Source organism: Rhipicephalus sanguineus, chromosome 1, assembly GCF_013339695.2.
Source record: "Rhipicephalus sanguineus isolate Rsan-2018 chromosome 1, BIME_Rsan_1.4, whole genome shotgun sequence".
NCBI classification, from domain to species: domain Eukaryota; kingdom Metazoa; phylum Arthropoda; class Arachnida; order Ixodida; family Ixodidae; genus Rhipicephalus; species Rhipicephalus sanguineus.
The window spans coordinates 231,583,819-231,715,854 of NC_051176.1; the positions used below are offsets into that span (position 1 = coordinate 231,583,819).

At 44.3% G+C, this 132,036-nt stretch overlaps 5 protein-coding genes across 10 annotated transcripts in view; 2 read left to right on the top strand and 3 right to left on the bottom strand.

The window, feature by feature from the left end:
* Positions 1-238: 238 nt before the first annotated feature.
* Positions 239-39,526, bottom strand: LOC125756211 (thymidine kinase 2, mitochondrial-like). 2 transcript variants are annotated; one of them, XM_049420224.1, is made up of 9 exons: positions 38,703-38,766; positions 38,106-38,161; positions 36,338-36,412; positions 32,059-32,112; positions 30,969-31,132; positions 28,782-28,870; positions 19,284-19,363; positions 17,209-17,289; positions 239-5,956 (listed from the first exon to the last, which is right to left on the bottom strand). In XM_049420224.1, exons 1-9 carry the CDS (start codon positions 38,704-38,706, stop codon positions 5,840-5,842), a joined length of 720 nt encoding a protein of 239 aa, XP_049276181.1. In that variant the 5' UTR covers positions 38,707-38,766; the 3' UTR covers positions 239-5,839. The 2 variants fall into 2 exon arrangements, with proteins under 2 accessions (XP_049276181.1, XP_049276177.1); XM_049420220.1 differs by lacking the exon at positions 38,703-38,766 and adding an exon at positions 39,289-39,526 and having other exon boundaries at positions 240-5,956.
* A 54-nt stretch (positions 39,527-39,580) lies between these two features.
* LOC119374328 (craniofacial development protein 1) lies at positions 39,581-73,822 on the top strand. 2 transcript variants are annotated; one of them, XM_037644406.2, is made up of 8 exons: positions 39,581-39,815; positions 40,140-40,248; positions 45,368-45,572; positions 47,863-47,966; positions 62,617-62,709; positions 63,641-63,713; positions 64,681-64,766; positions 73,709-73,822. In XM_037644406.2, the coding sequence occupies exons 1-8, from the start codon at positions 39,746-39,748 to the stop codon at positions 73,806-73,808; spliced, it is 840 nt and encodes a 279-aa protein (XP_037500334.1). In that variant the 5' UTR covers positions 39,581-39,745; the 3' UTR covers positions 73,809-73,822. The 2 variants fall into 2 exon arrangements, with proteins under 2 accessions (XP_037500334.1, XP_037500339.1); XM_037644411.2 differs by having other exon boundaries at positions 39,617-39,815; positions 47,866-47,966.
* Positions 73,823-80,279: 6,457 nt separating this feature from the next.
* On the bottom strand, positions 80,280-81,126 carry LOC119374343 (CXXC motif containing zinc binding protein). Its single transcript, XM_037644422.2, has one exon. It carries the CDS (start codon positions 81,015-81,017, stop codon positions 80,535-80,537), a length of 483 nt encoding a protein of 160 aa, XP_037500350.1. The 5' UTR covers positions 81,018-81,126; the 3' UTR covers positions 80,280-80,534.
* A 26,569-nt stretch (positions 81,127-107,695) lies between these two features.
* Positions 107,696-118,986, top strand: LOC119374350 (P3 protein). 4 transcript variants are annotated; one of them, XM_037644441.1, is made up of 4 exons: positions 107,696-108,403; positions 110,702-110,873; positions 113,877-114,566; positions 118,042-118,986. In XM_037644441.1, the coding sequence occupies exons 1-4, from the start codon at positions 107,891-107,893 to the stop codon at positions 118,053-118,055; spliced, it is 1,389 nt and encodes a 462-aa protein (XP_037500369.1). In that variant the 5' UTR covers positions 107,696-107,890; the 3' UTR covers positions 118,056-118,986. The 4 variants fall into 4 exon arrangements, with proteins under 4 accessions (XP_037500369.1, XP_037500385.1, XP_037500375.1 ...); XM_037644457.1 differs by having other exon boundaries at positions 113,877-114,460; positions 117,312-118,986; XM_037644447.1 differs by having other exon boundaries at positions 113,877-114,460.
* An 8,619-nt stretch (positions 118,987-127,605) lies between these two features.
* LOC119374373 (uncharacterized) overlaps positions 127,606-132,036 on the bottom strand; it is a 75,966-nt gene continuing 71,535 nt past the window's right edge. The window contains exon 6 of the mRNA XM_037644469.2: positions 127,606-127,919. Within this exon, the coding sequence (XP_037500397.1) occupies positions 127,849-127,919 (71 nt within the window). The 3' untranslated portion in view covers positions 127,606-127,848. The remainder of the gene's footprint in view (positions 127,920-132,036) is intronic.

Consider the following 132,036-nt stretch of genomic DNA (forward strand, 5'->3'; position numbering starts at 1 on the left):
TCTACTCAATCCTATATCATCGAGCAATCACAGCTGGGTGATCCGGTTGCGAACATGGGCAGACTGTCACTGTGACCACTGATAAAGTGTGGCAAGGCATTAGCATCAGAAAAGGCAACACTGTACACAAAATAGCAGCCCCACTTGCAAGTTTCTAACCCATACCTGCCAAGTTTGGAGAAACGGAATCCGGGAGATCTACTCAACCGGGGGGGGGGAAGGGGGGGGGGGGGTATGAAGTATGCCGACCGCGGGGGGGGGGGGGTACTGCGATAGCAATTATATGGACACTAGGCAGTTTTAGAATAGCGTACGCAAAGCTTTGCGTTGGCTTTTCGCGCAACTGCGCATGCGTCGTACGCTAACCGCTTGCGGGCTCCCGTTAAGTGACGAAAATAGCGGGCCGCAAACGCTAACTTAGCGTACGCTATTCTAAAACTGCCTACTGTCAGCGGGATTTTGCGGTCGCCGCTGATCTGTACAGAGTCCAAACCGATATCATCGCTTACGCATCGTCTGTTTCACGTGCGAGTAAATGCGCGCTAGCGCTAGGGACGAACGCGGTTGAAGCAGAGATGAAACGACCCGGCTGTCACCGTCGCGCGAAGGGCACATGCGATAACATCGCTCCGCGTGCGAGGCCTGTCGTCGCTTGCTTACCAGTTATTTCGTCGGGCAAGGGACCATAAGGGGCGCCGTTGAGACGGGGACGGTCGCGAGCGCTGGCGAACACGCTATCTCGACAGACATCGGTAACGGCTACCCTTTTAAGTGCTGGGCTCTCCAAAGCAGTAGTGACACAAAATTTTGAAGGCAAGATAACTTGTGGGATAGATTTGTGTGTAAACAAACGCATCATCTACGAAATATTAACGGCTGATATAACCTATAACACATTTAGGATCAATTTTTAAATTGCGTGTAGCGCATCTGTACGCGAAACGTCCCACCTCGCCTCACCGTGACGCACGGGGCGCGCAATGAATAGAGTGCCTCGATGCGCTCGTTCGCCTCCGCGCGCATCGAGGCACTCTAGCAATGAACTGGACGCGCGGGGCAAAACTGGATTTCCGGGAGGTTTTGCTATGACCCGTACAACCGGGAGAAACGTTCAAAATCCGGGAGTCTCCCGGGTAATCCGGGAGACTTGGCAGGTATGCTAACCCATCATTGCATAACAACTTGCTGAACTCCACAGGCACATCCAGAGGGGAGGAGATGGGGTCCAGGTGTCCTGACCCTCCACCCCCTCCTTAATTTTTTAATGTATAAGCTGAGTATGGGTGTTGATGCCCCATGCTCAGCTTATGATGATGGGAAAACTTAGATCCATGACGGAATACAAATGCGAAGTCTACAACAGTAAATGCATGGAAAGTTCTCCCTTATGTAATAAACGAGTCCACAATGGAATGAAATACACAATGAAATACACATTAAAAATAGTATAATAAATGCAAGCAAGAGCAACAGATACAGTTGTTCAGCAACATATCTGAATATATTCGAATTATGTTAGGTTATTATAGTAGTACACATTAAAAAATATAACCAGGGGTGGAAGCAGGCTTCAGTCTCTTGGAGCAGCTAAGGGAGCAGGAATAATGCTGCTTTGGAGCAGGTTTCTAAGGTCAAACGTCATTGTTAACTGAAATATTTTATTTCTGGTAAACGAAAAATTCCAATGGTTTTTACTAAAAATTTAATACAGATGAACCGACCAGACTTACAATATATATATATATGCACACCGGTATACCAGGTGTCCCAGCTATCATTAGCTGAGGGTTAAAAAAAATACAATATTAGAGGCAGGCGAGTGAAATCAGTTGCAAATTGCATACAGCCACCTTGCGCACTACAGACAATTTTTTTGTTTTGTTAGTAATTAATGTGTTAATTATGATTATTTAAGGAATTTGCTAAATATTGACTTTAGGCAAGAAATGCGGCTTGCAAAGTTCGAGAGTGCATTCAGAAGCCCCCACTGCATTATTTGCGATAAAGAAAGCCTCACGTATACCATTTTTTCCAAGCTGCAAAGAAAGCCCGCGTAATACAAAAAAACATGTGACTAGCGCATTCGCGCGCAGCGAAGGTGCTGCTTTCAGCCGTGGTTTGAGCGAACGAAATTAGCTGCGGCTGCGACTCGCCGGCTCCTTTGCAACGGTAGGCCGATAAGTTGGCGGTGGTTTCTTGGACCGCGTCAGCCAGTCGGCGCGGGCCAAACAATAAACTTGTTTGCGCATAGCTCAAACTTTCTTTTGCCCATTGTACATACTAACTACGGCAAAATGACCTCGACATTCACCGCCATAAAATTGTGGAACGATTTACCATTGAGTGTCAAAACTTCATCTGTTCATGAATTCAAACATGCCATTAAACTTTTTTACTTGCAAATGTAAATTTAACCAATTCAGCATATCGCTCTTCTTCTTTTTGATCATCATAATGGTTCATTTGTATTATAGTTACTTTTGTTAGTTCTTTTTCAGTTATTTTACTTTGCCACTGTGTTTCAATATATGTACTTTATTGGATATTATTTGTGTTTATTGCGTTTCCTTTTTTGTTGCTGGTGTTCACCTGCTCACTGTTTTTACTTCTTGTTAACTATTATTAACCGAGGGTCCCGCTGCAGTCTTCGACTATGGGACCCTCGTCTGTATATTTTTCAGTATCCCCATTTTTGTGTATAAATAGAATAATAAATGACTTTGACTTTGACTTTGATGGTGCAAGTTGTAGCGAGCGCGGGCCAAGAAACCACCGTTAACTTATTGGCCTACCGCAGCAACGGAGACAGCGAGTCATCACCGCAGCTGATTTTGTTCGCCCAAACCACGGCTGAGTACAGCATTTTCGCTGCGCGCTAATGCGCTAGTCACGTCTTTTCTTTTTGTATTTCGCGGGCTTTCTTTGCAGCTTGGAAAAAATGGTACTGTGAGGCTTTCTTTGTCGCAAATAATGCAATGGGGGTTTCTGAATGCACTCTAGAACTTTGCAAGCCACATTTCTTGCCTAAAGTCAATATTTAACAACTTCATTAAATATTCTAATTAACACATTAATTACAAATAATACAGCTCACATACAGCTAATAATACAGGTAATGAAACAGAAAATGTCAATGAAATGCAGGTAATATCAGTTAATACAGCTCATGACAAACCATAAATACATATTAAACAAAACTTGCAGTATCAATGCATGTGACTTACTTTACAATAACTTCTAATGCTGCGACAATTGCTAATGCCTTACCCTGGTGTACAGGTTACATGATGCACCAGTCACAGCAAAAGTTGTGTGGGTTAACAATGTTACCAGGTCATGGAACAAGGCACAAAATAGTATCTTAACGAAAACGAGGCATTGAATCAACAAGGTATACAAGATTATTTCTGTAAATACTAGACTAGTACTTCTTGGTTTCTAGCTTTCTCTCTCACTTGTCAATGCAGGCAGACCTAAAAGAAGTTACATAAAGATTAGGTTGGCACTGAACCACACTAACATCAGCATAAGCCACTTCTGCTAACCAAAAGACACGGTTTGGAGAAAGTGAGGTTGCAATCAGGCAAGTCTCCTTATACATATGATATTTTTCCTCCTTTGATGTGGATAATGCTGAACGGCTACAACATACTAGGCGTCTCATATTACAATAGGGTGAACACATTAACAGCACTCCTACTTAGTATTTTAGTTACTGCTTAGTGCAGACAGTTTATTAGGTCACAAACATTTCTTCCTCATCATCATCTTTTTTTTTTTTTTCCGAATCTGTATTAATATGACGGTGCCTCAGGCAGAATATTTCTAATCCCTTAAACTTGCACTGAAGGAAGTTATGAAGAATCATACGAAGGAGATAGGGAACCATCCAACAAAGAAAAGGCGCTATTCTGGGTGACTATGTTTGAGATTACAGCTCCTATCCGACACTGTCAGTTGTACAAGCAGAACTGGAAGTACTTTGTCAATGAATACACTTTTTGTGAAAGCCAATTTGGCACAACATACGAATTCAGCACATTAACAGGACTCTATAATAGTGATGCGGAACTATCGATGGTACTATCGATACTATCGATAGTTGAGTCACCATCGAACTATCGATGGTGCAAAATAATATCGATAGCGCTATCGATAGTAAAAAATTCGATGGTACTATCGATACTATAAAATTAACAGCGCGGACTCACTGCAGAATAAACTTGGTTCCCCGCACGCGTGGTACTTAGGGGAGCCGGAGAAGCAGGCTGAAGAGCAAGAAAGTTGACATGATTGTGCTTTCCACCAGAGTGCTTTGCTGACACATGATCAGACACTCAAACTGTTCAGCTGTAGCGAAAAAGAAGCCTTTACATGTGGTGGGACATATTGATATTGCATTTTATGATTTCAAAATAAATAAATATCAAGAAGTTAATTGTAAGGTGTAACTGGTTGCTTTTGGATACGAATTTATTGATGGATATATTCCGCCATTTTCACTGCGCAAATAATTGATTTCTCTGTCAAAAATCGCTCATAAATTAGGCGAAGCTGGTAGTAGGCTATCGCAAATATTTTGGCAATATGGCCGGCCAGCAACTGCATCATTATTCACACCACTATCGATAGTATTGTCACATGGTTGTGACGGTGAAGAATGCTGCAGCAAGACTGGGGAATACAGAGCTCTTTATTTTGGCGAACTTGTGCCCAGAAAATCAAAACTCAAAATACAAGCGATACATGCTGCGCACTGGTAGCGGCGGGAGCAGTCGTCAGCCGTTGAGTAATCTGATCATGGGTGGAACGCGTAGTCCTTTATACATCAGTCATGAAACCTACCAGCGTTATCACTGGTGCTCGCGTAAACTCTCGAATAAACTTGACTTTTCGCGTCCGGCACGTAATCTTAACAGAATAATCTCAAACAATTGTGAAGCTTCTCAAACATTACGGCGCGGTCTGCGTCAAATGTAGCTAACAGTCTTTGTAGGTGAAAGCCGAATACTTCAAAACAAAGCAATAAACACGCATCGTAGTAATATCCCTAGTAATATTAACGGTGGTACTACCGATTGCACTATCGATAGTTTGTCGATAGTATCACTATCGATAGCTTGTTTACACTATCGATAGTTTCAAAAAAACTATCGATACTATCGATAGTCAAATACCGATAGATCTGCATCACTACTCTATAAACCAAGCCTAAAGCAAGTTGCTTCCAAAATGATTGAATGGTCCGCTGATGGCGGGAAGAAACACGGCAATCAATGAATGACCTTCAGTGCAGTAAGGCACAAAGCTCACACATCACCGCAGTTAGCAAGTCATAATTTGGTATAAAGCCACTGGTCTGTGATGATATTTATGTGACATGAAACATTGCTTTACAGCACGATTTCAAATAGTGCTGCCAGGAATACTCCTATAATTACAGGTTTCACTGACGAGCAGAAAGCTGTATCGGCATACTACACAGCATGTAGAGAATGAAACCTTATTTTTACACTCTCCTGTCACAGTAGTAGCAATGAATGTATAACAATGTAGGAAGGAAGCCAGAAGAATGGGAGGGGGTTGGGAAGGATACATTGCTACTTGCAAAAGTAGGTTGCTAACATATGTATCATCGTGTACAGACCACCAAATGAAACCAGTATTTTCCAGCTACCAGCTGAGCACTGGCTATAGATATCACATTTCTTGACATGTATTTCCAGCAGCCTCCCTTCATCATCTTGACAAAGAAACATGCAGCCCAAAAAAGCAACACAACAGCGCATCAAACCTGCCTGGCCAATTCCAATAATGTGAAACAAATTAATGTGGCATGTCACACAGGTTGTGGAGTCAAGGGGGCATGACATAATTGGCCTTGGTCCAGAATGTCAGGCAAATGCTGTGCAAACTCTTTCTGGATGTCAATGCAATCCTGGTTAGCATCTATCACCTGTGCACAAGAGTACTTGTCAATAAATATGCAAAAACAAAAAATTAGGCTACTCATGAGAAATATAAAGTAGCAATCATTTGGGGGACAAAGCTAGCAAACCTTGCTTTGCAAGAAAAAGCTGGTGCACAGCCAAGTATTTCAACTTTTTAAGGTATCAAGATACAGAAATTGCAAGCTGCAAACAGTGCACACCACTAGGTGACAGCCTTGATGTGAGCACATACAAAGTGTGATCAGTGATTTAAATCTTTGCACTAAAGGGGCCCTTTGCAAGACATGGCCATCGTAAACAAACAAACAGGAACTACACTGCAGATCATGTAATTGTGACACAAGCATGACAGCTGTGTGGTGCAAAACCAGTTGAAATTTCAATCAGGAGACTGCACACCTTTCCTCTCAGAAAAGCCACACTTCAAGCAAAAATCAAGGTCACACACAAATGCCCCTAGGCAAAATGCACTCTTCGCAATGTTACCAACCATGGCACATGACTTCGTTTCATCACTAAGTGTGGAATGCACAGTACAGTCACTACAAATTTGCAAGGTGTAAAATAGGAAGAGGAGAAAAAAAGAGGTGAGGCTTGTCGCGTGAACTTGACATTGTCCCTTGGCTCAAGCATAGGGGTTCTCAAACTGGGTTCTGCAGTACCTAGGGTTTCAATGAGGGGCATTTAAGCATTCTGTAAGCAGTCAGAACGTATGTGACCCGGCAGACCCACACACATTTTACCCACTTAACACTTATAATTGTTGAGGTTTAACGTCCCAAAACCACGATATGATTATGAGAGACGTCGTAGTGGAGGGCTCCGAAAATTTTGACCACCTGGGGTTCTTTAACGTGCTCCTAAATCTAAGTACACAAGCCTCTAGCATTTTTGCCTCCATCGAAAATGTGGCCGCCGCGGCCGGGAATAGATCCCGTGATCTGTGGGTCAGCAGTCGAGCACCTTAACCACTAGACCACCGTGGCGGATGACCCACATAACACTTCATTTATTGATTGAGACAAGAGAACTTGTATTGCACTTTGCGCTTAATGAAGGCATCGCGTGCTACATCTGCACATAGGAAATCTGTGAGTAGCAAGAGACCCACGCGATAGCAACACTCAATTAAGACTCGTAGCTGCACCATGAAATTTGAGCAATTTGCAGACATGCAGTCACAGGGCGCACGGAGTGTGGTAATTCATCCTGACGAGCTGTTTGCAACACATGCATGGAAACCAATTTCGAAATTCTGCAATCGAGAGACAGGATATGACAGGATATGACAGGATATTATTTGTGGCTCATGGCACGTAGGTGTTTACATGGCATGGATTTTACACATGTCAATATGCCACAGCACTACCCCGGTTTTTGTCATCAAAATGCACAACGAGCACTTCAATGCGTGCGAGAGGCATCGCTTCGTGCCAGCTGTTGGCTACAAGACCATTTAGGCTTAGCACTACGAAAACTAAAACATGCTTTTTAACATCCGACACTCTTTTGTGCAAAGACATATTATTTACGGTGCGCGGGGCCTAATGCTTGCAATATAGCTGTGTGGTCGGCAGGCTCCTTACGACTTGTGGAGCAGCGCATGAGGTGGAAGGAGAGGTGTGGAGGGTTGAAGAGGAATCGCAAGTCTATGTATTGTCACGAGTTCCACATCAACAGCAGTGGCCTTCGGTATAAAAGGTAGCAGGCCAATGTGGTGGCGTTAAAGGGGCCCTGCAACACTTTTCCAAGTAGCTATGGAATGGCTTCACTAAAGCAACTTATTGCCTCACGAATCAAACGCCGCGAAAATTTTTAGAATCCATCCAGTATGAGCGGAGTTACTAAGATTTGTCACACGCTATAATTGCTTTCTCTCTTCTCTCGCCCCAACGAAAGCGCTAGAAGCTAAGCAGGGGGGGGGGAATGGCACAGTGAAAGAAGGTACACCACACGCGCCTCCTGACCTTGAGCATACTTTCTTTTTTTTTTTTTCGAACGCGTGGCATACTTTCAGTGCGATCGCGCATGCGAGTGGCGGCCTCTCGCGGCGGCCGCAGTAACTACCGAGCGCGCCATGTTCAAATCAGCCAATGGCATGGCACCTGCCTGTGAAGGCATAAGCATAATTTTTTTGTCAAGAGAAGGGCAAGCGCTTTTTCACTGACTTTGCAAATTTATTGTAAATCCCAGGCCACGTGCTGCACTATAATGTTTGGCTTGCATGTTCTCGGGAGCCTCGATTACCGATCGGCAGCATTTTCTGACCATGCTGAAAAAGTGTTGTAGGGCCCCTTTAATAATAATATATAATAATATCTGGGGTTTAACGTCCCAAAACCACGATATGATTATGAGAGACGCCGTAGTGGAGGGCTCCGGAAATTTCGACCACCTGGGGTTCTTTAACGTGCGCCTAAATCTAAGCACGCGGGCCTCAAACATTTTCGCCCCCATCGAAAATGCAGCCACCGCGGCCGGGATTCGATCCCGCGACCTTCGGGTCAGCAGTCGAGCACCATAACCACTAGACCACCGTGGCGGGGCTGCGGGGCCCCTTAAATACTTTGGTTACATGAACCTAGAAGTGTCATCACCCCCCCCCCCTCCCTTCCCCCTCTTCCTCATTTCCCTGACGACAGCCAGCACGACAGCCTTTCTATCATTGCCGTGACATGACCGGCAAGATTAGTCAAATAGTAGTGTGTAATGTGCAGACTCAACTGGCAACAAAGAACTTGGCCGGGAACTGAGTGTGCTAATCAAGCTTTGTAGCTTATTGCTGATGCCATAGAAAAATATTATCCGAAATACCAGGGAGGGGCAGCCGCCAACCCTTGCACCCCCCTCCGGACGCCCATGCAGTTCTGTCACAGCACTGCTATTTTTCAGCTAATAAACCAGCAGTATCACCTCTGTACCTCGGAAAATGGTTGCCATCACTTTTCTCCCCGAGTCCTGATTTTTTTTTGTTTTCGAGGTGGGTACCCAAACATTTCAACTGCACAGCTTGTTGCTTTGTTTCGGGGTTATACTAGTGAAGTCGCATCTCATCCTCAGTCTCCAGAAGGGTGAGCAGATCTTTTGGGAGACTTTCACAGATGCTCAAACACTCCCTAAAATGCATATAAATAGCGGGACCAATGTTGCACAGAGAAGTTTCCTGGCAACCATCGGGCCAATGCCTTTGACATGGCAAGGATAGGAGAGCTGGAACAGCTTTAGGAGCAATTTATGAAGAATAGGCTGTATTTGGGGTATGTTAACAGAGAAAAACGGGAGAACTTTAGGGCCGCAAATTTCTTATTTGGAGTAGGTTGTTTAGAGAAGACAACTCCATACCGGAGACATAGCCACTTGCTATATTCTGGCAGTATACAACGTCTTAACACTCACTGTGCTCATTAGAGCTGCTAAGGATGTGCAGCAGCTTAATAAGGTAAGTTTACCAGAATTTCGGCAACCACAGATTCCTTTTGCACCTACAGATTCAATTTAAGAGTTCAGAAAAGAGGGCTGCATTCCACATTATAGTGCTTACCAGATGCATTGAAGTTGCTACATTTCTAGCTCCCGTAGGATAACTAATGGATAATTTAAGAGCATTTAAGGTCCTGTCACAGCGGGAGATATTTAATGATAAAAATTATCCGTATTCAAACACGCACCTATCAAGCATGACCGTAATCATTTCATCTTGCGGCACGACTGTGCAAGCAGCTTGGTTTGGTCCTGCATTGCAGAACAGGCAGTGTGTGAAATTCGGGAAAATGATAGTGAGAGCAAAGCCAACAGACTTATGACAACTTTAGAGAACAAGGGCAACAGTGAGTAGTAGCACACGAGGTGACCATTTAAAGCAGAATAGTTGTTTCTGCTAGCCGTTTATTGCATAAGCATTAAGCCTGACACTTGAAAACAAACTGTAATTTCGGTCAAAGGATACAGCACACAAAGTTTCTTGCTCTCTCACACGTTACAGCAAACTCGCACTGTTAAAGGGGTCATGAACCACTCCTCGGGCTTGGCGTGAAAAACACTCTGGAATGATTCGGACCCTTACCAGAAATATATAGCCGAAAGAATTTTTCGAAAATCTAAAGAAGGACCGGAGATATAGCGATCGCAATGTTTACCCTCTCAACTCCCTCTCAACTCGCTTCATTCCGGAGGAGAAAGGGAGCGCCGTTCGAGGAGGCCCGCCCACATGCCTTACGTCACCGCGCTTCAATGTTGTGTGGTTTCCTTCCCGCGTAACTTGGCGGTGTTGACGGCTGCTGCTGGAAACTAATAGTTCCGGTCGGCTGCTTCTCGCGGTGCGGCGCGGTCTATCGCATATGGGTTGTAAGCGCTGACGCGATCTATTTGCATTCGCTTATGTCGCATTGATATTGATACTTCGCATTGGTACTGTCGTTACTTCGCTTCGTGACTTCACTTACATGTTTTTCCATCAAATCAAAATTAAACTGAAAGGAAAAGCCGGCAAGCCCTCGATGCAGCCGATTGGCACGGCATGTACATACTCAGTATACGCTTTTAGATAACGAACGGACCAAGGCGGCCTGCCTCAACGCACGGAAAAAAATCCCGTGCGGAGAAAACGCGACACAAAAGCAAAAAAAAAAAAAAAGCGACCGATGTGAACAAGAGGAAACAAGATAAAATGCCCTTCGACCTTCGGACGGCTGCAGCCCGCCTGCCCGTGGGCGAGGGCGAGGAAATCAGACAGTCAGACGCATCGGAATACAAGCGAGGTTTGAAAAAGCGTCGCGACATATGCGCACGCGAAGGGGGGGAAAAAAAAAAGAAAGAAAGAAACGCGAGAAGAGAGTCGTTTTAGGCTGGCCCCAGCAGCATGCGGGATGCCCAAGCAAAGCCGCCATGGGATTATCTTGGCCTTGTGAACGCCGCTTCTGAACTGCCCAGCTGTGTCGGCCGTGTGTGCGCGTTTTGTGCCGGCTCTTTGCCGCTAGACGTGAAATGCGTGGTTTGACGACAGTGCAATATGCCTTACTGCGGGTCTTACTACTGGTGGGATATGGTGTGACACTGTCCCGGCGACTCAAGCGAGCCTGCCGCTGTATTACCAAGCAGATGATGGGCACGTTGCGTTCAGGGTACCATCGGGAACACAATGGTAAGTAATACTAATGTTTCCTCTGTTCGCGCGTCCTTATCGTCACTCGGGCAGCTGAAGGTATCCTCCTGTACATTGCGTCGAGTGAAAAGTGCAATGAAAAATCGAAAAAGAAAGAAAGAACAGTCATTAAGCTCACATAGCGACGATGTGTAATGCGTGTTTAGAAATATAGCACATGCTTCGATGCGCGAGTGTGCCTAGAAAAAAGATGTTTGTACAGCATAATTTCTTTCCTTGCGATAAAGCATAAATGAAGCAGAGTGCTTTCAAGAAGTATACACGAAAGCAAAAACACACACACACACACACACACACACACACACACACACACACACACACACACACACACACACACACACACACACACACACACACACACACACACACAACAACAACGCTATTATCACGCTGTTATGAAATGAATTGTGAGTTGAGGCCAAATTTGTTTTCTGTTTATGCTGCTTTCATGCTTGATTTGCTTGTCTTGATCCTCCGTCTCGATGTCAATTTGTGCGCGTTGACATCTGGCATAATCGTCACATAATTATGACCACATGATGAAACATAATTATGGCCATATGATGTGACAGACATCTGCTAAGTGACAGTTTGTATTGGGAAGAACCTGCATTTTATGGTATCGTCACTTCATTAGTCACATATCAGCACTGGAACTTAATTGCCAGGGTTACATATGCATATTTATAGCCTTTAGGAGATGTATTAGTTATGCAAGGCTATTTTAATCACATTGATATAAGCCAGTTGAACCTGTTGAACCACCTTGTTGAATCACCTTGTTTCTGCCCTCTCGTTATTTTGTTTTGAATTATGTTGCCTTAGTGTTTATTATCTGTACACAGTATTCTCATTGTTGACACAATTTCTGACAAGGTGAAAACGCTGGCATTGTGTCCAGGTCTTTTTGTGTCCTCATTACAAGTATGCTGTTAATTTTTGCCATGAATCAATACCAAAGTTGCCCAATATTCAGTCCTAAGCAGAGCAGCTGTGGTTGATCAAGAATCTAGTGTCCAATGCGTTTAAGTACGAAGTGAACCTCACTAACATTCACACCCCTTTACACTATAATGCTCACTTGACTGACATCGAAATCTACACGAATGGTGGTACACAGGACAAGAGTAACACTTCTGGTGTTGTTTCGCATTTCTTTACCTTCGTGTATTTTTCGCCCTGTGTACTTGAAAAGCTGACAAGGAACTACTTTGCAGCCTCACAATTTTGCATTTGTTTCACGTTTTGTTAAAAGGTCTGCAATAAATATAGTGAAGTGTGAGTCCTTGGCGAGAAATTCATTTTTATGGACACAGAAAGCTTAATGAACTTCTTTTTTATATTTTTTTCAGGAAGACATTTCTGGCAAAGCAGCAAGAGTTGCTTGCCCACTGCTTGTGTACGAGACAGTGTATTGTGGGAACACTTCACTGTGCCTCCTTGTACACTATCTCGAACATTTCTTACATCTGACAGCATTTAGGCAAATACTGGGATGGATGCAGAGTGTTATGCATGGATACTCCGTGCAACCTTTCCAGTAGCATGTGCATTTGAAAATTTCCCATTGTTCAAAATGACACTTAGTGGAACTGGCTCTATTCAGCTAACTTTATCCTAAAATGGACAGCTGGGCGAGTTGATGTGTATTTATAAGAAAGTGCGGAAAAAAACCCCACAGCACAGAGAAATGAGAATGAAAGGCACAGGATGATGCGCTACTAGCAACTGAAGTTTAATACAAACTGCAGAAAGATATACACACACAGTATGAAAAACTACAAAATTAAAAAATCATGCAGTCGCAGAAAGAGTAAAAACATGTCTAAAAAAGCCAAGCACGTGTTAAACTTCAGTTGCTAGTACTGCGTCATCCTGTCCCCCTCATTTCTACGTTTGTTGTGGTTTTGTTTTCCTGCTTTCTTTTACTATTCTTTAACTTAAGTCCTGACTGCTTTACAGTCTCTATAAGTGTGTGGTCAAATTTTATTCAAACTCATGGCATATCAAGTACTAGGATCCAATGTGCCAAGCCATCAGCCACTATTTATAAGAAATTTTTAATTTTGGGCACATTATTGCCTAACTTCAAGTTCATCTTGAAGCCATAATGCTGGGCTTAATTTTCAATGTGGTAATTATGCATAAGCCATGAAGTGAGGAATTAAATATGAAGAACTTTAAGTTGCAGATGGCACTAGCTGGCATGGATATATTGTAAACATAGATGTACTAATTATGCATAATAGAAGTATTGGTACATTGTAGTCATGTGATAACGCCGACAAGTTCCCAAGCATAATTCCAGAAATTTACGTTAGTTTTCAGAAATCTGTGAGCAAATATGTGCATCAATATATGAAGGCCGCGTTGTCATTTTGTGGGCATTGCTGAATGCTTTTGTAAATTGTGGTAAGTGGATCTACAATCAATTTTAGACTTTTCTGCAGGAAACTCACTGTATGATCATGTGCGACACGTTTTGATGCCATAGTGCAAACTAATGCAATAAAAATACTAGAACATGCCTATCTGCATGGTTGCATATTTCTCAAAAGTAAAGCTAGCCTTATTGTACTAATTTAGTTGCCTTCATGTGTAGGCTGACACCAAGTTCCTTGTGCATCCCATTGCTTTGGATTGCGCTTAGATACTGGCACTGTGAAGTGCACATATCAATATGCATTATGAGGAGGTTTTACACACTACTTTCATGTTGCTGTACTGCTGTGAACTATATAGTATAGTGCTTGGGCTATACTGTATATGTTGTTCCATGTGTTCAGTATTGGGTGCAGGTTCTGTGCACAAAAATGGAAATATACATATGCTTACACTGACATGAGGACTGCTTCTGTTTTGATTCCAATAAAATAGTGCAAACACTGTTTCTTGTATCAGTAGAGGTATGACTATTTGTCGTGCATGCAAATGTAAGCAATGAACTTCTGCATGCAATCCAAATTGGTGAAACACTGCTCGCTCAATGTAACGGCCTGTGTTTTATTACCAAACAAGTTGAACAGATGATTTACACATTAGAACACATTGTGGAAGAGAAATAGGTGACAGGCAGTTAGGCAACAATCACTGTGTTCTATCGTAGGTGTGGTATTTCATCAATCTTAGCATAATTGAAGGTGCCTGTTGTATAAATGAACTTCAACATAATGTGCAGGTGGACGAGGGAGTGCACATATGACGAAGTTTTTCCAGTTTTGTACCTATTTGCTATAGTCCTCATGTTTCTGTGTTATGTATGTAACATTCTGAATTGTGAACAAGCCAACCTGTCTACTGCTGTGAATATTATACTAGCAATTCAAGCGAACCACTGTTTTCTGGAGAACAGCTGTTTGATTGAGGAGGACTGTAATACATATTTTTTAAAATTCTTTCTGCGTCATCTGTGCACGGGGAATGCCAAGTACACATGGACGTTCACAAGGGTGAAGTGCAAGTGCATTAACTTTTTTATTTGGCGGGAGACATGTCACTGGTAAATTTGTGGATGCTGTGCTTGACAAACGTTACTAGATTAGCTTCATCTTTGTAGGTCAGCAAGAAAGACACTACACAAGCGCTTGCTGTCCCTGTGTGTAGTTTTGCGCTTCCTACGAAGATGGATCTATACCACCTAGCCCGTTACACTTGTTTATTAGATTAGCTTGACATCGGGGCACGCTTTTGGCATTCGCTTTAACGCAGTGGTGTGATGCTTAACAATAACGGTTAATTAGTAAGATAGTAGGTAGTCTACGAGTATGAAAGCAACGAAATACAAAATATCAGTTATAGAGAACCACTGTATGTCACGCTAAAGCGCGAATTGCAAATAAGTGCTAATTACGGAAATAGATTATCGTTCAGCTGCTCAGAAGGCGCTGTTGCACCTGCGTGCAGCTCGCGACAGTAGGCGCGCTTTAAATGCACCTAATGTAGGCGTGTTACAATATCCTTGTAACTGTGGCGTCTGCGTGTGTAACTTTTATACGCTATGGGAGCGGCGGCCGCGAGCGTGCCGACGGTAGAAGAGAACGATGGACACGGACACGCTCGTGGCTCGCGCTCAGTGGCCGTTGACAGTGAGTCGCGGCCGAGTCTTGGAATGATAAAGATGTGTTGCTTAGTGCACGGGGAGATCGAGCGGCTGTGTTCAGCATCTCGTCCTCGTCTCTGAGGGGGTTCTGCGCGGCGGCTGGCCCAGACCCCTACAATGCAAACACAGGTGGTCTTAGAACAGCTCAGAACACGCTGCTGCCACCGGACGCGTGCAGCTCGCGGCAGAAATTACTAAAATTGCTCCACAGCATACGCCCATGAAATGCAGATACGTTCGGCTAACTGAAGATACCTTTGTCACACTGGTATCCACGAATTTCGGGCGAGCGAAGCATTGTCGATATATGGAGAAGCACTCAAGAGCACACACGTTTATCATTTTTAACGGCACGACACGACGAACCGAAGAATTCGGAGCCAAAGGTGTTCACTTCGGCCTGCATGACGCCTCACAAATTATGTAGCTTAAACACAGGCCGATGCTTGTTGTTTGAAGACGACTGGAAGCAAAAGTACTCTCAGTGAGTTGACAGTGGAATTCAGGTTGTATTATATTTCGACCTTACCGCTGAATCCATCTTCGGGATATCTTCGACGTGAAGTGTACTATTATCCAAAGGTCAAAGGATCGTGTGCATGCGCTGTCAACAAAGAAATAGTGCTAAAACCCTCAGCTATAGTCCATCCTCATGGTTCATGAGGGGCCGCTCTGCGGTCTGTTAATTAAGAACCTGCTTGCAACTCGATCTGTGCACGCACTGATCAAGTCAGCACGAGATCCGTGTCGTTAGAACTCAACGCCACACACAAGTTTTGTAAGGTTTGAGGCCAGTTATGACGTACAAGACTAATCGAAACAAGCAATGCACAAGAAACTGCGATACCGAAAAGGGCGCACCGAGTTCAGCAGGTGACAGTTGGCTTCTACCGGAAGTGAGTCATCTTTCCGAAAACTCGCAACGAAGTTTTTCCATATTTCAGCCTGTTTATTTATCCACAACAACTATTATACACAGTGTCAATGGGAACAAGCGCATCTGATCGAAACGCCGCTCTTGATTTATGTCAGCTATGGGCCAATAAGCATGCTATGTCTTTTGCGACGTAAACTGGCAGATCCGCAACGTCAACATGCAGACGCCCCGCCCACCGACGAGAGTGAGAACCGGCCTCTGTTAGAAAAGAGGGCGCCAGGGGAAACGGCAACTTCGCGCTCCGCTTGTGGCCTTTACGCGGCGCACACGACTGTAATATTTGGCAGAGCAGTTCATAGCCGTGTCAGCTTTCCGCAGGATGTGTTTTTTCAACAAGCCCAAGGGGTGCTTCATGACCCCTTTAACTAACACACTATCTTTGAAACCAGTAGCAGTAGTAGTAGTAGTACCAGAGCACTTTCCTGAAAGACGGGTCTGCTGTGCAAGTTACACTAGTAGATGACTGTAGCACATTCAACAATTTACCCCACAACCACAAGCACAACCTGGCAAATTTGACGACACGTGAATATATATAATCTGTCTGACCCACATGGCCATCATTTGATTCAAAGATCAGGCTGACCCCACTTGTTGCTACTGCTACTGAGCTTTATAACAGTTCAGAGGTCATAAGTGCACTCACTAGACTGACCATGTTCATTCACAAGACAAGAAAACAGCTACATTTAGCAGCGTCCCAGTGAAATTATATTTTGTAATATGCATGTGAAATACTTCCATAAGACCTCTTTCATTATACTACTCACTGTGGCCCTTGTTCTCTAAAGCTCTCACAAGTCTATTGGCTTCGCTCTCACTATAATTATCCCAAATTTCACGTACTGCCTGTTCTGCAACGTAGGACCAAAGCAAGCTGCTTGCACAATTGTGCCCCAGCATGAAATGATTACAGTCATGCTTAATAGGTGCAGGTTTGTAATACCGTAAAGTGCGTTTCACTTTTCCTTCCAGAAAACAAGCTGAGACCTACACACACCCTCTATTCTGTAAAACTTGTTCAGTTAGCCATTCCTGGATAAGATTTAAGCATACTCACTAAGACTTTAGGTGGAAGTGGAAACTTTGAGCGACCAAGTAGCCACTCTTCATGAAGGTCGTGAACTTTACAAAGCCAATCCTGAAAAGAGCATGAGAATTTATTTAATAGACTGATTAATCATTTGAATCAGTAGTTCTATAGTTCATACCAAGGATGTAAGCATAATGCTATCAGAAAAAGAGAAATCGCACTCTAAAAATACTTTGTCAGGCAAGTAGGCAACTTTGATTTCCTGTGAATGGTGATGAGCAGTGGCGTAAATCCAGAAAAATTACGAGGGGGGACACATCGTGCGATGATGGCCATTTTGTTTTTTCAGAAGTGTTTTATTTTTATTATATCAAAATTAAAATCATACTTTCAAATGAAATTTTAAAAAATACGTTAGTTTCTAAGCGTAACTATAGCATATTTCCAGCTCCCTCTCTACCTCTATCTTTGAAACTCCCCCATCCTTTTGCCCAGTGTAGGGTAGCATACCAGTTTTTCTAGACTGGTTAACATCTCTGCTTTTCCTCCCTCTCCTGTTCCTTTCTTCTTTCCAGCGATTTCATTCGGTTTAAACCATGAAAGACAAATGCTAGCAATTTTTTTTTGTGTGATAACGCATAGAGCTACAGCCTTTTTTTCTCCCTTCTCCGTTCCCCATCGTGTAAACCTTTTAGAAAAGGCCCCCCCGATTTGCCCAAGAAAACTTTCTTGTAAAGCAGTTTTATGTTCACCGGCAATTTTTATTAAAGGGGTACTGACACAAAAATTTTGGCATCGCGTTTTTTTTTTTCTGCAATGTGTTGCGGGGGCCTGTTAGTCATAACGCGGCACATCGTTTGCTGCAGCACGCGACAGATAATTAATTACAGGCTCCTCATTACCGACCAGTGTCAGTTTCGGTTTCAAAAACGACAAGCCTCCAAGTGCAACTATCACCACCTAGCGGGTGCAGCGCTCGATCACGTCAGCACACAGAACTGACGCACTTCCGTGCGGTTCGCGAGCAGCCGCCGAGAAGTAGGCTGCTGGAGCAAACGCGGCAAAAAAACATGGCGGCTATGACGTCATCATAACTTGTTGCAGTCTGGTCACGTGAGGGAAGTAGGGGGTCCCCAAGGGTCCCCTTTGAGGGTGTAAGTAGCGCGAGGATGTCGATCGCTCACGCAAACTTCAAAATTCATTTAAAATAACTTCTTAGCTATATTCGCTGTTGGTATTTTGCAGATGATATATGCATGTTCACCGGAATCGATCCCACGGGCTATCTCGGCCGCAAAATATTGTGTCGGTACCCCTTAAAAATAACACAATCATAGTCGAGCATTCACATTTATACTTCATTGTGAATGGCTTCCAACAAATCGCCGACGTAAATAAAGGTAGATGATCGGGGATCCTTTATTATCCATTTCAAACTTCAGTGTAATAAACATTTGAGGTACGTCTGAAGTAACCGCAGCATTCCAGAAAGCTCATGCTGAACAGTACCTTATGAAACGACAAGCAGCTTTCACTTTTGTACTTCGTTTCTCTTTATTGGAAGGGTTTCAGATTCCAGAGTTGGTTTTACGGAAAGTGTGCTATCCTTAATTGAAATATGACATTCAAGAAATTCAAATATGACGTCTGAAAGATAAATCTCAAGGGGGGACACTTGCAAGGGGTGGGCCCCCCCCAGCCTGAACACAAGGGGGGTCAGGCCCCCCTGACCCCCTCATGATTTACACCACTGGTGATGAACAATGAAGAGTGACAAAAAAATAGGAACTCAGCAGCTCTAGGTATGTCTTTATGTGTGTCTTCCTTCATCCTGCTAGCACCATCTCAAAGAAATCAGTATTATAATGAATTTACAAGTTACTCCATAAAGGATTCCAGCATAATCAACGATTCCCTTGTTGGGTCTACACACAATGAATGTTGCAACGGGACGCAACCTAAACATCTTCTCTCTTACTATTGTAGAAAAACACTCCTTACTTGCTGCTAACTAATGTACCACTTTTTTCTTTGACGAAATGTACTTCACTGCTCATTAACACAGAATACTATACATAATTAAAAAATTTGATGATACATACGAAAGGAAGTTGATCCTCCTCAGGTCGTTTTCGTTTCTGGATCCTGCCCATTGCTACTTCTGGCCTTGTCCTCAAGTAGACTGTCAAATGAAAATTTTTTTTTATCTTTGTTGTAATCACGCTCTGCTTACCACACAATAAAAATGGTTTCTCCTTATCATGGTGAAGAACAAAGCTTAGAAAAAAAAAAAATTTACAGCATATCCACGGGTGAATGATGAAGAGCTTGGGCGAAGCTCCTGAAGCAATCATGGTTACACCGTGAAATGTTCAGTGGTTTCGCCCAGCAGTAATCAAAGCGATACGCCGCTTTGATTACTGCACGCCATCTAGCATGCAGGGTGCCGCTGCTTTTTTTTCTTCTTCTTTTTTCCTTTTTTTCTCTTTTTTCCCCCCCTTTTTTTGCACACATATTGCACACATCTCTATGGGACAGCGCCATCTAGTATATCATCACCCGACTGCAGTTTGCATGCATCTCTATGGGACAGCGCCATCTATTGAATGATACGGGAGATGCGACGGCGGGGGCACGCCGCATGGAGCGACGACCGACCAGGTGATGCTATAAGGAGCTTCGCCCCTAAGACTTGGACAGAAACTAAATTCAAGGAGCAGTACGTTACCCAGTACCCAAATGAAAACCTTACCTACCATGTCCTCTAGACTATTAACTGTAATTGATACAGTCAATTACAGCTTCATGAATTTAATTGAGCAATTACTAAAAACAATCAATTACTTTTACTTCACTCCACTTTCCCACATTTAATTAATACTGCACAAATATAGGAAAAGAATGAGCTGGCCTGGCTCATTCAATGTGTCCTCTGTAGCCTTTCACATGCAGTTTTTCCTCAATATAACAATTGGTTTTCAAAATCTTTGACGGCTATCTGAAATGGTATACAAGCATCCGAATAGGTAATGATGCCCATTTCTTATCTCACAAACAGCCAAGCCGCCAGAAAAATCTTGCTTGCCCTTGGTGGGTTGCTGATGGCATGCCTTCAATCAAGGTATAATGGTAGATGTTGGAACACGAAACGCTAAGAGAAAATAGAAGCGTATGTTGAAGCCATGAGGCCAGCAGACACAGAAGCAGTGAAAGTAGAGACAGTTGTTGAAAAACGAGTGAAATTGCTCAGCGCAGAAACTTTGTTCACTTTGCCGCTACAGTCACTCTCTCGCTTGGCCTGTGCGGGCGTGCCTTAGCAAATATTCAGATGGCCACGACAGTCATCCAACAATGTTGCCAGAAGTGGCTGACCTTTAACACAGTGCAGCGGAGCACAAGCTAGGCCTTCAGTGGACTTGTGTGAAGTGAAATAAACGCTGGTTTCTTGCATTTAAGAGGAGCATTTGTTCAAATTTGGCCCTGATATATTTGAAGCTTGAAGAAAATTTAGTGCCTTGAAGTGGGCAATATAGCTCACTAAAGTGGCTGTTTGGGTGTGTTTGTAAGACATGACAAAACCTTTAAGTGAACAACACAAGGTAGCGTCACAGAACACTTATACAACCATTTAGAGAAGGGAAACTGCACCTTTGACAGTGCAACAGAAATAAGGGTAGCAGTGGTGTTGTGAACTAAAGTATCCGGCCGAGAGATGGCGCTGCTAAAACTCTCATCATCATTAGGCTGGGGCAATATGGCTGCCGCATTGCTGGTGGGTGCGGGTGGTCGCGATGCACGCCTGCTGGTTCTAGGCGTTTATTCACTGCTGTCTCGGGGTAGTATTTGCATGCGCGGCAACCCAACGTTACTACAAATATTTCCATTATGCCGCCAGGTGACCGAGAGGCCTCAACTGGCAAAAAACACTCCAAGCAAGTAAGCTTATATTGTTTATTGGCAATCATGAATGTAGCAGTATACATGTGAACAAGCAGCACTGTCAGTCACAGAGTTGAACAATACATACAAGAAAAAGAAATAGCCATCTGTTTAATAAAATTACCAGCTGAAATTGAGCAACTCCATGTCTCTTGGCTCGTTCAGCCTACCACTTATAGTACGCAGAATGAAGCGTCAGACAACGATAGTATTTACTATGGGTGACCCTTGCAAAGTACTTACGTACAGTGCTGCCCGTCATCTTTCTCACTACACATGCGTGTTTGATGATTTGAGCGGTAATAAACAAACAGCATCAAAACTGCTCGCAAAAGATGCAGGGCCAGTAAGATTAGCCTGAGCCCCAATGTACTAGTTTGACAACACATTGGCAAGAGACAGACGGCGTTGAAAAAAAAGTAAAACCACACTGCAGTGTAATGCTAGATGTTCCTGTACATAACGTGTTCTCGTTATTGTGCTCAATATCCCTGTGTTCGTGCCTGCGCGCCAATCTTTTTACAATGAATTCCGACCATTTAGCTCAACTTTCAGCTAAGCTCGTGTATTCTGGGAAAACACCATTTACGGGATCACGTTGAAAAGGGAACTTCGTTTATGTTTCAAAAGAGGTTGCAGTGACGAACACTTTAAATGAATAACTATTGGCAAATAAGGAAAGCCTTAGCCTGAATCCAACATTTCAGCAAGTGAACATTCCTGTGAAGGTTGTCACGGAAGACAAGTTTAGAGAATTGAGCTACCCTTGCTCGCCCACTGTTTATCAGCTGACGCATGTGATAGCGGATGCCTGTGTGTGTTCCTGAAAGCACACATTTGTAAAAAGAAAAAAGAATGATGTACCAGTGGACAGCACCGACAATACACTGCACATGACGTGTGTGCACACAATAGAGACATTTGGAACAGTAGTATACTAGACACCTAGGAAGTGCTGGAAGTCATAGTAGCAATGTTGGAAAAATAGGCAGTGAGTAATCATTTCTGTCAAATTTGTATAATTAGCTTCTTGTTTAATTGTTATGCTTCGCACTGAAAAATAAATAAATGAGTCAGTTTTTTCTGGTGCCAATGGTGCATAGTCGTGAAAGACACTGCTTAAACGATGGACGATTGCAGAAGCTGAATTTACATTTTCGTTCTTCACTACCTCCCAACTGTCTGCCTCACTCTTAACATGGGTGTCGCACAAAGCTAGCCTTTTTTGGATACAAAGCTCACAACAATATCAAAGAAATGGCAGTTATTACACATTCAAATTTTTAACATGCACAAAAACTGGCCAACTATAATGAACTCTGATTATATCTACTGAGTGCACTCATTTATTGTTCTGTTAAAAATAAACATACTTTTAAAAACTCAGTGTCACGTGTCAGGTCTGTTATCTAGAACAAATATTATTTGCTACTTGTCTGTGGTTCGACTTCACATACAAAACAAATTGCTCCCACAAATGCAACAGTGCTGTACCCTCTTTTCTGGACGTGTCTGTTTACATATCATCCCATTAATGTATTGGCAAAGTTAATTGAACGAAGCTAAAAGCTAATTTTTCAAATGCTTTACAAATTTCACAGCCTGTTTCAAACCCAAAATGTCCTTATATGCTTTCATTCTCTTACTCCCATTATCAAATGTTATTTATTTCAGAGTAGTGACGTGGCAACTATACTCCAGGAGACCACTACATGAAATGCTTCGTTTAATGAAGGGAAGAGTGTTTGCGCACATTTTCCTATTATAGAACCTTCACAATATCACTCCCTACACACAAGCGGTACACATGACTTTTTGTTTCAGCACAACTGTAGCTTTCCCTGCCATTGTTTTGCAAGTCTTCATGATTACAGCAATCTATACTCAGTGTGAAAAAAATTACGCCATATCCACGAAGTGAATGATGACTGAGGAGCTGGCTCAGAGAAGATCGGGAAAACCCGTGACTCTTCCGTACAAGTCCTCTACCATCATATGAAGACGTGACACACATTGTTATATATACATATATGCACAATGTTTTATTAATTTACAATTTTGATGAGCTATATACATAATTTACAATTACATCATTGATGAAGTATATATACAAAAAATATCTAAGAGCGTCTGATTCTCCATTGTCGACACTTGTTGACGCAACGCTCCTAATGTTCTTTCAATTTTAAAACTGCCCTCGAGACGCGCACGACAAAGTAGCCCTAAAAATAGCTGTCCGACGCTCGCCTGGTTGTTGACCGCCCGCGTTCCCCGCTCGCCCAGTGAGAGTTAACGGCCAAGCTAGTGGGAAGACATGACGCGCGTAGCGTTCCTCTTCACATTCCACGACGCTTTGAATGGATGGATGCAGGTTACGGCGCGGGACTTCACCCCAGCTTAAGAACCTGGCGAGCCAGCTTCTAAAAGAAGTGCTGCTAAATATGCACTACTACTGGCCCATTTGCTACTAAGTTATATGTGATACTCTATGCAAAGTTTGACACGTAGGTTAAAGTACAGTATGTGTACCCCATCACATTCACTATCCAAGAAATTTGAAGCCAGCACATTTCCTCTAAACTGAGTAATTCGTGAAGCAAGAAACAATAATTTGTGCACCCAATTTTGTACTGCTTCAACATACTGTACACTATCACTGCTTTTAAGTATAAGGCTTTCATTTGTCCGCCTGGTAAACTTTGGTGGCGCATAGGGTTGTCACTATGGCAACTCTTGAGCTTCTTACAACTTGGTGTGAGTAACTTGGAAACCAATTATCTCTTTTTGTCCAGTTTTCTGAGAAAAAAAAATTGAGTCATGAAAAAGAGCAAGAAAGAAATGATGAAAGCAAAATTGGTTCAATAAATAAAGTGTCCATAATCATACTTTGTGAGGATTTTGGACCATGAGTTCACTTACAGTAATGACACATCCTCTGCTAACTTGAGGTAGGTTCAGAGATAATGCATCCAAGCGTGTGCTGATATGAGCAGTTTCTTGGAGGCTGTGGTTGGGTTGGAAGAAAGAAAACAGTCATGATTACTATGGTAGAAGCGTGAGTGGATTTGTGATTCATGTCTGAGAAGAATGTATATGAGAACACTGCATGAGAAAAATAGCGTGCACATGACATTGCTTGTTTGTAAATTTGTTTTGGTGGTGACCTTCAGTGGAGTGTCTGACCAAGCCTCAATTAGAGGATACTAAGCTAGTTAATTGCCCAACTCTATAAACTATATGGTATGTGCAAATGTAGTATGTATGATTGTAAACTTACAAAATGTACAAATGCGTATACATACTGTAAGTTCACTTCACTCTACCATGCATTGAATTTATAAGCATTTATCATAGCGGAATCATTTGTGCAGAAATAGGTAAAACTTATGCTGTGATCTGTGTAACAAAGTTTAGCAGTAAAGATATGTTCTGCAAAAGTGAGAACGAGGTAAATAATCTTAGAAAATGTCATTGGAATCCATAAGCTGTGCATCTCACCAGCTCGACAAGTTGCAAAACCTTATGAAATGACAAAAACTGTAGTACTACATGAAAAAAAAAAAAAAAAAACGCTGAAATGCAAAGCAGTGAATTTTCACTCACCGGTGCACACGCCCACATGGTGCATGGTTATTCCGTTTTTTGTAGGTAGTCTCCGAGCTCTTTACCGGCATTGAATTTTCACGCTGGAAGCTGTACAGCCCAACGTTTATAAAGTATCTATAAACGTTGGTGCAGCCGGTGAAGCACCGCAGCTGACATAATTCACATGCTTTAGACACGTTTGCTTTAAGGCAGCGGCATGTAAAGTTTGGCGCACAAATTTGCATTGCTATATCAAAATTGATTTAAAACGGAGCAGCGTAATGCCGATCAAAGAAAACAACCGCGGTACAATTTGAATGAAATAAGCGACCGAAACGCAATCGATGCCAATAGGCTGCTGCTTTTCAAGCATCAGTGTAATCTCAATACTGGGCCTCAAACAATCAAGCTCTCGTATTATTATAGCACTAACACAAAAACCAATCCCTACTAGATTTATGAAAAATGACACGGTAACTAAGCTTCCAACAATCTTCTGATACATTCTGAAATAAGATTTTTGGCCGCATTGAGCTCCCCTAACACGGTCAGTGCGAAGTAACTTATCCGACCACTAAAAGAGGAGTCAGTAGTTCCACTATACGTGCATCTCGATGGAACTTGCCGCGGTTAATTGTTTCGCCCTCTGCGGCGATAGACCTCTCCCTGTTTGCAAACAGTGTGACGTCACTGGGAGTGTCCTGCCCCCAAGTCTCACCCTCGGAGCAGGCGCTGGTTGGCAAGAAAGTTCCGCCGGCGGGATCTCTCTGCATAGCAGCGCTTCGTGTGTCTGTGTTACTTCGATAGAAGTTTCTGCAAATTGCTATTTTCTGAACTCGCAGCAGTTAAAAGGAAGAGTCACTGCCTATAATGAACGATTCTGTTAGGTCAACATATGATTTGCTCGTCGTGGATGACAGCCATAAAAAAATGTTGTGCTCTTCGAAAGCTAACGTTGTACATTTTCACGATGAATGGTGTTTGGAGAAATGTTAGCATGGCATGGATGTGAACGTACTCAATTTTCGTCGCGAAATCTGCACTGCAGTTTCAAATGATGTACAGCATTGGTGGCAATATAGTTTTGAGCTACTGTGCGCGAGGTCACAGATTAGATTCTCTCTCACGGCGCAACATTCTGATCAGAGATGAATGAAGCAAAACAACGAAGAAGAAAACACTCGTTGGCGAGTGTTGGCTTGAGGTTAAAAAATGCCCGTGAAAATTAAAGCGACGTTTTCCCCTACGGCGTTCCACATAATCCACTGAGCGGTTTTGCGATGTTAAAGAAAATAATTTAATTATATAAATAATCTCTTGCGCGGTTACTTCGCTGTATCTGATGCCTACAACCTGTTTCCATACTTACTCCTCTCCTTTAGACTTGATACACAAACTCAGAATGTGCACTGTCACTTCATAAAGATCGAGCCGTAAAGGTAACAAGAATATGATAAACAAGAACCCCCACTGTTTCCATTAAGACGTACTACATCTCCAATAAAAGGCGATACGCGTATGGTACTGCGTATTTGCCACGGTAAACCGTACATGCATGTTCGGCAATGCTAAAACACGCTGGTAGCTCATGCGTAGTCTCACCTTTCAGCCCGGACATCACGCACGTTTTTTTTTGGGGGGGGGGGGGGCACGCAGCACAAACACTGAGATGTAGGCATGCGCAGATCGCGTCAAATAAAGTGTCCAATCCTGACGTTCCGTCGACAACCGGTCACTGCAACTGACCCTGTTAGACAGAACGCGTGCCAATGTTTTCGCAAACAAGATTCATCGTTATTCACGCACCACACACAATATTGTCAGTTTCAACGTCCGCAAAGGTGAGCTGATATCGTCGCTGCCTTCAACGCACATTACACGCCACAGTAAACGCGGCACATTTTCGAAGACGATCCCGCTGTTCCTCGCACAGACCACCACGTGGGTTCACTTCTCCAAGTTAAACAGGCAGCAGCGTGGCAAATTTTTCGTCACGCAGTCCACGACACATTTATATGTTCTCTGACACTTACCACAACTAATCTTGAAATCGAAAGATAAAGCAAAAGGTTCAAAAGAAAAAAAAGTGTGCGCCAAACATCGTGCGACTGTACCACGCTGAGCTGTCAGCGGGAGTGATTTGCCAACTGCAGCCGTTTCACGTGCGCCGGTGACATCACGCGGTGACGTAGATGCCGCGGTGTGACGTACCCCGGGAGAGGTCTATAGGCAAATGGTGGAACCTGAGACTTTCCAGGGCCTGTAGCGCCTATGGGTCCCGTTCCTTCATCAACGTCCGTCTGGTTGTGAGCTTACAAGGCAATACAGCATGTTGCAATTAGTGTACAAGCATGCATAATCAGGTTTCATAATGCCAACCAAGATAATATACAGGCTTCATAATGCCAACCAAGCAAATATAGGTATGTCTCCTACACAGGTGTGACTTGCGTACTGTGGGGATCGAGAGCGTCCTCCTACCTGGCGCCTCGTTCCCCAGCCGCCGCGCGCGTGCCGGCCGCGTAGCCCGGGCGCACTTAGGCACCGGCAATCGCCAAGATGGCGGCCAGGGCGCCTCTTTGTCTGGGCGAGCCAAGCATCGGCTCCGTCCCGCGCTGGCATGTCCGGACACGCTACGCTGGCGCGCTGCGCGGGACTACGTCACAACGCAGCGCCATTCCCCATTGGGCCGCTGGTGACATCCTCCTCTCCTACGAGCTAAGATGCGCCCGACGATTCGCTCGTGGTGGCAGATGCTCTCAGGCCTTGATGAGAGGTTGACGCGCTGCTGAGCAGGCGGCTTCTCGTTCGTGCGTTCGACTTCGGCCCTCGTGCGTGAGTCGTCGCGCCGTAGGCAAGTGTACTTGCTCGGTCTTGCGGAGTTCCCTATACGGCCTGCAAGCCCGTGAGTGTCGCACTGTGCTGCATCTTGGGTTAATAAACCCGTTGTTGTTGTTACCCTGCCTCGTGCGTGGTTTCTGCGCCGTGTCGGAGAAAACGACGAACCCGGCCGCAGCGTCGTCGCACGCAGCGGCAGTGGAGAACGTCGCGCCCCGACACGGTCGCGCTCGTAGGTAAGCCTAGTGCAAACCTATCTCCACAGTACCAATTTTTCTTTTTTCTTCGAAAGTCATGAAAAGTAGGGGGTGCATTTTATACAAAGATGCGCATACCCCAGAAAACAAGGTAAATTCATTGGTTTGTTGCTTCATTTGCCTCAGACGCGCATGAAATTATGCTTTAGAATGCTGAACGCCAATACATTCACAGGAAAGCACCAGTAGTTTTAATCTGCTTGGTCCAAGTAGAAAAAAAAAGTTGTTAAAAAGTGTGCTGGGCACACTTGGCAACAGGCCAAAATACACTGCATTGCACATTGAGTAAACATACGTATCTCTAAAAGCAATTCTCAAATATAGCATTACATGCTTTCCTATCAGTAGATTGGCTGTTGGAGTAGTAAAAGGAGACATTTACTTCCTAGTGCTACCACAATATTTCAGCCCTTTCTGCAAAAAAATACAAGTCATTTCATTGTGAATGACGTCTAAGCAAAACAAAATTTTGAAGCACAGCTCTAATATATACAAATTCATGTTCTTTATGGACATTATTATGTAGTCTACAGTACTACTGTATTGAAGTTTCACTCAACAGGAATGAATATTATTTCACTAACTCACTGCTTTTACTCCAATCTATGATTCTACAAGATTTCTTGAACAATGTTTCACAGCATCAGCTAGTGTGTAGATTTGTAGTTAAAATTTTGTTTTTGGTCCCTGGTGTTGAAACGTGCTACGGACAGAGGCAGTATCACAGATCACCAATGAAACAGGCAACACATGCTCTATGGTGTTGCACTTAGCATGGGGGCATGGGTTCGATATCCAACCAAGGCGGTCACATTTTGCTGGGGGCAACATGCAAAAGTACTCATGTACTTAGAATTAGGTATGCATTAAAGAACCCCAGGTGGTAAAAATTAGAGCAAAGTCCCCCACAACGGTATGCCTCATAACCATATTGCAGTTCTGGAACGCAAAACCCCAGCATTTTCCTTTTTAAATGCTTACTTATCATGTCCAATCCAACAGCAACATTTTCATTGATCCAGTCAAACCACTGGTTCAAGATGCTCAACTCGAGAGACGTCATATGGCCACTGCAATTCCAAAAGCAAAAGCAAACAGTGTAAGCATGCGATATCTTGTACTATATGTAGTTTAAGTTTCAGCACCCATCTCATGTCTTTTTCACTGCTATGTACAGCCATGGCCAATCAATCATATGCCATCTGGAGTGACTTGCCATGTCACATGAAGCAAAATCGGGAAATGCTAGCCACTGGAATTTACACTTGCCAGCACTGTTTATTCTTTCTTTTTTAATATAAGGCCCTATTTGTACACCAGTTATGGGAGCAAAATGTTAATTCCCTGCACGTATGCTATTAAATTTTTTTTTTGTAGACACGGTATGAACACTGAACGTTGGTCATCTGCAGAATGACTAATTATGATTTAATTAGAATAATGCTTGCAGCATTGCATTTATTACATATTCTAGTATCCAGCTATCCAATTATTCTTGCTTACTGCTGTGCAGTTTTTTCTCTACTGTCTTTAGAAACAATGGGGTGGCTGCTTAGCCTACCTCCTGAGATAATTGACCTACAACAAAAAACTGCACGTTTGAAATCCGCAATTGTATATATATTTTCATTAAGTTTTGAAAAAAATGAAGAAAATACTTATGTAACACATATCCCCCCCCCCATGCCTTAACATAAAGTATTTATTCATCAAGGAAGAGAAATTTACTTTCTAGTAGAGCTGTGCGAATAGCAAAATTTTCGGTGCGAAGCGAATTCGAATATTGAAATGTGAGTGCAAATTGAATCGAATAGTTTTCGAATATTTATGGAATATTTCTCGAATATTTTTCTAATACTTTGAAGCGAAATTGCAGAAAAAAAAAGTTGGAGAGGATTCCTAAGCATATTCTTATGAGATAGCAACATGAAAGTGTTTCTTTTCGCTAGGTTGATGAAGCGCTGGCGGAGTGGTGTTTCATAGTTGTCTTATCAAGAATGAGGCAATGTAGAGGCCGAATTGTATTTATGTACGTGATTTGGTGCAACCAAAGTGTTTCCGACAACACTTTACACGTGATAGGCAAAGATGCCATTTCCTCAGCCTTTCATCCTCTTTCAACTCGTGTCCGGAGTTCCAAATCTGCCTTGTAGAAGTCAATATATAAGAACATTTGAAATTTTGGAGGCTAAAAAGCTTTGGCGCCCGATTTTTCGGACTTCCTGCCCAAAACTTAGGTTCAAAACAGCATTAATTGGGCCCCCACCTCTGCCACATCTTTCATATCCATGTTGGAACCAGCGTTTTCTTGAGTTAATACATTTGCGACCGTAGCGGAGTTTGAAAGGCAGCTTTACCGCAATACGGGGGTGTGATAAGATGAAGCATACTGAAAATGCAGGGACCACTTCCAATCGCATGTTGACCGTCTACTGGCTAAGTTCTACCGTAACGGCGCTTGAAAGGCAGCTTTGCCGCAATACGAGGGTGTAATGAGGTGAAGCATATTGAAAATCTGAAGGGGTCACTTTCAGGCGGAAGTTCACTGTATTTGTCTTTGAGAAGTTCGAATTGTTCGAATAGTAAAATTCCAGTGTGAATCAAATCGAATAGCAAACACTATTCGAAAAATATTCGAAATTTCCAATATTTGCACACCCCTACTTTCTAGTTAAGAATGCTAGTAAGTATTCCCCAGATCTGTTAGCCTATGGCAATTATAGTGATTTGCAAAATTACAAAACAAAGTATGTAGTGAACATATACAATGCTGAACCAAAGGAACTCAAGCACAGACAAGCATCTAATCTTGAACTGATCTCTTGCCTTCACTAGCAGATTTAACGTTTTCTAATGCTGAAGGCATTCCTAATGTTGGCTTGCATGCCATACTTGCCTTTTCCTCCAGCGTGGGCTCTGTACTCTTTACTTTTCCCAAGATAGCATACACATCTCAACACTGCACTTTATCTAGCAGAAATTGAGTGTCTCAGAAAATCAGTTGCTCTAACAAAATCGCGCTTAGCACCCATATACAAGGAAGTGATTTACCTTGCTGCGCTAGCGTAATTTACGTGTTTTAATGCATGAAGAATTGAACACACCAATATCAATTCAGTACCCTCACTGACACAACCAGTAAAATTTTAATGACGTGTAATAGCTCACCTGCGATACAAGTTTTCAATAAAGACGTAACGTGCGCTCTGGAGCGATCGTTCCATAAGTTTTACTGGGGTCGGCACAGGTGCCAAGTGCAGCTGCATCATTGTCAGCTGAACATAGGTCTGGAATGCAAGACTCCAGCGCTTCGGCTCTTTGTACATCAGTTCCTGGACAAGAAAAGCAAACAATGGTTATTCTGCCTAATGATGCTCTCCCCCTTTCTTTCCAAGAAACAAATGATGCCAAAGTATATGTCAAACATGCTTTACTACCCCATGTACGTAGATGCGCGAGTGCAATTGCCCCGGCGAGAACGCTGACAGGGATGCAGATTTGTCTCACAGTGTCTGTAGAGGATAATCAAAGACGCAATTCTGAATGTCTCAATGTTGTTGAATCACCAGTCACCAATGAGGAGTACAAGGCTCTTCATCCCCTAAATCTGGTGAACTGTTTCGAGTGCTCCATTTGGCAATTCTCTGTACTAGATGGTGCGATAAGTCTGCGTTTTTTAAATTTTTCTTTTGCAGAACCTTGCTTGATGGAAGGAGGGTGTGAACTTAAATCACAAAACGAGTAGACTTAAAGAGTCACAGAGGGTGTACAAAGGCGGGGTAGGTCACCGAGTTATCTCATGAGTGGTAACGAAAGGGATAAATGTGAAATTATGCATGGAGGTTACTTATAGCAACACTTTTAGCAGTCAAAAATTTTTGTAGCAGATAGCTTCTAAAATTACCTGCAGAAGCCTACAATGAAATGACAGCACTATAATGCCCGAGACAAACACCAATCCTATAAGCTACCATTTGCACCACTGCAAATGTTAACTGACAGTATTTAATTCAAGGATAGCAATAGAAGCAAAATCATTGCACTCTGTTATAAGGAGATTTCAAAGACTGTAGACACAATTACACTTACAAAAACATTGATCCTTGCGTAATGGAAGTCTGTCTGGGGAAATACAGAAGAGCCAGCTCAATGCTGCAACAATTACAATCTCTGCTGAGTAAATAAATGCACAGGCAAGCAGTGATTGGTGGACAATGAGCGCACATGTACTTATTAAGAACAAGCTGTATGTTCATACCAGCAAATTGTGTCCTTGTATATCTCTCCATATGTTGACTGGTTCAATCAGTACCTGCACAAAATAATAACTCATGTAAAATATATATATATAGCGTAACATCTTGAGCAAGCGCCCCCCCTGCGGTGAAAGGTAATCGGACAAAATTTAGAGGGGGGGGGGGGCCCTTGCTCACTCGCGAACCAAAATTCAAGATGGCGGCGGAACAGTCTCTAAGAAGAATACACACTTGTGCTTCTAGTGAAATGCTTTATTGAATACGCATGCATTTACTGCTTTTACTGAACTGGAGGGAATCCTCATGTGCAATTTAACGCGTTATTACGAGGTGGGAAAGGCGTCCTTCAACTGTTCCGACAATTTCTGACAACTCAGAATGCAACCCTGAGGCATCACATTGTAAAAGTACTAAGAAATCGTACACATATTTAAAGATTCTCAGAACTTGTGTTCCTAGGAAGCGCTGCTGCAGGATTCTGTAGTGGACAACAGGTTGAAAAAAAAAAAAAAGACGGGAGGGGAGGGGGCTGAGGGGGGTGCTTGCTCGGTCATTGGCGCATATTCCAAATTTCCCACTGAAAAGGGAAAGGGCGCGATTGCTTGGGTTTTATACCCCTGTCACACAGGGCAACTTAAGTGCACTTTGAGCGAGTGCACTTACGCTCACAGAGTGTCACTTTGGCGGCGCGCTGCTACACGAGAAAGAGAAGTGTGCTTTGGAAATGATGGCAGTGGCAATTGGTGGTTCAGTAGCGCAACATATATTTGTTATTTTTGGCCATGCTCGCACTTTAATTGCTTATTATAGGCATGAACATAATTTACAATGAACTTTGGGCGTAAATGTAGTAAATATTGCAACCGCATACCGTCATTGGTCATCGCGAGCCGATACAAGATAGTATTATATCCAAGACGAATCGAAAACAAAAATGGCGGACTCCGGTGCAGAAGGGACGCGTAGTGGTGACTTTTGGAGCGTGTTTTGGCAGCAATCATTTGCTCCTCCCAAAGGCGTATAAGCGCCCGCGTCTCTGCGTCGGACCACGTTGTCTTCGCGGAAGTGTGTGTGTGTGTGTATATATATATATATATATATATATATATATATATATATATATATATATATATATACAGGACATTTAACATCGTCATGCATTTATTAGTCTCTACAGTTTGATAGACACCTTTGCACTAAAAAAAAAGTTATACTGAAAGTGTGAAGCTGTCGGATAGTTGAGCATATTTTTGGGGAATAGCGTGAAAAAAAGAGTGGTTGTTAGTGTGCCTTTCCTGTCCTATTTGCGCTGTTCCCCTACAATCACATTGAAAGATTTTACATAAACAGGGCATGAAAAAATTTTGACTTGCTCTCAAATGAACACAGCAGTCATTGAGAGAGCGCAGGCTACATCTAGTAAATACCCCACATGAATAAGTAGACACACCACATGTAATGGCAGCTACAAGCACCACAAGGCCTACAATTGGTTTTTTAAAGTACTGCTTTGAACTCACTCAGTGCCATCAAACTCCAAAGTTATGTACTCAATACGGGGATTTTGATCTATAATAAATACATATATTGTCATGTGGTTGTGATGGTGAACAACACAAAACTCAAGCCAGTAAAGAAAGGACTCTGCATTGGGCATACCTGTGCCCAAAAAAACAAGCAACATTCACAATGCAACAATAGTGGTGAGCACAGTCATCAATGACTTGACTTCTTTGCTGAAGATCTAGCATCTAATAAATTCTTTAAAAGCTAGCTTTTAAATTAATTTATCCAAGTTGGATTACAGATCAATTTATCAAAGTTGGTCAGAAAGTCAGTGCACAATACTAAGTCGGTCGAAATCTCATGACGCACATGTGGATTTTTTTTTTCTCAGCGAGTGTTAGCCGCAACGTTCTTAAAGGGGCCCTGCAACACTTTTCCAAGTAATCATCGAATGGCTCCATTAAAAGAGCTTATTGCCTCACGAAAATTCTTTAGAATCCATCAAGTACGAGTGGCAAGGATTTGTCACAATCTTCAAGCGCTATCTCTCTCCTTTCGTACCAGCGAGTGTGCTGAAAGCTACGCAGGGGGGGGGGGGATGACAAGGGGGCAAGAAGGTGCGTCTGTTTGTCAGCACGCGTCATGACCTTGAGCATTTTTCTTTTTTTTTTTTTCCTTCGAATGCGCGGCTTACCTTCAGTGTGATCGCAAGCGCGCACATGGCAGCATCCCGCGGTAACTATGCAGCTCACGATGCTCAAATCAGCCAATGGCCGTGGACTTTGGGTTTATGGCACGGTCATTTCTGTTTACGGCATCATTTGTCGAGAGAAGAGCGAGCAATTTCTAGCTGACTGAGAATTAATTGTAAATTCCAGGCTGCATGCTGCGCTACAATGTAAGGCTCACGTGTTTTCAGGAGCCTTGACTACCGATCGGCAGCATTTTCTGACCATGCTGAAAAAGTGTAGCAGGGCCCCTTAATTTAGGGCCCTTTGTTTTCAGGTAAAACCCAAATGTACCTAATAACTGCACTCCTAAAGCATTTCCTGAAAAATCAGGTTAAACTTGATTCTGCCAGAAAATATGCCTTGCTGAAAATGTGCTTGACAGCGAAAGGTAACAGACAGGCCTGTGTTCCAGGCAGTGCACTCCCTTTCTGTGGAAACAAAAACAGGCTGCCAACCCATTTAATCCGTGTGAAATGCAGAATGTAAATGCTGCTTTCCATGCGGCTCAAGGAAGACAGCCATAGAAAGGGAACAATGGGCACTATTGCACGGTGCATTTGAGAAATATCTTCTAAAAGAGGCTTTCATATCACCAGTGCTGATCTTGTACCATATTGGCATAGCTGTACGTGCTATCACCTTACTGGCCAACACTACTTTAACAAGTCCAAGTATGCCAAACCACAGCTGCAATAATAAACATTCTCCCAGTTGTGATGCGTGTGAAGACCGTGCAGGTCTACCGTTGACACAGACCTCCTGTGAATGCAAACGACTAAAAAAAGCTTTATTTGTAAAGCTTTACAGCAAGGTTTTTTTTTAATTAAAGCAGATTATGCTCTGTTAAATTAGTCTGCACTCTTTATAATGTTCTTTTTTTTGCATATAACCCAAGAAAATCCAAAATTCTATAGTAACTTCTGAAAAAGTCCAATTTCTCCCTGAATATAAAACATGATTTTACCCCTTAATTTATAAAAGAAAGAAAACCAAATAACAAAGGACCCTGTATTTATTACCCAGTATTGCCAAGATGCAATAGAAGTGGGGAGGACTTGTTGCCTTTTCCCCTGTATGCAAGAGCTGGGTTGAACGTATGAGTAAACTTGAGATTACTAGTGTAAAATTTATTGGAATGGTACACATTATAGGGAACATTACATTTTTCATGTTCATTGCTGTGAGTTGTTGAAGATTTGCTGTAAAAATCACTGCTGAACTTCCATTTGCTGATCGACATGCATATGCCTCATGCTACCTTTAGAAGCACGAACTTCTGACCCATACATACGTACATACTGACAACAGCATTCACAAAATGCTCATAGAATGGTACAGTGGTCAAAAGCCACACTGTGATCACCTTGCAGAAAGCTTTAGACAATGATATAATAGGTGAGAGAAGGTGAGAATGATGAAGGGCAAGGTACATTAGGACAGAAGGTGGCACCAAGGGACCAAGCTTTATCAGTTGTGCAATGCGAATATGTGCAGAATGAAAAAGGAATGAATGGTTTGCACATCACGTATCCAGACTTTAGTGACATATGGTCAATGTGTGGCTTGTGCTGCCAAGTGTGTGCAACAGCAATTTGTGACCAAAGCCATCACCTCCGATATTCCCGACATGCAGGAATGCTTTATAAACAAAGCATATGTTAAGAGGCCGCACTCCACCTAAGTGAAATAGTTGCCATAGAAGAAGGTATAACTGGCAGTACCTTGCACATTCGAGGAATTCTTCCCCAACACTGCGGCTGATTGTCAGCCATCTGATTAAGCAAGAGAAAAGGCAAAGGATAACCAAGTTTTGCATGAATACCCCATTATCGTGCACCCAAAGTGCGGTTTGATTACTGGTTGTGGCCTTATACTCAGAAGCAGAGCGCCGTCACCTGTGAGCCTAAGTGGCAGGCAATAAAATACTTCCTATAAATAGGAAATTGATTACGCTCAAAGCCAATTTATTAGTAAATGAAAAAAACAAAAAACAGAGTGAATGAATATTCATACTTCTCGATGACAGTGACAGCAAGCAACTTACCGTTGTGTCAACAAATTTTTTACAACCGTCAAGAAAAGTTGTCTTTCCAGAACCAATGTTTCCTTCTACTGCCACCTGCAAATCATATGGTAAGCTATTAAGAGTACATATAAAAGAAAGAAAAGCGGAGAGCTGCTTGACTTCAGCAAAAAGAAAAAAAAAATTATTTTGAAAAAAAAAACATTCAAACAACAACTATATGACCGTGAGCACTTCAAGGACTATTCATCACAATCATACATATGACAACAAGCATACTAGGTGGAATTTGAAGTGGTTCAAAGTGGTCCCACTTGCAGCCAAGTAGTTTTTAAAGCCGTCCCATTTGCTTCCATGTGGCCGTCAAGATACAGCACCACTTGGACCACAAATGGTCTCGCTTAATTTCAAGTGGCCATTAAAGGGACCGACAACTGATTTTTCTCGACCCAGTTTTTTACGGCGCGACAGGAAGCTCACCCTTCGTAGCATTTATAGCTGCAGTGGTTTATCCGAAAAGCACGTAGTTATTTTATAACCAGTATTTTTCGATCTGAAAGGCTCCAAACACGCATGGAGGCTTGCTTCAGCAACGCTGATAATTGATAGCGATGCCGATAGCCCTTGTGAAAGCTGTCGTTGTTCTGCTTTCGCAGGAGTTACTGTAACTATGCTTAACCACCTTTATTTTGAGCTTTCCAACCATTTTCAAAAATAGCAAGCTGTTACAATGAGATGTGTGGCTTTATACACCTTCCCGGTATTTGTACAGCGTTCTGTGCGCCTGCGCCTGTGTCATGGATGGCTTGTCCCGGCGTCCTTACTCTCTCTATACACGAGCTAAGCCAAGTAATCGAAAACGTAACTGTGCATATGCACGGCCGCACCAAGTAGCCGCGCATGTCATTTCTGAGAGAAAGTATAGGTAGCAAAACTATGTCGCTCCAAAATCTTAGCGACCTGGAAACTGCGTGTACGGTTGCATCAGCACGCTGAAAAGTTTCTCAAGATGCGCTGACGAGCATGGGATCACTACGTCACGCGAAGGCAGCGCCACTTTAATGCATACTACTAACGCAGGCATATGTGTACATTTTTATGGAGTAGTACCTTGTAATATAAAGAAACGAACAATATTTCAGTACTAACAAAAAAATCGTCGACCAAGTACAGTAATCAACGGTCACGTGGCCGTCTTCGTCGGATCGTTCATGTTTTTGCCGCCAGAGGCGCCACAGGTCATTTTTCGCGACTTTCGTTTAAGAAATAAAAATATAAATCCATCTCTCACGAAAAAAACAGGGTTGGTTTGAGTCAGTGCGACGGACAATCTTTACATCAGTGGAGTCAACTCATTTCATATTCTGGGCAGTTGTCGGTCCCTTTAGGATGGTACCACTTGGACCATACCCGGACCCACTTGCTTTCAAATGGCCTTTGATAGCGTTATGGTGCAGACCATGGAAGCACTTGGACTACAACGGGTTTTACTTGCTTTCAAGTAGCCATTCAGATAGTGCCACATTAATGATAATTGAGCGCACAAATAATATTCTATAGACAATGGCCAAAGGAAGCAAGAAACTGTTTGCAAAGTCCTACAGAGATTTTCTGCGATAAATGCTTAGAAATTAGTCTATGGTTGTGTCTTAGACACCAGGTTTGTGTGAACGATTCCGTTTGATTTAAATATGTGCCAGCACCGATGTAAAACTTCATATGGTGCTGCTAACATAGAAGTTACTAGGTTACCTTAAAAAAAAATTCTTCAACACGAAAATGTACTTACTTTCACTGTGCGGCCTTTTCTAGCTGCCTCAAGGAGAGAACTGTCACCCGCAACATCTGTTAGAGTGAAAGAAAGGCAGAGTAGGCCACTGTTCAGAACCGATTAAATGTACAGCATACAAAGGAATTTACACAATGAGATCAAATTACACATTCAGCTTGACTTGCAAGTCTAAAATAAATCTTCCTTTTCTTTTCTTTTTCTGGTTTGGGAGGGAAGAAAGGCATTTGTCGAATACACGGTGGTCGGTTGTGGTGCACGGCAACCTGAGGTTTAAACATTTATACCGGGATACCACGTGGATGATTTTCAAGGCCGAAGGCGACGCGAAGCTTGTATAATGTTCAATTCAATTCCTTCTTTATCTACCCATCACGCCGCTCGGGGTCATTGACGATCCTGTCAAGATAGCACACACCGCCGCAGAGAAGGACAAGTGCTTCCCAGTAAAGTTTAAACTGATAAACTTAACAATGTCCGAACAGTGACAATAATGCAAACCGTCCGACACAATGTCGTACTCGTGCACACGAGGTCCGAAAACGAAACTATATCAAACATCCTGAAAGAGCATAAAAATGAATTGTCAAAGCGTACACATTGTTACCACGGCTGTCTTCCTGTACACACCGAGTTGTCTTATCCTGTCTTGAGTATACCTTCTGCAACATACAACTCGCACAGCTAAACATAAATCACGCGTTTCAAATGCGCGGGCTGCAGCTGCAGATGTCGACTGCACAAGAACGTTGGGCTACACCACAGTACACCCGGTACGGCAGGCACACCTACACAAACTGCCACCAGTCGGAGATGACTGGGACCATTTTTTTGTCAAGCTAGCACGACTGTATTAACCGCGTGATTTTACACAGCACTCTTTTCTTTATAAAATTTTAAAGAAATGACACTTTCGCACGCATGAGATTCGCGTCGAGTAAGAGAGAAAAATACAGCAATGCCCCCTTTCGCTGCACGCCAAGCGCTGCAGAAGAGCGCGCGGTCGCGCTTAGCAGAACTACGCTGCTCATAGAGCTGATGAGCCGCGTGTTTAATAACGGTACGGGTAGAAAGTAAATGCTCCTGCTGCATAGTTGCTATGTTACACATGTGTACACGATCAGAAACTTTCGATCTCAGCTGGCTGCCGCGTTCGACACCGCATTTTGCAGAACATGCTCACCCAGGAAGTGAAGTGGTCTCGTAGCTTTACAAAGCTGTCGCAGTACTCGTGACACGAACATGAAAATTTTAATCCTTGTCTGCGCTCACAACATTACTAAAACTCGACGCAGACACGCTCTATTGCCATTACGGCTGTCCACGGCGTTATCATTACGGCGTAGCGGCATGGTAGTGGGCGCAGTCGCAACAGCAGACAACAGCTGTGTAACAACATGGACAGCAGTTCTTAGCCGTCTACTCGTAGCCGTAGGGGCCGTAGCCCGTAGCAGCCGTAACCGGCCGTAAGTCGTAAGACAATCCAAGATCGATTTTTTTTGTTGGCGTTGTGTGTCGCTGCGTCTGCATGCTCTCGCTCATGCGTGCGGTAGTAATGCGCATTCACATCGCATTTTCAACAAGTTGTTAAGAGACGGCGGAAAAAAAGTACTGAGTAAAGCAGTTTCTGCAATTTCAGTATGTCCACTTTTGACTTGACAAAGCCGGCCGATAGCTCTGAAAGTGAAGATGACGACTACGTTCCATCGGGTACGTGCTGCCGAGGTGGAGACTTTCATTCAAGATGCCGCGCAAACGTTCAGCTCCTAAGCGCGGTCTGTAGATCAGATACATTTTATGGGATCTTTGCAGGCAATCGGTGCTTCTTGCACTGCTTTGTGCTACTGTTCTTAGCGCTGCGGTGGGTTTCTGTCATTATGCTGTCGATTCTACATTCTGTTGTGTTGACCTGTGAAACCGAACGTCGTATAATACCACAACTTAAACATTAGTGTGCGTATTGATATCACGCGGCTTACTAGAGTGCCAGGTTGTTTGTTTACCTTTGCGTGTCGTAATTTGAATACTTTTCAGCCGAGGAGAGCGAAGGCGATGAGTCTGATGCCGAAAACGACGCCGGGAGTGACGCTGAGGCACCTGCTGGAAAAAAGCCGAAGGGAACAAAGAAAAAACAGTCGTCAAGGTGAGGATCGAGCCATATGAAAATAGTGGCTTCCGAATTCGCGGTGTTAACAAAAAACCCACTTAAAAATATTCATATTAGCCTAGTAACGCTCAAAAGGCGCTGTGACAGTAAAAAAGACACAGAAAGCTCCGCACTTACTGCGTCTATTCTACTGTCTTGTGAACCACTGTTCAGACACAACATCATGTAGCGCCCCTAAATCGCCATGAGGTCGAAATTTTGTTATGTAACGGCAATTGTATACAAGTCTACAGTGAATGTGAAGCCGCGAGAACTAGTGAACGACGTTGGGCCAGTTGGTGGTGCATTGTACAAAGTAAAAAAACGGTGCTTTACAACACAGACAAGATAGGTAGACACACAGTGCACACAGCACGTGGTGTCTACCTTTCTCGTCCTTGTCGTAAAGCGCTGTTTTTTCACTTCGTACGACGTAAGAACTTTTTGGGACGATGTTATAGCAGTAGAGTTGCAGTTTAATGAACAACAGCACTGCTGCCACTCATTTATCAACTTTCCTTGCTACTCTCGCACTGCGGCCACTCTTTCCTTGTCGGACGGAGCAATGCGGCGCCTGCGACTCGTATAAACAAAACCGAGCTGCGGGCGAATGCCGGGGGTTGGCACGTATATCAGCTGGCTTCGGCAGTGTTTATCTGGAAGCGCGCCTTCGGAAACGCGTGGTGGTGTTGGCCAGAACATCTCCATCAGCGCCTCGTACGACCGTGCAGTGGGTGCAAGCCAGTGCGGGGGACTCGGACAGTGACAGCAGCGAGCGTCTGCTCAACGAGCTCGGAGCTCAGATTTACGACTTGAAGTGGTCGCCACGAACTGTGACTCTGCCAAGCTAAATGACCCGACAACTGTGGTGTTGCAAATCTCGATGGCTGGAGGCATCTGAGCACTGTGCTCGAACCCTGGGAACGTGACCTTCGCTCGAGAGCGCCGTGCATGAACTTGTGAAGACCCCGTGCAGCAGTGTTTTTAACAGACCTGAAGGGAGGGTCTGGGAGAGACGGATTTCGGAACGCGCCGAGTGCGAATCGGAATAAACAAACTGCATTTACCCAGTCCAAGTCTCCTCTCATCAGCGACATACGAGAGCCGGCTTTCTCGGTTCACACCGGAGAAAGGGGCACCATGAACTTCATTCTCCTACTCACCATGTACTTCTCTAAATCTTGTGTAGACATAAGCACGTCATGTATGTGCTTTTCTTGTTTTAAAACACTGTCCGCTTTTGATCAGAATGACTCTGCACTTTTGGGTTGCCCACTGTTGCTGTGTTGTTGCTCTGGCTCTAGCTTCAAACATGCTGTGGCGGTACACCAGCCTTTGGTGTCATGGAACATCTCCCACACAAGAGGTGCCCAGAATACACTCTGCCGGCACAAGCTTATCGCCTGTCAGGACAGGCACGTAGCCAGGATTTTTTTTCGGGGGGGGCCCAAGGCCTAATTATTCGAAAGAAAGTCTTTTCATGGCAAAAAGAAAAAAAAAATGCCCGGGAACATATAAGGCTGGACGAATTTCGGGGGGGGACCCGGGCCCCCCCCTTGCCTACGTGCCTGTGTCAGGAGTCCATTCAGAGCTCCAGTGCGTCACCACCACTGGCCACAGGAACATCTGCTACAGTTTCTATTCCGGACAAAACAATGCCCACTATAATCATTGTCATCCTTTTAATTGAATTGAATTGAATTTATTGACATAAAACAATTAAGAAAAAATACAATATTTTGAGAAATGCATCTGAATTCCTAGCCATAGGCTAGTTGGGATTCATTCAAAAGTAATCATGAAAAGGCATGTCACTTATCAAAAAAGAAGTATACAAGCACAAATAATTTTACAATGTTATAACACTTGGAAAACTAATTATAACATTATGTATTTACAGAGATTAGCAACTGATCATACGTGTGAGCAGAAAAAAAAAAGAAGAAAGGAACAAGAATATGTAGAATAGTGTATAAGAAGAGCATATCAAACAGCAAAGCAATAAATGAACATACGAAAATAATTCATTGACATTAGGACACTTTGAAAACTAATTATGGCATATTATGTGTCTGGAGAGCACAACAATAACACATAAGGGCAAAAAGTAAATATGTTGTATTCATACATACACATATGTATAATTGTAATATATATAATTGTAATACATCAGTAAACGTGCAGCATGATTATACATAGTAGTGAATTCAATATGGCTGTTTCTAGCATTGATGTGTTGGGTGTCAATATGTTACTTAAGAAATATTTTTTCAGTTCAAAAGAGAAATTCTTATTCTGTTTCAGTTCTTGTGGAAGGTTATTCCACACAGCAACTCCATTAGCTGTAAGATTTCTGTTACCCATATACGTTTTTTTGTTTGCTGAATGAGATAGTTTCCTTTTACTTTGTTGCGGCTTTTGTAACTAGAACATATAAAATGTGATGAACGAACTGAATAGTTGGTGTTAATACTAGAATGGACCGTAAGTGCTGTTTTATAATTAATTAGCATGCTCAACGGCATGATATTTAGGCTTCGGAAGAGTGGTAGCGTATGTGCCGTGTAGCCTGAATTGGTTATAGAGCGGATTGCTTTTTTTGGAAGTTTTATTACTGGTTCTAGGTATGTGCAGTATGTGTGACCCTAGGTAACCACACAGCAGTTTAAGTGGCTATGAAATATGCTAAAGTATATTATTCATAAGTTCGGTATGTCAAATATGTTTCGGCATATGTACAGAAGAAAACAAGCATTACTGAGCGTTTTGCAGACTTTGTCGATATGAGGTTTCCAGTTGAAATTTTCATCAAGGGGAGAACGCCTAGGTATTTTATTGGATGTACTCATTCTAGCGCTGAATTGTTCAGTATAAGTGTGCATGAGTGTTCCTTGAGTGTTTTGCGCGGTGAAGTAAATGCAATGTACTTGGATTTCTGTGTATTTAAAGTTAGTTTTGTAGCGCTGTGAAACAGCACTTCTGAGTGTGCGCGAATGTGTGCTTCTGTGCGTTTTTTACCGTGCAAGGAAAAGTTTTTTACCACGCAAGGTAGGTCGTTGATATACAGGGAGAAAAATATTGGTCCAAGAACTGAACCTTGGGGTATACCTATTGTTGTTTCAAGAAACTCGGATTGGTGTATCAGCTAGCTGTGCTGTCTGTCTACGGTTTTCTAGATAATTTTTAAAGAACTCTAGGCACATTGTGCGAAAGCCATAGCATTCTAGTTTATTTAATAATATGCTGTGGTTGAAAGTATTGAAGGCTTTCTTTATATCAAGAAATATGCCTACAACTGTTCTCTTGTTAAGTAGAAATTGACAAGTTCAGAAAGAAGCCCACTATAATCATCATCATCCTTTGTCTATCCTATGTCTACTGCAGGGGAAAGGCCTCTCCCAATGATCTCCCATTTACCGTACCTTGTGCGAGTTGATTCCACTTTATTCCTGCGAACTTCTTGATTTCGTCACCCCACCTAATTCATTGCCACCCTCGGCTGCCTATCCCACCCTTTAGTATCCATTCCGCTGCTTTAATTGACTACCGGTTGTCTGTCCTACACATTACATGAGCCACCCAGGTCCTTTTCTCTTTTTTTTTTCACTTAATGTCAACTAAAATGTTAGCTACCCCGGTTTGCTTTCTGATCTAATCTCTCTTCTGATCTCATAGTATTGCGCTTTTAATTTTCTGTTCCATCGCACACTGCTTGGTATTTAACTTTTACAGCGGAGTTGTACATAACTAGGCTATTCGTAACTCCACAGACAGTTACCTACTCAGCAATTACCTACTCAACAGAAAACTATCATCATGAACGGCCTTTACCTTCAAATTAAAAAAAAAAAAAAAGTGACCATGGCCACCCAGACTGAGCTCAAACAGCTGCTGGCTAACTGGGCGAATTAACGATTGACGTGACTGTGACCCTGAGAGTAATATCAAATATCAACGTATCATGAACATGATACATTCATGAACAGTTACCTACAATAAAACCTGTAGCAGGTGTGCGCCACGGAAATTGGGCAAACCCCACTACTCACCACTGGTCCACTACTGGCCCTGCAAATCAAGGTGGAATTGCTTTAAAGGAGCTTACGCTAAAATAGAAAATGATAAATAAAGAAATGAAAAAGAATTGTCACAGCTTCACTGATCATCCACCTTCACAGAGTGGAATGGCTCATGAATTCCCTAAAGTTTCTTTGTTATCCTACAAGTTTCATCCACATATGTTAGAACTGGCCATATGCAATGATGGTACATTATGTTGCTTTAGAGACAGTGGTAAATTGCCTGCCATGATCTGGGAATGTCTGTCATATACGTTCCATCCCATCCTTACTCTTTGATGAATTTCCTTTTCATGCGTAAGCGCTGCTGTTAGTAATCGACCTAGGTGTACATATTCCTGCCCCCTGTAAGAATGCTGACACTTGGGCGATCAGCGGCAGCGAAACTGATGGAGGCACCAAGGTGTAGCCACAGCAACCACCCCTCTGTAGCAGATTTGCCATGTCACTGCCAGCTGCCTTTAAAAATGGGTCCTGGAATCCATCCTCTGCCAGGCAGGAAAATATTGCTATTCACAAGCAGAACTACCATCTGATGTATTCAGTGGAGATTTTTGATAATTTGCAGGACATTGAGTATACTATTGAAAAGTTCTTGCAACTACACAATGACTACACTACTGTACTAGGATGCTCGAAATAGGCACACTTTCTAATATGTATCAGTATGGTGTTCAAAAATGTTAATGGTTGGTTTATGGGGTCTCAAAGACCCAATCTACGACATATTCCTTGGTGGAGGGCACCAGATAATTTCAACCACCTGGGGTTCCTTAATGTGTACTGACATCACGCAATACCCGGGCCTGTAGCATTTCACCTCCACTGAAATTCGACCATCGTAGCAGAGATAAAACCAGCGTCCTACGGGTCGGTAGCCAAGTACCATGACCCGTTGTACAGACACGGCAGACTGAAAAATGTCAACAAAACCCTTCATAGCTTCTTAGAATTCAGTTTACTTTGCTGTTTACTATATTAACTTGTATATTTTTAACTTTTTTGTGGCATATATATGTCCTTTTTTCTTCTTGCAGGAAACGTAAGGGTGGAATTCATTTGGAGGGTGATGTTAGTCCAGCACACGACAGTCCTGATAAGGTAGACGATGTAGAGGAGCTAGTTTCTGCACTCACCCCGGAAGAAGAGAAGAAGAAAGCAGACGACCTGTGGTCTGATTTCTTGCGTGATGTTGAACCTATTCCTAGGAAACGCACTGTTCCTGCTGCAAGTGCAGTCTCTGTAAGTTGCTTGTCTTAACATTCAATGCCGAGTGTGAAACATTTTACTAAATATTTTATAGATTTTTATAAAGATACAAACTCAGGTTTTTCGTTTTGCAGTGGAAGCTGTTATAAGACCACGACACCCGATTTTGGTGGCATAATTGCCCGCTGCCACCACCAGTGTCCATAACCGCTATCACACACAATGAGAAAAGAATATCCAGGATGGAGTGATTTTGAACACAGGCCTCTCGTGGCAGTTGAGTATTGTGCCACAGAGCTATGCCAGTGCTTGAAACTGCTTCGCAAAAAAAAGCCCTATACACTTATCGTGTTGGGCGCAGAATCACATTAACAGACGTAATATTGCATGGTAGAAGAGTAAAACAACAACCAGCTGTCACACAATACAAATTGCATAACTAGTGGTTGGTTTAAAGCTTCCCACCCATTACAATGTGCTCAGCCATAATTTTTTGTTATCAGCCACAACATAACAAAGTGCACATAATGCCTTACAGATGTGTAGCGAGTACCTCGCTTATCCGCAGACTGATGAATAATGGCGTAGTGGGTACTTGCCTTTTTCGCAAAATTCTGATGATTTATGGCGTAGTTGGTACCTTGCAGCTGTACTTGTAATAGTCGCCCCAAGAGAGTTTACATTGAGCTCTAGAAAGGCCACTGCTCCAGCCTTCGCTGTGACTGTTCTGCATGTCTCGCGCAGGCCCGCCATTATTAGAAAACAGTTCCTGGGGCTACTTTTCTATGCCATTTGAATAATTATGGATTTCAAAATTTGCACAAAATAATTCCTGGCTGTCTGCCAGGTTGAGTGCACGCTAGTCCTTAAAAGCATGTGAGTGGTATTGGCGAGCAGGGTATCTCACTGACACGCAACGCATGTTGAGCATTACAAAATGTCTAATGGAGCCATGCAACAATCCTCCAATATAATAAATTGGGTTCTACATTTGAAGATTAAGCCACTACCGTCCATAGGAGCACTCCTAGTTAAAAAAAAAAGAAAAAAAAATAACAACTACAGAGCTCTGTACCCCAAGTACAGAGCTATGAGAACACTAAAAAAAAGTCACAGTTTCGCCGTAAGGGCGAAGCAATGAATGCGATAGCAAGAAAAGCGGCCCGTGATGGACGCGCTGTGACTACCGTGCGTCCATCACTACCTGGCAGCTACTAGACAGTTTTAATTTCACGTACGTAGGGACTTCTCATACGCAAACGTGAAAAGTACACGTACGTTACGTGCACGACATCTGAAACGCTTTTAGCTACACGCACGCGACGCGCGGTGAGAGCTACCACGTAGCTCGATCTGCTGAGAATCATGAACACTGCGGTAGTTTGTTCGAGTGCCCGCGCGAGCAGACAGCGGAAGGGCAAGGTTCTCGCTGCGCAAATAGAAGAAGCGAGAGAGCTGGCCGACGCCTTTAAGTGCGCCCGCGTGCTCCTAGCGCCATCTCGCTGGTAATGAAGAAACGCTTATGAGCGCCTCTGTCTCACAAAACCCTGTCCCACAAAAAACTTTAATTTCATTAAATGAAAATTACTTGTGCAAATGAATTGGTTTGCTAAACTCGTTCGAATGCGTTTCTGTCGTGAATGAGTGCCCTTGCTGAAGACGTGCCGTGAACAAACTGTATAATGAAAGGTAAATCATTTGTTACAGCATATGTTTTTATTTTCAAGTGCATTGTTTTATTTCTTGCCAAAGAGTTCAAATTATTCGTTCTGAAAAGTTCGAATATCCTCGTTCCTAGTGATGCTATCGAGAGCGCTGCCGGCCATGTCATGGCCTGTGCTCAGTAGTAGCCGTCAGTAAGAAGTGCAGCCTGCGTACACTGATGACGTCAATGCAGTCTGACAGACATTTGTTCAAAACAATTTTTACAAGCACTTGATATGCATACTAAAAATTGTGTTTGTTCATTCCAGTCTTCTCCAAATTGCGATTATCGCCTGCAAATGACATTGTCTCCTGCCGTGTAGCAGCGCACTGCACCTAATGTCATTTCATGTGTCGAGTGCCATTAGATGCAAGTGACATAAAAACTTTCCATGTGACAGGGGTGTAAGTTACTGCTGCAAGGCATTCTGTTGCCGAGCGCAAGGTTGCTCATTCAATTCATGGCTACAGCCAAGCAATCAATGAATGATGGGGTGAAATTTTCATCTGGGTAAAAAAACTTCTACTTCAGGGAATGTTTTTTATATGATATATTCAATAAAAGAGAATATAACGTTTACGTGAAGTGAGCGTTGCGTCTATTCTGGCATTTTATTAGCAGGAGCCTAGCAAACCATCTTCTTCAACCACAAGCCCGCAAGAAGTACCAGAGAAGAAAGTCAAGATTACTCAGATGCTGGAATTTGCTGGAGAGACTATCAAGTGAGCACTATAAGACTTTTATTTTATTCCTTGGCTTTTGAAGCTTGTTCATGTATGTTTGCATATTTAGGGCATGCATGTGTTGGACATCCGAGACTCACAAATCACAGGATGGCTTGGTAAAATAAAAATGGCTTTAATAAGTTGAAAAAAAGAAATGCTCACACAAAGGAACACACGTACTGAAGTTCGTCGCACGGGGGGACACACATAGCGTCCGTCGAACTCACACTCACGGTCTCTCGCGCTCACATACGCACAACCGCGCCGTCACACGAACGTGCACACTCTCAAGAGACAATCCCACCACCAGGCTAGTCTCAAGCCACACTGCTGATTATGGCGCACAGGATCGGTGGCGCTAGCTACCCGCTAATAAAAGTAGCTAACACTCGGCCGTCCTGAAACCTTAATGTCCTCGTTAAGGTGGTTGCAAAATAAAAAAAAACGATAGCAGTTTTATAGCACACAGTCGCGTAGTCTGGCAGGTACTACCCGTTGCCTGCGTGGGCGTCTAACTGCCAAGGGCTCGTCGCACTGATCCTGATCCGCTTGGTGCTCGGATTCTTCTTCGTCGTCTTCGTCATCGTCTTGGTGAGACGTTTTACTTGATGCCGACCACACCTTCAACTGCGAAACGTGCGCCGTCGTTGCGTACCTACTCCCAGTACCTTTGTTCAACTCTGCCACTCGGTATGTGTCGGCAGGCAACACTTCGGTTATCACTAGGGGGCCTCGGTACTTCGGTTGTGTTTTAGATGGGTTCCCAGTGTGTTGGGGTGCTGCCTTCAAAAACACCACTTCACCCACATCGTACATCCTTGCAGGGTAATGCCGGTTGTCCTATGCTTGTTTAATTCTTGCTTGTTCTTCCAGTAAGTGCTGTCGCGCAGTTTCTTGAAGCTCACTTGGGTCCTTCCAAGCGTTCTCATCATTCATGTGCGCGTCTTGCAGGGCTAACCCATAAAAAACGGGCTTGTAACCATGTAGCACTTCGTAAGGGGTCTTTCCCGTGCTCTTGCTCACAGCGTTGTTTAAACTGCACTCAACATACTTGAGGTTTGCATCCTAATCACGGTGCTCTGGGTTTTTCATTGCCGTAGCGATGACAGGCAACACAGTACGATTCACTCGTTCCACTTGTCTGTTAGCCTGAGGGTGGCGCGCCGAGTTCAGAACGTGTCGGACGCCTCATGTCGCACAGAACTCTTTGAAGGCTCTTGAGGTGAAGCAACTGCCTCGATCCGTAATGATGGTTTTAGGAAGGCCTCTCTCGAGGATGAACTCTTCGATTGCGCGCAATACATACTTTGTCGACGTATCTCGAGTAGGAAAGAGACGCACGAATTTCGTCAAATTGTCAACGATTACTAGAAGGTGCTGGTTTTGTTTTTTGCTTGGAACGAACGATGTGCACCGTTGCAAAGGGGCGCTTACCAGGCGGAATGGGGTTGAGGAGCCCTTCCTTTTTCCCACCAGGGACCTTGTTGAAGATGCATTCAAAGCACTGTCAGATGTGCTTTCGCACGTAGTTGCGCATCCGAGGGAACCAGAAAGTCTCCTCATCTTTGCCACAGTTCGGTCCACAGAAAAATGACCAAGCAGATCATGACATCGGATCACAACTGCTTTCCTCATGCACTTCGGTAGCACAAACTTCATTACCGTCTCTTTGTCAGAGTCGATGATCCGCATGAGTCGACCATCTTTGAGCACATAGTCCTTTGTTTTGTTCGTGTCTATTCGTATAAGTTCTCGTAACTCTTCGTCTCCTCTTTGAGTGGCACCTATCTGGTCTTACAGACTACAGGTCAGGCACACCTCAACGCGTCTCTCCAAAAGATCATCCGTGGTATCAGTCGGACACTCCACTGGTTCTTGACTCAAAGAGTAGACATGCTCCATCCGTGTACCCGGCCAATGCCTTGCTGTGAAGTCAAATTCCTGAATGAGGTCATACCATTGTGCAATCTGTGGTTTCTGTGTTCGCTGTGCATTCAAATAGATCAGGGCCTGGCAGTCTGTGACCACCGTGAAATGTATGCCCAAAAGTAGGAACCGCAGTCGATCAACACACCACACAATGGCCATCAGTTCCAATCTCGTGGAATGATATCTGCTTTCTGATTCAGTTGTCTTCTTGCTTACGCAGTACACAAGGTGCCAATTGTTACCCTTTTTCTGGAGCAACATGCCTGCTACCCTTTTGGAACAGGTGTCAGTGTGCAATTCGGTTTCTGCCTTTGGATCAAACAGCTGCAACACTGGCTTTGACGTAAGTTTTTCCTTCAGATCTTGGAAACTGCTCTCTGGTCCGACTTTCATTCAAATACTGCATCTTTCTTGGTTAGTCTTGTGAGTGGTTCAGCAACCAAGGCGTACTTGTGAATGAACTTCCTGAAGAATCCACTCAATCCGAGGAAACGCCTCACCTCATGCACATTCTTTGGCCTTGGGAACTACTGGATATTGCCTTTGTTTTGACCTAGCCTAGCTGTACTAGTCCTCCCAGCAGACGGAAACCCAGGAAGTCTACATGGTCGTTTGCAAATGAGCACTTGCTGAGTCTCAGTGTCAAACCCGCATCTCTAAATGCCTGCAGGACTTGACGCAATCGCACGACCATTTCACTCCAATCTTTTGCCGGTATGAGGATGTCGTCTAGGTAGCACCGCACGATTTCACCCCTTAGTGGTCCGAGCACTCGATTCATAAGCCGTTGGAACACGGCAGGCGCATTTGTAAGACCAAAAATCATTTTTTCGAATTGACCAGTTTCGTCTGGAGTGATGAACGCTGTTTTCTTCTTGGCTTCTTTTGTTAAGGGCACTTGCAAGTAGCCTTGAGCCAAATCTCCCGCGAGGCCTTCAAACTGATCTATGTTGGGAAGGGGATACTTCTCCTTCACGGTTTGCGTATTAAGCCTTCGGTAGTCGATAACAAGGCGCTTTTCCCCATTCTTTTTGTCCACTACGAGCACAGGGCTGGAATAATTGGAGTTCGTCTCGGTCACTATGCCGAGGTCCTTCCATTCCTTGACAATTCTTCGGATTGTTTCTCGCCCTTTGGCGTTTGTTCGATGTGGACGCAGTGCAACAGGGGTGCTACCCGGCACTTTTACAATGTCCATCATCAGCACACTTGTGCAGCCCACTTCTGCTGGGGTCATTGCAAAGCATTCTCGAAATTGGTTCAAAACACCCACGAGTTCTAAATACTGGGGCTCTGTCACAGAGGGTCCAACGTTCACGTCACAGCTTCATATCGGCTGTCGTTCAGTTGGCACACGCACCTCTTTCACCGCTTTCTTTCCCTGCTCCACATCATCCAAAATGGACCTTCGTGGAGAAAGCTGTAGTACCTCTACTGGTGTAGCTCGTCCAAGCGGTTGACTCTTTTGTATGAAGGCCTGTCCGTCACCCACTGGGTGCATAGGAACAGTAACTTCTCCGAGCGTCATGTCGAGCAGGACATCTTCACCGCAGTGTCTGTATACGACGGGAGTGGTGATCCTTTGCTCCGTGCACACTGTAATCCAGTTTACGGTGTCTCTCTGGAGTACGCAGTCCTCCTTGGCTCTCAATTGCAGTCTTTGGTGACTTTCATCAGGCTCCAGATGAGCAAACGGACGGTCACTACAATGCCAAAACCGCAAAGAACCTCCCATTCTTGCATACGTGATGTAAGGCAACTCTGTGAATGTCCTTCCAACCAATAAATCGACAGATTGAGCTTCATCTGGGACTACGAGGATGGGTATGTCCTTTGCCAAAACACCATCGATGCATAAATCGGCCTTGCATCTTCCAATGCTTTTTCCTGCAGGCACGGTGCTATTTCCAAAACCATACAGGGCTGTTGTCTTGGGAACGATTTCTAAGCCACATCGCGCTGCTGCGGAGGCACGCAGGAGACAGCCAGAACTGCCCGTGTCAATGAGCCCAACGACAGTGAACCTTCCATTCATAGTGACTTCCTTCAGCAACACGCTTGGGCTCTTGATTTCACATACTGGCTCAGTTACTGTGTTTGCTTCATTGCGCTGCAGTACCACCTTGCAGTGACGCTGTGTGTCGTCTGTTCCATTGCAGCGAAAACACTTCATCGGCCGTTTTAGTTGTGGACAGTCTCTCGCTATATGGTCGTACTGGCCACAGTTGTAGCACTTTCGTTCTCCCTTTTCATTAGACAGAGGGTGTCGCCTGTCCTTGGTACTTCCCTCGTCGACTGATTTTCTTGCATGCAACACACTGGCATTCTGAGCACGTGTTTCGTCGCTCGCCGCTATACGGTCACGTGTTGAACCGAAAGACTCTTGCCTTTCACGCTCAAACCTTTCGAACTCTTGAATGTTGTGCAAGATGTCATCGTCATCTTCATGACTTTTTCCAAGCAACATCGTGCTGAGTTGTTTCGAACGTAGTCCTGTGATTATCTGCTCACGGGTGTCCCAGAAATCCAAGTTCGCCTCCTTGCACAACCGCACCTTGCCGTGGAAATAGACCACTGAGCTTTCGTTGCGCTGTTGCACGCACTCGTCCATGTTGCGCCAGCGTTCCGCCGCGCGCGTCTGGCTCACAAAGGTCCGCTGAAAGCGCTCTTCAAAATCCCTCCAAGCTTTGATTTCGGACCTCCTCGAATGCAGCCGGTCTCTTGCCGGTCCGGTCAAACAGGACTTGGTGGTCTCAAGCATGAAAGACTCAGGCCAGCTGTGTAGCGTCACAGTTGTACGGAGATCTTCAATCCAATCCCTTGCTGAGGGTGCGTCCTCGCAACCGTCGAAGCTTGGTATGTTGTTGCTGAGGTCAGGCATTACCTGGAACGCAGCGATTCCACCGGCGTTCCCGCGGACACGGGCTGTGGCGTCACTCACGGAGCCAAGCGCTCGAGCAACGCCGTTAAGACGCGGTCCTTTTCTATAAGAGCATTCAACAGTTCGCGCACAGTAACACCATCACTTTGGCCGGCACCCACGGGAGAATCCATCTCACGCATAGTCTCACCAGTAACACCACTCTCGTTGTCGCTGCCGGCTTGGGCGTCTTCACTCCGAACGTCCTTGTTGTTCATGGTGCCGCTCAGTTCGTTAGGCCTTGTAATCCCACTTCTGAGATGTTGGAAATCCCCGCATCCAATCACTTGAAGCGGAAAATCAACAGCTCAGGCGCGAACTTGCAGAGCTTAAGGAAGCCCTAAATAGCATTAGAGAACAGTTCTCGCATCGCGATGAAGGCAAACTTCAAGCTTTAGGCCCCTTAGCTGGCAAACCCAAACGTAAAGCTCCCTACCCAGAAACAGTGTCCGAGACAGACAATGAGGATGAGATGGTGGAGTCGAGCGAGGATACAGCGACCGTTGCTGCTCCACCTGCCAGAAGCAAGGGCATAGGGAGGCTAGCTTCAATAGAAAAGACCCTAGGCCGCATGATGGCAATGCTCTCTGGGATGGAGACGAGGCTAACTCAACTAGAGAGACCCAAGGTCCAAGCCATAAGCAGACTCACGACGTCGACGGTACCAAAGCAGGCAAACCCGAACCCCGACGGTGGGGCTAAAGGGCAACTGGATAATCTTCAGTAGTCAAAATGGCGAACGCGGATAGCAAGAATCTGAAAATTTGGCAGTGGAATTGTGCAAGTTTCCAGAGGCGCAAGGCCCCATTGGGACAGCTTATCAGGTCTATTGCGGAGAAGCCGCAAGTCATATTGTTACAGGAAACGCTTTGTAGTGACGAAATTTCTTTCTCGGGGTACCGCTCAGTTGCGTACCGAGGAGGTAAGGGCCGAGGAATAGCTGTCTTAATCAGAAAGAACATCTCATTTGTTGAGCATGTGGTCCCCGCGTACAAGGCAGGCCTCGAGGCCCAGCTAATAGAGATCATACCCAGCAGAACAAGCAGTTGTAACATTTTCATTCTTAACGTCTACAGCTCACCATCGGATAGGAAAAGAGACTTTAAAACATTACTAGGCGCCGCGGCTCGGGCGGCAAGAAACACGCCTCTCGTTGCGGGTGACTTTAACGCCCCAAATACGGAATGGGGGTACGGTTACAAAAGCGCCAAAGGGACGAACTTGGCCTTCAACGCCGCGGAGCTCGGCTTAATACTTGTCACAGACCCTAGGTTGCCCACCAGGTCTGGTAACTCGGTCAGCCGAGATACGACCCCCGATCTCGCCTTCCTCCGAGGAATCGAGGGCACGTGGGACAACCTTCAGGAGGGGCTAGGCAGTGATCACTGCATACTTGAAATTCTGTTGCGTGTCAAACCCAGACCACCCGTGAGATATGAGTTTGTGGATTGGGACCTTTTTCGAAAAATCAGAGATGAAGCCGCACCGCCCAACGAGACGTACGCAGATCTCCTAAAGAATCTGCACGAGGCCGTTAAAGGAGCCACCAAAGAAATCACCACGGACCTGGAGGTTCCCAAAATGGACTCGAGACTCGCTCACCTCCTGGAGGCAAAACATGCCCTCTCGACCAAGTGGAAGACCCAGAAACATAACCGCAGACTCAGAGCGAAAATCGCGCTTCTTAACAAGGAGATTGAGTCCTACTCGGCCCAACTTGCCTGGCAGCAATGGGATGAGACGTGTACCGAAACGGACGGGCGTATGCGCAGGGGTGGCAAATGGAGCTTATTGAAAAGCCTTCTCGATGATAAACAGTCTAAGAGCGCCCTTAACCTCGCAACAGATAGGCTCATAAAGAAGGAAATCGCAGTCGGTCTCGCCGAAAGGGATTTAGCTAACGACTTAGTAAATACCTATCTCCCCCTCGTCAAAGATGGGGAACGATCGGTAGAGCGTGTAACCTACATGGGAGACCCCGCACCTGATTTAGACGAACCATTCACCGTGTCAGAGATCAGACATGTTCTCCTTCATCTAAATGGCAGGTCAGCTCCGGGACCCGATGGAGTCACAAACAAACTTCTCAGGAATCTAGATGATAGGGCAATTGAGATAGTCACGGCCAAAATCAATGAGGTATGGACAACTGGGCAGGTCCCAATAGAATGGCGTACTGCAAAAGTCGTACTCATACCTAAACCAGGCAAGCCCCCGCATATCGCCAACCTGCGGCCTATTTCCCTTACTTCATGCATCGGAAAGGTTGCGGAGCATGCGATACATAACAGGTTAACTGAACATATAGAAAATAAGGAGCCATTTAGACACAACCTCATTGGCTTTCGACGGGCGTTGTCCACACAGGACACTATGCTTCTGCTTAAGCGGTCAATTTTCGATAACACGACTCGGGACGTGAGGGGAATCCTCGCACTGGACCTATCCAAGGCCTTCGACAGGGTATCGCATAGACACATCCTGACTGAGATTTCCTCTCTTAACCTGGGCCAGCGTTTTCATGACTACACCCAATCTTTTCTCGCGGATCGCAAGGCACACCTCCGAATAGGCACGGTCTCAGAAGGGCCTTACGAACTAGGCAACTGCGGCACCCCACTGGGTTCCGTGCTCTCCCCACTCTTATTCAACATCGCCATGCACAAGCTCTCCACTCGCCTCGCTGCAATCCCGAACGTGGGACACGCCATTTGTGCGGACGATATCACGATCTGGGCACCGGGCGGATCGCTAGCCATGATCGAACATTCGTTGCAAAGCGCACTGGAGGCTACGGAGGACTTTCTTTCAAACACGGGCCTTGGAACTCTCCCCTGATAAATCAGAGCTACTGTTATACCGACCGTCTAGACAGGGGGCTCGAAACCTTGCGCCTCTGGAAACATTGCCGATAGAAATTCGAGTTAAGAATGGACAGCCCATACCGAGGAGGGACTCGGTAAAGATCCTAGGTCTCCTCATTGATGCCAGGGGCTGTAACTCGCAGGCCCTCAACAGGCTCACTGGACAGGCCAGTAATATACTAAGACTTGTATCCCGCGTTTTAAATCGAAGAGGTGGTCTCAAAGAGGACAATCTGCTCAGAGCTTACCAGGCATTCTTTCTCAGTAATGTCCTTTACATTGCGCCTTACCTTAATTGGGCTAAGGCGGAGAAGGCAAAACTTGACTCCCTCATCAGAACTGGTCTCAAGCGCGTGCTCAGCCTTCTGCATTTCACGAGCACCGAGAAGCTTCTGGAGCTAGGCCTCCACAATACCGCTGACGAGCTAATAGAAGCTCACACAGTGGCTCAGATAACGCGACTTTCATCCACTAAGCCAGGGATTAAGCTTTTAGCAGAAGCAGGTATTCAGCCTAGACATGAACAGGGGACGAAAGTTAGCTTGTCCCGGGAGAACAGAAATCGCATCATGGTTGACCCCGTCCCGCGAAACATCCACCCAGTGCACCATAAGGGTCGAAGATTCGCGAGAGCCAAGGCCATCCTTCAAAAGATCAATCAACAGAAACTAGAGGCCCTCTTTGTCGATGCTGCCAGGTATGACGGTGGAGATAAGTTTGCTATTTCGGTCGTTGACGCGGGAGGCAATATGCTTAATGCAGCCTCTGTTTATACTAAGACTGCCCACGTGGCGGAGGAAGCGGCGGTCGCTCTGGCTTTTCACAGCGCAAAGGCTCCTGCTGTTGTATTCTCGGACTCGCGCACGGCAGTTAGATCCTTCTCGAGCGCCCTCGTGTCTGAACAGGCGAACAATATTGTGAACAAAGCACTGCAACGAACGCGGGAGAACAGCGAAGGGGGGTACCACATCACGTGGTTCCCAGCTCATCTCGACGGCTTAGTTAACCCGCTCGGATGTAATCCTAACGAGCAGGCTCATCGGTTAGCGCGCGATTTCACGTACCGCGCTGCCACGGATAGCCAGGCTCGTAACGAGGTCGACATCCATAAAGATTCACTATGTACTTTTCATGAAATTATTTCCCACTACCGCCTGGCCAGGAAAAAATTTCCACTACCCCACCCAAAACTGAACAAGCCTCAGGCTACCACATTCAGACTTCTGCAAACCCGTACGTATCCCACTCCTCGGTCCCTTAATAGGATAGACCCCGACCACTTACAGTCGTGCACCAAATGCGGCGATAACTCATGCTCTTTCGACCACGTGCTCTGGCTGTGCCCAACCCTTACTGCCTCTCCACCCTTCTCGAAGGATCAATGGGAGGAATCCCTGAAGAGTAGTGATCTCCACACCCAACTCCAGGCTGTCCAGAGGGCCCACGACATCGCGACGGAACTTGGACTTCCAGTCCCAACGTGGGCGGAGCCACCAACTTGATCTGGGGGCCTCCGGCTCCCCAGATTCGAGTTCCTCAGGTCTCCAATAAAGTTCTTGTCATGTCATGTCACAAATCACAGGATGGCTTGGTAAAATAAAAATGGCTTTAATAAGTTGAAAAAAAGAAATGCTCACACAAAGGAACACACGTACTGAAGTTCATCGCACGGGGGGGGACACATAGCATCCATCGAACTCACACTCACGGTCTCTCACGCTCACATACGCACAACCGCGCCGTCACACGAACGCGCACACTCTCAAGAGACAATCCCACCACCAGGCTAGTCTCAAGCCACACCGCTGATTATGGCGCACAGGATCGGTGGCGCTAGCTACCCGCTAATAAGAATAGCTAACATATGGTATGTATGGCCAGTTAGCAATAATTTTTAACATTTCAACCACTTGGGAGTAACAGACGCTCCTGAAAGAGCTTGATTATTTGGTTGCAGTTTGACGGACTAAGGTGCAAAGTATAGAACATGCATATATGATAGTTCGCTGCGTGCATTTTTATTTTTATACCATAAATCATTATTTTTCTTGCTTATTTGGTTTTGTTACCATGCTGCTTTCTGGTCGTAATGCTGTCCTGCCGTTTATTGCCAGCAACTTGTTTCGCTAAGACCGTCCTTTTATTTACATTGCATCATCAGTGAGAGGTCGTAAGTAGGCTTGTGCGAATAGTAAATTTTAGGTTCGAAGCAAATTCGAATAGTATATATCACATATTATAAAGAAAAATGAGCATATTTGTCATGACCCAACCAACCTGCACAACGTTTTTTTTTAATTGTAACAAGGCATGTGCAAATGTCATTCTTTTTGTTTCATTTGAAAGGAAGTGGAAGCAACTTTGAATAGTAGCAGGATTTGGCTTTCGGTAGAATGCAAATAACCTTTAAAATATGTTGCGTTTTAAAATTTACTATAGACCAGAACACAGCGAATCCCATGCGCATCGCCATATTTGCATCGCGCGTCGCGCCATCTATCGCACACACGGCGAAACAACATGCGCGGGCTGCCACGCCAGCAGACGCTACACAGAGCAAACGTGAAACTCCCGAAACTCAGCCCGTCGGAGAGCGTGTTTCACGTCTTTTCTAGCCTGGACATTTTCGCTGATTTTATTGGAACATCAAGAACAACTTGCTAATGCAAGTCCACAATGTATACAGTAAGTGCTGAGTGGGCTGCGGAAGCAACCTCGTCAGATATGTACGCTGTTACATTTGTAAAAAAACGTTCTCGCTGTAGTACGCGTGAATCGTAATTGCAGTGCAGCTCGCGAAAGAGTGAAACGATGTTTTGTTGCCCCATATTACAAGTTGTGCACAAAGCTTTGTGAAAGCTCATTATTTCAGCATGCATCGCGTAATAATTAGAGCACGCTTTACGGGTAGTTTCGCGGAACGTAAGTTTTGTTTCACGAGCGCTCTTACAATAATGCGTCTTGCTAACAAAAGCGGGCTATCAGAGAGTATAACCTGCAGTATCGTTCAGCGATCCCTTTTGGAAGCTACCTGCGCGATTTTATTTTTGTAACGATGGTGCTTTACAAGCGAAACTGTGCTACTCTTAGTTAAGCCGGTTAGCTACGCCTGCGACGTAAAGGACACTGGCGCGAGTACTGCTTACTTACGTGCCAATATATGTATTATGTGCAGCTGAATGCCTCGTGTCCAGATAAATTTGGGGACATCAAACACTGAAATGAAAGCACGAAATTCTGGCCAGCTGTTGAGGAGCACCGTGCCATTTATTACCTTTTGAAGACGAAATCTCGAAGGCGTGGATGCCATCAAAAGCACTAAAGTTTAATACTACGGTAAAAATGGAAAAGCATGCTGATTGCTTGCGCATGAAAGCGCTACCTTGCACTAGATTCTCGTCAAAGGAAACGCTCAAATGTATGACGTGCACCCCCACACAAAGCTCGCGGCTGCCTTCAACCCAGCTGCGTGTCACGCAAATTAGGTTCGCAAAATGAAATAGGTGGGCATCACACCGCAGAATACACGCAGTTAGTGTACTTACTCGCGCATTTTCACTCGGCTCCTAGTTTTTTTTGCTTGAATCGCAGTAATCCACTCGTGGCGAAGCTGAAAACACCGCACCGGCATTATTTCCGTGGCACGTCGTAATCGTCGCAGACAACGCTAATATCCTCTTGTTGTGCTTCTTGTTTTGGCATCCAGAGACGACGCAGTAGTGCCCAGACGAGCTCTTATACGCTGAAGCGGCGTGAACGGGCACTTTTTCGCACTTTAAAGCCTCAGAACTGCAGCTTGCCCTGCTTACTTGGTGCAGCCCGCGCGCGCCTTGGCAGCCCCGTCAGCCCGGCGTCTGGGTGCGAGAGTATCCGCTCGGCTCGCCAGCAGCCTGGGTGCGAGACAGGCGTGCTCTGGTGTATACTTGGAGCATATAAGCCGGTATAACAAGCTTTTAAACTTAAAAAATGATGAATCGATGTGAGAGTAATATGTTAATTTAACCTTGAAGTGAGGCTTCGCAGCAGTGCGGATTTTTTCTGGAAAGTTGTATTCACGGTATAGCACCCCTCCACTGCAGTGAAACCACCTTTACAGGGGGGTTATAAGCAGACTAATATACACCTATTCATTCATTTCGAATGCTTCGAAATTTTCAGTAATTTAAATTCGAATCGAAGCGAATTTGAATACTGCATTATTCGTTCAAATATTCGAAGTGCTCGAATCGCACAAGCCTAGTCATAAGATTTTTGCTGTAAACGTTTGTGATACTCCACAAAAATATGTATGTGCATCTGAATTACCACTTTTGGTCTATAAATGAGCAAACACATGAACATTTAAAGGGGCCCTGCAACACTTTTCGAACATGGTGAGAAAACGCTGCCGTTCTGTAGTCGAGGCTCCTGTAAACATGTCTGCCAGCTATTATAGCACTGCATGCAGCAAGAAATTTATGGCACATTCAGTTGGTCGCTCCGGTCTTCTGACTCGCAGTCAGCAGATGCAAAGGTAGCCTGCAATCGGAGCGCGAGAGGCAGCGTACCAACTGAATGTATCGGCGATCTCAGAGCGGCTTAGGAGCAGCGCATCTGTAGCGCCACCGTGCAGCCAGCGTGGAAAGCCGCCGGGTAATGCACTCGTGCGCTGCATTGACAAATGGCGTCAACCATCCGAGCTGGTGTCGTCGTCCCAGCTGCTAGCTTCAAGTCATCATCTGTGAGCTGCTGTAGCAACAGTACTTACGTTTCCTCCGCCTTCAGTAGGCGCCTCCGTTTCGACATGGTGCGGTTATATCTTGGCAGATGTGAACTCATCACACAAATGCTCAAAAGCGCCACGAACACAGTCCAAGACAAGTGCACGAAGTATCACATGTCCGATGCTCTCTGCTTCCGAAAGCACTCTTGCGCTGTCACCCTGTCATCTGCCGGTAAGCACGGCAGCTAGTGTCACGTGACCCGCCCTCCTGGCCAGAGCGCGCCACGCTTTCACTTTGAAGTCAGGTTGACGCTCCGAAAGAACCAACCGAAGGTAGTTCGAGCGCTCGAATTCTACCAACCGAATGCACGACCACTTTTCAGAGTGCTCCAGAGCACTCAAAATTGCCCATCCGAATACGCCATTACAATTACTTTTTTAAGACAGCTATAAATTACTCACTGTTCTCTCTGCAAATTGCGTGGTAGACTGGCCCGTTTATGTCACAGGCGGAGAAACTCGGCCATTGGCTGATTAGTTACTGCATCCGTCATTGGTGGCCGCCACGAGTTGCTGCCACGTACCCGTTCTGCACTCTAGGTATAGTGCTAGAACTACATACCACAGAATTATTCTAGCATGCTCGTGATCATGCTGAAACTGAGCCAGTGGGTTCAAAGAAAAAAAAAAAGTGCTCAAGGTCGTGGCTATGTAGCTTCTTGCCCCTTTGCCATTCCCCCCTGTGTACCTTTCAGTGCGCTTGTTGGGATGAAAGGAGAAAGAATGTGCTTAAAATGTGCGACAAACTCCTGTTAGTCCACCCATACTTTACAGATTTAAAAGGTTTTTGGTGCATGATTCGTGAGGAAATAAACACAGATAGTGAGGTCATTCGATGATTACTCGCAAAAGTGCTGCAGGGCCCCTTTAATAATCAAGCCGACTTGGGCTATGCATTGCAAAAGGGTTTTGAAAATATATTATTGTAATCAAGCTTGCCCCTAGATAGAGCCTGTAATGACATTGACAGAGCGCAAGGCAAGTGCTTTATGTGAAAATAGAAGCATGGTGTCTTACTTTACAAAATACACCAATATATTTCTCAAGCTGTCTGCATGAGAGCTGCATTAAAGGGTGAGTGGTATCATCACTCGTAGGCCACATGTTATCACTATGGTGACCTACATTATGACATCCTCAGTACGATTGATAGCGCATTCTGTGTCCTGCATTTATCAAGCAGCTTCAAGAATCACAAATGGGATAGTGGCCTAGACTATTCTGTACTGTGATGCTTTGCAAGGCTTTGTAAAGCTGAAAAAATGCGGCATGATTTGTCGCCGCTAGCTTAAGTTAAAAAAAAAATTCCGCGGGTGTTACACTCTTAACACGAAAAGGTGAGAGCCTGGCTGCACTCGTCTCACATGAGTGCAGCCATGTGAGATGCGATTGGCCATGGGTCATGCTATGACCCATGGCCAATCGAGAATGACATAAATGTAAAGAAAAATAGAGGTGTGTTGATACTGCCACATGGCCCCTCAGGAAGCATGGGACTGAAATGTCCATCAGAGGCAGTAGGTATTAAGCTGTTTTTAAGGTTGTTACTTGTGTGCCCTCTGCTCACTTAGCATGTGTGTGTGTGCTTTCCATGGGCATCTCACTTTGACTGTCATGTTGCTATGGCACTGACGTTAAAACAGGCACTTCCATTCTTGCTGGCTGAAATATTCTAGCAGCTCGGTAATTACCAGTGAATGATTTCTATAGACTTCTTGTTACGGTTTGTTTCATGTTAAGCAAGTGTTCACATTGCATCGGCTGAACTTTATCTCGATAAACATCTGCGAAATTGATATCAGATTCGGAAGGTATGAAAAACCGAAAGGCTATTCCACCTGCATATTTTTTATAGACATTTTTTTTTTACTTTAACTATTCACCAGCTGCTTCATCATGCACTACTTTGTTAATGAAATGTGTAATACATTCCTATAAAGAAATGATTAAAGTTTGGGCGATAAATGGTCAGTAGGCAAAGGCAGTGCAAGACTTACTTTATTACTATATAGCTGTTTGGGATTGAAGACACTAGTGTTATTACTGCATTTTCTGTTGTGGCAATCATGCTGCACTCTTGTGCATGGTGTTTTAGTTTAGTGCTTGGAAAAGAATTGCATTTGTGGCATTTGCACTAAATGTTGACAGTTTAGGTGGTCTTTGTCATTTTAGGGTGGACAAGGAAGTTGCTGCCGATTCTAAGGAAGCACGCTTATTTGCTCAGAAGGAAGAGACTGAACAGACGAAGTCACCAGTGTTACCTGGGTATGTGGAGTGCAGTGTGTGCAGGCCTAAATTGTCTAAATCTTTAAACCACCATTGTTGTGGAAACTATGTCTTTGCTATGCTTGAAAGGAAAACCCAATGTAATTCAAAAGCAAATGTTTTAGCAGTTTGACTTTGATAGTGCCAGCATTGTATGCTTCAGTGTAGACCAAGTAACAAATATGCTCTTATTTCTTGGTAGAGCTTTTGTTATGTCCATTCAGTGATTTTGCCATGGCAGCTCTTGCTCTATGTGGATATGTGCAAATTCCATCATGTGAATTAATGATAAGGGTGGCTACAGTGTGTTCCCAGTAACATGTTCGCAGGCTTTAAATTCAACTGTTATTTATTGACGATATGTTGCTCTATTTAACAGTTTATAAATCTGAAAATTCAAACAAAGATTAAGATGTGTGGATGGATGATTTTTTATTAAGATAATTAGCATTAATGCGACAACATTTCCTCTTTGTTGCTGCTATTGAAAAGGAAATTAAAGAGAAAAACAATTTCTTGCACTAGTAGATTACCATTTCGCAACACCAAAAGCACCACTCTTGCACATGAGAACACATAAGAATTCATAGTAGTTTATTGTGGCAACTCAAAATATACTTGTGGAACTGTTTAAAAGCCTTTCTGACTTTAAGTCATCTTATCGTTGTATTTGATTTCTCCGTCCTGCAGTATTGGGCAAGTAAAGAGAACCGTAACAAACTAACATGCACAGTCGGGCTTCTCATTTTTCATGACTATATGGCTGTCAACAGTCGTAAAATAAACTGTGCTCGTGTTTAGCATTTAGGTGAGTCAGGCCCGAAAAATTATTCTGCAGCGCTCAGAATTAAGGGAAAAAAAAAGAAAGAAAGGGAGAGGTATATTACAATGTAAATGAGTGCATGTCTTTCTTTTTTTTTCTCAATTTCAGAAAAAGGAAGCCTATTGGTGTTGGAAATGTCTTGAATCAGCTCTTCAACAAGAAGCAGAAGATTAGCACACTGGTTGGTTCTGCTATTTGTTTGGTACTTTTCGAGCATTAACAAACTTTAATTAGCACTATTGCTGTGCTGCATTTCTTGCCCTCGGGTGCCTTGCTAAAAAACTGGCCGTATTTCGGTTTTACAGTACGTTTAACTGGTTCCTACTACTCTTAGACGTTGATTGTGACAATGCAGAGCCTACTTGTATCAAAACCAGAGTCAGTGTGCCTGAGCATAATTAGAATGATAGGATGGAATAAGTGAAAGCACGTCGGCGCTACTTATGTGGTGGACACAACTCCCACCAGAAAAGCCTGCAGCAGGTGCTACGGAATTCGTAAATGTTTCATTGGCCATGTGGCTGGAACTCTATTACCTTTCAGTTGCCAAGGGCTCAATTTCAAGCAGCTGAATGTCAAGCTTGCCATAAGAGCTCTGAGAAAACTACTCAATACCTACTAGTAAAATGCGCCCTTTAACTTTTTATCTCATTGTGCATGTAACTGATGCATCAAATGGCCAGCAAAAGCACCATTTGCATCATTATTATTGTCTTCCTAGTGAGACAAACCACCTGTTGTGGCAACACCCTCTGCTCACCTGTCAACTAATTATTGCCATCAGCGTTGCATTAAGATGCTTGGAAGACTCGGTGACAGTCTTAAATTTTGATTTCTTTACATATCTCATCAGCCTGGTGGTGGCCTGTATTTTGTAGACGATACGTGGCGAGCTGCAGCTTGTGAGGTCAAGTAATCCATATCATCATGGCACTTGTTTGCAGTAGGAAAAGCAAGCCACACAGCTTATGCTCCACGGAGCTTTGAAAATACAAGGCTACAATGATGAGTCCCTGTACTTTTCACAGCAGTGTAGAGCTTTTTGTGTCAGAGACACCTTACTGATTTCTTCGAAGAAATTTTAAATTGCAGTTCAGTAATGTTACCAGCAGGATGTTAACTAAATGATTTTTTTCATAATGGCACAGGAGAAGTCTAAGCTGGACTGGGACAACTATAAGAAGACTGAGGGCCTTGTGGAAGACCTCCAGAGTCACAACAGAGGCAAAGACGGGTAAGTAAAGTGCTTACGTCGGAGAGTTGCGGTGCTTCAGGCCCAGTTACTTTGCACTGGTATACATGTAATTGCACTGTTGGGACTGTCACACATTCACACATTTGGAACTGTTTATCACAAGGTGACAAGGTTCTGTTCCTGGCAGCCATGGCTGGATTTTACTTATGGAGAAATGCAAAAATGCTGATGTAATATAAGTAGAGCTGTGCGAATAGCAAAATTTTGGGTGCGAAGCGAATTCGAATACTATTGAAGTGTGAGTGCGAATCGAATCGAATGTTTTTCGAATATTTCTCGAATATTTCTAGAATATTTTTCTAATACTTCGAAGCGAAATTGCAGAAAAAAAAGTTAGCGAGAATTTCTAAGCATATTCTTATGAGATAGCAACATGAAAGTGTTTCTTTTCGCTAGGTTCAAGCGCAATGTAGAGGTCGAATTGTATTTATGTACGTGATTTGGTGCAACCAAAGTGTTGCCGACAACACTTTACACGTGATAGGCAAATATGCCATTTCCTCAGCCTCTCCTCCTCTTTCAACTTCTGTGGAAGCCCAACTGATGTGGCAGACAAGGGTGTGCTCCCTTCAAGTCTGGAGTTCCAAATCTGCCTCGTAGACATCAATATATAATAACATCTGAAATTTTAGATGTTAAAAAGCTTCGGCGTCCAATTTTTCGGACTTCCTGCCCAAATTTCAGGTCCAAAACAGCATTAATTGAGCCCCCACCTCTGCCACATCTTTCATCTCCATGCTGGAACCAGCGTTTTCTTGAGTTAATACAGTTGCGACCGTAGCGGAGCTTGAAAGGCAGCCCTTCCGCAATGCGGGGGTGTGATGAGGTGAAGCATATTAAAAATCTAGGGACCACTTTTAATCGGACGTTGTGTCTTGGCTATGTTCGACCGTAACGGAGTTTGAAAGGCAGCTTTGCCGCGATGCGGGGGTGTGATGAGGTGAAGCATATTGAAAAATCTAGGGACCACTTCTAAGCGGACGTTGACTCTCTCTTGGCTATGTTCGACCGTAACGGAGCTTGAAAGGCAGCTTTGCCGCAATGCGGGGGTGTAATGAGGTGAAGCATATTGAAAATTTGAAGGGGGCACTTTCAGTCGGACGTTGACTGTATTTGTTTTTGGGAAGCTCGAATAGTAAAATTTCACTGCGAATCGAATCGAATAGCAAACACTATTCGAAAAATATTCGAAATTTCGAATATTCGCACACCCCTAAATATAAGAGCTAAGCATACATGCAGAACCCCAGTGGGTTTGGTTTTGACCCTTCCTGCTGTGGCATCTATCGCGGGCTATGTGATGCTCGGGTCTCTTTTGTAGCCCATTAGTCAAGCTGGGATCCCACTGGTTATTGTCCCAGAGATAGCATAACTGATTAAAGATAGAAAAAGATAAAAGCTGGTTTCGTTATTGAATGTTTTGTTAGATGTAGAAACATTTGTCATTTTAAAGGGGGACACACCCTTTGAAAATTGAAAAATCACGAAAAACTCGATTTTTTAAAAACTATATTTGGGCTGTACGTATTACCTTTCCAGTGATTATGAACGCCCAATACATCGTAAAAGTATGTCATATCGGGTAATAACAAGCAGCGGTAGCTGCTACGCCTGCCAAACAGGCTCCGGAATAAGCCCAACTTCGAGCGAGCACCATTCCTGTGCCATTAAACCGATTGGCGCCATCTTGGTTTTGTTTTGTTTGTGAATTCCTGCGCATTTCTGTACCGTCCTCAGCGGTAGTGGTGGTGGGGCGGCTCATGGTTCGCTTATGGGGGGGGGGGCTCGCAGGAATTTTTGTGTTTCTCGCGTCTCGACGCGCAGCTGCGATTCGACTAAGTGAGCGCTCCTCGGATTAAGCTGTTGTTACAGCAGACAGACCTTGGTGCTGTGGTGCGTGCTCTTGATTTGTTACCAAGAAAAGTTTTAACAGCACTGGAAATGCACTTTATGAGATTTCATTTTCTTACTTTTTTTTTTTTCATGTGCCTTTGCTTTATTTCTAATTGGATGACTTAATCCTGATAGATTCAGTGGACTTGAGAGATGAACATTTTAAGTAGAATGTGCTACTCTGCCAGTAGCAAAGCAATAAGTCAGTTTTAATTAGGTGAGTAGATTACCAGGATTTCACTGTACCAGCGTTCTACAGCTGTAATGTGGATATATGAATGGTGGTTGGTTGATGACACTTTGTCAAAATGCCTTACCCTGGTTTCCTTGAGAGGTACAGTGGGCCTTGCATGTTACGCAAAGCTAGAGGACTTGCTATTCGCGCTGTACATCATTACAGTGGCTGCCAGTGCATTGGACTTTGACCTTTGACTCAGGGTTGTCTCTGAAAGATGACTCATGACAGAAAAATTTTATTCAAAATGACTGTTGTGACAACAGTTCTAGGAGTTTAAATTTGTGGGAGTCTTTCCTTAGTGAAATAGAATGTGCCACTCTGCTGATACTACCAATAAATCAGTTTTAATTTTAAACAATAAAATTATCAGGATTTTACTGTACTAGTGTTGTACAGTTGTAATGCAGATTTATAAATGGAGGTTGTTTCCAAATAACTTTCATAGCATGTGCAATGGAATCTTTATGTTGTAACTGCAGAATTTTTGTTGATGTATTTCAAGCCAAGGTTAAAGTGACTTTAGCCAGTGCCTCCTCTGTCTTTCTGTGCCTGGGCGAAGGAGAGGAGTGCAGTGGGGACGGGCCGTCGGTGTTAGTGCGGCCTTTAGCCACCAGGTGCCACTACCAGAGTAGACCTACCATCACGTCGTCGCTTGCGGAAATGAATGTCGTGGCTGCATTCGAAGCTGCTATATGGTTCAGTTTTCGGCTGTATTTGCATTGTTTAAAGTATAGTGAAAATTTGTAAACGGGAATCATGAAGCACTTGTTCTGGGCAACCAGCCCATTTCAAAAGCATGTGTTATTTATTTTTTTTATTTATTTATTTATTTATTTACCCTCAGGGTCCGAGGACATTACAGAGGGGAGTGGTTATATGTACAAAACAAAAGATCATTCCTATTTATACAATAATAATTAATATGGCTTTGCAAAACATACATACATTATTAATACAAACAATACAATAGGTAAACTAATAATGTTTCACAATAACATTTGAAGACCAAGTATTACAAGAAAACAGTGAATTGTAAAATAACGCCGTACACAGTGTAAAATCAAACATAGCAGTTACATAGCAGTTATGTAGTCACAGGCAAAGCACGCATGAACAATTCACTGTCTTTTATTTCAACCGTTAGCGCGGGAAGGCAATTCCACTCTTTTGATGTACGCGGTATGAATGAATTGAGAAATGCGTGAGTTCTACATGATGGAATTCCGACTTTATGTGTATGGTCTAGTCTATTGGAGACATACTGTGGAGGAGTAATTAGTTCACTATGCAAGTGTGGATGGTAGTAGAGCTTATGAAAAAGAACTAAACGATGCATTTTACGACGAGAGGCGAGGGAGGGTAAACTAAGATTACTCCTCATTGTTGTTATGCTGGCGTTGCGGCTATACTGAGAACAAATAAAACGAATGGAATTGTTTTGAATCATTTCGAGTGTGTGCGACAGATTTTCCTGTGAGGGGTCCCATACTGATGCGGCATATTCAAGTTTAGATCTAATTAGTGATTTGTATAAGAGAAGCTTTAAGGAAGAAGGGGATCTTGAAAAATTTCGACGAATGTACCCGAGCATACTATTTGCTTTATTTGTAATGTATGTGATGTGATCATTCCAGGTTAGATTAAACGCTATATGAACACCAAGGTATTTGTACGATGAAACAGATTCCAATGGTACGCTATTGAGTTTATAAACAGGTAGAATGGTTTTCGATCGAGTTACTCGCATAAATTTGCATTTAGCTATATTTAATTCCATTTGCCATACCTTGCACCATGAACAGACTGCATTGAGGTCAGATTGAAGAAGAAATACGTCGTCATCACTAGCTATTTTCCTAAAGATCACACAATCATCTGCAAAAAGATGAATATTGGAGGAAACATAAGAAGGTAGGTCATTTATATATATTAAAAAAGAAGGGGGCCAAGTACAGAACCTTGCGGAACACCAGATTTTACAGCGCTAAGTCCTGAGTTCGTGTTGTTTGCTGACACGAATTGAGAGCGGTTGTGTAGAAAACATTCAATCCAGGTGAGAAGTTTGGGATCAATGTTAAGTAGACTGAGCTTATAAAGAAGTAGCTGATGGCAGACCTTGTCGAATGCTTTTGAAAAATCGAGGAAAATGCAATTGGCAAATGTAGAGTTATCCAAAATAGTATGTAGCTTGTGCATAAAAGACGTTAATTGTGTTTCGCAGGAATACGTTTTACGAAAGCCGTGTTGTGATGATGAAAAAAATGAATTAGATTCGAGGAAGTTTATAATGTGCGAAAACAGGATATGTTCGAGAATTTTGCATGGTATGCTAGTAAGGGAGATGGGTCTGTAGTTGAGAGGAGAGTTCCTGTTACCCGACTTGTAGAGTGGAATCACTTTCCCAATTTTCCAGCTTGATGGAAGAGAACCAGTGTCAAGAGTCTGTTTGAAGATCATAGTTAACAGGACAGATGAATAGGCCATAGTGCTCTTTAGAAACTTTGTTTCGATTTGATCGGATCCTGGCGCGGAAAATGATTTCAATGACCTGATAAGTTTAGTGACACCGTCGAAGTTTATTTCTACCGGAAACATGGATGTGTAGCTGTAAGTACGGGAGGGCGGCACTGATGTGTTTGTGTTGGAAGAAAAATTGTTTGAAAATACCTCGTTAAGAACTTGACAGCATGCATTGTCAGAGATCGCGTTGCCTGAATTATCAGTTAGGGTGATGCAGTGATCTTTGCTTGGCTTTATCATGCTGCCAGAATTTCTTTGGTTCGCTCGCGAGCACAGATGGTAGAGTGTTGCTTAAAAAATAATCTTTAGCTTCCTTCACTGCGTTTACATATTGGTTAGCTGCTGTCGTATAATCTGTCCAGCGATCATTCGTAGGCGAATTCTTTGCAGACCTAAAAAGACGCTTTTTTTTGTTCGATAAGCGCTTTAGGTGTCTATTATACCATGGAGCATTCAAATCTGTACTAATGGTGATAACAGGCACATATTTATGAGTTAACTCGTTAATTTTTGCTACAAACATGCTCCAATTCGTCTCTACATCGCGACTGTCAAATCCGGTCACGAAATGATCAAGAAAGGCTGCGAGTTCTTCGTTTATGGCATCATAATTAGCATGTTTGTAATCTTTAATTATTTTCTTTTCTTTAGGAAGCGTAGGTCGAACTTCATTCATTTCGAAAAAAAGTAGAGAATGATCGCTAAGACCCGGCAAGTGTGTAATGTCGGAAACAAGGTCAGCATGAGACGCAAGAACGAGGTCCAGAATGTTTGACACTGACTGCGTTATTCTTGTTGGCTGCTTAACAAGCTGGGTTAATGAGAAAATAGAACATAAATCAAGAAAATCTTTTGCCAGAGAGCAAGATGGATGAATAATGGGAGGATCGTAGGACCACCTTATGTTTGGTATGTTGAAGTCACCAAGCAATAGAATGGGAAGATGGTTGTGGTTTGAAGCGACAGAATTCAATACATCGTGTAATTCACTGGTGAAATCGTTGCATAGATTAGGAGGACGATAGCAAATACCTAAAACAATTTTTTGATAGGCTATTTGAGTTACCACCCAGACGGTCTCTAAAGTGCTCGTTATTTTGATAGCGTGAGATGGTAGATCTTTGCGTATGCCTAATAAAACACCGCCACCTTGACGTTCACTACGATCATGACGATATATTGAAAAGTGTCGTGCTGCGGAAAATGTTTCACCATCTTCAATTTCAGGATGAAGCCATGTTTCCGTTAATGCTATGATATCAGCATTACACGTGTCAATCGCAGATGATAAAAGTTCACCTTTGTTAAGAATGCTGCGAATATTACAGAAAAGAAAGGAAACTTTTTGTTGCGCGGGCCTGCCTCCCCTCGCCGATTCCTACGTAGCAGATCGTGATGTAGATGGGTGGGTGGTGTTGGTTGTAGGTGACGCACGCATGTGCCCTTGGTGTTGTGGAGCGTTAGAAACGGGTACTGTGGAAAGTTCTTTTATTGTATCAGTTGCCGGGTCGTATACGTACTGTTTTTTGTTGATTACAAGTTTTTTGTATCGTAACTGATAGTTCGGTTCACCGGGTTGGTTTTTAGCAAAAATGGTAAGCTTTTTACGAACCTGCCGTGTGGCAGGTGAAAAGTCCTCACTGACCGTAATGTTTTGTTCCTTCAGTTTGTGACGGGCAGAAAGCACTGCATTCTTAATGCCAAGGTTAGAAAACTTGACAATTATGGGGCGGCATTTGTTAGTAGCATAAGCACCAAGACGGTGCGCACGTTCAACCGAACCTTCAGGCAGACCGTGCAGCATTGCGCTCAGTCGTTGCTTAACTAGGGCCTCGGATTGTTCCCATGTTTCTCTGGCGTCAGGAATCCCACGTAACAGCAGGTTGCAGCGCCGTGATCGGTCCTCAATTTCATTGAGCCGAGAATCTACAGAGTCAAGCCGAGTATCACTCAAGAAGTAAGAACATCATTGAAAAACAGTCGCACACGGTTGAACAAAACACTTGTGGGCACGGAAGCAGGAGTATCAACCACCTCAAGCGATCTTTGAATCCCGCACGTAGTCTGCCGAAGTTCGTCAACAGATTTTGTTTTTGCCTCCAGCTCGTCCAGTCTGGTATTAATTATGCTAATCTTTCCGTCTATGCTTTTTTGGAAATCCTTAATAGACCGTATGTCAGAAGCCATTGAAAGAATAGCATTCATTTGCTCGGAAGGATTTTCAGCTGAAGAGTCGGTAGTGACGGCACCCTTAGATCTCGTGTCGGGCCCTGGATTTAGTTCGATATCGCCGCACTCAAGAAGTAAGAACATCATTGAAAAACAGTCGCACACGGTTGAACAAAACACTTGTGGGCACGGAAGCAGGAGTAGACAACGATTGTCGCTTTTTTTAGCAAACAATGGTAAACTTTTACACACCTGTAACACGCAAAAGCGCGGTACGTCAGAGGTGTTGCCCATCCTGGTGCGTCCGTGCCCACTGAAGAAAGCATCGTGCTTCCAAGCTTTTATCCCGGCCAGCGAAGGTGACGTCGACACCGGCGCCGTGGATGCGCAAGGAGTGATGACGTCGCGGCGCAGAAGAAAGTCATTTTGCAAGCTCAGACACAGGTAGGCGGGTTGCGTAGATCTGAAGCTGCCGGTGATACTTGGCCAGGTGTTTTCACCTTCCGCACTTTGGAAGGACGGTAGGAGCAGGGTCACAAGGGCCGCAACCGAAACCTGTAACACGCAAAAGCGCGGTACGTCAGAGGTGTTGCCCATCCTGGTGCGTCCGTGCCCACTGAAGAAAGCATCGTGCTTCCAAGCTTTTATCCCGGCCAGCGAAGGTGACGTCGACACCGGCGCCGTGGATGCGCAAGGAGTGATGACGTCGCGGCGCAGAAGAAAGTCATTTTGCAAGCTCAGACACAGGTAGGCGGGTTGCGTAGATCTGAAGCTGCCGGTGATACTTGGCCAGGTGTTTTCACCTTCCGCACTTTGGAAGGACGGTAGGAGCAGGGTCACAAGGGCCGCAACCGAAACCTGTAACACGCAAAAGCGCGGTACGTCAGAGGTGTTGCCCATCCTGGTGCGTCCGTGCCCACTCATTCGCGGCTATTTGATCAAAACACTCGTGCGTCATCTGCTGGGCCGATACCAGAGAGCACATGCCAGTGATGTGCGGAAGACTGTTTTGTCACCGTTGCATTCGCTTGACTGAGAGTCGGTTTTTGACTGTCTGAAAGTCGATTTTTGAAAGCAGCATTTGCCAGGAGCTAATACTGAAAGCTTGGGCACTTAAAGTTCCCTGATGCGTGCTATCGTCTGCTGGTGTAGCACACTATACGCAAGCGTGGAGTTCATGCGCTAAATAGCACGGAATGTCGCTAGACTGCTTCCAGGGATATAAGTGGTCACCCGTTCCCTTCGCAAAGCTTTTGAGAATTACATTTCTTGCCACCAAGAGAATGCAACAGCTGGTGCCAGAAAATGAGGAACTATGCCAAGTGCTTCCACCATATCAGAGCTCAAACCAGTTAAATAGTGGTGGTACGAAAAACAAACAAAAACAGCTGCATATGCCGCGTGCCTCCTGCAACACTGGCCGATGTGTGTGAACAGATGCTGCTGTTCAAGTCTAAAATCGTAGTGCTGACTCTTAACTTGAGCCAATGTGATAGGCGTGAAAAATGCAGCCTGTTGTGAGTTTCTTGAGCTTGGCTTTGTATTTCTCGACGGATTGTTGTAGCCTCAGTATCTGGCTCCTCAGCTCTCTTTCTTTTCTCTTTCAATAGGCCTTTTCAGTAGTGAGCAAATCGTGAGCTTTGACTCAAATTCGTGAGCTTTGTATTTCGTGCGGCCGTTCAGTGCCAGCTTCCCGTAGTCTACTCGCACAGCACCACCACGCGGCATCGGCGAGTGGAGGCAGAGAACACACTCGACGGTCCGAGGAAAGCGTTTGCCCAGGCACTGAAAAAATAGAGGAGGCGCTGCTTCAGCTTAATTTAACATGAAGCAATAGATATTTCCCTCATGCTGATAGGGTTGCTATTTGTTAAGCTAGTAAGTGCATTATTTGTTCTAATTGCAATTCACAGTGAAACACTTGGCTGCTATCATCTGCAGTGCACTGCGTATGAAAGGACCTTTAAAAAAGTCCACTGAATCAACAGGAAAATTAATAAAAACTGTTCAGCTCATAAGAGGATTTTTCCTAAATGTTAGTCTTGAAAAAGTTTACTGTGTCACTTTGTGCGCAAGTTACCCTAGTAATTCTGTTATACAGGTACCTGGAGAAGCAAGCATTCTTGCAGCGGGCTGACGTTCGCCAGTTTGAAATTGAAAAGAACCTGAGAGCCAAGAACAGGTCATCACACTACCTCTGAACTAGAGTCTGAATGTACCATTCTTTTCGTATCCTATATGTTTGTCCACATCAGTTCGTCATTGTAACGTAATAAAAACACTGTGTTTCGTGTACCAAGACACATTTGTGTGTGTGCACTTTTTGTTTTAGCTCTTTAGTTTTGATACAGAATTTTAACATTTCTATGACCAGTCTTCAAACCAGTTACCAGTCTGATGGTTACCAGTCTTCATAGTTGTAGCACACTCCTTTCAAGAGTTTGTTGCAATGCAGGCCTATTTCAACAGGAGAGGTAGAGACACAACAGTTTGAGGGAATGCACAAGAGTGTAAGCAAGCCAAGTTAGTGCTGGCTGCATTGTCATAGTTTGCATGACAACTGCAATTGACATTTTTGTGTGACTGCATCTCAGCTGGGAAGATAAGCGCTAGATTCACCTTCATTAAAATTATAGCCAACTGAATAAAATTATAACGGCGAAGCTGTTTAAGCTGGAGGTTAGACCGTTTGGTGTGCACAGAAAAGCCTTGCCAAACGATGACATCGTCATGCGTCGCCTAGCAACGCGTTGGAGGAAGGAAAGAAGAGGAGGAAGAGAAGAAATAAATAGAACGAAATAAAATTTCTCGATGAAGCAGGATTCGAACCCGGGTACCCACGGTCTGAAGGCGACAGTCATAACCATTCGGCTATCCAGGCACGGTAACAGAACAAGCATTTATGGGAACCATATGATTGTGTTGCTATGGGCGAGAGAATGGGAAAAAGATAGAGAGGAAGAAAGACGGAAAGAAAGCATAGCATAGCCATGTATGTGTAGTATAGCAAGGGGGTGAGGAGGAGGACAAGGCCACCAGCTCCACTGTTTCCACAGTCTTAGCACCAGCAGTGCATAGCTGCCCCAATTTTTTTCTGGAATAGAATTAAATTTTATATCGGCTTTAATATTTAATAAAAAATTTAGACCACAGCACACAGGGGGTTGGACAGCCTGGCAGCACCTTTGCTGTGCTGGGGTGAAGGATGGGTATTGTGGGGTTTAAGTTGATGCAAGTGCTTGGACCTTTTAAGGCCTTTCAGTGGAGTTTATATGTCCCTTTGGAGTTGGCTCGCCTATCCAAAGAAAATTGGCGATTGCTCTTCCCAATTGCCTCTCCAATCTTTATCTTTCTCCCTCACTGTCGGTCTCTCCTGTTTTCACTTCTTTTTACTTCTGCCGAAATACAGTTCAGCTGTGTGGCTACTTCTTTTCCCACACTTTCTTATTGCCCCTCAGAAAAAAGGTATATCAAGGAAGGTTTTTTTCCTTTCCTTTTTTTTTGCCACAATAAAGAAAACTCTCTGCTTTCATGCCACTCATCATTAAAACCAGAAGAGTCAGTCATATCACCCTTTATCATTGCAAAATGCTCGACAGAGGGTGTAAAGATGACAACCAGTAATTTTATTTTGAAACGTTGCAATAGCAAGCAACATGACAAGCTCATAACCTTGTGCCATTTGTAGAATGGCCAGTTACAATGACCCCACATTGCACCATGGGAATAACCCATAATGTCATTTGAGATGATGACTAGATAGAGCTGACCATTATAAAACATTTACAAGGCTGGAAAGTAGAAAATGTGATCAATATGAAATTAAGATAAAGCACCATGAAAATATATTTAAATGAGGCATGTAATTCTTACCTTTAGGCTTATGGAGCATACTTTTGAATCTGCCCATCCTGGAGGAACAAGTGGTAGCATTTGAAGTAAAAAAACACTTTAAAAAGGTACGAAGGTAAGTGACCCTCCTGGTGAAGAATAGCTTATTGCTGAAGTGCTGTGTCAGGTGCAACAATCTCTGACAGCTGTCTAGTCAATACGTAGTGAGCCGAGTCAGCAGCTGTAGCCAGTGCTACTAGACATGCGACAAATAAGGTTGAAAAATAAACCTTGAGTTCTACAAGGCTTGAGGCATCTGGAAGTGTGTGAAAGGGCATCTAGTGCCACCCAAGTGGGAATGAGAGCTACACTAAGTATGCTCAGTTGCAACATTCACAAAAGGAGCAGCCTGGCTTGCTTGGCCATTCTAAGAGCACTGAATAACGGGTTCAAGCGAAGCATCTTCAACTCATATTTAAAGTTCTCCCTTATACACTGGGCACAGTCATCTTATTCTTTTTTGTTATGGTGACGCTGACAATGCAGTGGAATTTTAGGAGACTTTTGCATAACCTTGGTGATGTAACAAAGCTTTTGTTTTTATATAATCTTAAGGTGTTCAGTGTTCAGGAGGCCCTAAGCTCCAAACAGTTTCTTTTTGGTGACATGCCATCTTTCCAAAGAGACCTTGACGATTCTGTTGTCTTCTCTGTCGGTGAAGAAATAATTGTTGCGAAGTCTGGCTTCTCAACATATAGCCCTTAAAGGGACACTAAAGAGAAACAATGAATTGGTTCAGATTGATAAAGTGTGCTCGGAGAACTCTTGTGTAGTTTATTTCACCACCATAGGTTTATTATTAGAGGAGAAAACCAAGTTCAAAGTTTCATTTTTAAATTTCGCGCCGAACTTTGTAATTCGTGACGTAAAAGACTTCAAAGAGCATTTAACGTATTTTGGCGCCACTGGCTCGACGAAATTTCCACAAACTCATTATGTCAAGTCTCTGGCCCCCTCAGAGGACAATGTACTTCGATTTAACCAATTAGGAACTACGTAGGCCCAAGCAGGCGCCGTCAAAAATATGTGATGTCACGGCAAATGGTGTGGGAATTCCTAGGTGGCGTCGCCACCTGTATTTTCTTTTTGCGCATTTTCTTGCTTATTAAGCGTCTTCGCGCAGAAAGTGTGGTGTTTTTGGTATCGTGGAAGACTACTTTACTAATGCAAGAAAAATTGTTTTGCTCTTTAGTGTCCCTTTAAGCATGCTTCGAGGCACTTTCAGTTCAAGCAGTTCTGTTCAACAAGTTAGTTACAATCTCTTCTATTTACATTGCATCCAGTTATCAGCTCAGCAAAATGGAATTCTTTGCCCTCATGTTCTAGCTGCCAGAACCTTGCATTGCCATTGGTAACTTCATTTCTTACAACAGCATGTGGGGAGATACATGGTATGATGTGAGAGGTAGAGTGATAGAAAACTTTCTTTAAATGTTTCATACATTCTAAGCAACACTACAAAGGCTTCACTCCTTATTCGCATCTGAAACGAAACGTACCTAACGAGTTACATGTGAAGAAATGATATTGTGCATGCCTTGTAATTCAATGTGAAATTAAGTCTCGTGTTTATATGTTTCATAATATGGCATCCTTGTTAAAATATCTAAGCCTGTTTACCAAATGAGAAGGCAAAAAGTTTCAATGACCAGCAATCAAAGTGCATCGCTCGTACTCATGACCAAAACATGGTGTGTCGCCTACTAGAAACACAAATATGCATGAGAAATATGTTATTTCATATAAAACTTGCACCTGCGAGTTTTCATCGTAATACATGAAGTTGTTGTTTAACGGAAACTGTAGCAGGTCAAGAAGTGCACTATGAAATGTGCTGAGTGAGACTTCTATGACCGCACTGATTTCATAGCTTCTCTCCATGGTTGTAGCTTTCCCATTTGCCTGGAGGAGGCGACTCTGTCATCAAAACCAGGAGGAATAAGCCAAAGTAAATGCCATTGATGGAAGCCCACAAGATGAATCGGTCATTGCTGCCGTCCAATTCAAACACAGGCGGCTTATTGGTACAGCCTGTGTTGTCCTGATTGTGTTCCTCTCCCTCGTTCTCATCTTTTTTAGCTGCAAATATGTCATGCAGCAAGAAACAACTAGGCTAAGAGCAAGTTCTCCTGATCCAGTTCAAAGTTTATTCATGCCAAGTTCATTCCTGTAGTATGTTACATGCCTTGAACAAAATACAGCTGGTAATTGGAGCTGCTAATGTTTGCGGCCCAGGGCTAAGGGAATGACTGCTGCAAACAGGTGTAAAAGAAACTAGGCATGTGACTTACTGCAATAATCCCCACATTCTAAAAATCTTACGGAATTTGTGCACATCAAATTGCTGGGAGGGTGGATGGGACTACAGGCAAGGATTGAGGGCGACCAGGGAGAGGTTTCTCTTGGGCATAAATTGCTATAATTGAAAAACAAAAGTATTGTATGGGCTCGGAGGGCCAAGGGGCCAGCAAAGCCATCGACTGACCATGGTAAATGATGAAATAAAACTGCTTGGAAGGCCAAGCTGATGTTAGTGGGGAAGTTTTTGAATGTGTATCTATCAGTGTACACTACTCAGAACTTTTCCTCTTTTATTGTTCGAATATAAAGAAATAGCAGAACTTAAGATATTGGACCAAAAATGCTGACAACAAAGCAAACAGCCATACTTTCAAGATTTCTAAGTTCAGCCCTGCACTAGGAGCTGAGAACGTCATTTCTGCATTGTCAGAAACCTCTGCACCTATGAACAAATTGCACTGTTAACACGGGCTGCTAGACACCTTCTCGCTGCATGGAAAGAAGCTATCTTCTTTGTTTTTAAATAAAGACCCATTCTTGGTGTGAAATTACAGTCCAATAGTGGTTACAAACTGACTTTGCAGGCCATTAGAAAAAATGATAAATTGCCTTTTATTTTACTTTCTCAAGTTCAACAAGGTGTTAGCTTCGACCTGTGCAGTTTCAGAGTAGGCTCAGCTGACTATCTCATGCGCACTGAGACTAACGCTCATGATGCATTTGCCCGTGTTGATGTCCAGTCGTAATTAAATCCATTCTCATAAGTTTGGTACTTCTTAAATAATCAGCAACCCCCCTACAGTCTTGACGTAAAGGACTTTTACGTCCTTTACGTCAAGACTCAAGCTCTGCCGCCAGCAAATAGCACAGAGCAGCTGCTGCTCAAGCGCATGTATCACAGGTGTTCTGCATCACAGTCGTGGAAGGGTGCTATTAATTTATTAGGTTTAATTACCAATTTTAATTATTTCAATAGTATCCCAGTGCAATAAACGCCTTGCACTGATTGTAATATACGATACTTTGCCTACGTGAACTTCACCAGCAATTTTTAAAGGATAAAAAATATATGGAATTTTCTATATAAATCTCCAATTAAACATTGTATTTTAAGGTGGTACACTTAAACCGACCATACACTTGTTCCTTTTCCACCATGTTTCTTTGTCTCTTTCACCTATTTTTAAGCTAGAACAGAAGCAAATGTTTGTTTTTTTAAATTTTCTTTCTTGCACTGTATTGAAGGTACTTGAAAAGTGTGTGCAATTTCACCCCAATGTTTTAACTGAAACTACCTATCTGTAGAAAGGTTTACAAAAGAGAAAAATTGTTATCAACCCATGTGCAGAAGAAACTGCAAAGGAAATCCACATGGATTTCTCAGAAAATGGGCTTCTTCCGAGAACGTCTATTCATGACAGTAGTTTGCATGCCCAATTTTGCAACCTTGGACATCACAGTTTAGCACACTCACTCCTACCAATGTCATGTTTGTATCTATATGTAACAGCACTATGAAAAAATGTGTGTAGCCTTTAAGGCTTTCAAAGAAACATCTATTTCTCAATAACTTCTGTGGCCTGAAAGACAGGGGCAGTCCTGAAAGGCAGTTCTTATACAATGGGAGCTCAAGTAAAGTCATTGGAAGCACGCAACACATGCATTAGTTGCTTATATAGTATACTAGGGCATGCAGGCTACTCCTGACCTCTTTATAAGCAGCTACGATGAGATAGAAGCAGGCAATGTGGCAATACGGGGCACCTGGAGACTGCTGTGGCATTATGAGGCATGCCACAGCAGTTTGCAGATTAATTAAAACCTGAGGTTTACACCATGGCCATTTGGAAATACGTTCACATGTTTCTACATAGGCACAGCACCATTCTACTTTTTTTGTTAAGTGCACCATAATAGGAAACAGTCCAAAGCTTATTTTCTGGAATTTTAGCTTTTACTGTACCCACAAAACTGCTTGCAAAGAGAGGTAGATGCTTGGCACAGTTCTCAACAAGCTTGCAGTTTACAAATGCGCATTCTTCACACGCCACAGTTTTACATTATTTGTCATACGTGCAGAATAATGATCATAAAACATTAGTTTGCTGCATCTGGTGCATTATTCTTTGTCGATTACTTTCTGGGATACTTTCGTGCGACGTCTCATTGGAGTGACAGTTACTGTCCATTGACTTATCAATGTTTGTGCGCCAAAAGTGAATGAACGAGAATGGAGGCCATGTGACAATGAAATCTTTGACGGGTGGCACATGGCCAATTCCAATCGGGATTGTTTCTCGGACGCGATTGGCTTCCTTCCGCTTTCAGCACAAATAAGCCAATCACGATCAAGAAACTCGATCCCGATCGAGCTCGATCGCAGTCGAAACTGCGCTACGTGACACCCGTATTAATCCAAGTGTGTATTCGTGCAAGGTTAAGGGCAACACGGAGCATGGAGTGCTGGCACCACAGGCAAAGGCAGTAACAAGTGATTTTACTAGGCACAACTTGTGCGTGTAGAAAAAAGAGAGAAAAAAAAAAAGTCATCCATCAATTGCAACTTCTCGGCTGACAGAGTATCAGCAAGGCGATAAAGGGAAAAAAAGGAAACCGCACAAAGGCACACACGCAGTTTCAGGCTCGAACTTTGTCAAGCGTCTCTCGGGCCCATTGCCGGCGTCCCTTGCTCCATGCCGGACTAGACAAGCGTTCCCTAGGACCAGATGCGCGGCCTACTTCACCTTGATGAACTGATGCTCCAGATCGTAGATCCCAACCGCTTGTTTTCCTTCTTCGTCGTACTCGGCCCACTCCTTGTTCTCGAACTTCACGTCGTCAAAAATGGTTCCACTTTCAGCAGCTGTAGCGGTGAAACCATCCCTGGCGTCGAAGGCGACCGGCTCCACGCCGCGGCACTCGAAGATTACGACGGTGACAAACTCGGAGGAGTTGTCAGCGTTGTAAGCTTGTATCTTGTCGTTGAGGACATCCATGCTGTTCTCACGACTGCACAACTTGCACTTGAGAACTAGATTGGCCTCCCCTCGACTGCCTTTCATTGGCGACCGGTTGGAAGCCTCGACAGTTTGCCAAGCGCTGGTTTGTTCGCCACAATTCATGCATTTCAGCCGCAGGTGCCATACGCAGTCTGGGCATGGCTTGAAGCTTGCAACATTTTCTAAATTGGCGCTAAGTTGCAGTCCAATCTTCACCATTTCTTACTCGATGAAACGTATACCTTTGCAGCAAACCTTTTTTTACCTAACTTGGCTTAGACGACGCAACCGATGCCTAGCAAGCGTTCGAAAAATGAACCGGTTGTCAATGGCGCTGAAGCTTACGAGCTTACGACCGTTTCAGCATTCGGCAGTTTCGTTGGAGGGATGTTGGAGGGTTTGTTTGGTCACTCATGAATGCAGATACAGGCTACGTGTGATGATTCCTTCGACATTTCGTTTTGTTATCAGCGTGCAAGACTCATCAAAAAGCATAGGACCTACAGAAATAGTTTCTCATTTTGTGTGTGTGTGTGCGTGTTTAGCCGCTTTAGCCGGTCAGGCATGCCACATGAGGAGCAGACACCGAACCGAAAGTAGGCGGCATGGTAGGCGGGAATTTCAAAAGTGCGTCCAATCAGTTCGTGATCTGTGAGTTCATGATGCTGTTAGAAGACGCGCGTGTGTGCGTGTGCGCGTGTATCCGTCGGCTACAATTAGGCAATCGACAAGTGAAATCTAGCAGACGCAGCCAGCCTAGGTAGGGGTCGGTGAAGGCTCGTAGGCGCCTATAGGACCAATGCACGTGCTCGTTTATTTTGGTAGACTTGTATCTTTATATTTGAGCAAGGTGTAGGCTTTGTTCGAGTGGAGCGGCTGTCTCCCGTTGAAATGCTTGTAGCAATTGTGCATTCCCGAGAAGCAGATGACGCTGCAAATCAGAGCCTTTCATATGCCTTCTCTTCCCTCCAGCGCGTGGCCCGAGGAGCGGCCCAGATCGACGACAGTACTGCGGACTTAGAAATTAATATCGGTAGCTTTGCAACTCTCTTGCGAAGTCATTGTGCAACCACTGCAGCTAAATAATAGCTTATTTGTGTCCTAAGTACAAGTTACTCGTTCTATATATCCTTTGTTACTGGATCGTAAGCAGGTGTGTGTATATATATATATATATATATATATATATATATATATATATATAAAGGAAAGAAGTGTTAATTTCAAGGGCTCGTTTTCTTTGTTATACACAATATAAATGAGAAATAACAGACAATAATGCCAAGGAAAGTATAGGGGATGTTTTTAGTAATAAATGTAAGGTAATTGTGAAGAAAGAAAAGTGGACGAAAAGATAGCTTGCCGCGGGCAGGGACCGAACCTGCGACCTTCGAATAACGCGTCCGATGCTCTACCAACTGAGCTACCGCGGCGGCCATCCCCCCGTCCACTTTATAGGGTATATGTGTGCATTTAAACGTGGGAGCGTCAGTCAGCGCCGCCAGTAGCCATGACGGCGAGTGTGGAACACTCTTTTTCTGCCTTGTTGGCGTCACGTAGCACGTGAACCTATTACGAGCTGGCAGCTGACCAATAATCCCTCGCATACTACCTGAAAGCATCAAGTCTGCCAGAACGAGACCCTCGCTATGAATGAAGGAAAGAAGTGTTAATTTCAAGGGCTCGTTTTCTTTGTTATACACAATATAAATGAGAACTAACAGACAATAATGCCAAGGAAGGTATAGGGGATGTTTTTAGTAATAAATGTAAGGTAATTGTGAAGAAAGAAAAGTGGACGAAAAGATAGCTTGCCGCGGGCAGGGACCGAACCTGCGACCTTCGAATAACGCGTCCGATGCTCTACCAACTGAGCTACCGCGGCGGTCATATATATATATATATATATATATATATATATATATATATATATATATATATATATATATATATATTGTCACGTGGTCGTGACGTCGACGAAGACAGCAGTCGGCGTTTGCAGGATGAAACTTTATTTGGCCGAACTTTGGCCGGAAAATGAGAACTAGCACTACAGAATTACACGCTGTACAATGATAGCGGCGAACAGGGCGTCGTCCGTCGATCAACTGACAAGCGGTCAAGCGCGTCGGCTTTTATACAGGCGCTATCGAACTTTCCAGCGATATCGCTGGTGGTTGCGCAATCTCTAGAATGAGCTCGAGCGTTCGCGTCTTGCGCGCAATCTTAACAAAATCATCTACAATAATCGTGAAGCTTCTCGAAGAATGAGGCGCGGTTTGCGCTGAGCGTTGCCGACAGCCTTTGTGGGCGAATGCAGCAAAAGTGATCAGAAACGTACGTGGCAATATATATATATATATATATATATATATATATATATATATATATATATATATATATATATATATATATATATATATATATATATATATATATATATATATCTATATCGAGGAAAAGATCGCCTCGCAACGATCTTTTCGCCGCAAAACTGATGCTGCTGTGGCCTCAGCGGCTCTGCAACGCACAGATCGTGTGTTGGTGGAACGCGGTGCGAGCTGGCATACCGAAGAATAAACGCAAGATTTCTAGATATATCGGTCAAGAATCAAGATCCACTTTCGCGGTCGTATTATCCAATTTTGGGCAAAAATGTGCATGAAAATGCATTATTTTCAAGGGATGTTGGCCGGGAATAAAAACGAAAACGTATTAGGCTGAAAAACATATTATGCAGAATCTTATCAACGAGATTACACTACACACACACACACATATATATATATATATATATATATATATATATATATATATATATAGGAAAGAAGATGACTCTTAAGGCCTCGTTTTCTTAACGCCAAGGAAAGTATAGGGGGTGGTATTTGTAGTAATTAGAATATAAATGTGAAGAAAGTAAAGTGGACGAAAAGATAACCTGCCGCCGGCAGGGACCGAACCTGCGACCTTCGAATAACGCATCCGATGCTCTACCACTGAGCTACGGCGGCGGTCATCCTCCCGTCCACTTTATGGGGTATATATGTGCATTTAAACCTTGCGGTGTTAGCGCCAGTCGCAGCCATGGCGGCGAGTGTGGAACACTCTTTTTCTGCCTTTGTGGCGTCACGTAGCACGTGATCTTTTTACGAGCTGTACTACCTGAAGGCATCAAGTCTGCCAGAGCGAGACCCTTGCTATGAATGAAGGAAAGAAGACGACTCTTAAGGGCTCGTTTTCTTTGTTAGACACAATATTAATGAGAACTAACAGACAATAACGCCAAGGAAAGTATAGGGGGTGGTATTTGTAGTAATTAGAATGTAAATGTGAAGAAAGTAAAGTGGACGAAAAGATAACTTGCCGCCGGCAGGGACCGAACCTGCGACCTTCAAATAACGCGTCCGATGCTCTACCACTGAGCTACGGTGGCGGTCATCCTCTCGTCCACTTCATGGGGTATATATGTGCATTTAAACCTTGGAGTGTTAGTCAGCGCCAGTCGCAGCCATGGCGGCGAGTGTGGAACACTCTTTTTCTGCCTTTCTGGCGTCACGTAGCACGTGATCTTTTTACGAGCTGGCAGCTGACCAATAATCCCTCGCATACTACCTGAAGGCATCAAGTCTGCCAAAGCGAGACCCTTGCTATGAATGAAGGAAAGAAGATGACTCTTAAGGGCTCGTTTTCTTCGTTAGACACAATATTAATGAGAACTAAATTATTCGGAATGTATTTCGGGCATTTATTCAACGTGAAGTAGAGAGTTTGCGGAAACCCGCCTGGCCGGGGAAAGACATAGACGAAGGAAACACAGCGCCGACCAAAAGTCTGTGAACAAGGCTCCCGTGTGGGAGCCGAAACGTCTTTTTAAGAATATATTTTTACTTTTGGTCGGCGCTGTGTTTCGTTCGTCTATTTATTCAACGTGTCAATCCAATCAAGCATCAAATTAAAATATTTTGGGAACGATTTTTCAAAAATAACTCTGGATATGTGAAGGATTAAAGGTATGAGAGCTCAAAGTGAGTAACATTAGTTGACTCACTGGATTCAGAACCTCAGGCACGACAATGCTATATTTTATTTTCACTACCACTTGCCTAATAAAGTGAGCAAAATACATGCGTCTTTGCAATTACAGCAGACTTGTGATGCACAATAAAGGAATGAAAACTGAGTAGCAAACTAAACAGACCAAGGTAAACCATTACTGATTCACGAGCAGATAGCGTCACACGCAGGTGCCTCGTGAAACAGTATGCTGTGCCAAGACGCTCTGTCGAACAGGGTGGTGACCCGTGGTTTCAGGAGGCGTTGCCCATGGTGTTCAGTGTATCAGTTAATTGCATTCAGCAGTACGACGATACCTGTTTTCTTCTGTTTTGCTGACATCCCGTCAACCAAACATTCGCGATTAAATCATTATTCGGAAAATTGCAGGGTATAATTTCCCCGCACAAAGCACTACTGTAAAAAAAATTCAACTCCAGCATTTGTCGAATGGGTGCCGTATCCACCGTGGGACTGCCGAAGGGGGGGCTGGGCCCCTCCTTGAAAAGTGTAGAGGGGGCCGCCCCCCCCCCTGATCGTAAGTACACGTACACTCATCATCATCATCAACCAACATCTACGATTTAGACATTTTCTCATTGCAGGTTGCTTGCTCTGTGGTAGTGAGCGCGACCCGACAGACGTGAGTCGAGTGAGAAGTCGGGCTAAGAGAACTTGATTTGACAGCGCATACATGAACTCATAGCTGAGTGGCCGAGATCGTTGATACAGCCTGCGTCGACGCCAGAGATAAGAAGGTATACGAGAACGTGTCCCATTAAATCGCTTCTGGATGCGAACTACCAGAGTTTTCAGTGTTTACATGTGACACTCAAGGCTGGGCAAAGATACTTTGAAATTGTATCGCGATACGATACAAGATACTCAGGCAAGAAGTATTGGAGATACAGATACAAGATACTGCCGCAAAAATTGTATCCGATACGATACTTGGCAATTGTATCTTAAGATACTTCGATACATTCTCAAATTTGTGATTATAGATCCATATAATGTAGCAGCAAACGCCTATGCACGAAAATGTCTGCTTGAAAATTTCTTAACTGTGACCTATTTTGTTTCATTTGAATGAAATGTCTGTTAGTATCTCAAAAGTTTTTCCCTTCTTGCTCAAAGTACATTAGTTTCCTTCCAAAACAACTTATTGGGGTTTGTTTTAGTTTCTTCACAGGACAACTCTTTGTACACTTCGCTGTCAGCGGTACGTGCTTTGCACAGCTTGCCGACCATCTAGCAGGTTGCTATATAATCACAATAACTTCAATAGGAAGCCTTTGCACCAGGGGCGTAGCCAGAAATTTTTTTCGGGGGGGGGGGGGGGGGTTCAACCATACTTTATGTATGTTCATGCGTGCGTTTGTATGTGTGCGTGCCTATATACGCAAGCAAAACTGAAAAATTTCGGGGGGGGGGGGGTTGAACCCCCCAACCCCCCCCCCCCTTGGCTACGCCCCTGCTTTGCACGACGGCGCAAATACCGGTGTGGACTTTTACCTTGTCCGTAAAAGACAGCTTGCACAATACCGTATATCCGGACAGATGTACAGCATCAACAACGCTGGTAGCGACATTTTTCTTTCTTTTTTTTTGGGGGGGGGGGTACGCATGGTGTATACTAGGGGTTTGAGACCTTTCGCTAGCGGCCCGGCCCGCACACATGACCGTCTTCGACTCATTTGTTTTTATTCTCTAAATAAGTGTGTTCGTGAGCTGCACAGACATGATTGGTCTCAAGCATTCCTTTCGTGAGGAACATGTGGTCACCATGTGCTGAAACATAACCGGGGAACAAAAACTATATATATTTCAGAATACGCGTCCAGAATTCACTCGTGTACATCGGTATCGATGTGTCGCGAATCCTGACTCCAAGTCCCCTTCAGAAATGACCTATATATGAGATATGGGAAAGGCTTCCTTTCAAACGTCATTTTGTTCAAACTCTCTCCCACCATCTTCACTGTCCCGGCCCTTGCAACTAAATTTCGCGAAGTTCAGTTTGAGACCCCTGGTGTATACGTAGATGACGTAAAACTGCAATGAGTTTCATATTCTACTTATCTGCCGGCGTAAACGATTTTTTTTATTGATATATTCACTAACGTGCAACCTTTTTAGCAATTTTTCTTCAACGAGAGAACATGTGCAACACAGAAACGTCTCAGACGTATTGTATAGTTCCACAAAGCGTCGCAGGACACCGCCGCTATTCGCGCTATTGGCCACTTATAGCTCCCATTACGTGGCACTTAGTAATGCGAAAAATATTTAAGAAAGCCAAAAACAGGAAAACAAATATAAGTAAAATAGAGAGGTGGTTGTGTATCAAACATTCACATCGAATAAGTACAGAAATACCATACAGACGGCGCCCTTAATAGCTACGAGCATGAACTATTGTCAACTTACCTGTTGAGACAATAGAAAATTCAGTGCCTATGGAAAATTGCCTGAAACCGCTCGTTGGGACGCTCATGAGCAAAACAGAGCATTCAGTAAAACAACGTTTTTCGAATCCCCTTCCTAACGTCTTTAAGATGGCTCCTAGTGATTTCCAATATTTATAATGCAAACTCAATTTCGCTATTTTCCTAAGCGGTAGAATGTTTTGTACTGTTCATAATTATATATTTATATATTTGTTTTCACATAATTATATATTTGTTTTCAAAATCGCCTTGGCAACGTGTAAATGTGTAAACAGTAGTGGAAATAAAGTAGACAGAAGAATAAAGCAGAGATCTTATTTTGGGAGCACGTTACAAAAGACATGCTGCAAGTGACCAGACCGGAAAAACAGTGCAGAGATTTAGGTAATGTAAGGAATGCAAAATGACAGCTAAGAAAGCACTTGTGCTAATAATCAAATCGTGATTTCATAAATTCTTTGAATAAATGTAGCAAGAAGTGAGAAATACGGTACGCGAAGGTACTTTCTGTTAGGTAAACGCTTGCTCTTTTAGATCTAGCATCAGTACCAGTGGTGCTAACGTTGTTAGATTCTTATTTTCATATAAGTTAATTCATGGCATGCAAGTCAAACTTACGTCCACGAGATCCTTCAAATCGCTGATATGTAAAATCCACGCGACGCAAAGGAACCCCATTCTTGCACGCATCACATTTCGTTACGGAGCAAGACGCAAGACGCAAGAGAATCTTCAATAACGACACTGTAGCAACATCAGAATTTGCGCGATAGACGCGGCGCAGGACAGTGGCTAAGAGCAAGTGTCGCGCGGCATTGGAGCAACTAAAAAGAAAAGAAATTAAGCAAATAAAAGGTACGTGGGCTCGGCGTATACACGTCCGCGCGCTTGTCTTCCTCATCTGCCCTCACTGGGGTACTCTGGCGGAAAAATTTGGGCTTCTTAAAACGTCATTTACGCAACGCTCCGAGTCATGTAAAACTACTTGCTTATACATCATTAGTCAGATCAAAGTTAGAATATGCATCTCCCATCTGGAACCCGCCTGAAGTTGGTCTCACAAATTCTCTAGAAACTATTCAAAATCGTGCAGCTAGATTCGTTCGTGCTTCGTACTCATACGACATCAGTGTTACATCCCTCAAAGCAGAGTGCAACTTACCATCTTTGTCTTATCGCCGACGCATTGCAACCCTCTCATTATTTCACAAGTTTTTTCACTCGCCCCTTCATCGCCCTCCTTACATTATCCCCGCAGCTCACATATCTCATCGCACCGGCCATGCACTGCAAGTTTTTCGCCCACGTGCCCGCACTAAAACGTTTTCTGCTTCTTTTTTTCTCAGAGCAGCTAAAGACTGGAACGGCCTTTCCCACGATGTCGCCACAATCACCTGCCCATCAAGTTTCATGCATAGCATTTCAAATGTAACTTCGCATTGATCATTGTGACAACGCAACTGATTGTATATTTACCCACCCCTTATGTAATACCCTTTCGGGGGTCTTTAAGGAAATAAAAATGAAAATGAAATGAAATGAAAAAATAAAATTGCGTCACTGCCCTAAGACTTATTCAGATGGCTTAGTGGCACCAGTACCAGCTTGAGAAGCGGAGCTTGGCCAGCGATTATTGTTTCGCACGGTTGTGTAGCGATAGAAGTATTGCATAAGCGTCCCATATTTGGCACATACCGATTAACATTTTTTATTGAGGGCGCAAGAGACCCAGTTAAGAATGTGACACTGCCAGAGTAATTCCCATAGTTATGCGCACTTAACGCATAACTTAACATAAAAAAAGTGCTGCCATCCATAGAGCAGTAAGAAAAACAGACGTGAAATAGATTTCGCAGTGCACGTGCAAGTTCGGCATGCGAACAACAGCGATTGCGATTTTTTTATCGCATCCTTTTTTTCGCTGCAGAAGCATGAAAAAATTATTCTGGGATATCTCGTGACCTTAAAAACTCATGCTCTTTATTACTTTTCTCAATTTCTTTTGCCACTACGGTATACAGCTGGAAACCGGTATGTGCCATATTTGGCACAGTATGAATATCAGTGACGAAATGCGCAATATGCTACCGTCTCTGTTGCGCTCCACAATACAAATATAAATAAAGCACAGCCTCTGAGATCGTGTAGCACAGCTCTGTTGTGCAGGATTTAGGTTGTGGTGGTGGGTATTTAGCTCCTTCACGAAAGTCTGAGGTGCCAGCAACAGTACCTGGCAATTTTTTTGTTACAATATTGGCGTGGATACATGAAAAATTATGTGAGCTCCGACCAGTTCAAGTCGATATTTCTATTTCCTCGGCAACTGACGCTCCCAACCGCAAATCAGTGGTTGGTAATTGGAGCAGGAAAGTAGAGCAAGGCGGCAACATGTGAACAGACAAACGTGTAAGCAACCATCTTGTACAGAGATATCGGCGGTCAGATGCGCTAAGTGAAATGTTCAACTATGCCTCCAACACAGAAAGCAAAACTTTGCTTCATTCCACTCATCACCTTAAAAAATCTCAATCAGTGATATTTTGTTTTTCAGCCATGGCAGCAATATCGCTCGCCCATCTGCATGGTGTGCCATATTTGGCACAAACCAGTATCTTCATTATTACAGTCACAATAAATCTAAAAATTTTTGCATATGATCTTCTTCGTCTATCTTATCATAAAAGGCGAGAAAATAATTTTTCAAATGACTTTATCGTAATTCATGCAATAGAGAGCTAAGATACACGATGTACACTATCGAATGTATCGGAAATACAGATACAGATACTCGTCTTTCGAGAAGTATCGAGATACAGATACAAGATACCTATAGAGTATCTAAGATATAGTATCTAAGATACATGTATCTTCGATACTACCCAGCACTGACATGTGTAAACGTGTATCCACATAGTATACGTCTACGTTTACCTCCTCAGTACATTCTCAGATCGACTCGACGCTCGCTCATGCGACGGGCTTTCATTTACATGAACACGAGAGGCAAGTTTCACCTAACAAAATGACTCGAACAGTTTTTGTCGAGGTGCATGTAAATGCCTTGAGCAATAACGCAACTCTGGGTTTCCGGCTTTGTTTTGCTTTGTTTCTGTATCGATGATTTAGTTCACGTTTATCCGCGTTCTCTCGATGTAACGCCAAGGACTTCGTTGAGCAAGATAGAGCAAGAAATGGTTAGCCTAACGCTAGAGAGAGAGAGAGAGAGAGCAATGCAGTGGTATTGACAAGAGCGCAAACACTTTCACGGTAGCCGCGATGTTGAGATTTGGGGGGAGAAATGAAGTCGCGCGGATCACGTAATAAATTTGCTAGATGACAGAACTGTCCTAAGGAAAACAATGAGCAGATGACGGCAGCAAATCTAAGGGCTCGTGGGAGACGCCCGCTACGCGCTAAGTGCGTCCTGCTGTACATAAATAAAGCTTTTTCCAGTCCAGAGAGCAAGACAGAAAGAGACAGAAAGAAGCAGAGAGAGAGAGGAAGGGAAGAAAGAGAAATAAGGATAGAAAGTGCGAGAAAGAGGAAGAAATAGATCGAGAAAGAAAGAAATAGAAAGCAACCGGTGCAAGAAACAGATACAAGAAACAGAGGGAAAGAAACAGAGAAGAAACAAAAAAAAAAAACATCAAGCGAAACAAGCAAGGCCACCCAGCTCCGCTCTTCCTTCAGGCTTGGCGCCAAGCTGCCATAATTTTTTTTTTATGCCGTACTAATGCTCAGTCTGTTTTTCATATATTCCCCCTCTCCTGTGTGTGGCAGACAGACACAGAACTTTATATTTGGGTCCTGAGAAACGCTACTCTTTTAGAGCAACGCCGCGGGCCGCTCCCACGTGGGGACGGGGAGGCCTCTCCGTCGCATCATGGGCTCTCTGGACAGCCCGTAGTTGTTGCAAAAACTCTGAACTTCGTAAGCCAGAGTCCCAATCCTGTTCTGTGAGCCGAATTAGACCCCGTAACGAGGGGAACCGCCAGAGCATATGTTCAAAGTTACTGACCTCCCTGCAATGGCCTGAGGTCTAGACAACTTGTTGTGCGGAGGAGGAAAAGACCGCCTACTCAACCGGTAGTGTTTAGTGACATCATTGAAAGTAAGTAAAGCGTCCCTAAACACCCCACAGTCAACCTGCGGACCTACGTCCACCATAGCGCGGAGGGTTAGTGCGCGCGCCCGGGAGTGGGCAGTGTCGTTGAGGTTTGCGAGGGAGTCCAGTCGGGATTCGAGGTGTGCAGAAAACCAGGTAATGGTATGTGGAGAAAGTGTCCTATTTTCAAGTATTTTGAATGCTTCGGCAGCATAGGTCGGCAAACTCACTCATGAGTCCACTCACTCAGACTCAGACCGAGCCGTACGTGAGTCTGAGCGAGTCCGGGTGAGCAATATTTTGGTGAGCTTGAGTCCGAGTGGGTCCGGTTGAGAAAAATTTTAGTGAGCCTGAGTCCGAGTGAGTCCGGTAGAGGGAAGTTTTGGTGAGTCTGAGTCCGAGTGAGCCCTAAGCGCAAAATATATTTCTTGGGTGAGTCTGAGTGAGCTCCGCACTTCTTTGCCGACCTATGTTCGGCAGAGATTAAACCAAAGGCAAAACACCCTGACCGCCGACCTGAAGTCGGTGAAGATTTGCCACATACTGTAGTCCAAAAGGACAAGGGCTATAGCCACCTGCTCGCCTCTCGAAGGGGTAGAGTCCCTGCGACGCATCATTTATTGTAGAACCCATGTGACTGACGGAGATGACGGAAAACCTAGCCTAGCGACCGTACTGAGCGGCGTCGACAAAACACACCGACTAGAATCGTTCCTGGTGCTCTTAAGAAGCGTGACAGAGCGAACTTCCCAATCAAGAAAATAAGTAAGCCTAAAAAGGCACGTAAGCCTTGGATCACTTCTAGGCTGTTAAAAATGATACAACATAAAAATGCCCTCTACGCAAAATTTGTGAAAACTAGAGATACATTATTGCTAGCAGAATTCAAATCATATAGGAACCAGCTTACATCTATGTTAAAGGATGCAAAAGATTCTTACTATATCAATTTATTTTGTGACGAAAAGACGCAGACATCGGCAGCACTTTGGCACAAGTTAAACGCGCTTCTTCACCAAAGCAGTGCACCAGCTATCTCAAATATCATCTTAAGCGAAGGGAAAGAGCTATCAGGGGAAGCACTCGCAGATGCCTTTAACTGTGTGTTTGCACCCACAGATCGCGTAGATAACATCACCACAGCATCTTATGTTAGCGATACATTAACACGGAACGAAAACCCCGATTCACTTTTCTTTTCTCCAACTAGTTGTCAAGAAGTCTTTTCTTATCTCCACCCAATGAAAAATAGCAAAACTAAAGATGCTGATGGAATCCAAATTGTTCCCGTGAAATATGTCCTTGACATTATAACTCCAGTCGTCACTCACATTTATAATATCATTTTGTCCAGTGGCGTTTTCCCTAAACTGATGCAAGTTGCACGTGTAGTGCCAATATACAAAAAAGGCGATAAGAACATTTTAAGCAATTATCGTCCTATATCTATCCTACCGATATTCTCAAAAGGTATAGAAAAAATAATGCACTTTCGTTTGACGTCGTATTTCAGTAAGCACAACCTTCTTTGTGACTTTCAACATGGGTTCAGGAAACATCGCTCAACAGAAACTGCGCTAACTACCCAAAAAGAAATTATCATAGAATCATTAAATAACAAGGAATTCATTATAGGTGTATACATAGACTTTTCGAAAGCATTTGACCTCATTGATCATGCTATTCTTCTACTAAAGCTCCAGAAATATGGTGTCCGTGGAACAGCTCACGACCTCATTCATTCATACCTTACACACAGGTTACAATATGTAGATATCAGCACTGCCAAATCTACCGAGCGGCCTGTTAAAAAAGGAGTCCCCCAAGGAAGCGTACTAGGGCCCTTATTGTTTTCTATATACGTTAACGACATCGTACATATAACAGATAAAGCGCAGTTTGTCGCATACGCTGACGATACAACAGTATTTATTCCAGGAACAGTTGAAAGTGAGTTAGAAGAAACAACCAATCAAGTTTTAAAAGAGATAAAAACTTGGGCCGACATGAATCGCTTGATAATAAACTCAGGGAAAACAAAAGCAATATTGTATCGATCCAAAGGGAAAAAAATATCAAAACCATTGTTTGTTCATCTTGATAATGAATTGATAGAGTTTGTAACCAATGTAAAAACTCTTGGTGTTATTTTTTCGGAACATTTGACTTGGAACGAACATACGGAATACATACGATCAAAAATGGCTAGCGCTGTTGGTGTCATAGCAAGAATGCGACACATGCTCCCTGTTAAAGTTAAAATTCTTCTGTATAATTCTCTGGTGTCTTCTCATTTGGAGTATTGCAGTGTTGTGTGGTGTACCACTGGTATCACAAATCTAAAAAAGTTGCATATGCTCCAAAAGAGAGCTATCCGTTATATAGCAAATGTACCTTACCTTTATTCTACGGTAGAACTTTTTCCTAAATATGATATTATGCCTGTATTTAGTTTATTTGACTACAGGTTAACCCTGATGTACCGGTGTTTCCTGCGAAATAAAGAAAACTACATTGTCACTTTAGCAAAGCTGAAAGAAAATAGGTCTACCAAGGATACCCGATTCAAGGAACGGTGGGCTGTACCCACCCCTAGGGCATACGGTTGCACGCAGTCATTGAGTTACACAGTGCCTAAACTATTCAATCTACTTTTAAATGATGACTTCGATCCTTCAGTAGTATCTAATAAAGATATCAAGCATTACTGTATGGGCAAGATCACCACAGAATTACATAGCACGCAGGAATGAACTTACGCTCTATTTTCATTTTTTTGTGATGTGTTAAACGATGTGTTTCTTATTTTTGCAATGTACCGATATATGTATCCATTCAGTTTCATGTTTGCGTCAAGTGTGTAATAATTCGTTGTTTTGTTAGCTAAAGTGTAGCTACTACTTCTTTTAACTATTGTATAAATGTTCACTTTGATTAACTATTGTATTTTAAGTGTTCAATTGCACTTATTTTTATGAATGTCCACTGCACTGCCATGTAATAGGGAGTCGGGACCCTTGTCAAGCCACCTGTGTGGCTTTTAGTCCCGTCCCCTCCTTTTTTGACAAAGGAAAAATAAAGACTCATTCATTCATTCATAATAGCCCTAGCCCTGCGCCTGCCTGCGTTGTGCTGTGTATGGACGTTCTGTGGGAAGGGAGAGACATGAATGGCAGTACGCTGTTCATCCGGAAGCTGAAGGCGGTGCTCCTATACGAGCGCAGGACTGAGACCCAGGAGGGACAGAATCTGCCTACCAGCTGGCTTAGACGACAGTCGCGCCAGCTGTGCAGTTTCTTGGGCTTCAATAATCTCCTCTAGGGTCTTGTGGATACCCAGCTGCATGAGCCGTTCAGTGCTGTTCCGCTCGAGGATGCCCAGCACCCTCTTTACGCTCTTCCTGATCAAAGTTTTCAGTTTATTCTTTTCGAACCCGTACCATGCGTGCATGGCAGCAACGTACGTAATATGACTCATCAGGAATGGGTGAAAGAGCCTCAGGATATTGTCCTACCTGAGTCCCCCCCTTCTCCTCGAAACCCTATTAATCAACCTGATCATGTTCTCGGTCTTGGAAGTGTTGGCAATGGTCCGCCCGTTGTATACCCGTTGGACTCAATTACCATGTCCAGCACTCTAATGGCATCCACCCTGTGAATGGGGGCGCCACTGCCGGTGTGACGTGCAATGTCCACCTCTGATAAAGGCGAATTCCAATCCTTCGGCTTGGCTCCCTTTCTGTAGGGCCTGCATAAGCAGTTCCGATTTACTCGAAGAGCATCTCAGCCCTGTGCCGGCGAGAACGAGCTCCGTCTGATCGATGGCTTCCTGGAGGGCAGTCTCGACCTCTTCTTCGCTGCCTCCGGGACACCAGATGGTAATGTCATCAGCGTAAAGCGTGTGGTTGATGCCCTTGACTTGACATAGCAGTTTGGACAACTCGCACGTGGCAGTGTTAAAGAGAAGCGGGGATATCACCGCCCCTTGCGGCGTGCCTTTGCGGCCCAGTGCGAAGGGAGCGGACTTGAGGTCCCCGATGTTGAGCGTGGCCTTCCTGGATTCGAGAAAGGAGCTGGCGTATCTGCGAGAAGTTTCCCCCAGCCCAAGCTCGGAAATGGAGTTTAGGCTGTGCGCGTGAGAGATGTATCACATGCATTTTCCAAGCCAAGACCTAGGATGCCTCTAACGTCCATCGCGTTCACGTCTATGACCTGATGTTTGATTAGCTTCATCGTGTCATGCGTCGACAAGGACGGACGAAACCCAACCATGTTGTAGGGGAAAAGACCCTTCTTCTCGATGTGCTTTGAGATGCGGTTGTGAATGACGTGTTCCGCCACCTTGCCGACGCAGGACGTGAGGGATATGGGCCTAGGATTGGCTAGACCCGGAGGGCGCCCCGGTTTGGGCATTAAGACGACCGACACCATTTTCTAGGAGTCTGAAACAGAGCCCTCCTCCCATATCCGATTGAGCTCATGAGTAAGGAACTTGGTGGATTCGTCTTCCAGGTTCCTGAGGGTTCTGTCAGAGATGCCATCCGGCCCCGGAGCCGATCTTTCATTAATGTTTTGAAGAACTTCGCAGACCTCGCTGGCGTAAGGGAGCCCTGTGCAGGAAGAATAGTCAGAACAGCTCGAGGGGCCAACAGGTCTGCGAGCCAACCCGTCCAGTATGGCATCTTCAGATTCAGACTGTCTGGCCACATGGAGAATTTTAGCAATGGCTTGCCGTCTATTAGTCTTGGAATTCGACTCGTTCAAAAGGTGTTTAAGCAAATTCCACATGAAACCGATGTCACACCACCGAAGTACATGTACTAGATTAACGCGCCATCACCTCTAGAAGTGAAGGAGATGCAAGAGTGGCACGTACGGCAAGCAACCCGGTATATCCGCCAGCCAGTTTAATCTGCCTGCATGGTTAAAATTTCTGAGAGTCAGTCTCAGGTGGGAAAGGCGAGGGAGTGTGCATTTCTTCACGCAGCCAGTGTTGTTGACCGACCGTTCCGCGAAGTGATGGAGCAACAACCGTTGCCAAACGGTTTGTCGACGTCGGCTCGACGTTTTGTCGACGTCGGCGCGACCGGGCAGTGGAGCGATAGTGAGCTAGCAGCGCGTTCCGCAAAGACATCGGTCGCTCGTGTGCGCTCAGAAAGGCGTGTGATTTAAATTAAACAGCTGTGGGACTCTTTTTAATCAATCCTTTAATGAAGCAGCTCCTGCTTATATTCAAGCCCGTGACCTCAGAATCGTGGTGTGCAGCAGAACCCACCGTCTAGGGTTTTCAGATTTTCATCCGTACCGTGCATTTCGGGGCCTCTATGCGGCACTAAAAACGGTTTCCTAATTCGGATAAGAGCACGAGAAGGTATATGGAGACGTGGCGCAGAGTGCGAGTTTATGTTTAACTTGAGAACATTATCCCAGCATCGTCGGCGTTGAGAACGACTTCAGATGGACTATGCCAACAGTGCGTATGCAATAATTCCACATTAATGGCTGAGATTCTGCATGGTGCTGCGATCACGACAGAGAAACATTTATATTCTCATCTGATCGAGAACAAATGTGTAAACAGGACGCAGGGTAACTTACGGCGTTGCTCGATCCTCACGTCAATTACATTTCTGTTCCACCTTAAATTCTGATCATACGCCACCCTAGCCTGACGAGTTTTCGTCGGCAGGTGTTAATGCCTTTGCCAGGGGCAAATTTTAGCACAGAGAAATCGGTCAAAATGATTTATGGTGAGGAAACAAGTACAGCATGATGAGATATCAACACAACAGCAAGCCGCTCCCATATAGTTCAAGCATACCCATACTGCCACGTGGTAATGCGACGTGATGGGCAGGGGTATATATATATAGCATGCGTACATGTCTGTACGAATCTACCGTACGAAGATAAGACGGGCATAGCCCGCCGCCTCTCCTGCCGCTGTTCTTTCCCTCCCTCGTTTTGTCACTGTTGCTTCCTTCGTGAGTTCTCGCTTCCCTTTTCTATTTTCTCTCTCTCTCTTTTTTTTGAAAGTATTGTCTGGCCCCCAAACTGGGTGAGCGGCCCTTGTGCAGCGGGTTCGGCAATGGCCGTTTCATTTCCCTTACATCCTTTGAAGAAGGCTGGTCCTCCAGCCGAAACTGTCAGGGTAAAATAAATATTTGTTTCCTATATTGTAGTACGAAGTCTTTCACTATATATATATATATATATATATATATATATATATATATATATATATATATATATATATATATATATATATTATATATATATATATATATATATATATATATATATATGGGTGTTCTGATCTGCCAAGAAAGCATATATATAGCCGTGCAAATGCGCGCTGACTGTTCCGTACATCTTCCGACGCGTTAATTCCATTGGCTCGTGTTTCAACGTTGACTGGCGGTCATTAAGAACGAAAGAACATTCAGTGTATAGCCTTTCTTTTCTACTCAGCGTCAATGCTGAGGAATATGCGCTCTTCGCTTCCGACAAGCAGGCGGCCTCCATGGCACAGCTCGCCCGCCGGGATCGCGACGCGCGCAATTATTAAACGGCTCTGAGCGCGCTTCAAGAAACGCACATCACGCTGCATGCGCGCCTTATAGCGAAAAGACGCTGACCTCGGGCGAGGCACGCCAGACAGACAGCTCCAAGGTGTTTCTTTTCATCGTTTGCGACTGCCGTTCGCGAGTGGGCATGCGCTTCGCATTAAGGTTTGTCTGCAGTCACCGCGTCAAGCTCCGTCCCAAGGATGCGCACGAGACAGGCTTTGCCAGCCTGGTACAAGGCCTATTACGCTCGCAGGGACGACAGACCAGATGAGTCGCTGCTGGCATGCAGGTATACTATACGCGGAGGCTAAACATTCGGAACCTCGACGCGGCGAGACCGGATGTGTGCGCGTCGTCTCTTCTTCGCTGACTATTTTCGTCCATTATTCTTATTTCTTTCTGTTGTCCCGTCCCTTCATGATGGTTGCTTTGTGCGCAAGTACATGAAACGACCCCGGTGAACAGGAAGACGCAGCATGTGTTCTGAATCATGTCTGTGTGTCGTCTACGGTGGTGATGAGTTGAAGTTCGAAGTTTATTCGGAAAAGTCAGCGGAAATACAAAAAACAACAAGAAAAACAAGACATTCCATGGAGCACAAACTTCAGTAGCAGCATGCGTACAGCAATAACTTTTTTTTTTAATAATGGACAAGACTGATAAAAAAAGTCGAAATAATCTCAATAGAATGCCGTGTTTCTAAACTTTCTATAATAAGTAAACATTTATAAGCGTCCCAGAATATACTGTACGACCGCGTTGATTTGAAATAATTCGCCCCGCCACGGTGGTCTAGTGGTTATGGCGCTCGACTGCTGACTCGAAGGTCGCGGGATCGAATACCGGCCGCGGCGGCTGCATTGTCGATGGAGGCGAAAATGTTTGAGGCCCGTGTATACTTAGATTTAGGTGCACGTTAAAGAACCCCAGGTGGTCGAAATTTCCGAAGCCCTCCACTACGGCGTCCTTCATAATCATATCGGGGTTTTGGGACGTTAAACACCACATATTAAATGAATTATTTGAAATAATTAAAAATAGTCCCATGTCATAGTACCAAAATATTCAAGTGCCTGGGTGCCATGCCCTGTGGGTTGAGAATACTGATGGCCCAGTGAAAAGTTAACAGAGAAGAGGTCAGAGAAACGGTTCTTTTATTTATTTATTTCAAAAACACCGCCAAAGGCCCTCATGACGAGGGTATTAACATGGGGTGGGGAAACAGGCATCGGTTACAGGTTATGCATCACAAAAGTTGAAACAAAAGAACGTACAAAATAAACGGAGTGAAACATAGCGTACAAAATTCGTTTTCAAAGAGATAACAAATGAAGAACAGAAACAGAAATCACCAGGAAAAGCACTGCAAAGCACAACAAAAAGAAAATTAAAATACTAAGTTCAGGAGGCAAGTTGTAGGTGAACAATATCTTGAAATTTGCTAAAGCTTTGTTCTGCAGCAATGTCTGATGGTAATGCGTTCCACACGGTTATTGTTCAAGAATGAATGTTCATGGGAAGACTGGCAGTTTATGCGTTTGATTTTATGCGTATGACCACGACGTGGGAAGATAACTAGCGGTGACTGAAAGAATTCATCATTAAGTGAAGGATGATGTTAAAGCTTATGGAAAAGTGATAACCGGGTAATTTTACGGCGAACTGCAGCTTTGTTCTTTAACGAGGTTACGCTAGTGTAACGTGAACAATCAGAAAAAATATTATTATTATTATTATTATTATTATTATTATTATTATTATTATTAGTAGTAGTAGTAGTAGTAGTAGTAGTAGTAGTAGTAGTAGTAGTAGTAGTAGTAGTAGTAGTAGTAGTAGTGACTTTATCTGGATTCAACCAGTTGTGGTCTCCCAATTACGGAAATATACATCATTAGGGGATCGGCGGTATTGGGCCCATGGAGCCAAGAGTCATATTCCGGTGGTCGGCATGGCTACAGAAAAAGTTCTAGCGTGGTTGTCCGAAATTATTGACTGGAGCAATCTATGTGCCACCTTGCTTCACCATGTCATATGTTTAGTGAATTCGTACGTCAACTGAACGCAACTTAACCACACCATCCTGAGCACCGACAACTGGTTCTTGGCAACTTCGACATGCGATTATGTACTACATCCCTTATGTTTTAGTGCACTGAGAAACTACACACACGTATGGTGCGGATATTCGTGCTACAATAACTTCACAGAGAACAAATGCTGCACAGCTAGTACATTTCCTATGCCTTCAGTAGCGTAGTCTGAAAAACTATAGCTTCTTTCTCTTTTTTCTTTTTTTGCTGCGCCTGTTGGGATGTACGGAGAGAGAAGAACGTAACTCCTGGATAGCGCAACTGTGGCGCTCTTAGCTGATGAGTGACATAAACGGCTTACGCCAAACAGTCGGGTGGACGGGAAGGGAGCGAGATAACGGTTTGATAAGTACATTCTCGCTTCATGCTCGCCTGACGGTGAGGCGCAACTATGTCGCGTCGCTCGTTCACTCGTCTATGACAACAGCGTGGTGCTGGCAGTTCAGTTTTTCGCTTTTACGGCCGGTGTTCACTATACACTGCATGAAACAGCAGCGTCAAGTTTCTTGCATTTCTGCGAAGGGTTTTTCCGCAAGACGTGCTTCAGTTCCTCCACAGGGACAAACCTCAATGTGCTCTTGGTTTGAAAGTCGATAAGCCCAATTTACATGTTACTTGCTTAACTACAATGACCTCAAGTCGTTTTGAAAAGGTAGTGACAGGTAGTGCAACTGTCGGTTTCTAGAAGAGGCCGAATTGTACTTGCACGATAAGTTCCAATGTTGGCTTAGCTCGACTAAAGAAATTCCACCACTTTACCGGTGAATTGAATTCGCGCTGTGGTTAAGCCACATCCACAAATGCAATATAAGAAGCACCACGGGCCGTACACTATACGTAATGGTTTATTTCAACTTTCGTTCTCTTCACCATATACATTGGACGCCACATTGCCGCCGATATATCGTGCGTCTTGAATTCAGCCAGACTGACTTAAAGATAAAAATCGTAAATTAAATCTGCTTATTTCTGAGCAGGTTTTTGGAAACGCGCATATTTCTAAATGCCTTGCTCTACGGGACTTCCGTTAAACAAATAATATCTCACTTCAGTCCTTCTTAAATCCCGAAACTGCAACGTGTGCCCTAAAAACAATTAGGATCCGAATTAATGCCGCTTCGTTAAATATCACTGCCTCAGGCAGGTCGCCTAAATCGACCAATTCATCATCCATGCTCATTAGTAAGAGGCGTGCCACCGTGGCCGCGCGCGGTTCTTTACAAATATGTTCCGACAGGAAAGAGAGAACAGGTGCCACGAGGGCGACCAGACCTGCCCCGAGGCACCCGCATGCGAGCGGAGCACAGCCCGAGGCACACCGCCAGCCACACAGCGGGCTGCATTGCGCGTCGTATACTGCTGAAATGGGGCGAAGTCAGCGAAGTGGCCGGGTTGTCGGCAACGGCTTTTTTTCTGCTCGCTTTTCGATCGCACGCCGAAGGAGAAGAAAAAAAAAAGTTGCTGCTCCACTGCACGTGCCACGCGCTACTTTCTTCCCGAGAGAGAGAGTGATTCGTGAAAGAAATGAAAAGGGGCGCTATTTTCTGCCTCCCGTCGTGGAGGCACGGCTCAGCGCCCATCTTCCCGATCGCATTTACATGCGTAACTGGGTCCTTTCCCTTCGCGTCGATATACGAGAAGCAGTAAGTTTCGATAAAAAGGAAGTCTGTGTGCCTATATACTATATGGCGCTTCAAAAGGCGGTTTACAAGACCGTCAGAGCAAGAAGGAACGAAGCGACAAAAGCGGGAGCAGCGCTTGAAGCTTAACTTCATAATATGTGAGAACGTATATATCTCCATCATTCAAGGCCCGCATGATCTCCGGTGCCCACATATACGCATATATGCGGGCAGTAGGCATCAACGTGGCAGTCTATCAGCGACATCAATATATATTAAGCGAGTTTGAGATGTTTAGATATCGACTTCGCCGCTAACTGTACATGTAGCGCTAAAATAGCTTATCTATCCATATAAAAGTTATTTTAGAACTGTTCTATTAATATATGAAGAGCGACTATTGAATGTTTCATTCGTTCACTCATATACTGCTGCTCTCAACCAGGAGCATAGCAGGATGACAATACAGAAAGTCAATGTAAAATAGGGAAGAGCTACGAAATAGGTAAAGTATAATGAATGTATAGGAAAGAAAGGATTACATAAAAACAGCAAAAAAGAGTGTTTACATAAATATACACGATGCTGTTTTAATACATTTGTGTACAGTACACTAGTGTACTTGTCGCACACTTAAATGCATTCAGATAATAAACGCAGAGATTTTGCGTTGCATAAAGTATTCTAAAACAGAGGGAATGGTGGAAAGAACCCGTGTTGTTGGTTGCCCCCCTGAGGTAGCAACCAACAATGACTAGGGAAGAAAAAAGAAGGGGGGGGGGGGATTGGATTATATGTCATGTGGTGTGGTTAGGACAGCTGTACTCCTTTAACACTTTCGATTGTACTAGTGAATTCAGAAAGTGATTTGGTATTTGTGATAGATGAATGGTGCCATTCTCTTATAGCGAGCGGGAAAAAAAGAATGTTTAAAGGTCTTGTTGTTGTAGGAACATTAACCTATAGAGTCGGATACAACTTAGGAAGTCCGGAGTGGCCCCGCCCAGACGACCGAAGCCGCCGGCAGCCGATCGCCTCCGCTTCTAAAGAAATAGACCCGCTCAAGCACTCGGCAATGTTCCCCGAAAGCGGGGTTACCAGCCGCCCGACTCATGATGTCAGTGTGGTGGTGGTGGTGAAGAGCATTTATTAACAAAGAGAGGTGTGGCACCTCTTTAGAGGTTCCTACAGACTTTGTGGAGTCTCTATGCCGGGACTCCATTGGTTGAAGCCGCCGCCCTGGCTCTCTGTACCAAGGCCTGTTGGGCCCAAAGGTCTGAGCAGCCGAGCAGGGCCGCCTCCTCCCAGTCCTCTCGTATAGGGTTTGGGTGAGGAGTAAGGGCTGTGTTGTTTTGAAGAGCGCGCCCAATGGGGCAGGCCTGTGTGCACCCGCCTTTGAGGTAGAAACGCCGCAGACTCCTAAAGTAGTATCCGACTGTAGTTTATTTGTATGGTATTTACCTGTAGGAAATATGGAAAACGACATGTACTTCGATGCTTCTGTTTTATACATACATACATACATACATACATACATACATACATACATACATACATACATACATACATACATACATACATACATACATACATACATACATACATACATACATACATACATACATACATACATGCATGCATGCATGCATGCATGAATCCTGCATTGGCTATAAGTTCATGTTGCAATTCACATGAACAATTATTTCGTGACTAGTCCTTATCCTCAAGAAGACTTGTGTGGACGTACGTCGTCCATTGTTTTATGACTACAACATTATCAACGTATGAAAAGGTCACTATATGCTGCTGCTGGGGATGACAATGTGACGCCACAGAGCGTTTGCAAGATACGTAGCAGAAGTAATATCAGCCTGCCTCTCACTACCTCTTCCAGGTAAACTGAAAACTGCTCGCCTGTGTCCGGTCTCAAAAGGATGCAACGAACAATTGTCCCCTTATCGACCAATATCAGTTCTGCCTGTTTTGTCAAGTGCACGTGAAAGTGCAATAATGGTGCCACACAATGGACAATGTTCCTTTTCTTTTTCTTTTTTTCATAAATATAATTTTATAAGAGATACCCAGTAGGGCTTTCAAAAAAAAAAAAAGACGGTAGATTATCAGGTTGCACCCTTCGCTGACCTGCGCAAAGCGTTTGACGGGGTTTGTCATCGATTTTCTTAAAAGATAAATTGAACACCTATGTGGTGCACGAGGCAGTCGACGTTGGTAGTACAAAGCTACTTCGCCAATCGGCACCAATTGGAGGTCATAAATAACGAGTCATTGGCATAAGTTTCAATGAAGAATGGGGCACCACGTCGCTTTACACGTGGTCCCGTCCTATTTATACTTTACGTAATACGACATCCGGACCGTACATCCCTCCTGGATCCGCGCACCACCAGGACCAACAGTCTGCTAACGTGGGGCTGTTTTTTTTTTTAACGGGACGAAAGCGGAAATAGGCGTTGTCACAATCGCCACTCCCGCAACATGCATCCGCTTCGCTCATTTTTTCCACACGCACGGTTGAGTGAGGGACTCGAGCCTACACCTGCCTGGACCGAGTTTTATCACCTGTCGGATATTTTGACCCGTCTGTGATAGCCAGGTGTTTATCACAACAGCACCGGACAATAAAGTATGCATCGCGACAAAAAAGGACATGAAAACTTTCTTTAAAAATACATTTTATTTAAATAACTGTTCTTGTCGTGGTCCTCACTGTTGTTGTTATGGTCGCTGTTCTTGTTGGTGGTGTTGTGGTGGGGTACTCCGTATACTGGGAACGAGTGCAGATACGCTTGCAAATGGGTGTGACCAGTGCCTTTTTTCGAATGCTTATTATCGGATCATTCCATCTTAAGTGTACACCAGATCGATGTTTTGTCAATAATCTCCGATTGCTTCAGAAGAAAAGAAAACAACCTTATTGTGTGTGTACAAATACACACACACACACACACACACACACACACACACACACATACACACACACGCACATATATATATATATATATATATATATATAGGAGAGCTGAGAGCCGAGCCGCCGCCCATAGTGTAGAATCGCAAGGAGACTCAGGAGAACGAGACACAACAAGAGCTTGCTGCGTCTTGTTCTTCTTGTTGCGTCTCGTTCTCATCTCATGTTTTTGTCTCCATAGCTTGAATCTTGATTTACTACCTCGGCCTGAGTGTTCTTCAGATTGTGAAATTTAAGACTGCATAATTCTTTTTTTTTTGTCTTGTGAAACCCAACGCAAGTATGGACACAGAGCTTTGGCTGTTTACATCCTCTGTGTTACACGGCGTCAACCGAGGGCAGGGGGGGTAAGGGTAAGAAAACGATCCCCTGCAAACCAATATTAGAAAAGACGACTTCTATGTTCATATATCCAGTGACCATTACTGGAGTTTGTGTGCAGTGACATGCAGCGTATACGGTGTTCATGCGACAAACTCACGTACTGTACATCCTTCTTCCCTGTTGTGACACTCAGAGGGATGTGTATAAGTTTATTGTTATTCTAATTACTGATCATGCGCCTGTGCAGCATCACGATACCAATCAGCATCTCAAAGTGAGTCGCGGTCCAGGTTCTGTCCCCGCCCCCCTCCGGAAAGAACCTGAACCGCGCCTCGCTGTATGTCCAAGGCATTTTTTAACGTCATGATGCTGCTCTGATAACGCTATTTGATGTGTTATTCTGAACCCTGTATGTTGTATGAGTAGCCGGCGGCTACTCATGCTATATATATATATATATATATATATATATATATATATATATATATATATATATATATATATATATATATATATATATATATATATATATATAGCAACAAATAGCAACAAAAAGAGAGAGAGAGAGAGAGAGAGAGAAACTGAAAGCACATAGTTGCAAGCAGCAAAAAGCAACTTTCCAGGTTGTAGACATCGACATTAATAAATGCAACAAAAAGTGTTGTCCAACTTATTTCATTCGTATCTTGTTCTTTTTTAAATACATTGCATTTAAGCGAGAAAATAAAAAAACTGAGTGCGTAAAAAGCGAAAAGGCGCCTACAGACAAGTGAAGCTAACAAAAATTAAGCGCAAAAGTTCCTCCTGGGTACCTTAAACCCCGGAAAAGTGAGAAATTATTCGGTTACAGTTGTCGTGCTTTGTCAAGGCGAACATCAGAGAGTATGAAACGAGGTGTCTCGTTCGTAACCGATTCAAGAGACTTCTGCATGGCCGCGGTTGTGGTTTGCTTATGCAACCAGCGACAACCCGATTAATGCAGTCTGCGTGCACAGTAAAGAAATATTTACTTAACGATGCAATGGTTATATTCGCTCAATATCTTTCTGCTAGTCGCGAAACTCTCGCGTAACTCTATGGTAGTGTTTCAAAGCTCGAGTCAATTGTCGGCGGAAAATGTGCAATTTGCTGCTCCGTTTTTTCGCTCCTTCCGTGCGGTGACCCCGATTCTTCGGGGCGGTGAGAGTGCACAACTTTTGTCGATCGCAAACCTGTACGTGCTGGGTGCGGTTACAAGGGCGTCGACGAGACAAAAAATAAAACCTGCAGCAGCGAGCACGCGCTAGCGGCGCGTACCGTTTAATTCGGTCACATATCTCGCTTTGTAATTCCAGAAAGACCCCCCGTGGTAGCTTATTAGCAGCGCGCCGTATACAGAACCCCAGGTGGTTAACATGAACTCGGAGACCTTTGGCGTGCCTCGTATGATGGTAAAGGCACGTAAAATACCAGATTAAAAAAATTCAGCTAGCAAACAAATAATTCAACGTGTTTTTCTTGCTTACATTATGTTCACGGCAGTTGGGCAAAAACTGTGAATTTCTTTTTTAAAGCGAAGGCTTTCTGAAAAAAAAAAATTTTTTTAAGTACCGCTAGTTTGCTTGCTTTGCCTAAAGTTGCGCGCATGTCGTGGATACTTTTTGCCGACGATGGCAAAGGTGATTGTGTAAATTTCAGTGACTATCACGGCAACAGCTAAGTTGGCAAAACTTGAAAACCTTGATCTCTAGAGATTCAGAAGAAATGAAAATTCCGGACTTGGCAGCCAATTTTGCGCATTGTTCCGTTCTTGCCATTTTCGTTTCTCCAAATTCAAGAGCTGACACTCTTCGACAATAGGTCAGTGCTGCCGCAGTCTATGACTAAATCAGGGGCGTAGCCAGGGGATTGGGAGTTGGGGTTTCAACCCCCCCCCCCGAAAATTTGTGAATTTTGCTTGCGTAATATACACGCACACATACAAACGCACGCACGAACGAACGCACGCCCCTGGACTGAATGTATTTAGACCAGTAGCAACAGCGCCTTTTTTTTTAGCTAACCAATGTGCGTACACACACACTGACGAACGTCAACGCCTGCCGTTGCCAAAGCGTGAGCTGCCACCGGCACGCATGAATTATCTGCGTAAAATCGTGACTTTTCTCTTAAAGTGAAAGTTTCGCCTCTGTGCGTCGGAACTTCCTCTTACTCTGGCCTACTTAGAGATTTCTTAAAGGCCAGGGGCGGCGCCAGTGGGGGGTATGGGGGGGCTCCAGCCCCCCCAAAATTTCCGCCTGCCCCCCCTTTGCCCCCCCCCAAGAGCAAGCGTAGTCAAAATACAATGCATATGTTCCCAGCCTCTCGCCCTCCCTGAAGGAACCCACTTGTCGTGGGTGCCCCCCCCAGTAAAAAAATCCTGGCGCCGCGCCTGCTTAAAGGCAGCGTGTGCTGTTCAGTTAATGTTAAGCGGTCTGGCAGTCACAAAGTGCTCTTACTAAACGAACCAAAATGAACTTTCAAAGTGTTTTCGGCACACGGACGCGTGAAGTTTGGCGCAAGCCCACAACACAAGCCCCGACATGCCGGCAGCGACAAGGCGCCGACGCCCGACGCGCCGTTCTTAGTTACCACCTTTACCGCCAGGTGAGCGCGCTACGCTTCCCCTTCGTTCCCCCACTACGATTGTCGTCGCCGTCGAGTGTGACGTCAGATACGTCAGCTCGGCATTTGGTTCGCGTTTAGCGGTGGAAGCGGCGCACACCAGCGTCCTTGCTTCAGCGGCCAGACACTCGGGGCAGCGGAGCTTCGTCTCGCGGCCTCGTTTGCGGAGACTGGTTTTTCAAGTGGCGCCGGCATTTGGAACGTCAAGTGTTTCTCCTTCAAGCCGTTGTCCAGACCTAGGCTGAACCATGTGTCCCGTGGTTCTGCTGGCGCTGTTGTGTAGCCTTCTGCTGCTCTTGCTCGAGGTTGTGGCCGCGCTGTCCGTGGCCTTCAACCCAATGCGCGTGGAGAAGTTGAAGCAGGGCAACCTGGCACGAGTCTCGTTTTCTGCACCCGCTTTGGAGCCGCGGTTCTTCAGCGTCGCCTCGGACAATCCGTATGTGGCATCGGTGACCGATCTAAACGTGACTGAAACGGGCGCTTTTGTCAACGGGACGTTTACCGTGAAGGCGAACTTTCTGGGTCACGCAAAGGTGCGCGTTGTGACCAATGGCACCGAGTCGAACGAGTTTCTACCAGTCAGCGTAGTGCGGAAGCAGAGCAGACTCTCCTTGATTTTTACGGTGTCCGTGGCCGTGCTAGTTTCATTAAACTACATCAACATGGGCTGTGCTTTAGACATGGAAGTTGTGAAAGACGTGCTGCGAAGACCTATAGGACCGGTGGTAGGCTTCTTCAGCCAGTATCTCGCCATGCCTTTGGTGAGTGTCACTGCCCTACATAATGTATTAAGTTGCTGTTCCGTCCAAGCGCTTGTCGTGCGAAAGTGCATCTTGCTTGTGTAGTTAAATCAGGCGGCTGCCGTGCACTGCCCGCTGACCGGCGCTGCCTGAGGCAGCCGATGATTGAAAGACGTTATTGGCATTGCACACACACACTCGCAGCGTTGGCTGAAAGTGGCTGACCCTCGCGTGCCTGCAACAAGACCGTGCTTATGGCACGCGACAGCGGACGCCGGAGGCCTTGTCTAAAGGCGGACCTTGACGCCACCCATTCTTCTAGGAAACCCGTCGCAACAGATCGAGTCGCGGATGTGGTGTGTCGGTCGCTTTCCTGTGGCCTGTCGGCATTTGATAGCGGGGTACCGCGCGTGGATGTTGTTAGCTTCGTGCAGGCTACTCGCAGTTGCACAATCGCCACAAAACGATCACTTTCGACTGCGTGCTTTCGATGTGGCACGAGTCATTCTGTCATTGTTGTTTCTTTCCACCGCATTAGCGAGGCAAACATACGGTTGTCGGCAGGTTGTGTAAGAGCCACGTTTATTGAGTGTTAAATAATTCTCACTGTCGAAGGGACCAAAAGCAAGTGCGACGGACAGGAATAAAGATGCGAAGCCCCCTAGCACAATAACAGGTCCTGTCAAAATTTCGGCTCGAAACATGCGTGCCGGAGGCTGTACAGAGAAATGGAAATTATACAGGACTCGCATTGACTGTACTTTTTTTATTCCGAAATATCTCCTGATTATTGCAAGCGCATAAACTGCATGCATTATTCAATTTCATAAATCAATTTCCTCTTTGACTTGCTTCTCTAGGCAAAAGCAGTTTCATTGCTACAGTCTACTTGCCTTGTGTTTTCAAGAGTCACCTTGCGTTTATTGCATTATATGCTTTTTTGGTACTGTTTTCTGCCTGCAGTTTCATGAGTGTTCCATGCAAAATCTTTACATGACCTTGGAGCTTTGAAAAAGATTACCCTGGGCAGCCTCATATTGCATATGAAGTATGACTGGCTTTGACTCCGTAATATTGATCACATTGAGAAGATGCAGCTGATTTGTGAGGTCACATTTAAATGTGTGAGCAGTGATCAGTACGGTTGTTTTACTGCGTTGAATGGGTTTGTGAAGGGGTAAACTTGGCTTCTGCAATGCACCCCTTGATCACTGTGCCAAGTGACTCTTCTTTCAGGGGATATACTTAGCACCGCTGTTGCGCAAACCTTTGTCCGTGGTGTGTTGTAGAGGGAAGGGGATAGTGCTTTCTCATTTCATTATTCGATTTTATTTATTTCTCCCTATGGATTGAGCGAGCTGATAAGAAGTGCCTGACTGCCTCACCTGGCACCTCTTGTAGGCTTTTAGGATGTGCAAATGTAAGAAATAAGGTCAGTAAGTTATGGGCACCCATGCTGCAGTACCCTTGAATCTATCCCACTGAGTATAAAAGCTTAGCCTGGTTATTGAACCGCAGGACTGAATTGCCCAGTTTTTATGTGAAATTGAGGGCTTATCACTTTCATGAGGGCAATTAAGGGTCCAGGAAAACCCGCTGAGTTAACCGCATTTTTGTTGGCAGTGCTTTTGTTATAGTTGTATCCAGTCCTTCATACTTGCTGTGGTGCCAATATATTTTACGTTTCTGGGGCATCACACTCTTGCCCAAAACATGTACTACTAACTGTATGAGAAATTGCATTATATGAAATACAGAACAGCTTTTCCTTCGTAGTTTGATAGTGCCACTGAAGGGCACCATAGAATTTCATCTTGGATTCAGCAAAATTTATTTCCTCATAGAAAGTAAATTTGTCTGGCTGCTCTGTTTGTTCGCTGGACAAGAATTATTGTTAGCAATTTTTTTTTTCCGAGGTCAGAAGTTAAATTGCAAGCCAGGCACGTAGCCAGGGTTTTTTATCGGGGTAGGCAAGGCCTCATTGTTTGAAAGGAAGTCTTTCCATGGCAAAAATAAAAAAGTTGCCTGGAAATATAGAAGGCTGGACGAACTTCAGGGAGGGGGGGGGCTCTGGCCCCCCTGGGCCCCCCCTTGCCCACGTGCCTGTTACAAGCTGCTTTCGTTTAGACAAAGTGCGGGAACAATATATGCTAAGTTTTGGGTGCCAGTTAAAGAGCCCCAAGAGTCCAAAATAATCCAAAGCTTTCCATTACAGTGTCTCTTGCAGCATCTATGTCATTTTGTGGCATTGTACTTCATCGGTCAGGCTAATTGGCCATGCTATCTCAACATTGCACTTCATTGTTTATCTTACTGCAGGTGGCATTTGGAATGGCACAGTGGCTTTTTGAAGAAGCTTACCTGCAGCTTGGGCTTTTCACATTTGGCTGTTCCCCTGGAGGAGGAGCTAGCAACATGTGGACTGTTCTTCTTGGTGGAAACCTAAACTTAAGCATTGCTATGACCTTCATCAGCACCATAGCTTCATTGGGTAAGGGTTCAATTGTTCGAATCCCCGGACCTTGTTGCATCACGTGTTTCTGTGGTGACACTCTCATATTGTTAAAAGTATGGAATTTGCGACAAAATAACCCATTTGTTCTGTCTGAGCCTCGCATCACTGACAAACATTAAAATTTGTGGGATAATTGCCCATGTTTATTTATTAGAAGTCCTGCTAATTAGCTAAATGGTTATTGACATTATTCGGTATGTGGTAATAGAATTTAAACTACCGCCACTCAAAAAACAATGTCTTTTTGAAAACTTTGTGCCTAGTACAATTTATAGTAAATGCACACCCAAAAGGTGCAGCAAAATGCATGGCTGTTTCATTTAATATGTTTGTGCACTGTGGAAATGTGTTTTATGGGAAACTGTCGAACAGGCAAGTGTTTAAGAAGTTTCTTTATAGCAATCTATCATGCAAATCAACATGTACATTTCACAGCAGGTTTGTGTAATTCTTGGAACTTGTATTACGTACAGTGCTTCTAGGAAAAGATTATACTTTAAGTGGTGGCCACTTACATTTCTGCCATTACAAGATGTCCGCTAATGTTGTTAGGTCAAATAAGTACATCAATTAAACATTAACACGTAATTGTATTGGTTGGTTATTATCATGCAAATTATGATGGCCACACCTTTGTGAAGGATGATCTGCAAAAGGTATTTTGTTTTGAGTTCCATAGTTTTATTTGAACAATCTCGGGTAGTTATAACAGTGGAAGGCAGTGTACGAAGATGAGATTGAATCGTAAGTAAGTACATGTTGCATTTTGATATACACTTTTCTTCTTTCATTGCTTTTGTGTTAAATGAATAGGCTTCTTTTTTTCTTCTGTTCCTTCTTTATCCATTGTGTATGTTGCAAACAATTTTTGGGCATACTTGTTGCTGTGTGTGAGTAGCTTTTATTTTGTTTTTGTTTTCTTCCTCTCAATCTACAGTGCTTATGTTATCAGAGTGCTTGACTGGTACTGTGTGACGGTTTTCTTTCCTAATATGCTAAGGTACAGCGTGAATCTGCTACTACTTTGGCAAGTGACTGAGATACTTGGGCTGTACAGATAGTGTGCATCGATTGTTCAGGTGCATCACGTAATTCTTGTAATCATTCTTCTATTGCATTCCTTGTTCTCTCTTCTTCTTTTTTTCTTTTTTTTTAGAAATGATGCACTGTAAGGTACAAAGATAAGGAACTCATGTTCTCACATGGAAAGTATGTTTTAAACTACAGGAAGTCAAAGCATTTTTGTCATTTTAATGGATCAACCTTAATAATAATAAATAGTGGGGTTTAACATCCCGAAACCACGGTTTGATTATGAGAGATGCTGTATTGGAGGGCTCCGGAAAGTTTGACTATCTGGTGTTCTTTAACGTGCACCTAAATCTAAGTACACGGGCCTCAAGCATTTTTGCCTCCATCGAAAATGCGGCCAGGATTTATTCCCGCGACCTACAGGTCAGCAGTCAAGCACCATAACCACTAGACCACGGTGGCGGGTAATGGATCAACCTTGAACATAGCAGTTATCGTTGTTAACACTTTTTGTGATGCAAGAATGGTGCTTGTAGGTAGTTTTAGAATGTCCAAGAAATGCCTGTCTGACTTTAGTGCATATCATGCTAATGAGACTCTTGCAAATGGCATTAGCATCTTTTAAATAAAATGGGGATTCTGTGTGGCTATTGTCTTGGAGAACATGTTCTTAGTGGGATTTTTAGAGGTAGCTACATAGGCACATTTGCTACATATTAGATTGACTTTCACTTATGGATGCAGCATTCATTTACGTCGAAAACACACTTGCAGTGAAAACTGAAGTATCTGGGATATCTTCTTAGCTAGTATTACTCTAAAGTATCTCTTAATTTTGAAATGTTGTTTACTTGCAAGGCTATTTGTTATACTTTCATTACTTCAGCAATTCTCAAGGAAGACCACCGAGACTATTAGCTTCAACATAATTTTTTTGCCCAGGGAAATGGTTTGACTCATTTAAATACTTAAAGGAGTACTGACACAAATTTTTAAAAATTTCGGATTGTTGCTCTAAATAAAAACACTGGTGTTGAGAAACCTAAAATGAGTATTGTGGTGCCTGGGAATGCATCGTATATATTTTAATTACCGCTACCTTAGAACGACACTTTCGGTTTCGATATCGAGAGGGCGGCTTCTCAGTGACGTTTCATAGCAGTGTGACGTCACGGGGATATAGAAACTCGCGACGTACTAGCTGCAAATCCGTCACCTGCTCGTGGTGCACATAAACAATGATGAGTGAATTGTCCAGTGACCCTAACAGTGATTTCTACGATTTGGGCTGCATGCAGGACGCAGAACTCGCAAACTCGGGGGAACTGTCTTGAATCGTCAGGATAATGTCCATTGCAGTGGTTCTCGCTTGCAGATACTCAGCGACGAAAACTTCAAAGTCAATTAAAATATTTTATACGTGTTCTCCAACTTCGGTGTGTGGACAGCATTGACACTGCTTACCAAGGAAACGAAAAATGTCCCTTTTGCGATGTCTCAAGATCGCGTCAGTACTCCTTTAAAGAGAAAATCGATATTGACTTAAACTCACTCAGTAGACTGATTAAAGAAGTTATGAAAGGAAAAAATTTGAGACACCGCATGGGCTAGCTTATCTTAGTTTGAACTAGTCCATGGTGAATCATTGCCCAAATGTTCCAACTAGCCCACTCACAACTCTCTTGAGTCATAGCCAAAGAAATTTGTGGCTCAAACAGTACGGGGACGAAGAACACAAACAAAATGGTGGGCGGCACAATGAATTATGAAATGAGTACAAGTTAAGAAATGTACTTTTACTATTTTGCTAACATGTGCAATATTTTTCTGAAATGTGTGAATGCCATGGCACGCATTTCTTGTCTATATGATACGTTGTTGAAAAGCCTGACCATTTGTGTAGCTCATGTGGAGTGAATTCAGAGTGCTATTGTTTTCTTGCTGCAGGCACAATGCCCCTCTGGCTGTTCACACTTGGACGCAGCCTGTTCCAAGAGGCATCGCTGCGCATTCCTTTCCGCAACATCTTCACCACATTGGTGTCAATGACACTGCCACTCGGTGTTGGCCTGGCCCTGCAGCGTTGGCGGCCCAAGGTTGCTGACGTGTGCAAGCGCCTGCTGGCCCCGGTGTCAGTGGCCATGATAGTGTACATAGTCGTGTTTGGCACGTACGCCAACCTGTACATGTTCCGGCTTATGAGCTGGCGAGTACTGTTGGCTGCGGCAGCCAACGTTTGGGTAGGCTTTGCAGTGGGTGCCCTGGCCACTCGATTTGCAGGCCTCCCATGGGCTGATGTGCTTGCAGTGTCCATAGAGACTGGCGTCCAGAACACAGGCATTGCCATTGTGTTGCTGGGCTTCTCCCTGCCTCAGCCAGAGGCAGATATTGCATCAGTGGTGCCTGTGGCGGCCTCTATTGTGACTCCCATCCCACTGCTGCTGCTGTTGATGGGGCAGAAGGTGTACAGCCGCTGCTGTCGCCGGGCCGATGCAGTGGCTGATGCTAAAGGTGTGGCGGCCTTCGCTGAGGTAGGCGCTGCAGGCGATGTGGAGGAGAAGCGGGCATTGACTGCCTGCAACGGAGCAGTGGCCAACGGGACGCTCGGTGGCGGGAAGGCTGCTGAGGCCAGCTACGGTGACGATCCTGAGCGGCTGTGATGTGTTGTCGGTGTGACTTGGTGTCCCTCACTCCTGTGCACTTGCTGTGGCCTTGTTTTCGGGGTTGCTTGTCTTTCCTTTCTTTCCCTATGAGCATATGCTTTGAACACTTGGGAAGAGATTCAGTTGCTTACTACTGACATTGTTGGCCTGCGCATTATTCTGACCAATGCAGTGTGCCTCAAAAGCAAGCTGAAATTATGAGTCTTAAATAGTGTCCTTTTTTTTGTTTGTGTGTTATCAGTAAATTCCATCCAGAGACGAGAAGTGTTTGCTCATTTTGTTTCATTATTTACATGAGCAAATGCTTGTGCATTTAATCTTCATTCACAATTAATGTTACCCACTTATTCATTAATTAAGCTTCACTAACATGCTTGCTATGCCAAATATACACATTTACCTGATGTAGTGATAAGTTAGGATAGTAAGATCTGTTTACTTTCTAAAGCAAAATAATGTGAGCAAAAGGTGAAACTTAAAAGTGTTGTAATTTTTTTTGAAACCATTTGATTTTCCTATGTGCACACTGCCCATCTGCATACAGGAGGATTGTGTGTTGCTTACTTTGTAAGCAGCCTAATCTGACCTCTGCTTTTACTCCCCCTTGAGTGCAGTGGGCTCAGTGCACTTACACTTCATGTCATTAAATATGTACAACTCTTGACATGTTCAGGGTATCATTATTTTTGCATATGCTTTTTTTTCCAGTTTAATGCAGGAAGTATGCCGTTATGGTAAACCTACAAAGCACATCTTATATGTGTGCCAAACATTCATTAAAGTAAAGGAATGGCCCGGTAGCTTGCAGAATGCTATGGTTAGTGTGTAGGAATCTCACTTTCTTTTGAGCTCCTATATTTCTCTTTACAGAGGTCTAAGCCAGAACAGCTTGATCTGTCCTTTGTATTACAAGTGGTTGTAGTGCATATTTGTTTCGAGACTATAAAGTAAAGTTAGTTTTGCCATATGACCTTTATAATAGAGCTGACGGCTTTGCAGAATCTCGTTATCAGTGGGAACCGTTTTATTTCCTTTTGTGTACAATTACAAACTGTTTGTAAAACCTCTCTCAGTACACTGTGATAGCCTATTTTGTTCATATTTGACTTCTGGCTCAAGTTCACTTTGTTATTCATGGTACATGGGGTTTTGACACCAAATTAAGTGTGTGCTGATTATTATTATTATTAATTTTTTAAAGGTGTGGTACTTAGTAGTGATGGCCAACTTTTCGCGACGTGACAAGCCTTTACAGCAGTGCTTGATAACTCGAGAATGGTGTGGTGGGGTATAACTTTGCATCATGGCTGCTTTTGCTTGCTGGCTTTTCTTGCAATGTTTGACCTAACAGTGGCTAACAACTGTTGCTTGCCATGCTCCGTTGCTTGTTTTGTCTCGTTTGTTCCATTTTCAATGTTTTTACTGTCTACCAATGCCTGTGGCGAGAGTACTACTAGGCCATTACATTCTTTCAGACCACTTAATAAGGACATGAACGGACTGTTCTACAATTAAAATTGGTGTACATCGGAAGTAACTGCTTGTTTATATATTGACGCACATACATATAGTCGCTAACTGATTTTTCGGGCATTTCCATGCTGCCACCACCTTGAAACTAATATATGAAGGTGGTTCAGCTTTCATATGTTACATGGCATCTCACGATTGCCTTAGTTTTTTGGACAGGGTATGTATGTCCGATATCACAAAAGTAGGGGCCATGAACAGTTGGTACCACCCAGGTTGCTGCCCGTAACCATGCTTTCATTGGTGAGTCTGTTTGATGATTCCCAAATGCTATATTGCCATTGCAAGTACATCTACACAGATTCGGCTCCGAGCCATAGCTTCAGTCCTGCGACGCACACAATGCATGTCGGGCTGCGTGACAAGGGGACACAAAATGTAGGTGTTCTGCGACAAGACACCTAGCGAACACTGACAACAAAATTTAAAAGTAGGTGTTTTTTTCACTGAAGTGCAACACCAAACAAAAGTCTCTAAAGAAATTTTTCATGCTGCTGGCATTGTTAGAAAGGACAGAACATTTTTCCTCTGTTGAAGTTCATTTTTTCTGGATTGCTTGATTGTTCAAACGTTTTTACACCCTCCTTTAAGGGGCAGCTCTGAAGGGGAATGATGGCGGCCAGCCGACCCCCCTTTATTCTTTCTGCTTTCTCCTACTGCCATGGAGGCAAGTATGGAGTGCCCTTCTGCACCCCCTGCAGGAAAATCCTGGTGCCACCTCTGTGCCGAAAAATCATTCACTGACTTTCTTTGTATGTGAAAAATAAAAATAAACAAGGTCCATCATCATGCAAGCTGTATAGGAATAGTCCATCTATATGTGGTCCAAGGTTTATAAACTGTAAAGCTAAGAGTTTTCTTTAATGTGTGCCTCATGCCACAGTGAAACAATCATTAATAATGACCAGCAGCACGAAGTGTAAAAGGTTGCATAGCATCTATTTGACTGCAACAGTTGCAAATAGTTCACTGTGTTGTTTCGAGTAAAATCCACTCTGGTTGATGTTCCATGTGTTCAAGTCATGAGTGCCTTAGCTTTTGCTCTTTCAATGAATGACAGAACATGTACCGTGCACCACAAAAATATTGCCTCATTAGGCATGTTTCAATTATTGGTCCTGGACTGGGATGGGAGCATCACAAAATTTTCTTTCTTCCAACCTATCTTTCCTTTTTTTTTTATCTTCAGGTGCGGTACGACAAGTTGGATAGTCCGCTACTGTCTGACTGATTTCATGGAGCAGGAAACCAGATGCGTGCCGATTGCTGTCTGTCTTATTCTACCGCTGCTTAGCGTGTTGCCTTATTGCTCTGCTGACTGTTTTCTTTTCCTTTTGTTTTGTCCTTGTCTTTAGTGAATTGTTAGTCTCTTTGAATCAGTGATTTTTTAATTGTTTGTTTGTTTTTTATTTGATTCTATTGTATTATTGAGGTATTAACTCGGGAGTCTGCGACTGCTGCTCATCATCCTAGGCAAATATTAGTATTTGCATTGTTCAGACCATTTTCCACTAGCACAGTTTGGTCTCCTTAGGGCCCTTGCTTTCTTTTTTTTAGCTGTTTTGTGCTTGGTGCTTCACTAACAGCTTTCTAACACCATGCTTCTGCATTGTACCATCAAGGATAAGCTTTCCAATTTTTTTCATCTGATGGCCAGGCGGGTGACCAGAATGCTGACCTTCTGCTCTTAGCAATCTTCTCTTGCAATGATTTTATTTCTTGTGGAAGGCAAGATATTTTATCTTCCTCTGTTACTGGTGAATTCAGACCGATTGCTAATGCAGTGGAATTACATGCGTGCGAAGCATGTGGAAAAAGCTGAATGACTGCTTTACTAACCAGTTTGTCTCTCTTTTTTTTCTTTTGTTTCGTTTGTCCATTTTCTGTGTGTGTGGTCCTGTCCTTGTTGACTCTCCTAGGGACCATCTCGTGACTTGGCCTCACTGCATGTCCTAGCAGTCGAGATTGCGGCTGGTCCTTGAGGAGTGGGCAGCCCTTTTACACCATCCACTGCATGGAAGAGGGATGAGCTTGCCCGACTGCTGGAATGTGAGCCAGTCAACTGGCCCAATTTACCTTTTCGTATAAAGTGTTTTGTAGGATCTGTTAGCTTCTTACTGCTGGAATATTTGCTAAGCATGCATGTAAAAGGGGTTTTATCGCTCCGTTCATGTTGTGGTTATTCGAGGTGGTAGTACTGGTATCCTTTACACTGTGCCACACTTTGAACAAATAGTGAACTTCAAGTGTTTGGATTAATCTGAGCTTTCCATGATTATTTGCAGGTCATGCTATGAACATTTTTCATTGCCTTGCGTCATTCGTGTTCAAAGCATTGCTCTTCCATTTGTCGGAATTATGGTGATAAGTGAATATCAAGGGCCATCACGCAGATTTTACTTCTATAAGCACTGTTCCTGCAGCTTCTGTTTGTAGTTGCTTGCACACTTCAGAAGTGGCATTTGTTAAAGCTGTAGTTTGAAGAATTTTGTCTCTCTGTCCATTACTGTTATTTAGAAAAAAGAAAAGCATTTCAAAGGTGTTCTCATTCATGCAACCATTTCATGAACCTAGCATTCTGCAGCTGGAAGTGCTTTCATTGTTGGATGTGGCATCATTTCCTTTGGTGAGCTAAGCCACAAGGAATCCACAACTGTGATTGGTACTTAAACATTTGGCTGGTGATTTTTTTGAAGTGGTCCATCTGTACTGATAACTGTTAAGAAGCACAGAAAATATTTTTGATGCTTCAAGGTGACCAGAAGTGTGTTTATTATGTCTGTATGACTGTAGCCCAATGTTCAAGCAAATTATATAGATGCATACTTTCCTGTTATAAAAACAAATAAACTAGCATAAACAAATGTGTGTAGACTTGTTTCATCCATCCCTGAAATTGAGATACAGCTGTATCTTGCAACTGCAGTGACTCACTTGAGCTGATGTTTCATAAAGGGGACTTAGCAGAGCAGCAACTGCTGCAACTGCTGCTGCCATTACAAAGACAAGTCTCTTTGTTAAAACGCCAGCTCCATGATCTCCAGCAACTATACAGACTGTTGTACTGCTGTTTACCAATGTTTCTTGAAGAAGAGATCACCAAATCTGACCATGATGCCATCTTCCATGAGCCCATGCTCTAGTGTTCACTTGCAGTAGAGCCAGTATTGCACATAATCCTGTATTGGTGCGAACTTTGGACATTTGTGAAGCCCACTCGGAGGGCTGCGTCTGGGGCCACTTTAAATATGCTTCGAAGTAAAGGTGCTGCAATATTAATGCTCCAGTGATAACATATACTGCAGCACCAACTTGATATGAAAAATTAAAAAAAAAAAAAGAGTCCTTCCACTTTGCGAAGCTGGGCGACAGCGAAAAATGTGTGGTGCGGCACGGCGGTATCGGTGCAGGTTTCACACCATCGCATACAGCAAGCATCGCGCCGTTGTTTTAGCTAGCCCACCTCCCCCATTACTTTATGCGGGTGCATTTTCGATGGAGTCGAAAATGCACCCGCAGATTTAGGTGCACGTTAAAGAACCCCAGGTGGTCGAAATTTCCGGAGCCCTCCACTACGGCGTCCCTCATAATTATATCGTGGTTCTGGGACGTTAAACCCCAGATATTATTACTTTATGCGGGAGAAGGTCTCTCCGAAACCTCGTGTTAGAACCGGCGGAACGACCGGCAGCGTCTCCGCTAGCGCTCGGCGTTTTGGCGTCTCGGGTTGCGTTTTTTCTCGCTGCTCTCGGCGTCCCTCCTCGTAAGCTCGTTGTTCCGCCGGCGTACCACCGGTACCACGGCCGCACAATCAATATGACAACCTCGTAGCGAGAATGGCTACCGCAGACGCGCACATGATTCGCTGCCAGAGGAGCTGCGCCAAAAGCACGTTGCCAGTTGTTTGCTCTGACGCGAAGGAACCCGACATTCGCTCTCGGCTGAGGAGCTATGCGACAAGCACGTGATCAATTGCCTGCTCGCCCCACGTGGCTGCTTGTACCTCGCACTCGAGGGGCGACATAAACCTATGTGCAGTTAGAACTCGATATAACGAAACCCGGTTTTAGGAAGTTCTCGATCATAAACAGTTAAAGCTCGATTACTACTTCTTTTTGGGCGAGTTGGTTCATTGTAGATCAAGGGAGTAACAGCGCGAACAGACACCCATAAGAGAGACAAGGACACGCAGTGCTTGTGTGTCCGTGTCATCTCTCTTGTGGTGTGTACGCGCTATTACTCCCTTGAACAAGTTAAAACTCTATATAACAAAACCCGATTTTACGAAGTTCCCGATCTGGCGAATAAATTTACATTCCCCGGCAGGTGCCCATAGGGTTCAATGTCATCAACCCGAATTAACGAAAGTTTTCGTGAATTAAATGAGCAAAAATGCGGTGATTTCTTTCTAATTTTGATACAGACGGGTTTTTCTTAGAGCGCGCGCTGTAACGCTGTCGGGTTAAAACGTGTAGCCACCCCCCTAGTCACAACCCTAATTTAATTTTGACGAGGTTGCACGCTGCGCCCATCAACAGTCGGTATATATAGTGCTCTTACGTACCAGACTGTGTTAATTAAGGGGCGGCGGTGCTTATTGTCCCTACATATGCTCCCACAGGAACACTACGGTGGTTGCTTTCGTTATTTCATGGCTTATGCGAAAGACTGCACTGATCGTCTCCTCGCGACTTTCTTGCTTCTCGGCCTGCTCGCACAATCATCGAGTTCGTTCTCCCCGACTTTGCATATTGGCGGCCTGTCGTAGCTTTACGCGCCCGTATGCCTGGTCTGCATAACACGGGAGAAAAAAGAGGGGGGGGGGGGAGGACAGTGGCGTAGGCAGAAAACTTTTTTTGGGGGGGAGGGGGGGGGGGGGGGGTACGCCCTTGATCCGACGTGGGGTCCGGGCAGTTAAGTGTGGTCGAGTGTCATTTTGTGCTCTGTATATCATGGTGGTCATTAAAAGTAACTGACTGGATTCCAAGAGATGGCCAACGCGTGAGGGGGAGACAGAAAATTAGGTGGGTAGAAGTTTGTAGGTATAACGTGGCAGCAGAAAGCACAGGACCGGGTTGATTGGCGGAACATGGGAGAGGCCTTTGCCCTGCAGTGGGCGTAGACAGGCTGATAATGATGATGATGATGATATCATGGCAGAAAAAAATTTCGGGGGTGGGGGGGGGCACCAGCCCGGTGTATCCCGCCCCCCTGGCTACGCCACTGGGGGGGGGGGGGGGGGCATGTCCAAGCCGCCCTTGCGGACTTTTCACAGGCGCAGGCGTGGGTTAGCGGCCAGTGCAATGCAGAGGTAGCACTTGGGTGTTGCTATATCCTACAATTTTACATTTCTAAAGACCGACGGCCCCCTTTCCCGATTTGACGAACTTCCCAATTTAACCCAGTGATTCGAGTGTGGTCACCACTTCGTTAAATCGAGTTTCAACTGTATGTTCGCCGCCGAAAATTGTTGTTCTTGTTGCGTGGGCCCAGTCCAGCAGAATCTAGCCATGCGTAGCTTTGCTGTAAGAAAGGATTCTCGGCTGTTAACAACACAGATTCCGAAGTGCGGGTTCGTGATTTTTACGCGAGCTTATTGATCATATTTCCAGCTGCGATCACATTAAAAAAAAAAAAAGTCGAATGTTCTGGTAGAGTTCATATGTTTTTGGCATTTGCCACAAATATGCTTTGAAGAGTGTGAACGATGCTGCCGTATACTTACACGATTCAGTCAATAAAAGTTGGAAGCTCTTACATTTCGGAAGCACTTTTTCGTCTTCTGAACAGCGATCGTGTATAGCCCATATCTACGGAAAGCAAAACGTGTAGGCGTGCTTCATCCCCGTCAGCGCAGCTGCTAGTGGACACAAAAGCCGACTTTGTCAATGTGTTTAGCAACACATTGACAGCGTCCTGCAGTCCACCTGTGAGCTCATGATTATCGGGTGACACTGGTCTTAGCCCTGGTAGCTACTCTGTTTGCGCTACTGCAGGAACTTGTTCCTGTGTGGTTATACTTGCTGGCTTACGCCTGCTACACAGCAGCTTGTGCAGTATTGCATTTAAATTTCCATGAAGACAATAAAATAACTGTTGGGGTTTAACGTACCAAAACCCCGATATGATTATGAGGGACGCCTTAGTGGAGGGCTGCGGTAATTTCGACCACCTAGTGTTCTTTAACGTGCACTTATATCTAAGTACACGGGCCTCGAGCATTTGCGCCACCATCGAAAATGCCGCGGCCGGGATTCGATCCCGCGACCTTCGGGTCAGCAGTCGAGGACCATAACCACTAGACCACCTCGGCGGGTTAAGTTTCTGTGAAAAAACAGTATTAAAGCCATTCGCTTCGGTTCCTCTTCAGTTCTTTGTTCTGCCCTGCTTTGTCCGCGATGGTGGTTAACGGCTAAGCTGGAAATGGGAACGAATTGCAAAAATGGCCGCGTACTTCGATTTAGGTGCACGTTGAAGAAACCCATGTGGCCAAATTATTCCGGAGGGCCTTTTAATCACTTCCTCATGGTGCGCTCAATTATACGCTTTGTACGGAGCATCAAGGCGACAAGGAAAATTCGCATGAAGCGCCTATATAATTCGTATCCCATCATCGTGCCGCAACAGTATGCGCCTTCAGAAGTGCGAAGCATGCCACTGTATAGGAGGGTATAGGGCGAGTTGGAAAATGCTCATGATGGTTAGCGCAAACGTCGTTTGCGCTAACCATCAACCAGCGCTTGTGTCGTCGTTTCTTCTTCTTTCGTCTGTGTTGCGTTTGCGCTAACCACCATAAGCATGCCACTGACCTGCAGCATGTTACCACGAGGCATTGAGCTGGGGCTGCTCGGCTCTCGCTGAGCACAAGGGAACGGTGACAGCCAGGATATTTACGCCTGGCTCATTGCTCCTACCGAGAGACCTGCAGTCCCAATTCTTTTTATAACGGACTAGAAAATGTTCAACAATATTGAAACCGTTTTCCTCCTCTGTCTCCCCTCCGCCTTGGTGGATACTCTTTCCGGGGTGGAATCTTAAATCATTATTTTAATAAGCGTTTCAACAACAAGCCACAATAAAAAAAACTTGGCAGTTTCGACCCGTTAGGCAAACATATATGTATAAACGAAAGTAACATATAGGTATCAGGTTCCAGCTGCAGTGATCGGTGGCAGAGCATACGTGCCGCGTTGTTTCCTCGAAGTGTCTCATTTGAAGATTCATCCACAAAGAAACTTTAACGCGATCTTGTAACGCGTAATATTTACTGGCGCTCGCGAACACTCCTGATTAAAACATTTCACATAAATGTGCTTACAGTTTGGTAGTTTCTTTATGTCAGGCAAAAAAAGAAACAAAAAAAAAGTTGCCTGGGGTACCAGCGAAACAAGCAAGGAAGGCGCGCGCGCGCCTCCAGTGATGATAGCAGCTCGAAGAGCTTCCGCGAAGAAGAAGAAAAGGAAAGAAATCATAGCCACATGTTGGAATATATGTGGGAAGCAACATTTTAGAAAGACGGTTACATAAATGATAAGCGAAGAATTGTGCCTTATTGAGTCTAACAAACGGAAAGTCATCTTCTTTCCTCCATTCATAGCGAGGGTCTCGTTCTGGTAGACTTGATGACTTCAGGTAGTATGCGAGGGATTATTGGTCAGCTGCCAGCTCGTAGAAAGGTCACGTGCTACATGCCGCCAATAGGCAGAAAAAGAGTGTTCCACACTCGCCGCCATGGCTGCGATCGGCGCTGACTAACACTCCTAGGTTTAAATGCACATTTACTATATATACCCCATAGAGTGGACGGGAGGATGGCCGCCGCCGTAACTCAGTGGTAGAGCATCATACGCGTTATTCGAAGGTCGCAGGTTCGGTCCGTGCTAGTGGCAAGTTATCTTTTCGTCCACTTTACTTTCTTCACATTTATATCCTAATAGCTACAAATAACATCCCGTATACTTTCCTTGGCATTATTGTCTGTTTGTTCTCATTAATATTGTGTCTAACAAAGAAAAACGAGCCCTTAAAAGTCATCTTTCCTTACTTCGTAATCTTGGAATATTCTTGAAAGTGACTTCGTTGAAAGTCTTCGTTGTCCTTGCCCTGCACGGGGGTCAGCTGCGCGCCTTTGTTCAGTTTATTTATAAACTGACTGGGGTAGCCATTGCCGATCAAGTCCTGCGTCACTCTCTTCAACTCAGCTCTGCCTGCGTCGGAAGTAGAACACAATCGGTATGCGCGGTTAAACAGTGTCGATGCAACAGATAGTTTTTGTCCAATGGGATGCGCCGAATGAAAGTGGAGGTATTTCCCTGTATGCGTAGGCTTTCGATAAGGCTTGTTGAAAGGCCACTTGCAGTACATATGACGGCAACATCCAAGAAAGCCAAGTGACCGTTGACTTCTTCTTCAACGGTGAACTCAATTGTGCTCTGGAATGAGTTGAGGTGTTCCAGAAAAGGGACGACGTCTTCACGGCGGATAATGGAAAAACAATCGTCTACGTACCGCAGGAATAATTTCGGTGCAGGCTGGAACGTCGCGAGGGCTTTTTCTTCGAGGGCTTCCAATACGATATTGGCCAAAGACACTGACACCGACGCTCCCATTGCCGTTCCGAACACTTGCTTCTAGAATGATCCGTTAAACAAAAAATATGATGCGCAGGCAGAAATCCAAAAGACCACACGTCGTCGGCCTCCAACGGGGTGCGCGCGGGCAGCGAGTCATCGTTTTTCATATGCTGCTCTGCAGCAGTCAACAGCATGTAGTCTACTGGTATGCGTGTGAGCATAGACTTGACGTCAAAAGAGACCACGATGTCCTCGCTGTCTAGGGTCACGTTCCGGGTCTTGTCAACAAAGTCAGCGGAGTCCTTTGCGTACGTCGACGTTCGTCCTACGAGGGGGCGGATCGCGCCATGAAGATAGCCAGAAAGACTGTGCAACGGGGAGCGCGTGCAGTCTACAATCGGCCGCAGCAGCCAATCCGCATTTAAGGTGTCAGCGCAAGTGTGCATAGCGTGTATTCTTCTTTTTTCTACGGCGCAGACCGCACGCATGCTTAGACAACGAGGCTCATCCTGTATACCTGAAAAGTTTCACACCACCAACGCAGCGCAGAAGAAAACATGGCAATTTATGTGGGTTGATGTGCCAAAATAATGATATGATTATGAAGAGGAGAGGCTGACGAGAGGAAAAGATGCCATTTCTGCAGCCCTTTGGGGAGCACGTACGGCTCAGCGCCGATATGATTGTGAAATGCGCCGTAGGGGGTGGCTCCAGATAATTTTGACCACCCGGGGTCTAACTAACGTGCACCTAAATAAAAGTATGCATACGCGGGTGTTCTTGCATTTCGCCCTCATCGAAATTCGGCTGCCGAAGCTGGGAATAGAACCCGTTGCGGTCGTGCTTAGCATCTCAACACCATAGCAGCCACGGCGCTGTGTATTAGCGGAGACGATGCACGAGGATAAAGAAATCGGCAAGTCAAGCGCTGTGTCGACCGTCTCTTCTCTCTCGCACGGCAGCCATATTTCTTTTCTTTTCCTTTTTCTCTACTAGGCAACGTTCGTGTTCCCTTCCTTTCCTCGTCCGCGCGGTCGACTTATCGGTACAAAAACAGTGGGTAGCATGCATCACTGAGGCATGCGCAGTGGAGTGACTTCCCGATTAGGCTCGTATCGTTTGCCGACGACCCAAGTTTGTTGCCGGATCATATGAGGGCGGAAAAAAATCGTTACAAAATATGTTTCGCACTTGTTTCTTCGCTTCTATTAAATAGCTCTATCGTGTCGTATTACGTTGCATATGGATTGCTATTAGGCGTGTAACAGTGGATACGAGCGCGGCTTGTCGTGTGTGTGTTATCGTAGTTTTCCTCCATTGCCGCGTGCTGTGAATGAGGATCATCTCGACGATAGTATAAGGGAGCGTCAAATTGACGACAGCGCTTCAGAATTATGATAATTGCCTAAGCTTAGGCTGCTTAGCGTGGCGCTTTAGTGTAACCTGCCGGCTCTCTTTGAAGACTTCGACAGGGGCCGTTTCCAGATATTGCGATTAGGGACTTGTGCGTGGTACGAATCAATTATTATGAGACAGATTTAGGATAGGGTACCCCGAGATTAGCGTGCGCGGTTGCCCTTGGTTGTCACCACTGCGCAGGCATCATACGCCAACCACCCTACGGGTCAGCGTTCGGGTTCGTATTCTTCGCCAAACAGCCGCCAAAGCTCTTTTGCATTGAACTCGGGAATATCCGAGCACGATTATCTTGCCTTTGGGTTTGCGGTGGTCAAACCATATTCTAACGTATCTACGGTGCGCCTGCGCAAACCCTAGTAACTCAAGGCCTGGATACCCAGTTTTAAAACTATCTTTTGTACAATATATCTTATTGCGAGGCGACGGAGTGCGTGTGTTTAAAGCCGTACCGAGAAGCCTTTCTTTTCCCTTTAACTTCTCGCTCAAATAGGAGTTTGCACATATTATCTCTCCCTCTTTCTCTCATTGTCATCGGGTACGTGTAATTCTCGTTTTCAACAATTCCAAGCACTCATAGCGACTTATTTATCTCAGTCCCGAGGTCTATAGTATACGTGTTGTATCCCAACGCCTATATGGTTATAGGCGTTGAGTTTTCGTGTTCTATCGGAAGTGAAGTGAAGCAGCCGCGAGAGGAAATCTTTTCCAGTCTCTCTACCTAATCCTCCAGTTAGCAGTTAACCTGTCTACTTTATCGCGCAATGTATATGAAACGCATGCGCCGGCACTGTGAAATGGCCGATGATGTGTGCAACAGCACGACCTTAGCGACGTGACCCGAGGGCATTTTCCGGTCAGCGTAACGCAATTATAAATAATGGCACTACTCTATTCATGTGGTTATTGCGTTGTTTAAATATAGTGTGCCTCTGTAATGTTTCTGTTTGTCAATGTTCACCAGCGTTTGTGACACACACACACACACACACACACACACACACACACACACACACACACACACACACACACACACACACACACACACACACACACACACACACACACACACACACACACACACACACACACACACACACACACACACACACACACACACACACACACACACACACACACACACACACACACACACACACACACACACACACACACACACACACACACACACACACACACATTAACAGCCGGTTGAGGAGCCAGCGCTTGCGAAGCGATTGCGCTAGAACTAGCTATCTAGATGTCACTTGTATAAGTGGCAGTGATTAAATGCTCCCAAGAGGGGCGAGGATCACCGCGACGATACCGTCAAGTGGACTATCAAATGTGCCCTTCATGTGGCTGTGATTGCATTAGTCAAAGTATATTAGCGCATTTTTGTCATCCCGTCGACAGCGGAGCATACAGCTTATATCACCTATAGGAAGATAGCGTTTCAATGACGGCAATGCTTGGGAAATCAACCAGGGTTCGTTCTCCAATTTCGAAGCACATATGTTTTATTGCCAAGGTTGTCCGAACATATACACAATTGTACACTGATCTGGCGTCTTTGCGTTCCCTGGTTTGGGGCGGATGTCTCGATCTTTGGGCCTGTCGTATGCATATCTCTCATTGTGGGGTGATAGGATATTTATTGGTCACGCTGGATGCCGCTGTCCGGTAGGCGCCGATATACAGCGGTAAGCCGAAAGCGCCTCTCGATGTCGCTGCCCTTCAGCAAGAGCAGTTGCAGGCGCAGTCCTTCTCTTCGGCGATGCCTCGCTTCATGCGGCTTGGGCCGTTGCCTGCGAAGATGGAAGCAAACGTCACACACTTCCTTTGATTGTGGGCAGTAACACCAGCCTACTTCGCGCAGTGCGCCGAAAAGACCAAGACAGACCAGACGATATTCCGTCGAACTCTCGACTGTAAACTGTGAAGAAGGGATCCGTACGCACGGATCCCCAAACGGCGTTTTGTTTTTACTGTGGTCAGTGACCTGCTTATTCTTTCCTATATAAGTGGTGCTAACAAAGGTGTAAGCCAGTGATGAGCGAGGAAGAGAAGGGCGGCACTCCGCACGGGAAGATAGAACACAATTGCACTAATTATCGCAAGAACAGAGTAGGCTAGCAACGGAAATTGTCGGTTAAAAGGAGGAATGACGAGAAAATTAGCTGTAGTATAGATAAATGAGCGAACTCCCCTTTATATAGGAGCCAATGATGGTTCCTCGTTGCATATACAAGATGGGAACTGTCGCTTTCGTTTGTGACTGTACGTACTATTTGTGTGTATATGTGATCATCGTATATATCACAGTCATCACCCGACACCTGGAGTAGGTTGCTTTGAGTTAGGTTGCTTCGTGAAATCCGGTCGCCACGTTGCAGCCCTCTGTATGCGGCAGCGACGGAATCACAGGTCACCACCGGAAATTTATTTTTTTTACGATAGTGCATCCAGGTTGGATAATACGCTAACCTTATTTCGAGTGAACCACTTCAGATCAGTGAAGTCTATAACCACACGGCGTTAAGCACCGTGGGGTTGTTTGGTGACCTCCACAGAATAATGTTTCGGCATACTCGCATATGTAAGTACGTGAAATTCACAAAGATTGGTGAGCAGTGCCACTGACGTTCCAAAGTGGTGACAGATCCACTTGCAAGGGAGCTGTCCGCTTTCTGCAAGGCGGCAGCGAATACTATCGGCTACGAGCAACACACTGAAAGCGACCGACACACTTTGAAATTGCAGGGGCATTTTGACAGCGCCTACATTTGCCGTCTAAATTTAGGCGTTGTCGGAGCTGCGCTTGGCACCCGCGCCGAGAAAATAACAGGCAAGAACGCAATACAGAATAGGCCGGTTCTGACGCTTCAGGAAGCGATCGCGCCGGTTCCTCGCATGACAAATGCGCCGCAGCGCGACAGTTTCCGTCTGTCGTGCAGTAAAGCAAATGTTTTCCGCATAGGACCGCCCTACCACACGTGGAGAGAGTTGCGGTTGCTTGTGATGGGGTGGCGGCAATCTTTCTGTGAACACGCGCCACATGGCGTCGGCTGTTGCAAGCTACCGTTTCTTTTTCTTTCTCGTTTTTCTGTTAACAAACTCACGCGGCCCTTTTTCTAAAGTAAAACAAAATGAAATATTTTCACGGCATTTCAATGCCTACAGTTTGACAACAAATGCCGAAGTATTCATTATAGCCCATGAGTTAAACCTTACGCGCATTACCTGCGTGTGTTTTCAATCGTGTCCCCACTCTCTCTATCTAGCCACTGCCGTCGCCGCCACGTGTCGAATGTTCTTTGTCACGCGATGAACTTGCTACAGGATGAGGCAGCCATCATGAGCGTTCAGTATATGGCGTTCGCACCGGCATCATGCACGCATTGTCACGAGGCATTAGGTCCTTTCAGACGTATGCAGGCATACAGTCGATATCGACGGTGCAGTCGGTCAAGAGCCAATGTCAGAACCGACAGTGTCAAGGTTCAATGCTGCTTGAATCGGCTTCGTTTGTTTCTCGTCAACAACGTTCCCGCTACCGCGGTAACCCTTTCGGCTAACCAGGCAAGCGTGCGTTCGATATACACGCCATATCGCCAATAAAACGAAATTATTCACGATCCACTAAAGAGATCTTCTCCTTGAGAAGGGTCTTACTGAGGGAAAGCCAGCTTTCACAAACCTTCTTACGAAGATGCATGCGTCGTAGACTCGTAGCCTATACTGTATCAGACAAGCTGAAGCACAAAAGCTGAATTCGGGGGTTTCACGTGCCAAAACCACGACGCTATCACTGTAAGGCACGCCGGGGGAGGGGGTTTCCGATTAGCTCTGACAACCAAGGGTTCTTTAAATTGCGCCCAAATATAAGCGCACAATCGTTTTTCAATTTCGCCCTCGTCTGTGATGCCATCGCCGTGACATTGAGCTCAGCAGCGCAACGGCATAGCAGCCAGGTTAACGCGGCGGGTAGCCGTTGCGAGTAAAATAAATAATTAAGAAAAGGTATAGCCTCAAAATGCGATGTCTCTGCGCTTCTGTGAAATATGCGAAGGCGGTAAGACGGAACGAAGATGAAGTTCGAAAAAAGTGATCGTCCTCGCGGGCTGGTAGGCGCATCCTGGAATCCATAGGCTGCGGTCCTACGGAGACTAACCAGCGTAAAGTGACTCTACCACGCTCGAACAGAGGCACGTTCGCGGTAGCTCCACTTGCAAGAAATTTCCACCCACAATGCAATGCAGGGCGCCGGGTAGCTCGGGCCCGTTCTTTATTGGAATCGGTTGCAAACAGTCCGGATCTCACGACCTTTGTCGATGCAGCCCAGTACGGGCGTTCGGATCGCTTCGCAGCGGTTTCGGTGACGCCCCCTAAAAGGAGGCGTCACAACGCAGTTCTTTAGGACCTGAATAAAGTTATCTGTCTGTCTGTTTGAACGGGTGCTGTGAGATCTATACCGACAGTTTTCGCTGGAGACTGCGGCAAGTAGTGAGAAATTAAATGTGACGCATTGCAGAGCCCTTGTGGATTGAGTAGTCGAGCAAGCTCCGAAGCTCGCGAGCGTCGACATGTGATAGACGAAGTTCCGGAAACATATCATGTGCGTCCAAAATCACCTGGCCACGTGCCTTTGACTGGTGCAATTGGATTAGGGCGGAAATTCGGGCCCCTCGGTCGTTTATGACCATCTAACAACAGCGCGTAGAACGAAGGACGAAAATAGAAGAGACGCACACGGCATTCGTAAGAGCCGGTGTATAGCGTGCGCGTGATCTCACTGTTACCTCCTGTTGAGCACGCCACATGCGTTTGACGTGGAACAGTGCAGAAGAGAGCAAACAAAAGGAATTCGCACGAACTTAGCCGCGGGAACTTCTCGGGGGAGATGAGAGACCCTTCCCTCTTTTCTTTCGTTCTGATTTCCCTCTTTCCCCACGTTGTCTTTCTCTAGAGCGGGAGGTGATTCCTAAAGTGGGCCACAAAAACAAAAACACGAGCAAAAAGCGGGCCATATATTTCCTTTATGTTAAAGACGTCTCAAACAAATAAGAAAAAGCTCTGCGCAGACAAGAGCTGCAGGCATCATCGTTCCCTTGACGTGCTCTCTTGAAGCAGGCTGGCTAGAGAATGGGCAAAGACAAAATTATTCAAGTTAGCATGGAAGGGATGCCATTTTTTTTCGTCGTGCATTATTTTGCCTCCAAACATGTTATTTTATTGGAACAAGAGGGTTTACTATTCTTTAATGTCTTATGCGAAGCAAAAAAAAAAAAACCGTTTGATGGTTGGGCGAGAAAGAATTTCAGAAACCTTCGTAATTTGATTTCGCTTCGTGTATTTCTGAGGGGCAGAGTTAACCAATTAAAGATTACGTCAGTAAAAGCAGGTATAAGATCTGCTGAGAGTGAACGACCCGAACAGTGTAGTACATCTGTACAATCGTTCTGTACGAGTCTTGTATTGCTGCGCCGTCTGGTGTCGTTTATGACAATATATACGTTCATTTAGGTGCTGTCAGATGAAGCTACATATTTTTTTAAGTATATGAAAAGCAGGGCGATACGAGGTGACGGCCTAGACAAATTTAAAGCTCGTTCTTATGGGAGCTCGGACCTACCTGTTTCACTCATCAACGGTAGCTGCAAGGCGTGCGCGCTACATTGCTTATAGACGATTTTGGATAAAATACATGGGCGCCGCCACCTTGGGCTGTTAAAAGAATCCTTTCTTATTTTTGCATATCGCAACGTGGATTAATAAACTCATGAAACGTCGAATGAACCAATCTAACCGTTTTCATGCATACGCGTCCACCGTAGCACGGTTCGTTTAGTTGCTAAAGATACCAAACGGCAAGGCTATACAGCCCAATATGGCGGCACCAAAACTCATCCGCAAAATAGTCTA

What these genes read in the sequence shown, in the direction of transcription:
- LOC119374343 (XM_037644422.2), bottom strand. Translation starts at nt 81,017, where the DNA reads ATGGTGAAGATTGGACTGCAACTTAGCGCCAATTTAGAAAATGTTGCA.
- LOC119374328 (XM_037644406.2), top strand. Translation starts at nt 39,746, where the DNA reads ATGTCCACTTTTGACTTGACAAAGCCGGCCGATAGCTCTGAAAGTGAA. An exon ending in CTGCTGCAAGTGCAGTCTCT is followed by an intron (nt 45,573 to 47,862) that starts GTAAGTTGCTTG and finishes GCATTTTATTAG; the next exon opens with CAGGAGCCTAGCAAACCATC. An exon ending in TTTGCTGGAGAGACTATCAA is followed by an intron (nt 47,967 to 62,616) that starts GTGAGCACTATA and finishes TTGTCATTTTAG; the next exon opens with GGTGGACAAGGAAGTTGCTG.
- LOC125756211 (XM_049420220.1), bottom strand. Translation starts at nt 39,349, where the DNA reads ATGTTCGTGTCACGAGTACTGCGACAGCTTTGTAAAGCTACGAGACCA. An exon ending in ATTGAAAACTTGTATCGCAG is followed by an intron (nt 28,871 to 30,968) that starts GTGAGCTATTAC and finishes TTGGAATTGCAG; the next exon opens with TGGCCATATGACGTCTCTCG. An exon ending in CACTTCCACCTAAAGTCTTA is followed by an intron (nt 5,957 to 17,208) that starts GTGAGTATGCTT and finishes TCTTGTGCACAG; the next exon opens with GTGATAGATGCTAACCAGGA.
- LOC119374350 (XM_049420239.1), top strand. Translation starts at nt 107,891, where the DNA reads ATGTGTCCCGTGGTTCTGCTGGCGCTGTTGTGTAGCCTTCTGCTGCTC. An exon ending in AGTATCTCGCCATGCCTTTG is followed by an intron (nt 108,404 to 110,701) that starts GTGAGTGTCACT and finishes ATCTTACTGCAG; the next exon opens with GTGGCATTTGGAATGGCACA. An exon ending in CAGCACCATAGCTTCATTGG is followed by an intron (nt 110,874 to 113,876) that starts GTAAGGGTTCAA and finishes TTCTTGCTGCAG; the next exon opens with GCACAATGCCCCTCTGGCTG.